Source organism: Bufo bufo, chromosome 5, assembly GCF_905171765.1.
Source record: "Bufo bufo chromosome 5, aBufBuf1.1, whole genome shotgun sequence".
NCBI lineage: Eukaryota > Metazoa > Chordata > Amphibia > Anura > Bufonidae > Bufo > Bufo bufo.
Window position 1 is genome coordinate 256,917,597 of NC_053393.1, and position 144,179 is coordinate 257,061,775.

General features: G+C 45.3%; 1 protein-coding gene across 1 annotated transcript; it reads left to right on the forward strand.

Annotated features, from left to right (window-relative positions):
* Positions 1-15,526: 15,526 nt before the first annotated feature.
* C5H7orf57 (chromosome 5 C7orf57 homolog) lies at positions 15,527-81,783 on the forward strand. Its single transcript, XM_040433040.1, has 8 exons — positions 15,527-15,904; positions 43,374-43,440; positions 51,484-51,675; positions 55,074-55,182; positions 59,043-59,208; positions 74,317-74,441; positions 75,505-75,625; positions 81,539-81,783. Exons 1-7 carry the CDS (start codon positions 15,887-15,889, stop codon positions 75,620-75,622), a joined length of 795 nt encoding a protein of 264 aa, XP_040288974.1. The 5' UTR covers positions 15,527-15,886; the 3' UTR covers positions 75,623-75,625; positions 81,539-81,783.
* Positions 81,784-144,179: the final 62,396 nt, after the last annotated feature.

The following is a 144,179-nucleotide window of genomic DNA, read 5'->3' on the forward strand; positions in this document are numbered from 1 at the left end:
ATATTATTTGCAGCGACAGGGAACTGCGATGGGATCAAATGCAAATGCGTTTATGTCCGCTTTTGAGGAATCGCATGTTTATAGTAAAACGCATTATCAAGAAATTGTACTTATTTGGAAAAGATTTATAGACAACATTTTTTGCATATGGGCGGCACCACATGAGATCCTATCCGTTTTCTTTGAACATCTGAATAGGGTTTGTGAAGGTCTGAGATTTACCATTACCTGTGACAAGCGAAAAGTGAGTTTCCTGGATACCATTGTCATGAAAGATGATCCCGACCGTCTCTACACTGATTTATTCAGGAAAGAGACGGATAGGAATAGTATTTTACATTTCACAAGTGCCCATCCACCCTCACTGAAAAAAGAGATACCAAAATCGCAGTTTCAAAGAGTTAGGCCCCTTTCACACGGGCGAGTTTTCTGCGCGGGTGCAATGCGTGAGTTTAACGCATTGCACCCGCACTGAATCCGGGCCCATTCATTTCTATGGGGCTGTTCACATGAGCAGTGATTTTCACGCATCACTTGTGCGTTGCGTGAAAATCGCAGCATGCTCTATTTTGTGCATTTTTCACGCAACGCATGCCCCATAGAAGTGAATCGGGTTGCGTGAAAATCGCAAGCATCCGCAAGCAAGTGCGGATGCGGTGCGATTTTCACGCACGGTTGCTAGGTGACGATCGAGATGGAGACCCGATCATTATTATTTTCCCTTATAACATGGTTATAAGGGGAAATAACAGCATTCTGAATGCATAGTAAAATAGCGCTGGGGGCGTTAAAAAAAAAAATAAAAAATTTAAAAATTAAACTCACCTTAATCCACTTGCTCGCGCAGCCCGGTGTTCTGCCACTTTTACCCGGACAAAAGTCTATACCCGGAAGTGATGTAGTTGCACCGGAAGTCACGTGGACGCGTTGGAATCAGCTGGATTCGGCTAAAGTATGTTAATCAGGCAGAACACCCCTGCATTTTCTCAGCCCTCCATTTCTTTACTATCCATCTCTTTCTTTACCATCCATCTCTTTCTTTACCATCAATGGCGGCATAGAGTTAGTTTTAGCAAATGCCGAGCGCAGCGAGGCCAAAAAGATGCGTGGCGAGCGAAGCGAGCCCGCGAGGGTACAAATTAATGTAGATTACGGGCTCGCGGTGTTCTGCCAGATTACTATACTTTAGCCGAATGCGCTTGCGCAGCACGCACACCCCCTCCTCCAGCTGATTCCAACGCGTCCACGTGACTTCCGGTGCAGCTACATCACTTCCGGGTATAGACTTTTGTCCGGGTATAGAAAAGTGGCAGAACACCGGCATCTCTTCTGTCTTCATCTTAGCTGTGTGCAGGAAAAGGACCTTTGATGTCACCACAGGTCCTTTTCCTGCAATCAGCAAAGAACGAGACAGAAGAGAAGCCGGGCTGCGCGATCAAGTGGACTAAGGCGAGTTTAATTATTTTTTTAACCCCTCCAGCCCTATTTTACTATGCATTCTGTATTCAGAATACAATCTACAGAACACCGATCCCAAGCCCGAACTTCTGTGAAGAAGTTCGGGTTTGGGTACCAAACATGCGCGATTTTTCTCACGCAAGTGCAAAACGCATTACAATATTTTGCACTCGCGCGGAAAAATTGCGCATGTTCCCGCAACGCACCCGGACCTTTTCCCGCAACGTCTGTGTGAAAGAGGCCTTAAACAAATTGTTTCTGACCCACTTACGCACCCCACAGTTTGCATGAGAGATTCAGTGAAGGAGGGTACCCTAGGGCTATTTTAGAGAAAATTTGATCTGACCCCCCATCTCAAGGTACTCTGAGGACTAAACAGCAACGCGTAGCGTACATAAATTTCATCCCTATAATGTGAGTATAGATAGGCTTGTTAGGAAACATTGGAGTATTTTAACCAAAACGTACCCTAATGTGGAGGAATTTAAAAATCCACCACTGATCTGTAATAAAAAGAACCCCAGCCTCATGATAAACTGGTGCATGCAGACCTAGGGAGTAAAAAGGAAAACACTAAGACAGAGTACATTAAGGACAATTAAAAAAGGTGCATTTCCGTGCCTACATTGTCTTCAATGTTCTCATCTAAATCAAAGGCTCTGAGGTTTATCATCCCCAAACAGGAAAGGCCTTTAAAATAGAAGTTATTTTTTACCTGCGAAAAAAACGTGATTTACTTGATTAAATGCCCATGTGGGCTTGCATATGTGGGCGAAACAATGCAAATGGTGAGGGATAGGATATGCAAGCATAAGTCCACAATAAGGACAAAGAATTTATTGTTGCTGTTACCATATCACTTTGACAGATGTAAACATTTCGTGTCTCAGCTGAGGTTCCAGGTTAGGCTACTTTCACACTAGCGTTCAGGGCTCCGCTTGTGAGCTCCGTTTAAAGGGGCCCCAAACGCATCCGTACTGCCCCAATGCATTCTGAGTGGATGCGGATCCGCTCAGAATGCATCAGTCTGGCAGCGTTCAAACGGATCCGTCCAGACTTACAATGCAAGTCAATGGGGGCGGATCCGTTTGAAGTTGACACAATATGGCTCAATTTTCAAACGTCTGAACTACTTTCACACTTTGAATTTTTTCTAAACTATAATGCAGACGGATCCGTTCTGAACCGATCCAAACGTCTGCATTATAGGAGCGGATCCGTCTGTGCAGACACCAGACGGATCCGCTCTGAACGCTAGTGTGAAAGTAGCCTTATGAGACCAAGGAGAGGAGGGGGGGGCGTGGCTTGTGAGTGCATGGAGTAAGACGCACTGTTCACTGCTCCTGCTAGAATCCTGCTCATTTACACTGGAAGCGCACTCAAACTGCCTGAAAATACTTTATCTGGGGAGAGGAAGGTGTCCGGTGGCTGTGGTGTCAAAATCGGGAGCCTGAAAATGCCGAGGAAATCGTCCAAACTGGCGAAACATGACCGCCTGGAGAAGGGCCAAGATGGCGCGGGAGGTGGAGAGGGGTCGGCGCTGCAGGAGACGGTCAGCCAGAGCGCGGCTGCTAAACTCAGCAAATAGGCCAGAATGGACGGTGGAGGGGGCGATTCGGCTAGTGATAAAGGGACTGATATACCTACCTCCTCTGATCAGGAGGACGGATCCATGGACGGCGACGATCCGGTTTCGGCCGGTCAGCCGGTACTCAAATCTGCAGCCCCTGCAATAGTTCCAGAAGACCTGCGGGTTGATTCTACAAGGGAGCCCACATTGAAAGATATAATGGTGGCTGTGGCAAGCTGCAACAGTACCCTTAAAGTGCTCACAGTACAAGTTGGCAGCCCGCGATCAGATGTGTCCATAATCAGGCACGACCTGCACAAGATTTCTGAGCGCACTTCAGATTTGAGGGTGTCCTCACTGGAAGATGTTATTCAACCTCTGCAAATGGCGTCAAAAATGAATGGGAAAGATATAGCTGCCTTATACGCCAAAGCGGATGATTTAGAGAACAGATCGCGGAGAAATAATCAGCGAATTGTTGGAATGCCAGAAAAAACAGAAGGGGCCAATGCTACAGAGTTTGTGGAGAAATGGTTGCACCAGTTATTCCATGAGAAGGGCCTATCTTCCCTGTACGCGGTTGAGCGGGCGCACAGAGTCCCTTCGCGGCCGCTCCCGCCAGGCAGGCCTCCTCGCCCCATACTGGCGAAGATTTTACATTTTAAAGATCGGGACACTATCCTACGCCAGTCAAGGGACAATGATGAGATGGTCCTGAATGGGGTCAGAGTGTCCATTTTTCCGGATTATTCCAATGAGGTGCAGCGGAGGAGGAGCAGATTTATAGATATAAAGAAAAGGCTCAGAGTGCTACAAGTTCCGTACGCCATGTTGTTCCCGGCTAGATTGCGAGTGGTGGCGTTGGGATCCACCAGATTTTTTGAGGACCCTGATGAAGCAACACAGTGGCTGGACGTCCATGAGCGGCAACTGAGAAGTGGAGCCCTGGACACTTGAAGGAAATAGTTTGCAGTTTGTGTTCACTTTATATGCATAGGATTGCACCCTAATGTCACTTTAATGTTATACCAGTTATAAAGTGTATTGAGTGTTGCTACCACATGGTAGATCCTGATGCAGGAGTAGGAAGTTGGGATAAGAAATGTATTTCCCAGTTGTGGAGAGGATTCTCTACCTGAGGGAGAGTGTTGGAATCAGAAATGATTTTTGTTCAGCATTGGGCATGGTGCTTACAGATTGCCCCGAGTTAGAGTTGGATGTTTGGGACTGGGGGGTTGGGGTTACTGTTCAAAGTAGCCTGATCACTGGGGAGGGGCGTGAATTATGAGAGAGTGACATTAGTATGGGGTGTGAGATTCAAACATGCTGTAATCTTTCATCATGACACAGGTGATTAAAGTGTTGAGCTGGAATGTGAGGGGAATGGCTGATGCACGAAAACGACAATGTATATTTCAATATTTGGGTCGGTTTCAGCCAGCTATCTGCTGCCTGCAGGAAACGCATTTGTCCAATGATAATGTGCAGTGGCTGAACAAAAATTGGGTAGGTCATGTGGTACATGCAATCCATTCCTCTCACTCCAGGGGCGTAAGTGTGATTGTGCATAAAAGTATAAGGTATGAACATCTGAAGCAATGTGTGGATGCTGAGGGCAGGTATGTGTGTGTAGTGTGCAAGATTGATGGGATTCAGGTGGTGTTGGTGTCAGTGTATGTGCCTCCACCGTTTGCTTCCCCTTTGATACGGGATATTATGACCTTTGTGGCGGACTTCCCTGGACTGCCGTGGCTGCTAGTGGGGGACTTCAATTGTACATTGAATGACTCCATAGATAGATGTCGGGTAGAAGGTGCCAGTGGATCACCGGGGAGTGTGGCTCTTAAGAATATTATGAGGGAAACTGGTTTACTTGATGCTTGGAGGCTGCGCAACCCAGATAAGCGGGTGTTTTCATGTAGATCTGCTACGCATCATTCATTATCACGCATAGATCTGGCTTTGGTTAATGATGTTATGCTACCACTGATAAGAGATGTTGTTTATCACCCTCGGTCGTTGTCTGACCATTCCTTGGTGCAGGTTGATTTGTGCCTGGGCGTGCTTAGGCAGGGACCGAGGTTGTGGAAATGTAACCCGCATTGGCTGAACGTACTTGGTGATTTGTCTGAGATTACTCTGGAGGTCAGGGAGTACTTTTCTATTAATGGAGGGACGGCTTCAATACACGGAGTCTGGGATGCCATGAAAGCGTTTTTGAGAGGTGTACTGATCAAAGAAATTAGTAAGCATAAATCTAAATCCAGAGAGGCAGATGTTAAAGCTCATGTACAAGTAACAGAGGCTGAAAGGGAGTTTGGTAGAATCCCCACCATGGCTAATAGTGAGGCGCTGGAGGTAGCTCAGGAACAACTGAGGTGTCATCTACTACAGGCTGCAGAGAGGAAACGTAGTTTTTACCGCCAAAGATCTTTTGAGGATGGAGAGAAAGTTGGGCATCTGCTCTCAGTGGTTTCTCAGGCACAGAGGGGTTCTTCTTGTATACAAGAGCTAATGGGTGGAAATGGGAATAGTAGCCAGGATACAAAAGGGATATTAGATATTCTAAAAGGTTTTTATGTCTCTCTCTATGCTTCCAAGGCGTCTAGCTCGGAGGAGGCCTTGTCCGCCTTTCTGGCTGAGGCTCAGCTATCAGTGTTATCAGAGGAGGATAGAGAGACTGGAAGAGCCGATCACGCTGGAGGAGTTAGAGGCAGCTCTTGGGGGGATGGCGAACGGTAAGGCGCCGGGGGCAGACGGCATACCAGTGGAGGTGTATAAAAAGTTGCAGGGGGTACTTCTTCCTGAATTACTTAAGGTTCTTGAACATTCTCTGGAGACGGGTTCGCTACCACATTCTATGCAGGAGGCTATCATAGTAGTTATTCCTAAGCCTGGGAAAGATCCCAAAGTTCCTGATTCCTATAGACCAATTTCGCTATTAACAGCAGATGTGAAGCTCCTGGCGAAGGTGTTGGCGAACAGGCTGTCCAGGGTAATCCTAACTATAGTGCACCCGGATCAAACGGGCTTTATGCCTGGGAAATCGACTGCTATAAATATCCGTAGAGTATATGCTAGTCTGAATATTCCAGCTGATAATGGAGGAGATAGGGCCTTACTTGCGTTAGACGCCGCCAAGGCGTTCGACAGTGTTGAATGGAACTACCTATGGGAAACCTTGAGAGTCATGGGCTTTGGTGCTCGATTTATTCAGTGGGTGAAAGTGTTGTATTCAAGTCCAAAAGGCACGGATCAGAGCTAATGGGGGGCTGTCAGATAGCTTTTCTTTGTCCAGAGGCACCAGACAGGGGTGCCCATTGTCACCCTTGTTGTTTGCTTTAGCAATTGAACCACTTGCAGCCCTTATCCGCCTGTCACCTCATATTGTGGGGTTTAGATATGGTGAGACGCAAAATAAAGTGGCAATGTATGCTGATGACACTATGTTATTTTTGGGTGACACTGGGGGCTCTTTGGATGCGGCCATGGCTTTAATAGATAGATTTGGTGGCTTCTCTGGGCTTCGGATAAATTGGCAGAAGTCTGCCTTGATGCCGGTAGACGGACAGGCACTCTCTGGTGTGCAGGCAGATAGTTTGATACCCTGGGTGGGCAAGTTTAAATATTTGGGGCTATATATAACACCTAGACTGCTGGATTTTGAAGAACTTAATATAACTCCTTTGCTAAATACTTTTAGGCTGAAGGCAAGGACATGGGGTAGACTCTTTTTGTCGGTGGTGGGCAGAGTGAATCTCTTAAAAATGGTAATGATGCCTCAGTTGCTATACATATTGAATAATGCCCCTGTATGGATCCCAGTTGAGAGATTTAGGAAAATACATTCGATATTCAGAGATCTTATCTGGAAATATGGTCAAGCTAGGATTAAGCTGGAGATGCTGCAATATCCCAAGTCTGAAGGTGGCTTGGCTGTTCCTAACGCCTGGATTTATTTCTTAGCCTCTCAGTGTCAGCATTTTAAGGGTTGGATGGAATTTCAGCTACCAGATGTGACGGGGAAGATACTGCAACACTGGTTGGGTAGTAGGGACCTTATGGGTATTCTGGAGGGTGCAGGGATGCATGGGGGGAGAGAGAAAGTAACGCTTATAGAGCTTATGAAAAAAGTGTGGACAAAGGTGAAATTGATTAGGGGTGTTGGTGGGGTAGGTGAGCTTTCCCCAATATGGAACAATAACTTGATGCCAGAGTTCATTTCTCTATCAGGAGTCCGAAATTGGGAATCCCATGGAGTAATGAGGATAGGTCAATTGATCGAGACTAATGTATTTAAATCATTTCAAGGCTTACAGCAGGAATTCAACATTCCTAAAGTGTGGTTCTATCAATATTTGCAACTGAGACACGCCTATGATGATACGATGAGGAAGGGTTGCATTATTGCAAAAATGGATGTGGTCCATAAACTGGTTCTTCCAGCTGGAGGAAAGAGAGGTCTGATATCACAGGTGTATACTCTGCTTTTAGACAAATTTTTGATAGGATTCCCTCTTACAAGGATGAGGAAATGGGAAAAGGATTTGGGGGACATCCCTAAGGAACAGTGGGAAGATATATTGGAGGCAGTCTCGAGAGTGTCTGTAAGTGAACAGGGCAAGTTGTCACAACTGTTTATCATCCACAGAGTCTACAAAACTCCAGTATTTTTACGGAAAATTGGGGTTAGAACTGATGACAATTGTCCAAAATGTATGGTGGAAGGTGCAGATCTGTTTCATATGCTTTGGTCTTGTCCAGTGCTAAGTAGTTTTTGGGATGAGGTGTTGACTTTGATTAATCGTAACCTGGAGTTGAGGGTGCAGAAGGACCCAAAGATCTGTGTGTTGGGATATGTGAAGGAGATTGGTGGGGGAGAGGCGGTCAAGGTGGCAGTTGGGAGACTATTGTATGTGGCCAGGAAGTTGATTGCTTTTAGGTGGATCCAGGGGAGTCCGCCAACAGTGGAGGAATTTGTGAGAAAGGTGCATGATATGTTGACTTTAGAGAGGGGAGTGTTTGTTAGGAGAGGATGTCCTCAGAAGTTTGAAAAGTTGTGGAATGAATGGTTGTCTCACACTCATGTCGTAATATAAAAAGGTCTTGAAAATTCATGCTCTGATCGGGGGGGGGGGGGGGTTGGGAGTTGGGGGGGGGGGGGGATTGTTGGGTTTTAACAGGCAAATAATCTTGTAACTGTTTTTTTCTTTTTATTGGTATATACATTATGTACAATAACTGTGGGAGATGTATCAATTATCTGGATATGTGATAATGTTTTATACAATTCTTTGTATATGAGACGTGGAGGGGGGAAAATAACAGAAAAATTGTAGACACAAACTGTCTTGTAATATGCCAATTTTATTTGAATAATAAAAACGATTTGATTGAAAAAAAGGAGAGGAGGGGGATATAAAAAATAAACTCCGTAGAGAAGCATTCTGGATACATACTCTTGATACATTGCATCCCAAAGGTCTGAATCGCGACTATGAGGTTGCAAGGTTATGAGATTGCTTTACTTAAGTAATTTTTCTTTATTATTTTGTGATATCCTTTTTGTGTATATGTTCCGGGCTAAAATGAAACGGGTTGGTGCATGTTTTGTTCCCGCCCATAGGGGGGTGGATGATGTCACTTTTGTTTGATTGATACATACATATAAGAGTCATTGTGAATCATATCATGTATCCATTGATAAAGGCTATATGCCGAAACGCGTTATATGAAATAATCGCGTTATGAGAAATAAAGAATAATATTTCGCAACATGTTGGCGGTTTGCTTGATTTTTTTACTGATCCTGGTGATACAGGCTTGTGTACTACTACACAACTTCACCAGGATACATGATGCCTCCGCTGATGCAGATATTGGTCAAAATATGACTTGTCATTTTTGATCAGAGCCGGACTGGACGACCTGGAACGGCTGGACTAGCTGTTCGGGAAGTCTATGCCAACTACTTCTGCAGTCCAGAGGGGGCATTACCGTGGCAGATGTTGATTTCAGCTTGATTCTGGTATTTTAATTAATATAAATTAGAATTTTCTTAGTTTTGTTAGTTCCCTTGTTAGTTTAGATTAGGGACTCGCAAGAGAATGGGCTTGCGGGCTGAGGTATTTTGTAATTTCCAAATTCTACTATCAATATACTATTATAATATTGATAGTGATTAAGAATTAGATTTTTTTTATTACTTTTTTAGAATTTGGTTTTAAATACCTTCTAATACTTCATTACAAATGACATCTTAAAAAAAATAGCAATTAAAAATGTTTAAGAGGCAATTGTACCCACACTATGTTGATACCTTTTTTTACATCTATAGAGAAAAGATGAGTGCTGTGTTTAAAAAAAATATATATTTTTTCTGTAACTGCTTTAAAAAAAATATTAAGTATATAAATTTTTAATGGCCTAATAAAAGATAATCAATAAAGATTTTTTGTGAAGACTCATTATGGACTCTATAAATATAATCCATATTCCATATTGCTTCCCTTGCTGGCTCTCATCTTTTCTCATACTTTATACACTGCTTGTTTCCATGGTAACAGACCACCCTGCAATCCATCAGCGGTCGTAGTGCTTGCACACAATCGGAAAAACAGTTAGCCTCTATGGTGGCCAAGAAAATGGGTGTGTACATAGGCTACTGCCCTTTCCTATATTGTGCAAATACGGCCATATATGAAAACTAGCTGTGTATAATGTTCTAGAAATGTTTAATTAATTAACAAACTCAGATACATTATATAATTAAACATTATATAATAAACAAAATCAGAATATTAATAAACTTAAAGATCGAAAAGTTCCCTTGTAAAAGGGCCTGCACTAGTAGAGGGTTCACAACTGTCCTCAGAAGTAGATTGGTAATTGCCCATGAACTGCCTTCTCCTCTGAGAATAGGTTTCAGAAGACTGGTAATAATGAGGAGGAGGATTAGGGCAAACACTAGTGTGCCTAAAGGGTCTCCAATTCAACATGGCATCCATCGTGCGCTTGTTCAATATAGTGAATTACATCACTAGGTTCTCTGGGACCTGCAAATAGGTCCATCATCATGACCATAGCTCCTAAAGTTTCCTCATTACTCTCAACATGGTTCTGGTTTAGATAGTTAAGAAAATGTGATTCAACGATGGTTCTAGTACCTAAACCAGAATCGTGGGGAGGAGGACCCCTTCATCTGCCTGATGAATGGCGAGATGTATTTACTGGCAGCTCTTCTCTCTCACAAGGCCACAACAAAAAGCTGTTCTTGTGATGACTCAGGAGTAGGTGCTACTGGATTTTCTCCGGCAGGTTGAATAGAAATTCCAGCAGCTTGAGTGTTGGATTCTTCTGCCTCTTCGCTCAGGTTGTCAGCCCTATTAATATAATTTTTTTTTTTTTTTTATAAAATATAAATAATTTTTATATCATTATACAATATACATCAATTGTAAATTCCTATAGGTTGATCATGCATAGTATAGGAATAGGAAATAATGTAGGCCTCTTTCACATAAATATGGATTGTGTCAGTCAGAATTCTTTCTGGGTGCGTTCACTTAAAATCCCACAATATAAATTTATAATTTTATTATTAAGATATTAATGATTACATGACTACAGTTTAGATAAGAAAATTTCTGTGAGTGGGGCCCGGTGTAATAGAGAACAATGACAGCACCGGGCCCCGCTGCAAGGTAACAGCAGTTGCCAACCTCCAGCCCCTCCTAATACATTGCAGGCCGCGCTGTAAAGCATAGCGGTCGGCGATGTATCAGTGAGTGCATCCTTTGCTTTATAAGATGCACTGCATTCCTACCCCCCCACTTTTGGGTGAATTAAAGTGTGTCTAATAAGGCAAAAAATACAGTAGCTTAAATTCTAACACTTCAACAATTAATATAACAATTTATCTATTTTTAACATTACTCACGGTTTCCATAACAGGTTTTACAATTTCCAATTGTGCTGTGTATAGATGAGGCTTTTTTGTTAATCGGCCGAAATTTGTCACGGCAAGAATACCAGCGACTTTTCAGACGGGATACAAATTTTTTTTAATGTAGTTTAATATTTTAACAATGAGATTAGTAAACTATGCAAACAGTAGTTAAGTTCATATACTGTATTTCCTATATTGTTTACTACATTTGCACACATATGCAGCTGTATATAGATGGAATATGGCAGGCATGGGCAATCTGCTACTCTCCAACTGCTGCTAAACTACCACTCCATAGAGTACGTCATGGTGGGAGTAGTAGTTTTAAACTATTGGAGAGCAACAGGTTGGCCAGTCCAGAATACATGGTGTTCACATGAAAGGTGGCCATACATAAACTGAAAATATAATGTCTTTACTTACTGATGCTTTGCTTCTTTTGTGCATCTCCCTTCTTCCATTCATCAGAACCAGAAATTTCTTTCCCGATCTCCTCCCACAACCTGTCCATTATCCGGTCATGGTAGGAGTCCTTACAACTATCCCATAAACTTGGACGATCGTGGATGAGGACTATTAATTTCTTCACGTCCAAAATGTTTTACATCTTGAAATCTGGCCAACTTCTCTGTTGATGTCTCTATATCCAGCTCTGCCAGGACCTAGCACTGAACCCGGACATGCAGTGGATATAAAAAGTCTACACACCCCTGTTAAAATTTCAGGTTTCTTTTAGGTAAAAATGAGACAGAAATCATTTCAGAACTTTTTCCACCTTTAATGTGACCTATAAATTGTACAACTCAATTGAAAAACAAACTGAAATATTTTAGGTAGAGGGAAGAAAAAATATAAAAATAAAATAATATGGTTGCATAAGTGTGCACACCCTTAAACTAATACCTTGTTGAAGCACCTTTTGATTTTATTACAGCACTCAGTCTTTTTGGGTATGAGTCTATCAGCATGGCACATTTTGACTTGGCAAGATTTGCCCACTCTTCTTTGCAAAGACACTCCAAATCTGTCAGATTGCGAGGGCATCTCCTGTGCACAGCCCTCTTCAGATCACCCCACAGATTTTCAATCGGATTCAGGTCTGGGCTCTGGCTGGGCCATTCCAAAACTTTTAATCTTCTTCTGGTGAAGCCATTCCTTTGTTGATTTGGATGTATGCTTTGGGTCGTTGTCATGCTGAAAGATGAAGTTCCTCTTCATGTTCAGCTTTCTAGCAGAAGCCTGAAGGTTTTGTGCCAATATTGACTGGTATTCGGAACTGTTCATAATTCCCTCTAGCTTAACTAAGGTCCCAGTTCCAGCTGAAGAAAAACAGCCCCAAAGCATGATGCCACCACCATGCTTCACTGTGGGTATGGTGTTCTTTTGGTGATGTGCAGTGTTGTTTTTGCACAAAACATATCTTTTGGAATTATGGCCAAAAAGTTCAACCTTGGTTTTATCACACCATAACACCCTTTCCCACATGCTTTTGGGAGACTTCAGATGTGTTTTTGTAAAATGTAGCCTGGCTTGGATGTTTTTCTTCGTAAGAAAAGGATTTCGTCTTGCCACTCTACCCCATAGCCCAGACATATGAAGAATACGGGGGATTGTTGTCACATGTACCACACAGCCAGTACTTGACAGATCCTTTAATGTTGCTGTAGGCCTCTTGGTAGCTTCCCAGACCACTTTTCTTCTTGTCTTTTCATCAATTTTGGAGGGACGTCCAGTTCTTGGTAATGTCACTGTTGTGCCATATTTTCTCCACTTGATGATGACTATCTTCACTGTGTTCCATGGTATATCTAATGCCTTGGAAATTTTTTTGTACCCTTCTCCTGACTGATACCTTTTAACAATGAGATCCTTCTGATGCTTTGGAAGCTCTCTGTGGACCATGGCTTTTGCTGTGGGATGCGACTAAGAAAATTTCAGGAAAGACCAACTAGAGCAGCTGAACTTTATTTAGGGTTAATCAGAGGCACTTTAAATGATGGCAGGTGTATGCTGACTCCTATTTAACATGATTTCGAATGTGATTGCTTAATTCTGAACACAGCTACTTCCCCAGTTATAAGAAGGTGTGCACACTTATGCAACCACATTATTTATTTTTTGTTTTCTTCCCTCCACCTAAAAGATTTCAGTTTTTTTTCAATTGAGTGGTACAGTTTATAGGTCACATTTAGGCCTCATGCACACGACCGTTTTTTTTTTAAGGTCCGCAAAAATGGGGTCCGTAGGTCCGTGATCCGTTTTTTTCTTCCGTGGGTCTTCCTTGATTTTTGGAGGATCCACGGACATGAAGAAAAAGTCGTTTTGGTGTCGGCCTGGCTGTGCGGAGCCAAACGGATCCGTCCTGACTTACAATGCAAGTCAATGGGGACGGATCCGTTTGACGTTGACACAATATGGTGCAATTGCAAACGGATCCGTCCCCCATTGACTTTCAATGAAAAGTCAGGAGTCCCCATTATACCATCGGATCTGAGTTCTCTCCAATTCGATGGTATATTTTAACTTGAAGCGTCCCCATCACCATGGGAACGCTTCTATGTTAGAATATACCATCGGATTTGATTGTGAAAATCGTGAAAACTGATATCCGACAGTATATTCTAACACAGAGGCGTTCCCATAGTGATGGGGACGCTTCAAGTTAGAATATACTACGAACTGAGTACATGACTGCCCCCTGCTGCCTGGCCTCACCCGATCTCTTACAGGGGGCTGTGATCCGCACAAATAACCCCTCAGGTGCCGCAACTGAGGGGTTAATTGTGCGTATCATAGCCCCCTGTAAAAGATCAGGTGTTGCCAGGCAGGAGGGGGCCCACCCCCCTCCCTCCTTAGTTTTAAATTCATTGGTGGCCAGTGTGCCCCCCCCCTCCCTCCCCTGTATTACTGTACATTCATTGGTGGCCAGTGGGCCCCCCCTCCCTCCCTTGTATTACTGTACATTTATTGGTGGCCAGTGGGCCCCCCTCCCTCCCCCTCCTAATTAAAATCACCCCCCCCCCCCCCCCAAATCATTGGTGGCTGCGGAGAGTTTCCGATCGGAGTCCCAGTTTAATTGCTGGGACTCCGATCGGTAACCATGGCAACCAGGACGCTGATGCAGTCCTGGTTGCCATGGTTACTTAGCAATTTTAGAAGCATTATACTTACCTTTGCTGTCTGTGACCGGCCGGGCGCTCCTCCTACTGGTAAGTGAAAGGTCTGTGCGGCGCATTGCTTATAGCACAGACCTGTCACTTACCAGTAGGAGGAGCGCCCGGCCGGTCACAGACATCGCAAGTAAGTATAATGCTTCTATAAATTGCTAAGTAACCATGGCAACCAAGACTGCAGTAGCGTCCTGGTTGCGGCACCTGAGGGGTTAATTGTGCGTATCATAGCCCCCTGTAAGAGATCGGGTGCTGCCAGGCAGCAGTCATGTACACAGTTCGTAGTATATTCTAACTTGAAGCGTCCCCATCACTATGGGAACGCCTCTGTGTTAGAATATACTGTCGGATCTGAGTTTTCACAAAGTGAAAACTCAGATCTGAAAAAGCTTTTATGCAGACGGATCTGCGGATCCGTCTGTGTGAAAGTAGCCTATGGACACGGATCACGGACGCGGATGACAATCTTGTGTGCATCCATGTTTTTTCACTAACCCATTGACTTGAATGGGTCCGTGAACATTTGTCCGTCAAAAAAATAGGACAGGTCATATTTTTTTTGATGGACAGGAAACACGGAAACGGATGAACAACGGTGTATTTTCCGAGTTTTCAACGGACCCATTGAAAGTCAATGGGTCCGCAGAAAATTTGCAAAAAACGGAACAACGGACACGGATGCACACAATGGTCGTGTGCATGAGGCCTAAGAGCGCATCAGAGTATGAGATGCTCCGATGCTAGCCTCAGGGGGGCTGCCGGGGTGAAAATAAGGGTATGTCCGGGTTCAGCTCTGAACCCGGACAACCCCTTTAATTTCCAGGAACGGAATCCGCAATTGTGGATGACATACGTATTGTCATCCGCATGTCTTCTGCATTTTGCGGATCCATTGACTTTGCACTGTACCACGGACCGCAATTTGCGGGTAATAGGACAAGATTTATATTTTTGCGGACTTGCGGAACGGAATCATGGATGTGGACAGCACACATTGCGCTGTCCGCATCTTTTCAGGACCTATTGAAAATGAATGGGTCCACACCCATTCTGCAAAATCCAGAACTGATCCAGAAATAATTTGCGTACGTGTGAATGGACCCTAAAGGGGTTTTCCGGGATTTTTATATTGATGACCTGTCCTCAGGATTGGTCATCAATATAAGATCGGTGGGGGTCAGACAACCGGCACCCTCACCGATCAGCTGGTTGAGGAGAATCCGCGTACTGTCTTCAACTGTTTAACTGCTTGCCCTCCACATTGCAGCAGTGAGTAGGTGTAATTAGAAGCCGTCCCATTCACTTCAATGGGATGGCTCCTTCCTATTCCCGGAAGTGACGAGGTTAGGGAAATCTCACGAGGTAGGGAAATATAACGTTACAGGGAGATTATCTGCGCTAGGCACCCCTGTGGGGGAGATTATCGGTGCTGGAGGCCACTGTGGGAGGAGTCCGGTGCACCGTGTCTAGTATCTACTATTATAAATAGGGCATTGCTACCTCCGCCAGTCACAGCTGCGGTCTCATCTCTCGCTGCTTGAACCAGTCTGTGCTTGTGCGCTTCCGTCTGTTCTTCAAGAAAATGGCCGCCGTCTACTTTGTATGCCAGAACGTGGTACGCCGCTCACCCTCTAGCGACCGCAATGGCTTGTGGTTGCTATGGGGACTGGAGCGTCGCTCTAGAGATCTCGTTTGTGTATTTCAGTTTAACGGAGCTTCTTCGTGATCATTTTGAGGTCGATGCAGGAGCGTGACCAGGTACTGTACTGATTTCCCCATACGTATATGCATGTGCAGGTGTGGGTGGCCCGGCAATGTAGATCGTCTGATAGTGAGAAAGAATATACAGCCCTGCTGTTATATCTATTATCTGTAGTAATATTCTGATTTTACTGCACCATACCGTAGGGGAACCGTTCGGTTCATGTCCACATTGGTTTTCTGGAAGGGATTGTCTAATAACAGGTGGCATTAGGTGGCTGCAGTTCAACTTTGTACCAGATGGCGTTCGGTGATGTTCTGTTATTAATAGTCAGAGCTCAGACTCTGTTCATACTGGTTTCCACTGCTTTTGGACGCCAGGAATTGTCAATTCTGTGCTGTTCTTTCGTCATGTTGTATTAGGTATTTTGTAGGAAAGTTATAATACATCAGGATACAACATGACGCTAGTAAGAACCTAACACATAATACATCAGGATACAACATGACGCTAGTAAGAACCTAACACATAATACATCAGGATACAACATGACGCTAGTAAGAACCTAACACCTAATACATCAGGATACAACATGACGCTAGTAAGAACCTAACACATAATACATCAGGATACAACATGACGCTAGTAAGAACCTAACACATAATACATCAGGATACAACATGACGCTAGTAAGAACCTAACACATAATACATCAGGATACAACATGACGCTGGTAAGAACCTAACACATAATACATCAGGATACAACATGACGCTAGTAAGAACCTAACACATAATACATCAGGATACAACATGACGCTAGTAAGAACCTAATACATCAGGATACAACATGACGCTAGTAAGAACCTAACACATAATACATCAGGATAAGACATGACGCTGGTAAGAACCTAACACATAATACATCAGGATACAACATGACGCTAGTAAGAACCTAACACATAATACATCAGGATACAACATGACGCTAGTAAGAACCTAATACATCAGGATACAACATGACGCTAGTAAGAACCTAACACATAATACATCAGGATACAACATGACGCTGGTAAGAACCTAACACATAATACATCAGGATACAACATGACGCTAGTAAGAACCTAACACATAATACATCAGGATACAACAGGACACTAGTAAGAACCTAACACATAATACATCAGGATACAACATGACGCTGGTAAGAACCTAACACATAATACATCAGGATACAACATGACGCTAGTAAGAACCTAACACATAATACATCAGGATACAACATGACGCTGGTAAGAACCTAACACATAATACATCAGGATAAGACATGACGCTGGTAAGAACCTAACACATAATACAACATGACGCTGGTAAGAACCTAACACATAATACATCAGGATAAGACATGACGCTGGTAAGAACCTAACACCTAATACATCAGGATAAGACATGACGCTAGTAAGAACCTAATACATCAGGATACAACATGACGCTGGTAACAACCTAACACATAATACATCAGGATACAACATGACGCTGGTAAGAACCTAACACAATACATCAGGATACAACATGACGCTAGTAAGAACCTAACACATAATACATCAGGATACAACATGACGCTAGTAAGAACCTAACACCTAATACATCAGGATACAACATGACGCTAGTAAAAACCTAACACATAATACATCAGGATACAATATGACCCTGGTAAGAACCTAACACATAATACATCAGGATACAACATGACGCTAGTAAGAACCTAACACAATACAGGGAGTGCAGAATTATTAGGCAAGTTGTATTTTTGAGGATTAATTTTATTATTGAACAACAACCATGTTCTCAATGAACCCAAAAAACTCATTAATATCAAAGCTGAATATTTTTGGAAGTAGTTTTTAGTTTGTTTTTAGTTTTAGCTATTTTAGGGGGATATCTGTGTGTGCAGGTGACTATTACTGTGCATAATTATTAGGCAACTTAACAAAAAACAAATATATACCCATTTCAATTATTTATTTTTACCAGTGAAACCAATATAACATCTCAACATTCACAAATATACATTTCTGACATTCAAAAACAAAACAAAAACAAATCAGTGACCAATATAGCCACCTTTCTTTGCAAGGACACTCAAAAGCCTGCCATCCATGGATTCTGTCAGTGATTTGATCTGTTCACCATCAACATTGCGTGCAGCAGCAACCACAGCCTCCCAGACACTGTTCAGAGAGGTGTACTGTTTTCCCTCCTTGTAAATCTCATATTTGATGATGGACCACAGGTTCTCAATGGGGTTCAGATCAGGTGAACAAGGAGGCCATGTCATTAGATTTTCTTCTTTTATACCCTTTCTTGCCAGCCACGCTGTGGAGTACTTGGACGCGTGTGATGGAGCATTGTCCTGCATGAAAATCATGTTTTTCTTGAAGGATGCAGACTTCTTCCTGTACCACTGCTTGAAGAAGGTGTCTTCCAGAAACTGGCATTTGGACTGGGAGTTGAGCTTGACTCCATCCTCAACCCGAAAAGGCCCCACAACCTCATCTTTGATGATACCAGCCCAAACCAGTACTCCACCTCCACCTTGCTGGCGTCTGAGTCGGACTGGAGCTCTCTGCCCTTTACCAATCCAGCCACGGGCCCATCCATCTGGCCCATCAAGACTCACTCTCATTTCATCAGTCCATAAAACCTTAGAAAAATCAGTCTTGAGATATTTCTTGGCCCAGTCTTGACGTTTCAGCTTGTGTGTCTTGTTCAGTGGTGGTCGTCTTTCAGCCTTTCTTACCTTGGCCATGTCTCTGAGTATTGCACACCTTGTGCTTTTGGGCACTCCAGTGATGTTGCAGCTCTGAAATATGGCCAAACTGGTGGCAAGTGGCATCTTGGCAGCTGCACGCTTGACTTTTCTCAGTTCATGGGCAGTTATTTTGCGCCTTGGTTTTTCCACACGCTTCTTGCGACCCTGTTGACTATTTTGAATGAAACGCTTGATTGTTTGATGATCACGCTTCAGAAGCTTTGCAATTCTAAGAGTGCTGCATCCCTCTGCAAGATATCTCACTATTTTAGACTTTTCTGAGCCTGTCAAGTCCTTCTTTTGACCCATTTTGCCAAAGTAAAAGGAAGTTGCCTAATAATTATGCACACCTAATATAGGGTGTTGATGTCATTAGACCACACCCCTTCTCATTACAGAGATGCACATCACCTAATATGCTTAATTGGTAGTAGGCTTTCGAGCCTATACAGCTTGGAGTAAGACAACATGCATAAAGAGGATGATGTGGTCAAAATACTCATTTGCCTAATAATTCTGCACGCAGTGTACATCAGGATACAACATGACGCTAGTAAGAACCTAACACATAATACATCAGGATAAAACATGACGCTGGTAAGAACCTAACACATAATACATCAGGATACAACATGACGCTAGTAAGAACCTAATACATCAGGATACAACAGGACACTAGTAAGAACCTAACACATAATACATCAGGATAAGACATGACGCTGGTAAGAACCTAACACCTAATACATCAGGATAAGACATGACGCTAGTAAGAACCTAATACATCAGGATACAACATGACGCTGGTAACAACCTACAGTAACACCTAATACATCAGGATACAACAGGACACTAGTAAGAACCTAACACATAATGCATCAGGATACAACATGACGCTGGTAAGAACCTAACACATAACACATCAGGATACAACATGACGCTAGTAAGAACCCAAGGCCTCTTTCACACCAGTGTCCCGGATTTGCTCCGGATGCGTTGCGTGTGCATTGTGGGAAAACCGCGCGAGTAGGCACGCGATTGCAATCAGTTTTGACTGCAATTGCGTTCCGATGTTCAGTGTTTTTTTTTTCGCGCGAGTGCAATGCGTTTTGCACGCGTGTGAGAAAATCGGTAGTTAGTCTTACCGGTAACGTTCTTTCAGGAGTCCAACATGACAGCACATGGGAGGATGTCCAATCCAATCTCTGTAGGGACAGGAAGTGAAACAGGTTAAAAGCCCCCCCCCCCCCCCCCCCCCCTCCCTCCAATCTCCAGTGTCTTCTAAATTACTACACCGGATGGATACAACACAATTTTATTACTAATATGATAAGCAATGTTAACATCACACTGAATCACATATTAGGGAGGGAAATAGGAGTGCTGTCATGTTGGACTCCTGGAAAGAACGTTACCGGTAAGACTAACTACCGATTTCCAGGACGTCCCCCATGACAGCACATGGGAGAGTTACCAACTTAGCCATCAGGGAGGGACCACAGCCTGTAGAACCTTACGCCCAAAGGAAAGCTGACGATTGGACGGCAGGTTCAACCTGTAATGTTTACAAAAGGTGTTATAACTTGTCCAGGTGACTGCCTGACAAATCTGATCTATAGAGGCGTTCGCCTTCTCCGCCCAGGAAGCTGCGACCGCCCTAGTAGAATGTGCCCTGATAGAGATAGGACAGGGACTATCTTGAAGACGATATGCTTCCACAATTGTTGACTTGATCCACTGTGTCAGAGTCCTCTTAGTCACTTTCTTCCCTCTTCCTGCATTACCAAATTGTACAAAGAGGTTTGAGTCCTTCCTATCAGGTTCTGTTCGGCGAAGGTATTCAAGGACTGCCCGACGGACGTCCAGGCAATGGAATTTCTCCTCTTCCGGATCACTAGGAGAGGCGTAAAAAGAAGGTAAGAGTATTTCTTGTTCCCTATGGAAAGTAGAGACGACCTTAGGGAGGAACCCTGGGTCTAGCTGAAGAATTATTCGATCCGGGCAGACTCTTAAGAAAGGTTCCTTCATGGCTAAGGCCTGAAGTTCACCAATTCTGCGTGCTGAAGTGATGGCTACCAAGAAGGCCGTCTTCCAGGCGAGTAATTTTAACGGAATGGTGTCCAAGGGTTCAAAAGGCACCTTACAGAGGGTATCAAGAACTATAGATAAGTCCCAAGGAGGAACAGTCTGTCTCAGAGTGGGTTTTAGTCTGGATATAGCCTTTACGAACCTTTTTATCCAACGATGCTCAGCCAGCGGGTAGTCCAGGAAGGATGACAAGGCTGATATCTGCACCTTGATCGTGCTAGGGCGTAGCCCTAGGTCAAAGCCCCTCTGTAGAAAGTCAAGAATCTGCGCGATGGAAGGAGTTGACCTGGACGGATGTGAATCAGCCAGCCAGGAATTAAATCTGCTCCAGATTTTCCTATAAATAGCATTTGTCACTGGTTTCCTACTTTTTTGTAATGTGGAGATTACAGCATGTGACAAGCCCTGCCTGCTCAGCATTCTCCTTTCAGGATCCAGGCTTTCAGATTCAACTTCTCCAGATTCGGGTGGAGAAGAGACCCCTGAGTGAGAAGGTCTGGACTCAGAGGGAGTGATATTGGTTCTTCTACCCTTAGCCTGTCTAACAGGGGATACCAGCTCCTCTTCGGCCAGGCTGGACCTATGAAAATGAACTTCCCCGAGCTCTCGCTGATCTTCCTCAAGGTGGCCGGGATAAGCGGGATTGGCAGGAAGGCATATGCTAGATCCATGTCCCATGGTTTTGACATGGCATCTATCCCCCGAGGATCTCTGCTGGGATCTAGGGAAAAGAACTGAGACGCCTGGGCGTTTTCTTTGGAGGCCAGAAGGTCCACCTGGGGGTACCCCCATTTCCTGCAGATCTGATGAAAAACTTGCCTGTTCAGCATCCATTCTCCCGGATGGAATCTTCTTCTGCTCAGGTAGTCTGCTGTAACGCTGTCCTTCCCTCTGATGTGGAGGGCTGAGATAGATAGGATATTTTCCTGAGCCCAAAGAAAGATCTTTTCTGCGACCTCCTGAAGACCTGGGTTCTGAGTTCCCCCTTGATGCCTTATATAGCAGACTGTAGTTATATTGTCTCATAGAACTTGAACGTGATTCCCTCTTAAGCAAAGTTCTGCTGCTTGAAGAGACTTTAGTACCGCCATTAATTCCCTTACGTTTGAGGAACGCTGACTCTCTGCCTGGGACCATGAACCCTGAAAGAAATAATCTTCTATGTGTGAACCCCAACCGGACATGCTGCCATCGGTTACCACAGTCAAACAAGGTCTTCTCAACCAGTGAACCCCTCTCTGCAGGTCGGCGGGAGTTATCCACCAGTTCAAGGACTCTTTTATGGACATTGGAATCCTGATTTTCTTGTCTAGAGACCTCTGGTCCTTGTCCCACTTGGTGAGAACTAGACTCTGTAGTGGCCTCGAGTGGATCTGGGACCACTGGACCATCTATATACAGGATGTCATCAAGCCTAGTATCCGCATAGCCTCTCTGATGGAGCAGAGGTTTCTTCTTTGGAAGGAGGATACTTCTACTATAAATGCGTCGCGTTTTGCTTCTGGAAGAAAGGACATCTGTCTCCGGGAGTCCAAAAGGGTGCCTAGAAAGATCTTCCTTTCGCTCATGCAGAGATCTGATTTCTCTAGGTTGATTATCCAACCTAAATCTTGTAGAACCCGTAACGTCGTCTGCAGATGGTTCCGCAGAAGGACCTCTGAGGATGCTGTCAGGAGGAAGTCGTCTAAGTACGGGAATATTGTTATTCCCTGTTGTCTCAGGAAAGCCATTATCTCTACTATTAGTTTCGTAAAGATGCGTGGAGCACTTGAAATCCCGAATGGAAGACATTGGAACTGGAAGTGATGAACTATGCCGTCTAACGTCACCGCGAACCTGAGGAACTGGCTTGGATGTATGGGGACATGATAGTAGGCATCTTTGAGATCGATGGTGCACATCAATGCCCCTGCTGGAATCAGTGGAACCGTTGAACGTATCGATTCCATCTTGAACCTGAAATATTGAATCCATCTGTTCAGGAACTTCAGGTTTATGATAGTTCTTAGAGAACCGTCAGTTTTTTTTACCCAGAACAGTTTGGAGTAGTGGCCTCTGCCCCGTTGGGGTCTTGGAACAGGAACTATTGCTTCCATTGCGCAAAGTTTCTCCAAGTCCTGAACCATCTGGTTCTTTAGTGACGGAGACTGGGGAGTGGTAACACAGAATCTCTGAGGGGGAGGACGACAGAACTCTATTTTGTACCCCTCTCGTACAGTCTGAAGTACCCAGGGGTTCTGAGTTACTAGAGACCATTGATGACTGAAGAACCGAAGTCTCCCCCCCACTGGTCTGGCGTCATTTATTCTGATAAGAGGAGGTGTTGGGTTTGAGAAGGAACCCCCTCCCCTTTCCACCTTTGGGGTAGCTCCACCTGCTCGACTTGCCTTTCGCTCTACCTGAAAAAATCTGTGTCTGTCCCTGGCCAGAATCCTTCCGAAAGGACTGAGTCTTCTTAGGTCTCTCCTCCGGAAAGCCTTTCTTCTTGTCCGCGGCACTCTCAAGGATTGTATCTAGGACTGGGCCAAACACATGTGAACCTGAGAAAGGGATCGAACAGAGCTTATTCTTTGAAGCTACGTCCCCTGACCAGCTTCTTAGCCAAAGGGCCCTTCTAGCAGTATTCGCCAGGGTGCTGTTTCTAGTTGAAATTCTAATGGATTCGGCCGAAGCGTCCGCCAGATAGGCCGTAGCCATCCTAAGAAGGGGAATGGATTCTAAGATTTCCTCCCTTGGGGTTTTTAGTCTAAGGTGGTTCTCCAGCTGATTCAGCCATAGCCCCATAGACCTGGCTACCGAGGTGGCAGTAATATTGACATTAATAAGAGTAGACGAACACTCCCAGGCCTTCTTAAGTAGACCCTCCGTCTTCCTATCCATAGGGTCCTTTAAATTTAAGGAATCCTCAAAGGGGATAGAGGTCTTTTTTGTGACCTTAGCCACCTGAATGTCTATCTTGGGAACTTCATCCCATAGTTTAGTATCCTCAGGATTAAAAATCAGCCGATTTTTGAATTCCCTAGGCATAACTAATTTCTTTTCGGCCTCCCTCCATTCCTCCAGAAGTGTCTCCTTCAGATGGGAATTTACTGGGAAAAGGCGAGTCTTTTTTGCCCCTAGCCCCCCGAACGTCTCGTCCTGAACGGATATGGGGGGGGGGCTAGCTTCCTCTACTTGCATGGTATCTCTAACCGCATGGAGGAGGGCGTCTAGGTCTTCAGTAGAAAATAAAAATCTTTTAGGTTGGTCTGAAGAACCAGAAGCAGAGATGGTGTCTTCCTCAATCTCTCCGTCCGAGACTACCTGATTATCAGAATCAGAGTCCTCCTGAGTCCTCCTTCTTTTTGGGGGAGGGGAGTCAGGTTGAGAGGGAGGTGGCGGAGGGTTTAGAGAAGAAACCATAGCCTGAACTTCTTCACGAACGATATTCCTAAGTTCTGTGAGAAAGGACGGCTGCTCCTCCTTTATTAACCTGGCAATACACTCGGCACATAACTGCTTCTTGTAAGATATATGCATCTTCTCCCCGCAAGTCGCACATTTCCTCGGTCTCCTTTTGGGATCTTGGAGAGCCGACTGCCCTGAACTTTTTTTATCCTAGGAAAAAAATCCGAGAAACCGTGCTCAATGACTGGGGAGATTACACCAAGGTATACCGGATTAAGGACACTTACATGGCCTGCAGCAGAGGGGTCAGACACAATCTCGGATTTGGCTGACGCTTGGGGCTCCATGGTGGCTAAGCAAACACACAGCTCAAAACTTCCCCACTGGGGCTTACCTCCACCTCTGCTGCCACGCTGCTCCGATCTTATAAGGGGGGCTCAACCCCCCCAGGGGGAGGGAGTCAACCCCTGAGCGCGAGACCAGGCTTCCGGGTCTCCAGCGCTTGTGTTGGGCGCCGCCATCTTGTTTTCCGGCTTGACCCGGAAGTGACGTCCTAGTCGCGTCACGAGATGTGCGACGCCGCCGTCAGGAGCGCGCCGCTGAGCCCAGAGCTCCCGGAGGAGAAGTGGCATCAGCGTCCTGCCTGCCGCCGTCCAAGGCAGGCCGGGACAAGCTAGAGAACCCCCGAAGGGGGAGCTAGCGGGGCCGAACGGGACGCCGCCCGACCTGGCCTGAGAGGGGAGTGCAGGACCCGACCTGGCCCCCGGTGCCTAGGTAAGCACCCCGACTCCTAAGAGAAATCCTGCTTCACTTGCCCATCCCTGTAGGGACAGGAAGACACAGGAGATCGGAGGGAGGGGGCTTTTAACCTGTTTCACTTCCTGTCCCTACAGAGATTGGATTGGACATCCTCCCATGTGCTGTCATGGGGGACGTCCTGGAAAAACTGATTTTGGCACCCAGACTTCTTCACTGAAGTTCAGGTTAGTGTTCTATTCATTTTATTATTTTACCTTATAACATGGTTATAAAGGAAACATATAGCATTCTTAATACAGAATGCTTACTAAAATGTGGCTTTTGGGGTTAAAAAATATTAACTCCCCTCATCCGCTTGTTCATGCAGCCGGCATCGTCTTCTTTCAGAACCTGCAAAAGGACCTTTGATGAGGAAATCTTCCATCTTCATTCAGAAGGACCTGCGCTGACGTGGTGACCACGATTATGTTAAAAGGTCCTTTTGCAGGTCCTGAAAGAAGACGATGCCGGGAGCACGAACAAGTGGATGAGGGGAGTTAATAATTTTTAACCCCTAAAGCCACATTTTAGTAAGCATTCTGTATTAAGAATGCCATTATGTTATTTGATAACCATGTTATAATGGAAAATAATACAGTAAATTGACTTTCATCAATTTACTATCATAATCTCCTAGCAACCATGCGTGAAAATTGCACCGCATCCGCACTTGCTTGCGGATGCTTGCAATTTTCACTCATCCCCATTCATTTCTATGGGGCCTGTGTTGCGTAAAAAAACCAGAATATAGAACATGCTGCGATTTTCACGCAACGCACAAGTGATGCGTGAAAATCACCACTTATCTGAACAGCCCCATTGAAGTAAATAAGTTCGGATTCAGTGCGGGTGCAATGCGTTCACCTCATGCATTGCACCCGCACAGAATTCTCGCCCGTGTGAAAGGGGCCTTACAGCAATGTGCATGAATACTTTTGCCCAATATTAGTTGCCTTAGGGCTCGTTCACACGACCGTTGGTGTCCTGTGCTGTGAACCGCAAATTGCGGTCCACAATGCACGAGCACCTTCCGTGGGGCAGGCGCATGGGGATCGCAGACCCATTCACTTGAACGGGTTCACGATGCCTCCGTTCCGCAATAAGATAGAGCATGTGCTATCCTTTTGCGGTGCGGAGGCACAAAACGGAACCCCAGAAAGCACTCCGCAGTGCTTCCGTAGTGTTCCGTTCCATGCTTCCGTTCTGCATCTCTGGATTTGCAGACCCATTGAAATGGGACATCAACGTGAACAAGCCCTTATTTTGAACCATTTTGAGCTAAAATTCAGACCCAGTTTGGGCACAAGGGGGTTATTTGCGAACACTTTTACACCTCCTTTTTGCAACCTTTTAAACACCTGTTCGACAATATTTTGTCACATGGGCGTTTCTGCACCACGTTCGACATATAGGAGTATTGAGGGCTTGGAGGAGGTGTGCCAGGGGCTGGGACCCCAAGTATTTTAGTATATATTATGACACTATTAAGAACCAAACACACAATGGGGAGATTTATCAAAACTGGTGCAAAGAAAAATGGTTCAGTTGTCCATAGCAACCAGATTCCACCTTTCAGAACTCCTTTGGAAAGGTGGAATCTGATTGGTTGCTATGAGTAACTAAGCCTTTTTTCCTTTACTGCAGTTTTGCCAAATCTCCCCCAATATGAGAAGGAAGAGACTTGCCAAACAGCAGAGTATTATTGTACTTCCAGCTATAAGAGTCTGTTCACACTGGTGTCACAGGTTACGTTTTTATAGCATCCATAATGGATTCGTTTTGTAACAAATCCCATTCACTTACAATGAATAAGTTAGGTGTAGGGGGCTTGCTCATGGTGCGGTTTTTCTGCGTGGAATTCGTGCCGTAAAACCACCGTGTAATACAGTACCAGTAACGTAAAGGACATTTGACAAAAGTCACGTACATTTTGTTTTTATCTTCCGCGCGGAAATTTACCTGCTGTGCAGATTTTAAAATCTGCAGCAAATCAATAGTTTGTGCGATTCCGTAGAGTGGTTCTCCCCATAGATTTCAATAGGGCTGGTTACATAAAGTCAACAACAAAAACTGCAGAAAAATGCACCAAAACTGAGCTAAATAGTGCAGATTTGTGTGTGTTGTTTTGGTGCAGATTCTGTCCGCATCAGTATGTCCGTTTTGCTTACCTGCAAAAAAGATAGAACATGTTATATTCTTGTCCGTTTTTGCAGACAAGGATAGGACAGTTCTACAGAGGGCAGAACGTTTTGCAGAACACACGCCCAGTACACGTGTTTTGTGGATCCGCAGTTTGCGGCAACGGCTGTGTATGAGCCCTAAAGCCTCATTGTGAGGCAAAACCAGGTGCGGCTCTAAACACAGAACAGGTGCAGATCTTTCCCTTATACCTCATCTCTGGGGAGGCTCCAGTCCTGGTTTTGGCTCACAATCACTGATGGAAATCACTGACGTGTGAATGAGGACATGTACAGCACATGCATGTTCCACGTACGTGTGCTGTACATATTCTCCACAGACATCCCACATAGCCATTAAATCTAATGTGTGTATTCACACATCAGTTTTTTACCACGGTCCGTGGGTGCATGTTTGTAGCACGGAAGCATGCTTTATTTTGTCCTTGTTCATGGATCCATCACACCCATTATACTTTCTGATTCCATGAAAACCACACAGATTTCATCCGTGTTTCATGGATCATTAGGAAAAGAGGCTTTGAAAATTATTTTTCAGCTGTGTAGTGTCAGTAAAACATGGATGACACTCAGATCCAACACTGACATCTTCACGGAGGCATCACTGACCACCTTTTCACAGATTTAAGCACGGCCATGGATGTGTGAATGAGGCTTAACTCTGAGGTAATATTACCTTGCTGGAGTTATATACATGCAATCAAAGAAACATAGAACTTATCTGGAACATAGAGCTCCTATATCTCAGCAGCAACCCTCATTTTTTGGAGGTAATAGGGGTAAATTTTTAAGGATCCCTTGACTATTTTGGTCATAAAAAAAATAGTCAAGTCCCTTTTTGAACCAGCAAAGTGGATGAGAATGTCTGTCTGAATTTTCCTCCACATGATGAGTACAAAAAATAAAAACGCACGGCAGAAAAGGTTGCGGCATTGTAATCCGCAGCATGTCCGTTTGTACAGCGGATTTCACCCTGGGCCAAATGTGCTGGCTATTCCACAGTAAAAACATGTAATGCATGCGATTTTGTTGCGGTTTTTGCTACAGAAACACAGCTAAAACCACAGTGGATTTTTCAGCCGAATGTTCAGTCACTTGTGAACCCATCCTAAGGGCTCATGCACACGACCGTTGTTTTGCCATCCATTTTTCTCGGGTCTGTTGTTCCCTATCAGAGTTTTTTTTTTTTTTTTTTTCTTAGATTTAAGTCCTCTTCCATTACGTTATTCCACAAAACATATCTGTATGGTTTCCGTATGCGATCCGTTTTTTGTGGATCAGAACCAGAAACAGTAACTTATTAATCACCAAACACATAAGCAATATGGGCTGGGCATAACATTTCTACAGTATGGATCCGCAAAATACAGATGTGTTCCGTTTTTTGTGTGGACCCATTGACTTGAATGGGGCCTTGGATCGTGATTTGCAGACAATACTAAGACATACACTACTTTTTGGCGGAACCGGAATGCACACTGAGTACCTTCCATTGTTTTTGCTGACCCATTGAAGTATATGGTTTCGCAAACGGAACAGAAGCGGAAAGAAAATACATTTGTGTGCATGAGCCCTAATGGTGCCTGCACACCATGCGGATTGTGTGCGGCTGTTCTGTCAGGAGTTTTGTGTGGAAAACTGCGGCTTAATACAGTACCAGCAAAGTGTATGAGATTAGACAGGTGTCCTTTACACTTTGCTTCGCTGCAGAAACTGACCTGTTGTGCAGATTATGAAATCCACAGCATGTCAGAAAAAGTGATAAATAGTGCAGATTTGTGTGTGGTTTTTTTAGTGTGGTTTCGGTGAGGGTTTAACGTGTATTTTCTGCACCATGTGCAGCCTTATGTCTAGTCTCATACACTTTGATGGTACTCTATTACACTGCGGTTTTTCCACAACAAATCTGCACTGTTTGCAGGCACCCTCATGTCACGGTAGGTGAGGGAAGGGAAGCAAACCAAACAGCTCAAATCTAAACAAAACAGGAGGCTAGGCCCCACAGCTAGTGAACAGGGAAAGGTCACCTCCTGACAATCCCTGAGCCTTTCCCTGTCTGCTACCAACATGAACAAAGCTCGATGGTAGAAGTGTTCTACCGAAGGCCTAGCCAGTACAAACAGAAGGGAAGGAAGGAGAACTTAACTGAAGAAAAATGGAAGCAGGAGATCCACAAATCACCAGGAGAAACTCTAAACTACAAGGGCTATAGTGAGAGGCAGGAATAAATAGCATCACTAACTAACTAATGAGCAGAACCCTGTGAGGGGGTGGGATCCTGCCCAAAAGCACAACAAAGCAATCTGTCAGAGGTTCACGTTCAGCAAGTCTGACAGATCTTCTCAGATCACTCACAGGGCAGGGCAGCTTTTTCAAATAAGGCTTGGTTGAGCAACTTTTCACGCAGCAGCAAGAAGACGTTTGCGTCACAGGAAACATTTCAGCATGAATGCTGCAAATTCCATTTCTGACATAGATTGGGATTCTTCCGACTAAGGCCTCATGCACACGAACGTGTGCTGCCCGGTCTCGTGCCGTGGATTGCAAAATGAGGTCCGCAATGCATGGGCAATGACCGTAGGGCCGCTGTATGCTGACGCAGGACCCATTCACTTGAATGGGGTCTGTGATCCGCATCCGATGGTCCGCACCACAAAAAAGTAGTACATGCACTACTCTTTTGCAGTGCAGAGGTAAGGACAGAAAATGTGCCTCTGATCCGCACCATATCTCCTGGATTGCGGACCCATTCAAGTGAATGCTGTTTGCGGGGGCGCAATACGGACACAGCCAGCACACGTTCGTGTGCATGAGACCTAAGGCTGGGTTCACATTGCGTTTTCACCCTGTGTTTAACATATATGTTGGAAAAAGGATGCAAAAGCGCAGCACACCACACTTTTTCATCCTGTAGAATCGTGCAATAAAAACGTATATGTTTTTGTTTTTCTTACAATGGAACTGTATGGTGATGGATGACACTGTGTGGCATCTGTTTAACCACCTCCGGACCGCCTAACGCAGGATCGCGTTCCGGAGGTGGCAGCGCTGCGCACAGTCACGCATATACGCGTCATCTCGCGATGGCCGAGATTTCCTGTGAACGCGCGCACACAGGCGCGCGCGCTCACAGGAACGGAAGGTAAGAGAGTTGATCTCCAGCCTGCCAGCGGCGATCGTTCGCTGGCAGGCTGGAGATGTGTTTTTTTTAACCCCTAACAGGTATATTAGACGCTGTTTTGATAACAGCGTCTAATATACCTGCTACCTGGTCCTCTGGTGGTCCCCTTTGTTTGGATCGACCACCAGAGGACACAGGTAGCTCAGTAAAGTAGCACCAAGCACCACTACACTACACTACACCCCCCCCCGTCACTTATTAACCCCTTATTAGCCCCTGATCACCCCTGATCACCCCATATAGACTCCCTGATTACCCCCCTGTCATTGATTACCCCCCTGTCATTGATCACCCCCCTGTAAAGCTCCATTCAGATGTCCGCATGATTTTTACGGATCCACTGATAGATGGATCGGATCCGCCAAACGCATCCGGACGTCTGAATGAAGCCTTACAGGGGCGTGATCAATGACTGTGGTGATCACCCCATATAGACTCCCTGATCACCACCCCCCTGTCATTGATTACCCCCCTGTCATTGATTACCCCCCTGTAAAGCTCCATTCAGACGTCCGCATGATTTTTACGGATCCACTGATAGATGGATCGGATCCGCAAAACGCATCCGGACGTCTGAATGAAGCCTTACAGGGGCATGATCAATGACTGTGGTGATCACCCCATATAGACTCCCTGATCACCCCCCTGTAAAGCGCCATTCAGATGTCCGCATGATTTTTACGGATGCACTGATAGATGGATCCGATCCGCAAAACGCATCCGGACGTCTGAATGAAGCCTTACAGGGGCATGATCAATGACTGTGGTGATCACCCCCCTGTCATTGATCAACCCCCTGTAAAGCTCCATTCAGATGTCCGCATGATTTTTACGGATGCACTGATAGATGGATCCGATCCGCAAAACGCATCCGGACGTCTGAATGAAGCCTTACAGGGGCGTGATCAATGACTGTGGTGATCACCCCATATAGACTCCCTGATCACCCCCCTGTCATTGATTACCCCCCTGTAAAGCTCCATTCAGATGTCCGCATGATTTTTACGGATGCACTGATAGATGGATCGGATCCGCAAAACGCATACGGACGTCTGAATGAAGCCTTACAGGGGCGTGATCAATGACTGTGGTGATCACCCCATATAGACTCCCTGATTACCCCCCTGTCATTGATTACCCCCCTGTCATTGATTACCCCCCTGTAAAGCTCCATTCAGACGTCCACATGATTTTTACGGATCCACTGATAGATGGATCGGATCCGCAAAACGCATACGGACGTCTGAATGAAGCCTTACACGGGCGTGATCAATGACTGTGGTTATCACCCCATATAGACTCCCTGATCACCCCCCTGTCATTGATCACCCCCCTGTAAGGCTCCATTCAAAAAAATTTTTGCCCAAGTTAGCGGAATTTTTTTATTTTTTTCTTACAAAGTCTCATATTCCACTAACTTGTGTCAAAAAATAAAATCTCACATGAACTCACCATACCCCTCACGGAAACCAAATGCGTAAAATTTTTTAGACATTTATATTCCAGACTTCTTCTCACGCTTTAGGGCCCCTAGAATGCCAGGGCAGTATAAATACCCCACATGTGACCCCATTTCGGAAAGAAGACACCCCCAGGTATTCCGTGAGGGGCATATTGAGTCCATGAAAGATTGAAATTTTTGTCCCAAGTTAGCGGAACGGGAGACTTTGTGAGAAAAAAATTAAAAATATCAATTTCCGCTAACTTGTGCCAAAAAAAAAAAATTTCTATGAACTCGCCATGCCCCTCATTGAATACCTTGGGGTGTCTTCTTTCCAAAATGGGGTCACATGTGGGGTATTTATACTGCCCTGGCATTCTAGGGGCCCCAAAGCGTGAGAAGAAGTCTGGTATCCAAATGTCTAAAAATGCCCTCCTAAAAGGAATTTGGGCACCTTTGCGCATCTAGGCTGCAAAAAAGTGTCACACATCTGGTATCGCCGTACTCAGGAGAAGGTGGGGAATGTGTTTTGGGGTGTCATTTTACATATACCCATGCTGGGTGAGAGAAATATCTTGGTCAAATGCCAACTTTGTATAAAAAAAATGGGAAAAGTTGTCTTTTGCCAAGATATTTCTCTCACCCAGCAAGGGTATATGTAAAATGACACCCCAAAACACATTCCCCAACTTCTCCTGAATACGGCGATACCACATGTGTGACACTTTTTTGCAGCCTAGGTGGGCAAAGGGGCCCACATTCCAAAGAGCACCTTTAGGATTTCACAGGTCATTTACCTACTTACCACACATTAGGGCCCCTGGAAAATGCCAGGGCAGTATAACTACCCCACAAGTGACCCCATTTTGGAAAGAGACCCCAAGGTATTCCGTGAGGGGCATGGCGAGTTCCTAGAATTTTTTATTTTTTGTCACAAGTTAGTGGAAAATGCTGATTTCATATTTTTTTTTTTTTTTTCATACAAAGTCTCATATTCCACTAACTTGTGACAAAAAATAAAAACTTCCATGAACTCACTATGCCCATCAGCGAATACCTTGGGGTCTCTTCTTTCCAAAATGGGGTCACTTGTGGGGTAGTTATACTGCCCTGGCATTCTAGGGGCCCAAATGTGTGGTAAGGAGTTTGAAATCAAATTCTGTAAAAAATGACCTGTGAAATCCGAAAAGTGCTCTTTGGAATATGGGCCCCTTTGCCCACCTAGGCTGCAAAAAAGTGTCACACATCTGGTATCTCCGTACTCAGGAGAAGGTGGGGAATGTGTTTTGGGGTGTCATTTTACATATACCCATGCTGGGTGAGAGAAATATCTTGGCAAAAGACAACTTTTCCCATTTTTTTTATACAAAGTTGGCATTTGACCAAGATATTTATCTCACCCAGCATGGGTATATGTAAAAAGACACCCCAAAACACATTCCCCACCTTCTCCTGAGTACGGAGATACCAGATGTGTGACACTTTTTTGCAGCCTAGGTGGGCAAAGGGGCCCATATTCCAAAGAGCACCTTTCGGATTTCACAGGTCATTTGTTACAGAATTTGATTTCAAACTCCTTACCACACATTTGGGCCCCTAAAATGCCAGGGCAGTATAACTACCCCACAAGTGACCCCATTTTGGAAAGAAGAGACCCCAAGGTATTTCGTGATGGGCATAGTGAGTTCATAGAAGTTTTTATTTTTTGTCACAAGTTAGTGGAATATGAGACTTTGTAAGAAAAAAATAAAAAATCATCATGGGTCCGTGAAAAAACACGGATACACACAAGATTGGCATCCGTGTCCGTGGTCGTAGGCTACTTTCATGCAGACGGATCCGAAGATCCGTCTGCATAAAAGCTTTTTCAGAGCTGAGTTTTTACTTTGTGAAAACTCAAATCCGACAGTATATTCTAACACAGAGGCGTTCCCATAGTGATGGGGACGCTTCTAGTTAGAATATACTACGAACTGGGTAAATGACTGCCCCCTCCTGCCTGGCAGCACCTGATCTCTTACAGGGGGCTAAGATACGCACAATTAACCCCTCAGGTGTGTAACCTGAGGGGTTAATTGTGCGGATCACAGACCCCTGTAAGAGATCGGGTGCTGCCAGGCAGCAGGGGGCAGTCATTTACCCAGTTCGTAGTATATTCTAACTAGAAGCGTCCCCATCACTATGGGAACGCCTCTGTGTTAGAATATACTGTCGGATTTGAGTTTTCACAAAGTGAAAACTCAGCTCTGAAAAAGCTTTTATGCAGACGGATCTTCGGATCCGTCTGCATGAAAGTAGCCTACGACCACGGACACGGATGCCAATCTTGTGTGTATCCGTGTTTTTTCACGGACCCATTGACTTGAATGCGTCCGTGAACCGTTGGCCGTGAAAAAAATAGGACTGGTCATATTTTTTTTCACGGCCAGGAAACACGGATCACGGATGTGGCTGCCAAACGGTGCATTTTCCGATTTTTCCACGGACCCATTGAAAGTCAATGGGTCCGCGAAAAAAAACGGAAAACGGCACAACGGCCTGGGTGCACACAACGATCGTGTGCAGGAGGCCTAAAGTATATGTTTTTGTATGCATTAAACATAAGACAAAAACCCAGCCTTATAACTGTTGAGACTTGGGATTTGGCAATTAAACCGCTCCATCTAGATTGCATATAGATGGACTATATCCGACTTTTCTAAAAAAATATGTGCTCATCTTGCCTTTCATTCTTCTTTGTTAAGCCACATTCACTGAATGGCCACACGGACCCAGGGGCACACAGAACAAAACTACGCCACTCCTGAAGTGGAGTAAAAATAAGGCTCGTTTTTAGCCAAATTCATATGTTAAATAGGTGCACCTACATAAGTAGGCCAAAAAAAAAACACAGCACAACTAGCCACGCCCACAGAATTCACTCATACTTTGAAACTCTCTAAGGGTCTTTCACACGAGCGGATGCCGTGTGTGGAATCCGCTGCGTGAAAGAATGCCAAGCTGCGCTCTGGACAGCAGAGACCCGGAGCATTAACATGACTGATATTGCTCCGTGCCTCTCTGTGATCTCTTTACTACGAAATCACAGTGACAACTTTATCTCACTGTGATTTCGTAGTAAAAAGATCATAGAGAGGCACGGAGCATTAAGCCTCATGCACACGTCCGTGAAACACGGACCGTGTGATACCGGCCTGGATTTCTTCTGAGTGCAGGAGCGCATGGCGTCATTGGTTGCTCGTCAGCGATTATGATCCTGAATACAGTTTAATATATTCTTCAGATGAATCTCTGTAGGACTGGAGTTCATTAGGAGACATGAAAGTACAGAGAGGATAGTGGGGGTGTAGATAATGTGCAGCAGCACTTGTATGCAGTCTCTATTGCCACAGCCTGTCCTGTCCATCCTCTCTGTACTTCATGTCTCCTCATGAACTTCATTCCTACATAGACTGAGCTGAACATCTTATCATCTGTATTCAGGATCATAATCCCTGACAAGTAGAGCAGTGAGGAAAATGAGGCACCTCTTTAACTCAGTGTTGTGAAGTAACTTGTCCTCCTGTGTGATTAGGACAGGTTTTGTGTGTACTAATAGGACGGCAGCCATTTTATTTCTCCTGATTGCTCCGTAGACAAAATGAGCCATTATAACTAAAGTAATTAAAGGGAATCTGTCACTAGCAATTTACCAATTTTTTTTTTTTCATGAATCCATGTTTAACAGAGTACCTTTTTTCCATCTGTCTTATTCTTTTGATTGTCAGTCTTGTCATTTCTTCCAAAAAATTCTTATGATCTGTAAATGACGCTGTAAGGAGCCCAGAGGGGCGTTCTTCTTTCTCCACGGTGCCCAGGAACGCCCCTCTGAAGTGCCGTGCCCGGCTAAATTTGAAAACGAATAACGCCTCCAAGTTCATCTAAATCGCCTCCCAGAGGCGCGGCTAAGTGCTCAACACCCCCCCTCCTCAGCGCCGCGCTCTGTGGAAAACACCTCGATCCTCCTCTCGCCGGCATCCCAAATCCCGCGCAGGCGCAGTGCCGTCAGTCATCTTATCATAGCGCAGGCAATTGCTAGTGACAGATTCCCTTTAAGTATTTTTTTTTTTTAATTCCCAGAGAACCCCTTTAAGCTGTGGGGGCGTGGCTTAAAGGATAACTGTCACACTTAGACCCTAATTTCAATTTTCATATATGTAGTTACTAATAACATGATATTCCAGAATCAGTTACTATTAGACTGACTTACCCCATATTTAATAAGATTCAGCCCTTAGCAACCAGTCTGCATAAAATTGCAATTTCACTATTCAGTTAAGATGGCCGCCACTGCCCTCACCCTGAGGCTAATCCCGCCTGCCCTCACTAGCCAGTAACAATAGCCCCCAAAAAGTGTCAGTAACCAGAGCCCTCCTCCCTAAAGGGTTAATCTCCTGCAGCACAAAGGGGTCCTCTTACCACATGTTGCTTTCATTTATACACTGAGCAGACGGCAGATCTCCCTCCCTGGTCTGCGCTGCTCCAACTCTGCATTCTCCAGCTCTGCTGAGTGAGGGAGCGTCTGCCAAGAGCAGGGACAGGGAGAAGTGCACACAGCCCAGGCACTGTTATCAGCTGCTGGGGAGAACCTGGCTTTAATCATTTACTTACAGTCCCTGGCTGACAGTAATGTGAGCCTGCACGCTGCGTGCTCCGTCTATCAACAGATAGACGGACCATGCCTAGTAACCCTATTTTAAGCACAGGTAAAAGTAGGCAGTACAGGGAACAAAAATGTGGAATTAAGGGGTAATTGAATACACAGTGAAAAGTTGAAATAGGGCCACCAAGGTGATATTAATCACCACAATCCAATACTCCAAAATAAATAAAATACGACAGTTATCCTTTAACACAGGCCACAGTAAAATGAATGCCCCGTTAGCAGCCCTAGTATTAAAAATGTCCCATTAGTACCCCCCAGTGTTAATAATGCCCCAGTAGTGGCCCCCTGGTATTAATAATGCCCCAGTAGTGACCCCCAGTATTAATAAGGACCCCATTAATGGCCGCCAGTATTAATGAGGCCACTATTAATGGCTCCCATTAAAATTAATGGCCCCATTAGTGCCCCCTAGTATTACTTTTCTTCCATTAGTGGCTCCCACTAATAATAATGCCCCCATTAGAGGCCCCCAGTATTATTAATGTCTCCTTCCCCACTCTTATTGTACAAAAAAAATAAAACTCGCCACATCCATTGGATTGCACCCCGGTGAAGACCTGCGATCCAGGGTGATTACATTTCGCAGGTCCTGCTGCTTCCAGCCAATGTTGCAAAACTTTATCATGCTGGAGAGCAGGTCCTCGCCCCAGCACCATCAAATGGATGAGGTGAGTTTTATTTATTTACTAGCAGAAGGACCCGGCTTTGCACGGATATATTTCATCTATTTCATTTAATGTTTGTGTGTGGTGTTAAAAGATATTGACAGTATCCACTATAACAGTGACATCTACTGCACCCCGACCCTTTAACAGTGACCTCCACAGCGGCCCTCCCCTTTAACAATGACCTCCACAGCGGCCGCCCCTTTTTTAGTGATCGCCACAGTACCCCGTCTCGTTAATAGTGATTTCCACAATAACCCGCCCCCTTAACAGTGACCTCCACAGAGCTCTGTTCCCTTAAAATGTGACCTCTACAACATCCCGTCCCTTAACACTGACCTTCATAATGGATTGTCCCCTTAAGGCCTCATGCACATGACCGTTGTTTTATTCCGTGTCCGTTGTGCCGTTTTTCGTGATTTTCTGCGGACCCATTGACTTTCAATTAGGGGTGCACCGAAATTCCGGCGGCCGAAAATATCGGCCGAAAATGGGCCTAATCCATTTCGGCCGATATTGGTACATATCGGCAGAAAATATGGGGTTTGGGATTTGTGGGATTTGTCACCCGCGCCGGGCGGGCGGTTTACTTTAAGTCGCTGCATCTTTATTTTACCTTACAATCGTGACGCTCCAGTAACAACTCTGCAGGCAGAGCGGAGGGCGGCGTAACGTCACTTACTCACGTGACGCGCCTGCTCCGCCACCTTCATTCATAAAGTGGGCGGAGCAGGTGCGTCACGTGAGTAAGTGACGTTACGCCGCCCTCCGCTCTGCCTGCAGAGTTGTTACTGGAGCGTCACGATTGTAAGGTAAAATAAAGATGCAGTGAGTGATTAGTCTGCTGTGAGCAGCAGGGCCGGGGCTGATATGGGTAGGGGGATCGGTCTATGGCACTGCTTTGGGGAGGGGGGATCTGTGCACTGTTATGGGGAAAGGGATCTGTGCACTGTTATGGGGAAAGGGATCTGTGCACTGTTATGCCCATAACAGTGCACATATCCCCCCCTCCATAACAGCGCCACCCACAGATGAATTTCATTCATGAAAAAGAATTATTAATAAAATCATTAAAAAAAAGTATTTTAAAAGTATTTGGGCAAAAAGGCAGTTTCGATTTCGGTTTTCGGTCAAGGGCATCCTGAATTTTCGGTTTCGGACCAGAATTTTCATTTCGGTGCACCCCTACTTTCAATGGGTCCGTTGAAAACTCGGCTAATGCACCGTTTGTCGTCCGTGGTTCCAGTCTGTCAAAAAAATATAACCTGTCTCATTATTTTCGCGGACCCATTCAAGTCAATGGGACCGCTAAAAAACACGGAGGCACACAAGATTGTCGTCCGCGTCCGTTTTTTTTCCTATCATTTGCATGGCAAACCTGTCTTAGATTTTATTTTTACTTTCCTTCATGTCTGGTGATCCTCCAAAAATAAAGGAAGACAAACTGAAACGGATCACGGAACAACGGAACCCCATTTTGCGGAACGGAACACAACAACGGTCGTGTGCATGAGGCCTAACTGTGACCTCCACTGTTCCCTGCCCCCTTAACAGAGACCTCCACTGTTCCCTGCCCCCTTAACAGAGACCTCCACACTGCCTGCTCCCTTAACAGTGACCTCCACACTGCCCGCCCCCTTAACAGTGACCTCCACACTGCCCGCCCCCTTAACAGTGACCTCCACAGCATTCCACCCCCTTAACATTGACCTCCACAGCAGCTCGCCCCTTTAACAGTGACCTCCACAGAAGCTTAACCATGTAGGGAACATGGCTTAGCGGGACCTAGGGGCGGGGTTTTTAAGTCTGTCTTTTAAAGGGTGGCCTGAATGGCCACCCTACCTGACCCCTTAACTGTGACCTCCACAGCACTCCGCTTTCTTAACAGTGTCATCCACAGCACCCTGATCCTTTAAAGCTGACCTACAGCAGTGAAGAAAAATGGCTGGGTTGTTATGGAAACCTTGTGTAAAACTGTGTGTATGTGGAGACTAAGGGTCTGCAAGCTTCTATTGGCTGATATGGGTCATGTGACCAGGCAGGCTTCTATTGTCTAATGCATTTTTTGGGAATATCTCAGGAACAGCACGTGCTAGAGAGCTAAGACTCTGTCTAAAACCTTCCCGGACACCTGATGTACCGGTACCTGTGTGCCAAATTTCATGATTGTAAGGGCTGTTTCACACGAGCGGATGCCGTGCGTGGCATCCGCTCCGTGAAAGAGTGCCAAGACCCGATGCAGACTGCAGAGGCACGGAGCATGAACATGACTGATAATGCTCCGTGCCTCTCTGTGATCTCTTTACTATGAAATCAGTGAGATAAAGTTGTCACTGTGATTTCGTAGTAAAGAGATCACAGAGAGGCACGGAGCATTATCAGTCATGTTCATGCTCCGTGCCTCTGCAGTCTGCATCGGGTCTTGGCACTCTTTCACGGAGCGGATGCCACGCACGGCATCCGCTCGTGTGAAACAGCCCTAAATGCGACGGTGCAGATTCCTTTAGCGGACATACATACACAACTCAACATAAGCAGAAGCAAAGGCTGTACTAATGAGCGTTCCGCAATAGTGCACAGGTGGCAACCCTACGCACGGCCCACACAAAGCCGTGTGCCCACAGAGAGGGCTCTGAGTGTCCCCTCTGGCACGCGTGTCATAGGCTCACCACCACTGGTATAGGAGGTCTGAATTCACAATGGCTATGCGGCACCTTCAATACTGCATGGCCATTAAAACTTCGGACCGCCTATTCAGTGTGGTCTTCATAAGTTAAATCTCAGGCAGCTGTGCTCTAATTTATCGTGCAGATCTTGGCCACAGTTGGCACGACCGGATTACAACCACGCCGCGTGGTCGTACCCTAGTAAGTTTAAAAAGACTCCAAAACAGGCGCACTATGATTAGTAAATATGGCTAAAACAATGGGGGAGATCTATCAAAACTAGTGCAAGGTAAATATGGCTTGGTTGCCCATAGCAACCAATCACATTCCTCCTTTCATTTTCCAAAGGAGCTCTAAAAATATAAGATGGAATCTAAAATAATATATAAGATGGAGTTGCTATAGGCAACTAAGCTAGTTTTCCCATGCACCAGTTTTGATAACTCCTCCCCAATAAGGCCTTAGGCCTCATGCACACAGCCGTTGTTTTGGTCCGCATCCGAGCCGCAGTTTTGGCGGCTCGGATGCGGACCCATTCACTTCAATGTGGCCGCAAAAGATGCGGACAGCACTCCATGTGCTGTCCGCATCCGTTGCTCTGTTCCGCCCCGCAAAAAAATATAACATGTCCTATTCTTGTCCGCGCTTTGCGGACAAGAATAGGAAGTTATATTAAAGGTCTCTGAATTATGGAAATTTCTTTAAATTATCCATTCCTTCCCTTCATCATATGGATTTATGGGATAAAATATTATAAATAAAACAAAATGGCCTTACATTACTGCTACAGCAAAGAATATTCTATCTTTCCGTACACGTCTATGGGGGTTACTAATCAACTATTTTTGATGTAAAAATAGTGGCAAGCCCCCTTTTTTGACAGGTTGGTGTGGTAACATTTTCGAAATTTGAACAGAGTGGGGGAGTGACAGAGGCTACTTTCACACTAGCGTTAATATTTTCCGGTATTGAGATCCGTCATAGTGTTTCAATACCAGAAAAAAACTCTTCAGTTTTGTCCCCATTCATTGTCAACGGGGACAAAACGTAACTGAACGTAACGCTCCAAAATTCATTCCGTTCTCATACCGGAGAGCAAACTGCAGCCATGCTGTGGTTTCTTTCCGTCCTAGGATGGATCCGTCAATGGGGACGGATCCGTTTTCTCTGACACAATAGAAAACGGATCCGTCCTCCATTGACTTTCAATGAAGTTCATGACGGATCCGATTTGGCAATGTTAAAGATAATACAACCGGATCCGTTCATAAAGGATGCAGACTGTTGTATTATCAGTACCGGAAGCGTTTTTGCTGAGCCCTGCCGGATCCAACAAAAACGCTAGTGTGAAAGTAGCCTAATCCTCCAGCAGTGCAAGGGGAAACAAAGACCGGCGTAAATGTGCCCGTGTGTCTACACAAAGCATTGGAAATGGTTCAGGTCCAACATCCAAGTAAACTTATCCAAAACCAGAGGCAAAGATGGAGAAGTCTGTTGTTTCATCGGCCGGCACTCCGCTATTTCTGTACCTCGCACAGCAGAGCTACAAGGTTTCCGGAACTCCCAAGGTGAAAGACATGGTTGCTTTGCAGAATTCTCAGCTGGTAAATGTTCAGCATTCTAGGTCATTCGTTACAGGCTGGCATCCCAAAATCACTTTCACCAGAGCTCTGGATCAGATCAGGATGAGACCCCCCCCTTATTAACGCACATTGGGGGAGATTTATCAAACTGGTAGAAAGGAAAACTGACTTGGTTGCCCAGAGCAACCTATCGGATTTCAACTTTCATTTTCCAGAGGAGCGCTGAAAAATGAAAGGTGACACCTGATTGGTTGCTCTGGGCAACTAAGCCGGTTTTCCTTTACACCAGTTTGATAAATCTTCCCCATTATTACTACCATAGGGTGTGGAAATGTAGTTTGGGAAGATGTGTTGTTGTGCTCAGCGAATAGCACAGAAAACAACAGCGGTGCCTGGGGAAGACTCGGGGGACTCCTCAGGATACGCTGTTTACCAGCTCAGGCTCCCCAATGCTTTATCACTGTTTATAGCTAACTGACCTCTGCTGACATGGAAATATTTCACTCTAAGCTCCTAAACTGACATGATCCACATGAATTTCCGCGACACATCCAGACCAAAGGCCACAATTTTTAATTGCAGATTTTGGTGTGTCAGATTTGATGTGGTTTTGCCGCAGATCTCACCCTTCGTTGAAAAGGGTGAAATCCGCAACTAAAACCATAAACATAACTGGCTTGCTGCTGATTTGGAAATCCGCACTTCAGGTCAATTTCCGCACAGAAAAAAAATCAGCAAAGTGTACATAAGATTTGTGTGATCTCCTACACCTTGCTGGTACTGTCCTATGCTGCGTTTTTCCCACACCGGAATCTGCGCCTTTAGGGTCCATTCACACGTCCGCAATTTCGTTCCGCATTTTGCGTAATGGAATTGCGGACCCATTCATTTCTATGGGGCAACACGATGTGCTGCCCGGATCCGGAGTTGCGGATCCGCACTTCCGGGTCCGCAATTCCGATCCCGAAAAATATAGAACATGTCCTATTCTTGTCCGCAATTGCGGACAAGATTAGGCATTTTCTATTAAGTGCCGGCAATGTGCGGTCTGCAAAATGCGGAACGTACATCGCCGATGTCCGTGTTTTGTGGATCCGCAAAACACACACGGATGTGTGAATGGACCCTTAAAGCCACACATATTCTGCAACGTGTGCAGGTGGCCTTAAGGCTCTGTTCATGTTTTGTTGGAGTCTTACAATTGCCATGTACACCAGAAGGCTCTCCATGTATACATCAAACAATAAGACTCCATTCATCTGACAGAGGCCTTCCATCGGGCAGGTGTACGTCTGCGTACCATTTTATTTACTACTATGTTATTCTGTGTGGAGGAGTATGCCACGCGGTACATCTTTTTTAACGTGGGAGCATATGGGTAGGCCACGGTATTCCTATACACTGGCATATACCTGAGCTTTTCATTGGAGGTGCAAATATCATGGAAGGCTCAGATGTGATGTGAACAGAACCTCAAGTGTACTTCACGTGTTGTAGACCATCCATTGCGTGACCGGACAAACTATAGAATCCAGGGCTGTTCTGAGCATTGTGGATGCTCCTCTCAGAGATCTCCAAAGTAAGGTCTCATGCACACAACCATATGTATTTTGCGGTCCACAAACTGTGGATCTGCAAAATACAGATACTGTATGTTATATCCAAATTTTTTGCAGACCCATTGACTTCCATAGGTCAGTGGTCCTCATTTTGCAGACAAGTATAGGATCATCTGTGCACATTCCGCATCCTTATGTGCTTTCCACAAAAATATAGAATATGTCTGCAAAATGCAGACTATAGACCAATAGGTCCGCAAAAAAAAGGCTTTGAAGACCGCAAAAATGGACATGGTCGTGTGAATGAGGCCTAAAGCACACACTCATCTCTATATGACATAAGAAACGTAATGATTCACTGCAGTGGGAAGTGACTGTGTGGTCATAGCGGGTCAGTGCTAGTGCTATCCTAATCTGTATATTATATATCATTATTATTTCCACAGGAAAAGAACACAATGAGACAGTTAAATAAAGACTCCTCTGGCCCGCCCAGCAAATATACTACCTGCGGTAGGTTACAGAAATGCAAAATATATTCATTAAATTGCTGTAACACAATGTAGTACTGACCTGCCTGCGCCCACAGCATGTGTCCGTCCGATTCTGCAAGCTGCGCCCGCCCTTAGCTACAGACAATGATTGACAGGTTTCTTTCCCGTACAAAATATGAAGGCTTCCTTGTCTTCCTCCGCTGCTTGCCGTGCTGTGACCTGTGCACAGTGTGAGGACATTTGGCGCGCTGTGACCTCACACTGTGCACTTCGGGTCACAGCGCAGCGCATGGCAGGGAGAAGAAGAAGAGTGCTAGATGTGAGAAGTGGCGGCGGCATCCAGAGCAGGAGAGGCAAGTTGATATTTATTAGTTTTTTTTATCTGATCTGGGCATGGAGGTCATTCACATGGAGGTCTAATCTCAGGTCTGATTTATGGAGGTCTGATCTGAGGTCTGATTGGGGGACTTATAACATTGAGGGTAATTTCTGAGGTCTGATGAAAAAAAATGTTTTTCTTATTTTCCTCCTCTAAGGTGCGTCTTATGGGGAAGTACATCTTATAGAGGGAAAAATATGCTAATTAAAAAACAATACTCATCCCACCAATCCCTTACCCTCCCGTTCCAATGCTGCCCAGGTCCCTTCTGGTCTCTACTTCCTGGTCCTGCTCTGTCTCAGCGGTGACCAGCTCGGATACGGGCAGTGTTGGAATGGGAGCAGAGGGGACTGGTGAGATGAGTATCAGTTCTTTATTTTTTTGAGACAGTGTGAAAACCCTTTAAAACTATTATCTCCAACATGCAGCAGAGAATTTGCCTGATCAGTTTCCCGGATTTTTTTTGTAAACAGATGAGGAGGTTCTCAAGAGACACTCTGCTCAGGGAATACATGTAATGGAGACAGGTAGCTATTGCTGAGCATTAAGGGTACTTTCACACTAGCATTTTTCTTTTCCGGTATTGAGTTCCGTCCTAGGGGTTCAATACCGGAAAAGAACTGATCAGTTTTATCCTAATGCATTCTGAATGGAGAGCAATCCGTTCAGGATGCATCAGTTCAGTCACTGTACGGTTTTTGGACGGAGAAAATACCGCAGCATGCTGCAGTATTTTCTCCGTCCAAAATTCCGAAACACTTGCCAGAATACTGGATTCTGGCAAATGCATTAATGCCGGATCTGGCCCGAAATGTTCCGGAAAAACTGATCCGGTTTTGCGGTCTGCGCATGCGCAGACCTTTAAAAATGTGAAAAAGATAAATACCGGATCCGTTTTTCCGGATCACAACCGGAGAGACGGATCCGGTATTGCAATGCATTTGTGAGACGAATCCGGATCCGTCTACAAATGGTATCTGTTTGCATACAGATTCCTACAACGGAACTGCCTGCTGGAATCCATCGACGCTAGTGTGAAAGTACCCTAACCAGTAATGAGGGACTTAACTTACAGATAAATATAGCATTATATATTCCATAGCATTTTTGTCTTTTCAGGATGGAGAGAATACCGCAGCATGCTGCGGTTTCATCTCCATCCAAAATCCCAGAACACTTGCCGGATCCGTCATTTTTTCCCATTGACATGCAAAACGGATCATTTTTTGCGGTCTGCTTATGCTCAGACCGCAAAAAATGTGAAAAAAAATAAATGCCGAATCCGTTTTTCCGGATGACACCGGAGAGACTGAGCCGGCATTTCAATGCATTTTTCAGACTGATCAGGATCCGGATCCGTCTGACAAATGCCATCAGTTTGCATACTGCCTGCTGGAATCCTCTGCCGCAAGTGTTAAAGTACCCTTAGATATAATTCTATACTGTAGCTTGTAGAGGATCTGTCCGGCAGACACACAGCAGCCAGCCATCAATCACCGCTGGGAGAGGCAAGGGAGCGTTCCCCTAATGAATATCCAGCTGGACTCATAATTATGCAGTCTGTCCAGTTTGATCTTTGATCACTTCAATTAGCTAAACCTCCTTAGGGTGGCATAGTGATGACAGATCTGCTTTAACCCCTTCAGGATCCAGTAAGTTTTCACCTTCAGCACCCAGGCTAAGTTTGCAAGTTTGACATACGTCATTTTATGTAGTAATATCTTTAGAATGCTTTTACATTGAGATTGTTCTTCCGTGACACATGATGTTAAATAAAAAAGGCAAAACATAATTGACACAAATTTACCACTAACATGAAGTATATTAGTGGTAAATTTGTGTCAATTATATTTTGCCTTTTTTATTAATCTTTTTTTTGTCTGCTTTATGTTGGCATTATTTTGTAAATGTCATTTTATTTTTTAGGCTTAGAATTTTTGAATAAATTTTTAAAATTTTCAAAAAAAATTAAGGACCAGTTCTGAAGTGACTTTGAGGGGCTTACATAATGGAAACCACCGATAAATTACCCCTTTTTTAGGAACTTCAAATTATACAAAGCTGACTTTACAAACTTTGGTAACCATTCAGGTGTTCCAGAAGAATTAAAGAAAAATGAAGGTGAAATATAAAAATTTCATTTTTTTAAAGAATTTCCATTTTAATCCATTTTCCTGTAGCAGCAAGAATTAACTGCAAAAAACCTCATGGCTTTTTGAGGGCAGATTTTGCTGAAAAGGTTTTCAGGCGCATTGTAACATTTGAAAAGACCCTGAGCTACCGCTACAGTGGAAACCCCCGAGAAGTGACCCCATTTTGGAAACTACACCCCAAGGAAATTTTCAAGGGGTATAGGGAGCACTTTGACCCAACAGGTGTTAGAATTTAGAAACACTTTTCTATGCAAATGAAAAATTAGTTAATTTTCTCCAGAATACAGCAACCTCCATTATGTGTTTGTAAACTGCTGTATGGGCACACCTCAGGGCTCAGAATGGAAAGAGTGCTATTTGGCTTTTGGAGGACAGATTTCGTTGTAATGGTTTTCAGGCGCCTTGTGGCATTTGAAGAGACCCTGAGGTGTCCCTAGAGTGGAAACCTCCAATAGGTGACCCCATTTTGGAAACGATACCCCATGCTTCCCAAGTAATTTTTCAAGGGGTGTAGTAAGTAATTTGAACAGGTGTTTCATAGAATTTAGAAACACCTGGCTGTGAAAGTGAAAAATAACTATATATTTTTTTTTCAATAAAATGTTGCTTTAGTCCCAGTTTTTTACTTTAACTAGGGGCTGAATACAGCAATACAACCATAATGTGGTTGTTGTAAACTGCCATATGGCTTTTGGGGGCAGATTTTGCTGAAAATGTTTTCATTTGAAGAAAACCTGAGGTACACCTACAGTGGTAACCCCCAAGAAGTGAACCCATTTTGCAAACTACAAACCTCAAGGTATTTTTTAAGCAGTGAGTATTTTGACCGCACATGTGTTTTCCAGAAATAAATGTGCTGTGGATGGTGAAAAATGAAAATTGCAATTTTTCCACAGAAATGCCATTTCAGTGCCCAATATGTTGTGCACTATTTGTGTTATTATAATGTGTTTCCGGACAACCCTAAACTGTTGTCTGGACGTATGACAGACCTCCGAATTTAAAGTACACCATGCACGTTTGAGGCCTAATTTGGTGATTTGCACAGTATGACAATTGAAGGGGCTATGATGTGAAAGAGCCACCAAGAAGTGACCGCCTGCTTACCCCCGCAGTCCCGGGCTCCATGTTCAGCAGTGAATCTGCTCCACGGTTTCCTTCCAGCCCTGGGCACTTCATATATTCAGTTGGTTCCCTGTAGCACTTCCTTTAGGGCCAACGCGCGTCACTTCCTGTGAATTATAGGTTTAGCACATGTGACCATGCTGACCAATCCTAGCCATCCTGCAAAAGTTGCTGTTATCTCTGCTTGTGTTTCTGGACTACGCTACCTGTTTGATGTCTGCCTCGACTCTTCTGTGCACTGGTAACCCCTGTTCCGCCTTGACCAGCTGCCTCATGTGCCAATCTTTCTCAAGAGTAGCGACCTGGTGTTTTTCTCAGGAAAGTCTATTCCCACCCTCAGGGGTACTGTGAAGAATGAGGGGTTCACTTAGACAACTCCCTTAGAGGAGGTTAGTCATGTGGCACAGTCAGTTCAGAATTTAGAAACACTTGGCCATTAAAATTCAATTTCTGTAATAATCCTCAGTAAGTGGGGTCCATACGGGATCACTTCGGGGGAGTGGGACACCTTGTTGAGGGTCTTTCATCGCTGGATCATGAGGAGGAGGAGGAGGAAGAGGACAAAAGGAATATGGGATCCTCTTCTCCCTTTCTGGCCGTATCTGTATCAGAGGCAATGATGGTGTATACCATGCTTGAGATGAGTGAGACATTTTTATTTTTTAAACACGGGTGTGTACCATGTGTGATTCAACATGTGCAAAGTGTGTATTAATTTTTATTTATTCATAGGGGTGTGTATGTCGTGATTTTACATGTGAAGAGGCTGTAATAAGTTTGATGTAAAATTTAGAAGAAAGAGAGAAAAAAATTAAGATAAAAATTTAGTAACAAAAAAGAAGTAGTCTTTCCTACAGTAATAAAATGCCTGGACAGAATCTGTCAGCGCTCGGTGGTTGCAGGATGCACACAAGCAGATGTTTTGTGTGCGCGTAATGCATTGAAAGACCTGTAGTATAACATTTTGCTACAGTAAAAAATCTGAACCAGCACTACCTGAAAAATGTACGTGTAGAGATTTAGACGGCTATAGATAGTGTCACGCTGTGTGCTCGCCGCGGTCTTGCTGTCCCGGGAAGGTGCGGATGTTGCTCTGCTCTCCCTGTGTAAACTGGGATTAGAGTTCTGTGAACTTTCAGTACTTCAAGAGTTTTAATGCTCTGCTCCTGTCCAGGTGCTGGTTAAGTTGCTGATCACTCTCCCTATTTAGCTGGGCTGTGATTCCACCTCTTTGCCTGAGCTTTGAGGTTGTTCCTTGCTAGTAACCAATCTTGTCTGGATATCTGTGTACTGAACCTTTTTGGCTTCCGATTCCGCTCCTTGCTTCTTGCTCTGGCCTTCGAACTGTGACTTGTATTACACAAGTACTCAGCCTGTTCTGACTATTGGACTGTATTCAGACTGCGCTTTTGCCTGTGTTCTTGGTGCTTCGCACTGGTGACTCTGACCCCAGTGGGTCAGCAGCCAACTAGGATTACTCCAGTAGTGGCCTAGTTGGTTCCTTGCGGCGAAGTCCAGATCCCTGTACTGGGGTTAAAGGGTGAATACCTGGGAACTGCCAGGACAACGCCCTTAGATTTAGCCCAAAGCCAAACTGGTTAGTTGGCACAGTGGGTCCACACCCACTGTCCAGAACACATAGATACGATAGATAGAAAAAACTGAGCACAGATGCTGATCAGTGACGTACGCACTGATCAGCATTTGACAGTCACAGAAAAATTGGTGCAGGGCTGGGAAAAAGAAAAAAGACAAAAAACTGTCCCAAAAATACGTTCATGGAGATATTAGCATCTGCCAAAAGTGCTCAGGAGAGAGAGGAGTAGGGACAGAGATTGGGATTTAGAGGATACTGGAACTGCTGCAAATGTACAGTTAGATTATTAAACACTACAACTGTTTCAGGGATAGTCTAGCACAGTAAGGTTCCATTCACATGTCCGTATGAATGGGTCCAGAATTTTGTGGAACAGTTCCGGACCCATTCATTTCAATTGGGCCACAAAAGATGCAGACAGCACACCGTGTACTGTCTGCATCCGTATAGTTATGTTCCGCGGCCCTGCAATAAAGATAATGCATCTCCTATTCTTGTACGCAGCCACGGACAAGAATAGGCATTTCTATCATAGAATGCAAAATGCACATGGCGGGTGTCCGTGTTTTGCGGCTTCGCAATTTATGCACCGCAAAACACTTGCAGACATGTGAATGAACGCTAACACAGTAGATCACAGTGGAGTACAGGTGCACCACATGTCCCAGCAGGCCATGGCACAGAGGGGCACAGAACCTCTCTGCACTCTGTCAACTGAAATGAGGAGTGCAGAGAGGCTGTCACCATGTTATATGTCCCTCTTGCGCTGCATACCAGCCAATGGCAGCACTTACAGGGGAACAACGTCCCTCCTCTGTCAATATGGAAATCATTGGTGCTGTCCTGTACCAGTTGTCTCCATCTGAGCCCACTTGCAGCCCCCTCACTGGCTTTTAGGTCCCTTTCACACTAGTTTTTTACCCATCAGTTCTGCATAGCATGTTCTATATTCTGTGTTTGTCACGCAGCCCTGGCCCCATAGAAGTGAACGGGGCTTCAGTGAAAAACGTATGGCATCCGGGTGCAATGTGTTTTTCACTGAAGGTTGCTTGGAGATGTTGTTTGTAAGTCTTCAGTTTTTTTTCACGCGTGTAAAAAACACATCAAACCTGATTGCACCCACTCGGAAAAAACTGAAACGCTGAATGCAATTGCAGACAAAACTGACTGAACTTGCTTGTGAAATGGGGCGAGTTTCACTGAACGCATCCTGACACAATCTATCGTTCGTGTGAAAGAGGCCTTATAATGAGGAAGCGTTCAGAGCTGCAGGGGGATGGTACAACTCCCCCATGGGCCTGTTCTTAAGATGCCGCTGTCACATGGTGACTGCGCAGTACATGTACGGCAAAGGTCATCAAGGGGTTAAAGAGTTTCTCCAAATTGTAAAATAGAATTTAGGAGGCTTATTTAGGGTACACATACACTGTCATGATGAAGTGCCGGATCCATTACATAACAGACCACATCGACTTTTTGTGGCGTCCCGAGAGACGCCATTATGTTTCCTATTTTACGTGAAGAAAGAGTGCCGCACACAATATGGAGCCACGGACGCAGATGTGAACTCAGCCTTGGGGTACGTTCACACTTGGCAGAGGATTCCGGCAGGCGCGGGAACTGCCTGCCGGATCCGGCAATCCGGACGCAAACTGATGGCATTTGTCAGACTGATCCGGATGCAGATCTGTCTGACAAATGCATTGAAATTCCGGATCCGTCTCTCCTGTCATCTGGAAAAACGGATCCGGTATTAATTTTGTTTTGCATTTTTAAAGGTCTGCGCGTGCGTTTTGCCAGAACACTTAATGCCGGATCCGGCATTCCAGCAAGTGTTCAGGACTTTTGGCCGGAGAGAAAACTGTAGCATGCTGCAGTATTTTCTCCGTCCAAAAAACGTAAGAGGGACTGAACTGATGCATCCTGAACGGATTGCTCTCCATTCAGAAAGCATTAGGATAAAACAGTTTTTTTTCCAATATTGAGCCCCTGTGACGGAACTCAATACCGGAAAACAAAAACGCTAGTGTGAAAGTACCCCTAGGCTCCATTCACATGTCCGCATCCGTTCCGCAATTGTGTGGACCCATTCATTTTCTATGGGGACAGAATGGATGCGGACAGCTCACAGTGTGCTGTCCGCATCCGCATTTATGGAGCGCGGCCCCGATCTTCGGTCCGCAGCTCCGCAAAACATAGAACATGCCCTATTCTTGTCCGCAGCTTGCGGACAAGAATAGGCATTTCTATAGGGGTGCCGGGCGGGTGTGTTGCGGATCCGCAACACACCACAGACGTGTGAATGGAGCCTTAGTATGTCAAATCAAAAAACGGAATATACCTCTGGTGCAGATGTCCACATGACCAGGGGCGTAGCTAAAGGCTCATGGGCCCTGGTGCAAGAGTTAGGCTTGGGCCCCCCTTCCCTCAGTGCATTGTGTGTCTTCTTATGCAGCACAAGGGTCTTTGGGCCCCCTCAGGCTCCTGGGCCCGGTAGCGACTGCTACCTCTGCACCCCCTATAGCTACGCCCCTGCACATGACCACAGCCCCAATTGTTCCTCCATGGGGCTTGATGTGGCTGACCATCATGTGACCTGAATCATCACATACAGTTTGTAATCAGGAAGGGATTCTACAGTGTAAATACATTACAATTTTTGGGGGGAGAGTTTTATTTATACACTGGGGAAACCCTCACTTATCCTGTTCTATATCCAGGGTTATTACATGTATCTCTTCTGACATGTGGTTGTTTGTTTCTTTACACAATTATGTAAGTAACGTGTCATAACATCCTGGATTACAGATTGGTTTTACCATGCACCTTCGAAACAAACCGAGAACACAAGCAAAGTTGATGCTCCCCCCACCTCACAAATTCCAGGACTAAGTGACCTTGCAGAACCTCATAATGAGCTAAAAAGTGAAGGCCGAAAAAAATGGATTCAAGAATCGGACTCCGAGTATGTGAAACTGGCCAAACAAGGAGGTCGACCAGGTAAATAATAATGTTACAAGCAGTGTATGACACGAATAGCAGGAAGGGGCTGTTACCTATCCGAATTATACACCGCAATAAGACGTTTCGCACACAATGGGGGAACTTAGAAAACCTTATCTGCCTGTTTTCTAATGCAAAAAAAGGACATTTTTTTTGTAAGTCGTTTCTTGGATACATTATAGCTGAAATCTACAACAATGATTCACCAAATATATAAACACACACATATATTGTAAATTCAATCTTTATTATTTAAAAATATATCTAAATACACAATTGTGGACAGATTACATTCATGGCAGGGATTACAAGACAATACTGCGACAAGACGAAAGGCTTCCCCCTTACATCACTCCTGCTGGCGACAGTACAAGATTTGCCCGATCTATGCACAATATCAATAATACTGTTGTACCGTCACTAATAACCGGTGAATTCCGGATTAACGTTAGTTACCATGCACCCCCAAGAGGAAGCAAAGGCGAAACGCGCGTCGGGGTTAGAGCCCTCCCCTCACTCCTGGTATATACTATTCTGTGCTATGTTAGTGTCACACTTCTTTTAAACCATGGCTTATGTGCCCCTTTCTGCCATTTAGGCCTCTTGCACACAAACGTTTTTTTTTTCCCGTTTACGTTCCGCATACGGAACCATTCATTTCAATGGGTCTGCAAAAAAAAAACGGAATGTACTCCGTATGCATTCCGTTTCCATATTTCCATTTTTCTGTTCCATTCAAAGATAGAACATGTCCTATTATTGTCCACATAACAGACAAGGATAGTACTGTTCTATCAGGACCAGATGTTCCGTTGCGCAAAAAACGGAATGCACACAATTGTCATCCGTATTTTTTGTGGATCTGTTTTTAGCGGACCGCAAAATACTGAAAAAGCCATACGATCGTGTGCAATAGGCCTAAGTATGTATGGATGTTATACTAAGATTCTGGATATCTAAGCATCCTCTTTTGGGAGACTTTAATAGAGGTTTACCTTCATAGCAATATATACGACAAGAAGGGGTTTTTTACGTTCTGTTTTGTGCTCTATACAGCACATATATATATATATATTGTATATTTATTACATCTTTCTGATACTTGTGATTGGATCATGAGAATTCACTGTTGATATTAGAATACAGAGGCCATGTAGTGTCATTATGTATTGAGCTGTCGTATGATAAAATGCATGGATGTTTGCCTAGGTAACTCCAGGTAATGGATTATAAATTCAGCTCTGACAATATAAAAGGGTGATAATCAATTGACTTTGACCAGCACAGTTAACTAACGTTAATCCGGAATTCACCGGTTATTAGTGACGGTACAACAGTATTATTGATATTGTGCATAGATCCGGCAAATCTTGTACTGTCGCCAGCAGGAGTGATGTAAGGGGGAAGCCTTTCGTCTTGTCGCAGTATTGTCTTGTAATCCCTGCCATGAATGTAATCTGTCCACAATTGTGTATTTAGATATATTTTTAAATAATAAAGATTGAATTTACAATATATGTGTGTGTTTATATATTTGGTGAATCATTATTTGCGGACACACATATTAAGTTACTGGTGTTTTTGTAAATATCAGTGTTTCTGAAATCTACAACTCATACCTGGCACTGTAGCTATGCCATAGCCATTTGTAAATATACCTTTAATTCAAAATCCCCCAGAAAATGTGTTTTAGAAATGTGCTAATTAGGTTGAAAAGAAGCCAAGGAGCTGTACTTATCAGTGCAGGAGCTCAGTCACACCCATCAGCCTCCTCTTCTCTCCACCTCCTAGCATGGCAAAGTCATCATGCTTCCTCTCCAAATCTCGCTGTCCTCAACCTGATATGGCTGGCACATGCACAGTTCAGTTAGATTACAGAGCGTGTGAGTGCAACACAGAAAGGGAATGTACTCCTGCCCGAGATTTAGAGCAGCATGATGATGTTGCCTGAGCTAGGAGGTGGAGAGAAGAAGAGGAGCACCTTGCAACGGTATTTGTCTGGACGCCATTATAGTCAATGGGACCAGCGGGCATTCTGGCAATGCCGGATCCAGATAGCTCTGGCAGGCTCTTCTCTGTCGGAACATAGAAGAGCCGGAACTATGTCGGCAGTGTGAAACTGGGTGAGTGGTTGGACACATCCTGATCTGCAAGTGCATTGAGGGAGAGGGAACAGAGTAGCCTGTGGGGAGGAAGTATTCAATGTGCTGCTGATGAGTTAGACTTTTAAAAAGGATGAGGGGGTGTATGGACAAAGTATCCCACTGAATGAATTCTGTAGTAGGTATATACCAGGAATCCCAGCATATAACTGATGGAAGGTTCAAAATGTGATGAACCTACCTTACTTGATACTTATCAAATACCTAAATATTGGTGTAGACCAAGAATGCCCCTTCATGGCAACCGGGTTCTCTAATAGCAGTGAATTATTTCAGGAATATTGGAACATTTTCTAGGAATGGACTGAGGAACAGGACAAAGCTTTCAAGGTATTGACCTGGCCTCCAACATTCCCCAGGTCTCAATCCAATCGAGCACCTGTGTGGATGTCCAATCCATGGCGGCCCCATCTCTCAACTTACAGGACTGAAAAGATCTGCTGTTGACGTCTTGGAGCCAAATTCCACAGGACATCTTTGGAGGTCATGTGGAATCATTGCCTCCGTGGGTCAGAGTTGTTTGGCTGCACAAGGGGGACCTATTCAATATTAGGTAGTTTTTATTCTTTTATGTATGTCATTACATAATCAGTATTGCATCCATATTTCATCTATTTTTCAAAGTGTGTGGATGAGATTTCTTAAAATCTCATCCGCTTTGCTGGTACTTTGCAACGTTGTGGATTTGCGTGCAGCAAACTGTTTACCCTGTGTGTGAACAGATCAGTGGTAGAGTTGTTTTTGTAGAAGACATGGGACACTGAATGTAATACGCTGCTCATGAATGAAGTCTATTCGCCCATAGGGCTGTACATTAGCCACAGGACAGTTTTACTTTTAGCTAGCTGTCCATTGCTTGAGTAAAAGAAATAGACCATCCGCCAGAAGCATAAGCAATATAACTTATACTCCAATACTCAATTTTGCGGAACGGGTGCGGACCCATTCATTTTCAATAGGGCAGGGACAGATGCGCACAGCACAAAATGTGCTGTCCGCATCCGCATTTTTTCCGGATTCGCACTTCCGGATCCGCAATTCCTTGTCCGCAACTATGGACAAGAAAAGGGATTTTTTTATTATAGTGCCAGCGATGTGCGTTCTGCGAAATGCGGAATGCAGATTGCCGGTGTCCATGTTTTGTGGATCCACATTTTGTGGACCGCAAAACACCTACGGACGTGTGAATGGACCCTTATACTGTTGTAATAATCGTCCTGTCTATTATTTCAGATCTACTAAAGCATATTGATCCTCCTGCGAAGAAAACACAGTCTGTCTCATATGCACCTCCCAACTGGTACAGCCACGAACCTTTGACACCACCACCTGAATCAGATGTGTAAGTTCTTACTCCATTATCATGTTCACACTCATTGCTGATGCAACCCAGATCTTTCAGTGACACAACAGAGCTCTGATAGCATGGCAGCATAAGCTGTTTGTTTCGAGTTTTCAAGTTAATGGGGCCATGTGCTGGGCAGGAGCGCTGCAGTGCAATGACAATATTCGATCGGCCACAGCACTAATTTATTCTCGGTCATTGGGGATCCCAGAAGATCCCAGAAGACAGACCACCACAGATCAAAAATTAATGACCTATTTTTATTGATACTATCACATGGTGAGCCATAACATTTTTCCAGTGATGGAGCCATGTTAGGTTTTATTTTTCTATATGATCAGCTGTATTTTTAATGCACCATTAAGGGTACTGTGGGGTTTTGCTCTGGTAGACAGGATTAGCGGACGCAGTATAGAGGCAACAACAAGTTCTTTGGATCAAACAGTTCAGTGTTTTATTCACACTTTAGGCAAGTGACAAAACAAGCAGTCAATAACAAGCAAAAAGTCACCTTGCGGTGTTGGTGGTAATTCACACCATGCGGCAATTCTGCCTCAAAGAGTCCTTGACCATAGCAGCACAAACCTGTTTTCACTCCAAACAGGTAGCAAGCCTTCATCCAAACACAATGCTCCCATATCCCAACACAGAGAAATGGCTTCTGAACCCAGCTGCCTATTTAAGGACAGCCAAGTGCTGCCAAAACCCGGACCGGCACTTAAAATCCGGTCCGGTATTTGACCTCACCTGGCTGTAAATCAGCCCAGCAGCACATGCTGCAAGGAAAATACCTGTTTTCCCAGACCAAACCTCTCAATGTGTCACAGTACATACTGTATAATGTATTAAAAATATCTTTTTTTTTTTTTACTGACCTCCTTTTAAAAAAATTATAATTTTCATTGTTTTTGGCCTTTGTTTTAGGGTATTCACTATGCAGTATAAGGCCTCATGCACACGACAGTGTTTTTTCACTGTCCGTGATTTGGCTTCAGTGGTCCGTGTCCGATTTTGCTTCAGTTGTGTTTCCTTGTGTCTTCCTTTTTTTTTTGTCTGACAGGGGAAAAAAAAGAAAGGTTAATGAAAAGTGTAATTTTATTGCACCAAGGTCTTGTAGAAAAAAACGGACGCGGACACGGATGACATACCAGTTGTGCATCCGTTTTTTTTGACTGACCCATTGACTTGAATGGGTCCGTCCTCCGTTTTCCACTGACAAGAATAGGACAGGTTATATTTTTTTTGACGGACTGGAATCACGGACGTGGAGAAAAAACTGAGGACTATCAGTTTTTCTTCACAGCTCCATAGAAATGAATGGGACCTGTGAAAAATGACGGAACGGACGCGGATGCACACAACGGTCATGTACATGAGGCCTAAATGACATGTTAAAGGGGCTTGCCAGTTTCTAGTTATTAATGGCATGTCCTCTGGAATAGATCATTAATATCAGATCGATAGGGGTTTGACGATTGAATGGGAGCTGAGCTGCAGTAAGCAGTCATGACCACTACTCAGTGGGGGCGCTTTCTGGCTCCAGCTCAGTTTGTATCATTTTTAAGTTTTACTACTGTACTTTTGCACAATAAACACTTTTTATTAAATGACTAAAGTACATTATGACAGCTATAACTTTTTTTTACCTATTGACGGGGCTTCATGGGGGGCTTATTTTTTTTTTGTATAAGCTTTAGTTTTCAACAATAACCTTATGTAGTACACAGTTAAAGGGAACCTGTCATCTACTTTATGCTGACCTCACTGAGGGCAGCATAAAATAGTGACAGAAATGCTGATTTCGGTATTGTGTCACTCATGAGCTAAAAGTAAGTGGTTGCTGAGAACCAGCATCCATAATAATTGCAGCTCAGGCCTTGAAAAGAGTCAAATCTACTTGAGAAGAGTCCTGGTTATTCATAATCTCCTGCTATCTCTGCTGATGATTGGCAGTTCTCTCCTAGAGAGAAAAGGAGAAAACTGGGTAGAAGACTGTCAATCATCGGCAGGGAGAGCAGGAGATTATGAATAACCAGGACTCTTCTCAGGTGGCCGTGACTCTTTTCCAGGCCCAGTCTGCAATGATTGTGATGTTGGTTCTCGGCAACCACTTACTTTTAACTTATAAATGACAGACCGCTGAGATCAACTCACCTGTCTCCACTTTATTCTGCCGTTAGTATGAGCAGCATAAAGTTGATGACAGGTTCCTTTAACACAATTCCACCATTTTTCTATACTTGATAAATAACCTGTTAGTTTTAATATACAGTACCAGGTCACTGACACTACAGGAAGGGTACACATTGACCATTTAATGTTACCTTTATGTAGAGCAAGCAACCCAGCTTTTCCAGGACACTGAAAGGCAAATCTGTCTGACTGTGGCACTATTTAGTAGTGGGGATTTGGGATTTATCTTGGTAGATTAAGTATTCTGCAGTCTATTACAGCTCCACATGGTTGTAACCCAGCTTTCCCATAACCCTGAAGAGCAAATGTGTCTCGATATAACACTATTTAGGAATGGTGTGGGGGATTTATCTTGGTACATTTTGTATTCTACAACGTATTAAGTTCCACATTATGTTAACCCAGCTTTCCTATAACCCTAAAAGGCTAGCTATGGCACTGCTTACGAATGAGGAAGGGGATTTATTTTGGCTGATTTAGTATTCTGCAGTTTATTATATTCCACATGGTGACAACCCAGCTTCCCCATAACTCTGAAAGGAAAATCTGCATAGCTATATCACTATTTAGGAGTAGGGGGGATTTGTCTTGGTAGATTGTGTATTACAGTTCCAAATGGTTGTAACCCAGTTTTCCCAGGATCTTCGAAGGCATAGCTAAGGCTATTTGGGAATGAGGAGAATTATTTCTTTAGTCAGACTTAGTATTTAACATTCCCTATTACAGGTAAACATAATGTGTTACTCAGCTTTCCCAGGACCATGGATGACAAATCTGTCTGGCTATGCTACAGCATTGAGGACTTGATATTGGGATTGTTACTTAGCCTTTCCACACTCCTGGTTAGCAAATCCAGCTAGATATTGTACAATACTAGGGATTTACAAATTCATAAATTGATCTGTCATTTTGCAGTCTGGAAAGCTGGGCAGTAATCTCTGAGGTGGTGATGAGGGTATATTGGTTATACCGTATAAAATACACACAATCCTGCCCTGATATTTTGTGTAAATCATTTGGTATCAGGGCAACATAATCTGTCACCAATGCAAGTATACAGTCTTGTCACCCAGCTTTTCCAGGACCCTAAATGGCAAGTCGGTCTAGCTATGTGAAGGGAATTATGTACATCACTAGGCAAATTTGGAATTCAGAAGTCTGAGAAATATGGGTAACAACCTCTGTAGAGATGTAATGGAGGCCACACTGGGTATGTACATTCTGTATACGCTATATCCATAAATATAATATATACACTGTAATACTATATATGTAATTCGATCTCCAGCATGCCTCCACATACGTCCAGCTTTCCAAAGCTGCTGAAAGGCAAATCTGCACAATTGTGCAGTTAATGAAGAAATTGTGACTGCACAATTAGATTAGCTATTCAGCTGTATATACTATACTAAAGCTGGTACAATTGGCATTAAGAAAGCATAGATGCAAGGTGGTTCCTCTCAATCATTTTCCAAGGGACCCAAGTCTGATGCTAAGTACAATACAGCATTTTTGTTTGCTACTAGTACTACTCAAACTGCAAAGATTTGAACTAATCTTCCTCCATAAGGACTTTTGTTCATGTTTGTATATTTTTTATGTTTTGTCATGTCATGTTGAATACTTATTCATTAGACTATATTTATTATGCTTTACCATGTCAGTGCACCATTAAGAAACATTCCAGACTACATGATCCATGAAGAGTTTAGTGAAGATACAAATGACGAGAAATATGAGATGAGAAGAGGTCCATATGATTTTGACAAGAAAACAGTTTGGCAGCGTGACCTGGAGGAAAATGAGAAGGAGAATCACTGTGACAAAAAGGTAATTGATCAATTTTTTTTATTTTTTTTTGTTTACAAATATCTCGACAAATATATTTTAAACTACTATGCAGTAGGCCACATGTTTTCTTCTAAAGATCATGGAAAGGCCCATTATTTTTTTTTCACACTAGACTGTGGACTCTGTCGTGAGTGTTTAGCCTAGAATGTGGGCTAATGGAGGCAGTGTTTACACTAGACTGTACTGACTGCGGCAGTGTTTACACTAGAATGTGGGCTAATAAAGGCAGTGTTTACACTACAATGTGGACTGACTGTGACAGTGTTTACACTAGACTGTGGACTGACTGCGACAGTGTTTACACTAGACTGTGGACTGACTGCGACAGTGTTTACACTAGACTGTGGACTGACTGTGACAGTGTTTACATTAGAATGTGGGCTAATAAAGGCAGTGTTTACACTAGAATGTGGACTGACTGTGACAGTGTTTACCCTAGACTTTGGACTGACTGACAGTGTTTACACTAGACTGTGGACTGACTGACACAGTGTTTACACTAGACTGTGGACTGACTGCGACAGTGTTTATACTAGAATGTGAGCTGACTGATAGTGTTTACACTAGACTGTGGACTGACTGTGTTTACACTAGACTGTGGGCTAATGAAGGCAGTGTTTACACTAGACTGTGGACTGACTGCGACAGTGTTTACACTAGACTGTGGACTGACTGCGACAGTGTTTACACTAGACTGTGCACTGACTGCGACAGTGTTTACACTAGAATGTGGGCTAATGAAGGCAGTGTTTACACTAGGCTGTGGACTGACTGTGACAGTGTTTACACTAGACTGTGGACTGACTGTGACAGTGTTTACACTAGACTGTGGGCTAATGGAGGCAGTGTTTACACTAGACTGTGGGCTAATGGAGGCAGTGTTTACACTATACTGTGGGCTAATGGAGGCAGTGTTTACACTAGACTGTGGACTGACTGCGACAGTGTTTACACTAGACTGTGGACTGACTGCGACAGTGTTTACACTAGACTGTGGGCTAATGGAGGCAGTGTTTACACTAGACTGTGGGCTAATGGAGGCAGTGTTTACACTAGACTGTGGGCTAATGGAGGCAGTGTTTACACTAGACTGTGGACTGACTGCGACAGTGTTTACACTAGACTGTGGACTGACTGCGACAGTGTTTACACTAGACTGTGGACTGACTGCGACAGTGTTTACACTAGACTGTGGACTGACTGCGACAGTGTTTACACTAGACTGTGGACTGACTGCGACAGTGTTTACACTAGACTGTGGACTGACTGCGACAGTGTTTACGCTAGACTGGACTGACTGTGACAGTGTTTTCACTAGACTGTGGGCTAATGGAGGCAGTGTTTACACTAGACTGTGGGCTAATGGAGGCAGTGTTTACACTAGAATGTGGGCTAACTGTGACAGTGTTTACACTAGACTGTGGGCTAATGGAGGCAGTGTTTACACTAGACTGTGGACTGACTGCGGCAGTGTTTACACTAGAATGTGGGCTAACTGTGACAGTGTTTACACTAGACTGTGGACTGACTGTGACAGTGTTTACACTAGACTGTGGACTGACTGTGACAGTGTTTACACTAGACTGTGGACTGACTGTGACAGTGTTTACACTAGACTGTGGACTGACTGCGACAGTGTTTACACTAGACTGTGGACTGACTGCGACAGTGTTTACACTAGACTGTGGACTGACTGCGACAGTGTTTACACTAGACTGTGGGCTAATGGAGGCAGTGTTTACACTAGACTGTGGGCTAATGGAGGCAGTGTTTACACTAGACTGTGGGCTAATGGAGGCAGTGTTTACACTAGACTGTGGGCTGACTGCGACAGTGTTTACACTAGACTGTGGGCTAATGGAGGCAGTGTTTACACTAGACTGTGGACTGACTGCGACTTTGTTTACACTAGACTGTGGGCTAATGGAGGCAGTGTTTACACTAGACTTAGGCTAATGGAGGCAGTGTTTACACTAGACTGTGGACTGACTGCGACAGTGTTTACACTAGACTGTGGACTGACTGCGACAGTGTTTACACTAGACTGTGGGCTTATGGAGGCAGTGTTTACACTAGACTGTGGGCTAATGGAGGCAGTGTTTACACTAGACTGGGCTGACTGCGACAGTGTTTACACTGACTAGACCAGTGATGGCGAAGCTTTTAAAGGCCGAGTGCCCAAACTGCAACCCAAAACCCACTTATTTATTGCAAAGTGCCAACAAAGCAATTTAACCTGAACACTACAGTCCAATATAGTATATCTTCTATGTACTTTATAATTTAGCTATAATGTCCAGCCTACATTCAGTGCGCTGCTTGTGCTGTTCATAGTGTGCCCTGCGCTGATGAATGGCAGGAAAAGTCTAAAGCATATTGTACACCATAGACTTTTTCCAGAGTGCTGGTGCCCACAGAGAGGGCTCTGAGTGCCGCCTCTGGCACCTGTGCCATAGGTTCGCCATCACTGGACTAGACTGGACTGACTGCGACAGTGTTTACACTAGACTGTGGACTGACTGCGACAGTGTTTACACTAGACTGTGGACTGACTGCGACAGTGTTTACACTAGACTGTGGACTGACTGCGACAGTGTTTACACTAGACTGTGGACTGACTGCGACAGTGTTTACACTAGACATTGATGAATTTGGCGCAAAGAATGTCTCTCCTTATCCAGTCATGTAACAATTGTAGTGTGTGAAGGGAATAGGGAAAGTTAGAGGGGAACATAATAATTTTGGGTTTAATGTTCATTGGGTGGGGAGCCTTGTCCATAGTTTGCTCTGTGACCCATAGGACTGTAGTTATGATACTGTAGGGAACCTAGGAAACTGGCAGTACTGGAACAGTAGAGAATCAGTAAAAGGAGTGTGTTCTCATATGAGATTTCACTCCTTTAGTTTATCTATTAATATGAATATTTTATTTGCCTCTATTAAATTAATTGAACGCCCCAGGAATAGTAGAGACTGGGCTTTTATGGCAAAATCTGCTGTTCTCCTGACGGACCTGTCTGGCTTAGACTCCACCTGCTTTATAGATATTGTTTTTATGATCATGGATGGACATTTATTCTTTGCTATCCTGGCTTAAAGGTTTATGCCAGGATTTTATTATTGATGGCCCATCAATATCTGATCGGCAGGGGTCCCACATACTGCACCTCCACCAGTCAGCTCTTCTGGTGTAGCTTTGGCATTGGAACTACACAGCTGGTTAGTCTAGCTCTGCTCAAGAGCAATGCTGCAGTAACCATCTCCAACCACTAAACAGTGGAAGAAACTGTGTACTGAGGCAGCGGAGGTACCCCGAAAAAGGTGATCAGCGGGGATGGTTGCAGTATCGGACTCATGGCGATCAGAAATTGATGACCTATCTTGAGGATAAGCCATCAGTAATACAATCCTGGAATACCTCTTTAAAGGAACAATCTAAGCACAACTGAGGCAATGTGCGGAGCCTGATGGGGAAGACCATAACACAACCATGCACAAGCCGCTCCAGCGCTGCACTACACAGAAGGCTTTTTTCTCGGCGGTGTTCTTTTAAGCGAGTACTCTGTTTTTTTTAGCGTTTACAGTAGTTCTTCCAGTATTCTGCTCTCTATACTTCCTAATGTAATCACTATTAATCACTGCTTTCAGGTCTATAGTTTTGTCATTTCTGTTGTGAAAGTTTCAAGAATTACAGGATGTATAATGTTAAAATAGGATGTGTGCTGTTTCAAACAATACTATAACCTTCATGATACAGAACTTGTATCAGCAACTGCAGACAATCGGATTGTACGGTAGGAAGGAGGTTTTAAAACAGGAAAACTACAAATCATACTGCCTACTCCAGTCCGAAGTATGGTAAAGTAAGCCATACAGTATATTGGCTATAGCAATTCTACTATATCTAGGATTCACTCTTCTACAAGGACTATGGACACAGCGCTCCGCAACCTTTCATGTCCATTTCATTACAGAAATATTCTTGATGCTTCATTACAGCCACAAATAGAGTGAAGTTTTACCGCTACGTTTTTTCCCAAGCATAATTTTTTCTTTTTAGCCAAAACTAGCAGTGGATCTAGAAAAGATGAAAAGTCAATGATAATCAAAATCTGCTGTATAAGGGTTTATTCAGACTTGTTCAGATTTTTGTCTGCTTGTCCATCTCTATGGCATCAGTATGTCATGCTTGAGAAAAGCTCTCGCTGAGCTGAAATGTCATATTGGGTGTAATAAAAGGGAACCTGAACATGGTGTCTGAGCTGCAGGCAGCATGTAATAGAGCAGGAGGAGCTGAGCAGATTAGTATATAGATTTATGGGAAAAGATTCTGTAATACCTGTTCATTTAAATTCCTGCTCATTCAGGGCTTTGAGGTCAAGGAGGCGGTCCTACCCTCAGGGAGTCATAGGGGGAAGGCTGTTAATCACTGATAGGACCGCCTCCTTGACTCCAAAGCCCAAAATGAGCATGAATTTAAATGAATGCCTTTTTTTTTTCTTCCTAGCAGACCCATTAACCTAAATGGGTAAGTGAATTGACCTATCGATTATAATATGTCAGGGTCTGTGTGCTGTCCGATATATGCTCAGACAGCACAAAGATATTGAATATTGAGAATTATATTTTAGACAACTAAGAGTGGGTTCACATCTCAACATACAGAAAAAAAACATACTTTTAATGGATGCCTCACATAGATGCCATACTGTGGCATCCGTCACCATAGAGTTCCATTGGGAAAAAAAATTTATACTTTTTTTTGCTGGACCTTGCAGGATGGAAAAGCTTTTCCATCCTGTGACTCCTGCAAAAAATGTATACGTTAAGGCTACTTTCACCCTAGCATTTTTGTTGGATCAAGCAGGGTTCAGCAAAAAACACTTCTGTTACTGATAAGACAACCATCTGCATCCGTTATGAATAGCCAAGACTGATCCATCATGAACTCCATTGAAAGTCAATAGGGGACGGATCCGTTTTCTATTGTGTCAGATTGTGTAGGAGAAAACGGATCTGTTACCATTGACTTGCATTGTGGGTCATGCCGGATCCGTCTTGCTCCACATCCCAGGACGTAAAGCAAACTGCAGCATGCTGCGGTTTACTCTCCTGTATGAAAAAGGAACGGAATGCATTTTGGAGCATTCCATTCTGTTCAGTTACATTTTGTCCCCATTGACAATGAATGGGGACAAAACGGAAGCGTTTCTTTTTCCGGTATTGAGACCCTATGACGGATCTCAATACCAGAAAATATTAACGCTAGTGTGAAAGTAGCCTAACATACATTTTTTGGGTTGTTGTTTTTACAATGGAACTCTATGGTGAATGGATACCACTATATGTCATCCCACCCTTATTCTGCCAAAAGCGACACAACCCTAAATAGTAGTAATAACCCACCTTGTGACCTGCATGTGGCATGTAAAATGCAATGACAGGGTTAGAATTCAGTTCCACCTTTGGGCTACTTTGCAGTAAATACTGAATAATATCACAGTAAAATAAAAATTCAACAGGAATAAAAATACTCCCCTGACCCCTCCACATACGCCGCTGTAACAGCTCTATGTCTAAAAGAGGACCTTTCATCAGTTTTAACATAGGCTAATTATGGTATGACCTTGTAGGGCGGCCCCCACTGATGGCATGGGTGTTTTTTGTTATTTATTTTTTGTTTGGTTTTTTCAAAGGAACTCCCCGCCACCCGTTCGTCCGCTGTTTCCCCTGTTGATTTGGCGCCTTGAGCTCGTTCTCCCTGGCTGTGAGCGGTCCGCTCTGATTGGATCGCGCTCACAGCCAGGGAGAAGGAGACGCCCACAGAAGAAGACTGCGTTCCACCCCATTGCGACGATACTGCTCATTAGAATACAAGGTGCTAAATTAACGGGGGGGCTTTTTAAAAAAAAAAAAACATCCATAGCATCAGTATGTTAAAACTGATGAAAGGTCTCTTTAAGCAACTGTAATTAGAAGAGCTGCTATTGCACATTAACAAGAATAAGCAGGCCTTCTACTGAAAGTGGTGACAATGCTGAATGTCTACATGAATGAGAAGATTCAGCAGTGCCACCTAGAGGCCACTTTCATCTGTTGCTGAGTTACGGTAATTGGGCCACTTTGTATAAGGAAGGATATGGAAGAAAATGTAAAAATGTCATTTAGTACACATTAAGGATCCATTCACACATCCGTAGGTGTTTTGTGGTCCACAAATTGCGGATCCGCAAAACATGGACACCGGCAATGTGCGTTACATCGCCGGCAATATAATAGAAAATGCCTTTTCTTGTCCGCAGTTGCGGATAAGAATAGGTCATGTTCTATTTTTTTCGGGAACGGAATTGCGGATCCGGAAATGCGGATGCGGACAGCACATAGCTTCCGTTCCGGCCCCATTGAAAATGAATGGGTCAGCAAAATACGGAACGGATCCGGAAAAAAATTGGATGTGTGAATAACATTCTATTTTCTATGCTGAGATATGATCACTTGAAATTAGAGGCCCCACGTCTTAGACGGCACTACTGGGAGATTCTGAATTTTGTCGGGTGTATTTCCATTGTAAATATTTTGTAGTAAATGCAGCAATATCTACCAAGCTTGCATGCCTTTCAACCATCCTGGGTCCACTAGGACAGTCCAGAGCATTTTGGCTCTGCAATGTTTGTCATGAGAACGTTGGTGAGTATGGGGGCACCCATAGGGACATGATAATGTGTTTGGGGCCACTTAAAGGGTCATCACGCTGTATGGGGGCATTATACTGTGGGGCGCACTTAAGAGGGCTTCACTGTGTGTGCGGACACTTGAAGGGAATCAGCCACCCTGATTTTGGACTATTATCTGCAGTAGTATATCAGTAGTACTGCAGATAATGAGTCTAGATCACTTTTGCTACTGCCACCCATTTCCCGCTGTCAGCTCTCAAAAGCTGCACCTAAATACATTGTCAGGACTACTGTGCATGCGCACATGAGTTCTCTTTTATGTTAGCACAGCACAACAGCCCTGGCTGTGTAATCCAGCACAAATTTGAGAATTGCCAGCGGAAAAAAAAAAAGGTGATCTAGACTCCTTATCTAAAGTACTACACATGTATTACTGTAGATAATGCTCCGAAATCAGGGTTACTGTTTTCCTTTAAAGGTGCCTCATATTGTATACGTACAGTGTTTGAGCACTAAGGGGTATCCCCACTGTGGGTGGGGGGTTTAGTGTATATAGATAGAGGCATGGCTTAGGGTAAACAAAAAAGCCATGGTGCACTATACACGCCACTGGTGCTGTCCCCTGCGGGTTTTTCAAACGTTGGAAGGTATAAGATTGAAATAGTTCCAATATTACGTGTACATGTGGTTTCTATGACAAAACCGTGCGTGAACTATCAGGAAATGTAATCAGGAGCTGGGAGCTTTACAGCACATGTTTTAGTCCTATATTTCGATTTGATCATATCTTGGCAATGGCGATGCATATTTAAATATGCTTATTACTTGAGCTGTCCTTGGAGAGCTGCCGGGAGCCTGCATTGCTTATTAGGATGGATTTTTCTGCGACTGTCGCAGTCGCAGCATGTCACTGTCGCAGTGCAACACCATAGACTATCACTATAAAAATTGTGCAACACATGTACCAGTGTAGTTGTGCCCTATGTCTCGTGCGACTTATTGTCGTTGTGTAGCCCTAGCCTAAAGCTGACCTACAGCAGTGAAGAAAAATGGCTGGTTTGTTATGGAAACCCAGAGTAAAACTGTGTATGTGGAGACTAAGGGCCTGCGAGCTTCTATTGGCTGATAAGGGACATGTGTGTATGGCAGTTGGGATATGAAGAGAAAGGCTTGTATTGGCTAATACAGGTCATTTTTATTTTATTTTATTTTTTTATATCTCAGGAACGGTACGTCCTAGAGAGCTGTAACACCCACAAGATTTCTTTCCAGGTAGCAAGGGATGTGTATACCAAGTTTCGTTGAAATCGATAGTTGCGTTTTTGAGTGATCGCGGAACATACATACACACACATATACTTTTTTTTTTATTACTATAAGGGGAACTCCTGAGTTATATTTCCCCATTTAGGGAACCTTTACTCCTACCTCAAAGAAACTTTACTTAGATTTGTTGACTGCTATATCTGCCTCCACATCAATCCTCTTAGAGTAATTAAAATCAGTTTATAATGCTAAACAACTCTTGACAAGTGGCCAAAACACATCACATTTCTGGTTGTAAAGTATTGTAAAATATATGTCTATATTGTGTGACACAGTGAGGGGTTGTGTCTGGCAAGGCAGGTATTTTCCTCCCAGCATGTGCGGCTGGCCTTTGTCCAGCCAGGTGAGGTCAAATACCGGACCGGAGTTTAAGTGCCGGTCTGGGTTTTGGCAGAACCTGGCTGTCTTTAAATAGGCAGCTGGGCTCAGCAGAGATGTTTCTGTTTTTGGGATCTGAGGCTTTGAGCCGTGCTCGAGGGCTGAGAGCCGCACGCTGGGGAAACAGGCCCCCTAAAGCCTGCTGTGGACTACTGGAGGCAGAACTGCCAGCAAGGTGACTTGTGTTATATGAACTTTCCATTGTGTGTGAATTAACACCAAGACTGCAAAGTTACGTGCTGTTTTGTACAATTGCGTACAAAGTGTAAATAAATAAATGACTGACGTTTTGAGTTAAGAACTTGTATTTTGCCTCTGTACTGCACCTGCTTTACCCTATCTACCAGAGCGAAACCCCACAATTGGTGGAGGATGCGGGCTAAAGCAGTGAGGCTGGCGTGAACACCAATATTTTTGGTTTCTGCATTTTTCAGGCACAATTGTAAGTCGTACATTAAACCAGCTGTATTACAACCAGTGCTCCACGACAAAATGGAGGCTGTTTTGAAGGCCCTCATGGAGGCTAATCTGCAGCAGCGAGAGACGAACCTGCAGCAACGCAAGGCTAATAAGCAGCAGCAGGAGACTAACCAGTTGCTGCTACAACACGTGATAGCTTTGCAGATAGCAGGAGCAACCCCTAGTGTCCACGATGCCTGGAAAGCAGTCCAAGCCGCGATTCCTAAGTTGACCCTCGCAGATGACATCGAAACCTACCTGGCGACGTACAAAAAAGTGGCCATCAAGGAAAAGCTACTCCGTTACCAGTGGGCTGAGGTCGTCGCTCCATTCCTGGTATCCGATTCCCAGCGATCGATCAAGCGGCCAACTACCAAAAAGTAAAGGGTGAGATTTTGGCAAGACTGGGGGTGAATGTGTTGGTCCGGGCCCAGCGGGTACATGAGTGGGGGGTTTAAGCCGGCTGAGCCTGCGAGGACCCAGTATTATGACTTACTCCACCTCTTGCAAAAAATGGCTACAGCCTGATGTGCAGAGTCCCCCGGCTATGCTGGATAGACTATTGGATGATATGTTTGGAGGGCGCTGCCACCCCCTCTCTAGCACTGGATCGGCCAGGTGTCTCCTGGCAACACCGTAGAAATGGTGGACCTGGTGGAGCGCTACGAGGCTACTAAGACTGTTACAGTGGGTTCTTTTGGGAGGCAGTCAAACCCCGTAAATCTCCATCCCAGACCCGGCGACTTGTACCAACCAAACCCACCCGGGGTATACCCTCTACGGACCTGGCTCCGATAGTCTGCTGGCGGTGTCAGGAGCCGTGCCATGTAAGAGCTGACTGTCCCCATCAGGTGGAACCCATGGATGCTAACTATGGCTACCGTCAGTCGCTATATGCCAGGAAGCTGTGTGCAGCAGGTACCCAAAAAACTCTAAACCACCTGTGCCAGGTGGAGGTAGGAGACACTCCAGCGGAGGCTTTGCTGGACTCGGGGAGTTTGGTGTCCCTAGTAAGGGCTCCCTTGGCACGGTCAGCTGAGTATACTGGCCGTAAAGTCAGGGTCATGTGTATCCATGGAGACTTGAAAGACTATCCCACCGCCCTGGTGTCTCTAACCACAAGTTTTGGCAGATGGACTCACGAAGTGGCAGTTGCCCCAAATTTAGACTATGAACTTATAATAGGTAGAGACTTCCCGGCACTGTGGCCTGCTATGAGAGTGACTGATACCCATGAGACAGGGGTAACACTAGCAGAGTGGCCCGGCTCAGGGGGGAGACCAGAACCCTGGGAACCTAAGACCGAAGGGCCAGCGGTAAGGGTGACCGCCACTTCGGTGGAAGAGAGGGAGACAACCCCTCTAAGTGTAATGGTGGGAGACGTGGAGGACTCTCCACGGGGTCCTGAATTGGCAGACCTCAATGTCTCCAGGGATAATTTTGGTACTGCCCAATGTCTGGACCCAACCCTATCCCGTGCCTGGGAAAATGTGTTAATAGTAGATGTGAACCACAACAACCTGGGGCAGAGTCAGTGTTTCCCCGTTTTGTGGTTCATCAGTAAATGTTGTATCGGTAAACCAACTACGGGGTGAGCCTATTGAACAGTTATCCCCAAGGCTTATCACAAGCTTGTGTTAATCTAGTTCACCAACACGTTCTCGGGGGTCACCTGGGGCTGCAGAAAACTCAGGATTGTATTCTACAGCGGATTTACTGGCCCAGCATATTCAAAGAAGTGGAAGAGTTTTGTAAGTCTTGCACAACCTGCCAGATAACTAGCCCCCAGCAACATTTCCGTAGTCCCCTAGTACCTCTCCCGATTATCGAAGTACCGTTTGACCGAATAGCTATGGACCTCATAGGCCCAGTACCAAAGTCCGCCAGAGGGCATCAACACATCTTAGTCATTCTACAGTCGTGGCCAAAAGTTTTGAGAATTACATAAATATTGAAAATTGGAAAAGTTGCTGCTTAAGTTTTTATAATAGCAATTTGCATATACTCCAGAATGTTATGAAGAGTGATCAGATGAATTGCATAGTCCTTCTTTGCCATGAAAATTAACTTAATCCCAAAAAAAACTTTCCACTGCATTTCATTGCTGTCATTAAAGGACCTGCTGAGATCATTTCAGTAATCGTCTTGTTAACTCAGGTGAGAATGTTGACGAGCACAAGGCTGGAAATCATTATGTCAGGCTGATTGGGTTAAAATGGCAGACTTGACATGTTAAAAGGAGGGTGATGCTTGAAATCATTGTTCTTCCATTGTTAACCATGGTGACCTGCAAAGAAACGCGTGCAGCCATCATTGCGTTGCATAAAAATGGCTTCACAGGCAAGGATATTGTGGCTACTAAGATTGCACCTCAATCAACAATTTATAGGATCATCAAGAACTTCAAGGAAAGAGGTTCAATTCTTGTTAAGAAGGCTTCAGGGCATCCAAGAAAGTCCAGCAAGCGCTAGGATCATCTCCTAAAGAGGATACAGCTGCGGGATCTGAGTGCCACCAGTGCAGAGCTTGCTCAGGAATGGCAGCAGGCCGGTGTGAGCGCATCTGCACACACAGTGAGGCGAAGACTTTTGGAAGCTGGCCTGGTGTCAAGAAGGGCAGCAAAGAAGCCACTTCTCTCCAAAAAAAACATCAGGGACAGATTGATCTTCTCCAGAAGGTTTGGTGAATGGACTGCTGAGGACTCTTTCCGATTGTTTGGGGCATCTGGAAAAAAGCTTGCCCGGAGAAGAAAAGGTGAGCGCTACCATCAGTCCTGTGTCATGCCAACAGTAAAGCATCCTGAGACCATTCATGTGTGGGGTTGCTTCTCATCCAAGGGAGTGGGCTCACTCACAGTTTTGCCCAAAAACACAGCCATGAATAAAGAATGGTACCAAAACACCCTCCAACAGCAACTTCTTCCAACAATCCAACAACAGTTTGGTGAAGAACAATGCTTTTTCCAGCATGATGGACCACCGTGCCATAAGGCAAAAGTGATAACTAAGTGGCTCGGGGACCAAAACGTTGACATTTTGGGTCCATGGCCTGGAAACTCCCCATATCTTAATCCCATTGAGAACTTGTGGTCAATCCTCAAGAGGCGGGTGGAAAAACAAAAACCCACTAATTCTGACAAACTCCAAGAAGTGATTATGAAAGAATAGGTTGCTATCAGTCAGGAATTAGCCCAGAAGTTGATTGAGAGCATGCCCAGTCGAATTGCAGAGGTCCTGAAAAAGAAGGGCCAACACTGCAAATACTGACTCTTTGCATAAATGTCATGTAATTGTCGATAAAAGCCTTTGAAACGTATGAAGTGAGTGTAATTATATTTCACTACATCACAGAAACAACTGAAACAAAGATCTAAAAGCAGTTCAGCAGCAAACTTTGTGAAAACTAATATTTGTGTCATTCTCAAAACTTTTGGCCATGACTGTAGACTACGGCACTCTGCACTTGGAGGCGGTGCCACTGCGACATACCTCGGCCAAACTCATAGCTAAGGAGTTAATGCAGATGTTTTCCAGAGTGGGACTACCTAAAGAGGTTCTGACTGACCAGGGGACCCCTTTTATGTCCAAAGTGATGAGGGAACTCTGTAATTTGCTGCACATAAAACAACTACGGATGTCCGTTTACCATCCACAAACAGACGATCTGGTAGAAAGGTTTAACCAAACATTAAAAAATATTTTGCAAAAGGTAGTGTCTAAAGATGCGAAGGACTGGGACCTCCTTCTGTCCTATCTCATGTTCGCAGTGCGAGAGGTACCCCAGGCCTCTACTGGGTTCTCGCCCTTTGAACTGCTATATGGCAGACACCCTCGCGGTCTCTTGGACGTGGCCAAAGAGGGGTGGGAACAACAACCCACTCCACAAAAGTGTCATTGGGTACGTTACCCAGATGCAAGATTGGCTAGAGACCGTGTTGCCTCTTGTTAGGGAGCATATGGAGGCAGCTCATAATCGGTAGGCTCGGGTCTATAATCGGTAGGCTCGGGTCCGGATCTTTAACGCAGGTGATCGGGTTTTGGTTCTGGTGCCGACCGTGGACAGTAAGTTCCTGGCTAGGTGGCAAGGGCCCAACGAGGTACTCGAGAAAATTGGAGATGTAAACTACAAGGTACACCAGCCAGGGAGGCAAAAGCCGGAGCAGGTTTACCACGTGAATTTACTCAAACCGTGGAAAGATAGGGAAACCTGTACAGAAGGCAGCCCGCGGCTGGGTTTTCTAGGGGAAGAGGTACCGGTCCCTCTGTCTGATGCAAGAGAGGCGGCTGCCACAGTAAAAAATTGCTGACAGCCTCTCCTCTAAACAGACTCAGGAGGCCAGGGATTTCATTAGTTGGAACACAGATGTGTTCTCGGACCTCCCTGGAGGCACTTCCATAATCCAGCATGACATTGTCACTGAGCCTCAGGCAAATCGTCCGATTAAAACCATACCGGGTACCCGAGGCTCGGCGACAAGCTATATTGGAGGAGGTGCAGCTAATGTTGCAGTTAGACATCATTGAGGAGTCAAAAAGTGAGTGGGCCAGTCCTATAGTATTGATACCCAAGCCGGACAGGACATTGCAGTTTTGTAACCACTTTCGAAAACTTAACGAGGTTTCCAAATTCGATGCATATCCCATGCCCATGAGCTCATCGAGAGGTTAGGACAAGCCCGGTATTTTTCTGTTTTGGACCTTACGAAAGAGTACTGGCAGGTGCCCTTAACAGAGGCTGCCAAAGAAAAAACTGCCTTCATCACGCTATATCAATAGAAGTTCTTACCCTTTGGTCTGCATGGAGCCCCCGCCACTTTTCAGCGACTAATGGACATCGTGTTTCGTCCACATCGTCGGTACGCTTTGGCTTACCTGTACGATATTGTCATCCAGAGTACCGACTGGGAAAGTCACCTACCCAAAGTGCAGGCTGTATTGGACTCCCTTCGGAAAGCTTGCCTAACCGCTAATCCAAAAAATGTGCGATAGGGTTAGAAGAGACTAAGTACCTGGGGTATGTCATTGGGCGCGGAGTCATCAAACCCCAAGTGAACAAAATAGAGGCGATACGGCATTGGACCCAACCTGTCACCACTAGGCAAATAGTCATTCCTGGGAATGGTGGGCTATTACATGAGGTTTGTTCCCCACTTTACTACTCTAGCCGCGCCCTTGACAGAGCTCTTTAAGGGACGAATATCAGTGATGGTTTGCTGGGATGATCAGGCGGAAGAGGCTTTTGCCGCTTTAAAGTCAGCCCTGTGTGGGTCACCGGTTTCAGTGACGCCCGACTTCAAGAGGGAGCTCATGGTACAAATGGATGCCTCCGAAGTAGGCCTCGGTGCTGTACTGTCTCAGAAAGTCAACGGGGAGGAGCATCCCGTTGTCTTCCTAAGCCACAAGCTCACCCCAGCCAAAACCAGGTACAGTATTGTGGAGAGAGAGAGTGCCTGGCTATCAAGTGGGCACTCTAGTCTCTCCGCTACTATTTGTTGGGGAGAACGTTCCGCCTGGTGACCGCCCACTCCCCTCTTAAGTGGATGAGCCATGCCAAAGACAGGAATGCCCAGGTCACAAGATGGTTTTTGTCTCTGCAGAACTATAAGTTCTCGTTAGAACACATAGCAGGCCGGTTGCAGGGAAATGCGGATGCCCTGTCCCGGGTGCATTGTCTGGCGTGTGGCAACCCTCCTCAGGGTTGAACAAAGGAGAGGGGGGGGGGGGTGTATGTGACACAGTGAGGGGTTGTGTCTGGCAAGGCAGGTGTTTTCCTCCCAGCATGTGCGGCTGGGATGATTTCCAGCCAGGTGAGGTCAAATACCGGACCGGAGTTTAATCCTAGCGATATGCCCCCATTGTCTAAGATGGGATAACACCTTTAAATAGGCAGCTGGGCTCAACAGAGATGTCTGTTTTTGGGATCTGAGGCTTTGTGCCGTGCTGGAGGGCTGAGAGCCGCACGCTGGGGAAACAGGCCCCCTAAAGCCTGCTGTGGACTACTGGAGGCAGAACTGCCAGCAAGGTGACTTGTTATATGGACTTTCCATTGTGTCTGAATTAACACCAAAACTGCAAAGTTACGTGCTGTTTTGTGCAATTACCTCAAGTGTGAATAAACACTGACATTTTGAGTTAAGAACTTGTATTTTACCTCTGTACTGCGCCTGCTTATCCTATCTTCCAGGGAAAAAACCCACAATTGCTATAGTTTGTCAGGTGTAATACAGATTTATCTATTTCTTTCCAAACAGGTTAAACTGCCAGCAATAGATCCAAAATTTATGAAGGATAACACTGGAATTGCATCCGGGAAAGGACTTCCTTCGACAAAAGCCAGGGATGAAAAGCTTGGAAAGAAATGTTTCTTTCCACCAATGTAAGTAGAGCATTTATGAGAGAACCTCACTGAGACGGGTGAATCGGTCTTGTTACAATCACAATAAATTCCATGTAAATGCTGAGGAACAAACAGCATTAGATGGCATCTGCAAAATTACAAAAAAAAATGGCTTTTTTTTTTTCCCTTTATGACTTTTACAGGTGAAAGAAGTTGAAAGCACTTGTTATACCTGTAAAAGTTATACAGTCAAAACCACACCCAAACATACAGTTTTAACACATGGCACAGAGACCCTGCCTTTGGCTACTTCTGAAAAGACCCTAAAGTAAAATGCAATCATGAGTTTCGCTGACTACATTGGAATTTTTGGGGGGAAACTAAGACAAATTTAACCCAAGTTAAACTATTAATAACATAAGGGTTTGTCCAGGATTTTTATATGCATGGTCTATCCTTAGGATCTGTCATCAATATCTGATCAGCAGAGAAGTCTGACACCTTGCACCCCCGTCGATAAGCTGTTCCGAGGTAACTACATAGCTCTTTCCATTGTGTAGTGGATGGAGCTGGGTACTGCAGTGCTGCTTCCATTCACTACAATGGGAGCAGCTGAGTGTCAGACCCCTGCCGATTTAGATATTGATGGTCAGCTTTTTGAAGAGGTTGCGGTAGTCTAGTGAGGTCTGTGGCCTTTTCATTGTTTACCAGGTACAGTGCCATATTGCTATGGGCTCTGTGTGGTACTGCAACTTATTGCAGCTCCGTCCCGGACAAGTAAATGGGATAGAGCTCCATACAGTACCATGAACAGAAACTACAGAATGTATGGCACTATACTTGATAATGAAGAGGCCGCAAGGCTAGCAAAATCTCCAACTGGTCAGACCAACCCCACCAATCTGACACAGATCACCTTCCTTAAGGATAGGTCATCAGCATTAAAATCCTGGACAACCTCTTAAATGGTAGGGTCTATGGTGCAGGCTGATGTAAATGTCAGGGCTTAGGTAGACATCATCTGCGTATTTAGTTACCACATACTAGAAAACATGATATACAGAATGATGAAGGTAAGCATTTTCATTTATTGATATTGCAGGCCAGGAAATAAAAGTGACTCTGTGAACATTGGCAAATTGCTAAGCAATGGATATGGAGATGAATGGCATCGTCAGCATGATGAACAAGATAAAAACCTGTACAGAAGGCCACAATGAAAGGTAACTCACAAATTGGGTTTCTTTCTATTTCATTTCAAAGCTATTTTGTTTTAAATTCGTTCATTTTATGGACAAATCACTGTTTTATAAATTATTAGCAGCTCTATTATTAGTGATAATACATTCACTTATGTTTATTTATTGAGACCAAAATTCAATGAACTGAAACCAAACTCCATAGAGGTGCACTGAGGTACTTCAGAAGGCCAGTCTTAGGAGGGTATTAGTTCAGCAAAGAGATAAGGCTCTGTTGATCCATCCAAAACCCTGCTAAGAATCCATTACCAGCTCATTGCATCTTGATATCCAAGGAGCACGTGAAGAGTTTAAAACTGCAGTGTAATCAAAATGAGTCCTGAATCCTTTTATTTCTTTTAATGGATGAAAGCCAGAAACAGACATGCCATGAAAAAATGCAAAGTAGAGGAACATTAACAGAAGAAGACTTTGGACTTTGTCTCTGTAGGCCCCACTCCTGGTTTTAGCTTACAAATGCAAATTAGTGACCAAATACTGATACTAGCAGTGTGAAAGTGACCTTACTTACTTTTCTTATAATAGTGCAGTAGCCCCTATCTCTGCACAGTAGAATGGTAATAACCAACAGTTATTGCATTCATGGGCTAACTGAATAAGACTAAACATGTTACCTAATCCCTGCTCCCACACATTGTGACCCTGGCATTCATTTAACAAAAGGCCAACAACATTCATATGCTTGGCCAACGGACTGGACACATTCATGGTCTAACTGCATAGGGCTACTGGTGGAATACTTATTAATATTGTGTTTGTTGCAACTTCACTGTGCATTTACATGGTTAATATGGCTTCCTGTCTCTGGGTGGTGTATTACAGCTGTCTGTCTGTAGGTCATGTAACATGACAATATTGTCACTGTTGTGTTGGTGGCCTGTGCCTGCCGCTGTCCTGCTGGTCACCTCATTTAAGGCACCTTTCCCTGTGGGAAAGTGCCTGAGCAATAGGTTAGATTGCTAGTTCCCTATATAGATGCACTATAACTGTTGTCTGCTCATGTATCAACTTCTGCCTGATGCCTGGATTCTGACCCTCCTCTGCCTGACGTGAAACATGGCTGCCCTGACCTGGGATTCTTTAGCTATTCACATACTCTGCCTGTTCTGATCTCAGCCGGTCCCTGACTACAATTTTGCCAGACTCCTTGGTGCCCTCCACTGGTGTCTCAGACACCAATGGGTCTGCTGTCAACAACACAGACTAGTCCAGGAGGTAGTAGTCTTTTGGCTCCCCTGCAGCGAACTACAGATCCCTGTAAAGCAGTTAAAGAGTGAATACCAGGGGACTGACCAGATAAGGCCCTTAGTTTTAGTTTAAATCCAAATCTGTTGGTTGACTCAGTGGTCACGTTGTTGCAAATGCACACAGTAGACTGGCAGAGATGTTGCTGTAGGAATGTTCTGTTCCTTTATAAATTACTGCTCAGCCACAGGATAATTGCTAGTGTTAACCACATGCCAGAGCAAAAAATGACACTGCCATGTTTAGTTCAGTTTAGTTATCCCATGGATGCATTACATTTGACTAATCTGTGGGCTAAACTTTTCTCACACCGTTCCCACAGTATGAATTTAAAATGTAGATCAGAAGACTGCTTGATTTCTTATTATATAAACAAATAAATATAAAGCTGCCCCTTTAAGACAACCATTATGCAAGCTCCTTCTTTGATTCCTCATCGTAGAGCCAAACAACTATAAATCATAATTTCTAATATTTTTTGAGTTTTTTTTTCTTTTCAGGCTTGTTTGCACTCTATGCAATGTACAGAAAAACATCCTGTTGCTATGTGGGTGTATTTGACAGATCTGTTTTTATGTCTATTTTGGAGTGTGCTTTAGGCCTCCAAAATAACTTTGAATGAGCTTTAGGCCTCATGCACACGACCGTGGCCGTTCCGTTTTCAGTGATTTTCTGCGGACCCATTGACTTTCAATGGGTCCGTTAAAAAATCAGAAAGTGCACCGTTGTTTATCCGCGGCCGTGATCCGTGTTTCCTGTCCGTCAAAAAAATAAGACCTGTCCTATTTTTATGACGGACAATGGTTCACGGACCCATTCAAGTCAATGGGTCCGTGAAAAAACACGGATGCACACAAGATTGGCATCCGCGTCCGTGATCCGTGGCCGTTGGCAACTTTCACACAGACGGATCGCAGACGCTACTGCAGTCCTGGTTGCCATGGTTACTTAGCAATTTTTAGAAGCATTATACTTACCTGCGATGTCTGTGACCGGCCGGGCGCTCCTCCTACTGGTAAGTGACAGGTCTGTGCTATAGGCAATGCGCCGCACAGACCTTTCACTTACCAGTAGGAGGAGCGCCCGGCCGGTCACAGACATCGCAGGTAAGTATAATGCTTCTAAAAATTGCTAAGTAACCATGGCAACCAGGACTGCAGTAGCGTCCTGGTTGCCATGGTTACTAATTGGAGCCCCAGCGATTAAACTGGGACTCTGATCGGAACTCTCCACTGCCACCAATGATGGGGGAACGTGATTTTAACTAGGGGGGGGGGGGAGATGTGTGGCCGGCCGCTCTGGCCACCAATGATGGGGGATTCGGAACGTGATTTTAACTAGGCGGGGGGGGAAGAGATGTGAGGCCGCTCTGGCCACCAATGACGGGGGATTCGGAATGTGATTTTTAACTGGGGGGGGGGGGGAGAGAGGTGAGGCCGTCCTGGTTACCATGGTTACCAATCGGAGCCCCAGCGATTAAATTGGGACTCCGATCGGAACTCTCCACTGCCACCAATGATGGGGGAACGTGATTTTAACTGGGGGGGAGATGTGAGGCCGCACTAGCCACCAATAATGGGGGATTCGGAACGGGATTTTAACTAGGAAGGGGGGGGAGAGGTGACGCCGCACTGGCCACCAATGAATGTAATACAGGGGAGGTAGGGGGGGTCTGCCCCCTCCTGCCTGGCAGCACCTGATCTCTTACAGGGGGCTATGATACGCACAATTAACCCCTCAGGTGCGGCACCTGAGGGGTTAATTGTGCGGATCACAGCCCCCTGTAAGAGCTCGGGTGCTGCCAGGCACCAGGGGGCAGTCATGTACACAGTTCGTAGGATATTCTAACTTGAAGCGTCCCCATCACTATGGGAACGCCTCTGTGTTAGAATATACTGTCGGATATGAGTTTCACGATTTAACTCAAATCCGATGGTATATTCTAACATAGAGGCGTTCCCATGGTGATAGGGACGCTTCAAGTTAAAATATACCATGGTATATTAACTCCTGACTTTACATTAAAAGTCAATGGGGGACGGATCCGTTTGCAATTGCACCATATTGTGTCAACGTCAAACGGATCCGTCCACATTGACTTGCATTTGGCTCCGCACGGCCAGGCGGACACCAAAACAACTTTTTTTTTCATGTCCGTGGATCCTCCAAAAATCAAGGAAGACCCACGGACGAAAAAACGGTCACGGATCACGGACCAACGGAACCCCGTTTTGCGGACCGTGTGCATGAGGCCTTAAGGGTATGTTCACACAGATTTTTCCACCAGAAAAATTCACCACAGCAGAAATCCAAAGTTGACCATAAGGTTTTTGCTGTGATTTTGCACACTGTGGATCCACCCGTGCTTTATCCCTGTTTAGTGGGGATGCTCCACAAGAGGACACGGTTAACAAAGGTTTCTGGTTGTCTGCAAATTCCATGCAGAAATCTGCTGCTGTATGGACGTCAGCATGGACTCTCACTGAAAGCTGTGGGAGGTGGTATTCAGCAGGAAATCCAAGCACAGATACCACCTGATATATTTATCACAGTATATGTATGATTATGTAACAGGGCGCTCTTCTCGCAGCAGCTTGCGGTGTATGGCACAACTCAGTTGTTTTGCAGTGCAAATCTCTTTATTTCAATGTGTTTATCTGTAGAAACCACATTACAAAACCATCACAATTTGTGGTGAAACCACACAGTTTTGCTGTGTGGTTCTTGGTTGCACTGCACAAACCACTACACATACAGTGAGGAACAGAAGTATTTGAGCACCCTGCAATTTTGCAAATTCTCCCACTTAGAAATCATGGAGGGGTCTGAAATTCACATTGTAGGTGCATTCCCACTCAGAGACAGAATAAAAAAAAAATTAAAATCAGGAAATCACATTGTATGATTTTTAAAGAATTTATTTGTCTTGCACGGCTAAACATAAGTATTTGAACACCTGAGAAAATCAGTGTTAATATTTGGTACAGAAGCCTTTGTTTGCAATTGGAGGTCAAACGTTTCCTGTAATTCTTGACCAGGTTTGCACACACTGCAACAGGGATTTTGGCCCACTCCTCCAGATAGATCTCCTCTAGATCTGTCAGGTTTCGGGGCTGTTGCTGAGCAACCCAAAGTTTCAGCTCCCTCCAAAGATGTTCTATTGGATTTAGGTCTGGAGACTGGCTAGGCCACTCCAGAACCTTGATATGCTTCTTACGGAGCCACTCCTTGGTTATCCTGGCTGTGTGTTTCAGGTCTTTGTCATGTTGGAAGACCCAGCCACGACCCATCTTCAATGCTCTGACTGAGGGAAGGAGGTCGTTGCTCAAAATCTCACAATAAATGGCCCCATTCATCCTCTCCTTAATACAGTGCAGTCGTCCTGTCCCCTTAGCAGAAAAGAACCCCCAAAGCATGTTACCACCCCCCATGCTTCACAGTAGGGATGGTGTTCTTGGGATGCAACTCATCCTTTTTCCCCCAAACACGACGAGTGAAGTTTAGACCAAAAAGTTCTACTTTGGTCTCATTTGACCACATGACTTTCTCCCATGCCTCCTCTGGATCATCCAGATGGTCATTGGCAAACTTCAGACAGGCCTGGACATGTGATGACTTGAGCAGGGGAACCTTCCGTGCAATGCATGATTTAAAACCATGACGGCGTAATGTTCTACCAACAGTGACCTTTGAAACTGTGGTCCCAGCTCTCTTCAGATCATCGACCAGCTCCTCCCTTGTAGTTCTGGGCTGATTCCTCACCTTTCTTATCATCCGTGATACCCCATGAGGTGAGATCTTGCATGGAGCCCCAGTCCGAGGGAGACAGACAGTTTTTAGCCTCTTCCATTTTCTAACAATTGCTCCAACAGTTGATCTATTTTCACCAAGCTGCTTGGCAATTGCCCCATAGCCCTTTCCAGCCTTGTGGAGGTCCCCAATTTTGTCTCTGGTGTCTTTTGACAGCTCTTTGGTCTTGCCCATGGTAGTAGTTGGCGTCTGACTGACTGACTGAGGTGGATAGGTGTCTTTAAAGAGCTCAGACAGGTTCTACTAAGTTAGATTAATGAGTGGAGTAGAGGTGGACTTTTTAAAGGCACAGTAACAAGTCTTTGAGAGCCAGAATTCTTGCTGTTTCTCAGGTGTTCAAATACTTATGTTCAGCAGTGCAAGATAAATAAATTCTTTAAAAATCAATTCTGTCTCTCAGAGTGGGAATGCACCTACAATGTGAATTTCAGACCCCTCCATGATTTCTAAGTGGGAGAACTTGCAAAGTCGCAGGGTGTTCAAATACTTCTGTTCCTCACTGTATAGACTGCCTACATGATCAGAGCTTTCCACACTTGAACATTATTAAAAAAATATACAAGTTTAGTCGAGTTATGATTAGCCTAAAAATGAAGCCATTATCTCTTAGCAGCAGATATCCCTTTTGCTGACAGTTTTCAAATGGCAGCAGATTTTTACTTCTACTCTGAGCTGACAAAATAGTGAATAAAAGTGAAACAAAATCATACAAATGTATTGCACTAGATTTTACATACTTTTATATGGCCAATGTTTTTTAAACTTTCCTGACCTGTGAAGGATCAACTCTGAGAATTAATATATTTTTTCTGTGTTTTGCAGGTTTTGAGTAAAAGGAGGGCAAGTCCACGGTATCTGCTATATCAACACAGTAGAATTAAAACTGGATGCTTAGAAAACTTAGAGAAAAGCATGCAGAATCTTAATAAATACGGAGCCAACTTTGATTCAGCTCTTGTCAAACGATACTGTCCAGTTTTATTGTTCTTAGTGTAATTTATTTCTTATTGCTTTTCAGTGAGGTGAAATAACTGTTTCAAGTACGAATAAAATATTAATAAAAATAACGATGCATCACTCACTACTGAATTCCAAACTGCATTTAGAGATCCACCTATACAGTATAAGGGTACTTTCACACTTGTGGCAAAGGATTCCGGCAGGCAGTTCTGTCGTCGGCAATCTGGACGCAAACTGATGTATTTGTGAGATGGATCCGGATGCGGACCTGTCTGAGAAAATTCATTGCAATACCGGATCCATCTTTCTGATTGTCATCTGGAAAAATGGATCCAGTATTTATTTATTTTTCTCATTTTTAAAGGTCTGCGCATGTGCAGATCGGGATACCGAATCCGGTTTTCCAGAACACTTAGTAATTAATACATTTCAATGGAAAATAATGCCGGATCCGGCATTCCGGCAAGTGTTCAGAAAACTGCAGCATTCTGCAGTATTTTCTACGACCAAAAAACGTAAAAGTGACTGAACTGATTGCTCTCCATTCCGAATGCATTAGGATAAAACAGATAATTTTTTTTTCCCGTATTGAGCCCCTGTGACGGAACTCAATACCGGAAAAGAAAAAACGCTAGTGTGAAAGTACCCTAATGGCAAGCATAGGCAGTATAGACAAACCCCTCCTATATGCATACCCCCTACTCAAATAAATTCAACATGGGACCCTCAAGCCTATGATCTTGCAATGTTCTTCAAGACATGTTATCTACTGCAGCCTCCAGGGAACATGTACCAAAGGTTGAGAACTTAGGATGTAAAGCATCCTGCTAGTAAAAATCTGGAGCAGTGAAAATGTATTTGCTTGAAAAAAAAAAGTTATAGTTCACTATTTGACAGACCATTTTCAGTTTAACAGATGACAGAAATTTTTTTTTGGTCTAACATAACGTATATTTATCAACCGAGACTATATCCCCTGCTGGAGGATGCGCTTAATTTGTGATGAGGCACAGGCCTTGTCATAAAGTAAGAGCAATCTCCAGCCGTTTGTGCGTCTAGACTGAAATGCACGGCAGCTCCGAGCCTAGCTGATGTATGTGGCAATTAAAAAGTTGCAAGCATGAGGGGTTTTTTTGTAATTTTTTACGCAAGAAAACTGGTGTAGGGGGAAGATAATTTCCCCTCATAGTGCTAACAGGTACAGTAAAAATAATGGTCTGGGCTGTTCTCGTTTATTTTTTTTCATAGTTTGGGCTGACTTCCTTTTGTTTCAGTGATTTAGATATTGTATTATTTATGCATATACTTGGTGCCAATTTATTCTGAGCACTTTCTTAAAGTAGGAAGTAAGAAACCGTTCCAGCTCACCAGTCTCCTTGTGGCTATACAAATTCCTGTGCGGATTCTGCTAGACTTGCGGTAGAAAGCGATCCAGCACGGATAAAATCAATCTTTGTATCTTTATTGATTATGATTAAAATCATCCCAACATATCATGTCATAAGCTGCCCCCTCAGCGATAGCACCTAAGAAGCTGAGAGGGCCACTTATAAGATGCTATGTGATTATTTTAATCAGAATGAATACAGGAACGAAGATGGATTTTATCCAAGTGCTGGATCGTTTTCTTCTTTAACGTTTACCTACTTCAAGGGGTTGTCCGGGTTCAGAGCTGATCCCGGACATACCCATAATTTCACCCAGGCAGCCCCCCTGATTTCATGCTCCCTTACCCTGCCCTGGATCGCGCAGGGCAAGGGCTCTTTTATTTACAATAACACACTGCCGGGCGGAGGCTTCTGCCCAGCAGTGTGTTCGGTGATGTCACTGGCTCTGATGGGCAGGCTTTAGTGCTGCCCTAGCCGTTTTAAAAGCTAGGGCAGCACTAATCTCGCCCATCAGTGCCGGTGAAGTCACCGTGCTCACTGCTGGGAGGAAGCCTCCGCCTGGAAGCCTTATGCAGAGCCCGGTTCGTCACCGGAACTCCAGAAAATGCCTTTGCCCTGCACAATTTTAGCGTAGGGCAAAGGAGAGCATTGGAGCATGAACTGCTCCGATGCGCAAGTCAGGGGGGTTGCTGGGTGAAAATGGGGATATGTCCAGGTTCAGCTCTGAACCCGGACAACCCCTTTAATGGGGGACATTTATCAATAATGACAATTTGCGCCAAAAGAATACTAACATTACATTACAAGTCTTGATTTGTTTCATCTCGTATATCAAAAACCTCACGCCACTTTTAAAATGTGACTTTTTTTAAAAATATAAACTTGATTTACTGACAAAGTTCAGGATGTCTATAGCTATTTGGAATTTGCACACTTGTACAGATTCTACTGTGGGGCAGCAGTCAGCAATGCAGAGGCAGGAACACACATCACTGCTCCTGCCTGTGCACAGGCAGGAGCAGCAATGTGCTATGCAGAGCTCCTGCCCTCGCCTCTCCGCTCACTTAAAGGCTCTGCATAGCACATTGCTGCTCCTGCCTGTGCACAGGCAGGACAAGTGATGTGTGTTCCTGCCTGTGCATTGCTGACTGCAACCCCACAGTAGAATCCGTACAGGTGTACAATTTCACCCACAAGCCAAATATCCCAAACTTTTTGTGAGTAGTGTATATATAATGACCATTCTTATTATTTATGTACAGGCAGGAGCTCTGCATAGCACAGGCTTTAGCAGAGTGGGTACAGACAAGAACATCAATGCATGCTGCTGCCTGTACATAAATAAGAAGAATGTTCATTATATATACACTACTCACAAAAAGTTAGGGATTTTTGGCTTGTGGGTGAATTTTCAGGATGAACCTAAAATGCACTCTAACCTTTACAGGCAAACTTTAATGTGACCTTCTCTAAACTTTTCAATGCACATGTCCAACTGTTCAATGTTTCAGTACTTTTTGTACAACTTACTGTTCTCTAACAAGGAGCTTAACGGCAAAATTCAAAATGGGTGTTTGATCCATGAATCGCCCAATAAATTTTCTGGTTCAATTAGAATTGGTATTTAAACAGTTTTCCTCATCGTGCTGTTCCCCTTTTTGAGATAATGAGACCAAGACGACACCTGGCCATTGCGAGGTTTCAAGCAGGATGTTCTCAGACAGAAGTGCCACTGAGCTTAGAGTGTCACAGAGTGTCATCAGCAAGTTGCAACAGAAAGACTGGAAGAGACACAGAAAGGCATAGAAGTGGACGTTTTTGGCCACATCCCACACTGATGATGGCTTCATTGGGAACAATGCCCTGTGGAACCGGATGATGAATGCCACACAACTCCAGGCACATTTAAGGGAGGTGAGAGGCACCCAAGTGTCACGTCAGACCATACAAAAACATTTACATCAGAGTGGTCTGTGTGCTAAATGACCTGCAAAGGTACCTGACCACAACACCAGGCACAGGCATCATCATCTTGCATGGGCCAGGGAGCATCTATGCTGGACAAGGGACCAGTGGTCCTGAGTGTTGTTCACTGATGATAGTCGATTCATGCATAGCAGAAATGGCCGCCAACGATGTTGGAGACTTCAAGGAGAGCGCTATGCATCAGCCACTGTTGTTACCAGACAAGCCTTTGGTGGTGTTAAAGTGTGGACAGGTGTGTCTAGTCAATACAGAACTGCCCTACACTTTGTGAATGGAACAGTGACACACCCATACTACTTAATTCAGTCATTGTGCCTCTGGATGAACAACAGGACTAATATCATCTTCATGGACTACAATGCGCCAACTCATCAAGGTCACATTATTAGGGAATGGCTGCTGGAGACTGGAGTACCTTAAATGGAGTGACCTGCACTTTCTCCAGACCTGAATCCTAATGAAAACCTATGGGATCAGCTGAGTCGCTGTGTAGAGGCTTTTAACTCTGTACCCCAGAACCTCAATGACCCGAGGACTGCCCTTCCTCAGCAGGTAAGTGGACTCGTGAATAGCATGAGACGTAGCTGTCAAGCTGCAATTGATGCTTAAGACCACATGACGAGCTATTGAGACACTGACATTTTTTGAGTGGGTATGTATACCCACCACTGTTATTGGCATTTGTTTTAATAAATAGTTTGAGATGAGGAAACCACCATTGCATGCTGCTACTTAAATGCCCTACTTTCATGATATAATATCACTATAGCATGAACTTTTTATGTTTTCCATACATTTCACCCGAAAACCAAATATCCCTAACTTTTTGTGAGTAGTGTATAGTGCCAACATATTCTCCAGCGCTTTATAATTCAGAGGGAACATGTACAAATAAAGTGAACATTACACATTGAAAAGTCATCAATTCAGACAATAGGGGTGAGGGCCCTGCTCACTAGAGTTTACAATGTATGAGGAGATAGGGGTAAAACATGACGCCTAAGTGCTTGTATTATAAAATGGTCCAGTAACCTTTTTATATAGTATAGGGAAGTACAAGTAATTCTGCATGAGCCAACATCATTTAGTACAAATATTAAGTTGTAGTATCAGGGCTATGGTTGGATGAGGGGTACACGTTTTAGGAGAAATTATAGAAAGGTCACAAAATAGTTACATTAGGGAATATCGTAGGCCTGTCTAAGAAGATTTGCTTTTAGGGCACACTTCGAACTGTGGATGTTAAGAATCAATCTGAATGTCTAGGTTAGTGCATTCCAGAGACCTTGTGAAGTACGAGTAAAGTCTTGTAGATAAGAGTAGGAATTTCGGATTATTGAGGATGTCAGTCTGACATCATTGGCAGAGCGCAGTTAGGATGCTAGACAGAGATGAGCAAGGAGATAGAGGGATGTACAGCAGAACTTTGTGGGTGAGAGTGAGGAGTTTAAATTTTATTCTATATTGAATGGGCAACCAGTGCAGGGAATGGCACGGGGAGGAAGCATCAGTGAAGCAGTTTGATAGAAAGATGAGCCTGGCTGCTGCATTCAGGATGAATTGGACAGGGGAGAACTTGGTGAGGCGGAGACCAATCCGTAATGTGTTGCAGTAGTCTAGACTATAATGAATCAGAGCAACAATTAGAGTTTCGGCCATCTCCATAGAGAAAAAATGGCAGATTCTAGAGATGTTTTTGAAGTGTAGATGGCAGGAGCGTGCAAAGGACTGGAAATAAGGGGGTAAAGGAAAGATATGAATTGAACATGACACCTATTAGAAATATATTGTTTCAGAAATAGAGAGGACATGATGTTAGATGCAGAGGAATTTATATTGGACGTTTTAGCACACCTAGAAGACAGCCGAAGAAATTGTGTTTGAGACCTGTCCCAAGGCTGCTGTCCTTTGTCGGGAGATTTGAATTGTAGAGGGCGCTACTTCATCCAGGGTGCATTTTGGAGTTTTGTTTAAGTGAGTGTTCGCTGCCAGGACAGGAGAGGGCAGAGATTGGGACCGTTATAACTGTAGAGAATCCAATAGAAGCTGAGTGTTAATAGCGTGTATTGTAGGTTTCTGTGCAATATTTAGAAGGATGCTGAGAGGTGTAGGAGTGCTTGATGCTAAATGACAGAAAGTTGTAGTCAGAGATTGGGAGGAGAGAGTTAGTAAAGTCAGTAACTGAACAGAGTCGAAAGAAGTGAGCTTTTATAGGACTAGAGAGGACGTAAATAATAGAAAGTGGAGGGCAGATGGAAAGGTAGTTATCAATGGGGATGTTAAAGTCACAGAGAACAAGGGCTGATGTTTTACAGGATAGGAAAGGGGAAGCCAGGCAGAAAAGTAATCCAGGAACTGGTTTGGTGAACCTGGAGGGCAGTAGATAACTGCCACTCTCAGGGAGAGTGGATGAAAGAGTCTGACAGTATGGACCTCAAATGAGGGGAAGATGAGAGATGGTACTGGTCGAATGACCTGGAAAGTGCATTGAGGAGAGAGAAGGATTCCAGATCCTACACCATGCCTGTTCTTAGGCAGGCCTGGAGGTATGTGAAATGTGTAGACCTCCATGAGATAAGTCAGCCAAGGAGGTGTTATCATGTTGATGAATCCATGTTTCTGTGAGGGCCAGCAAGTTGAGAGAACTGGAGATAAAGGGTGATTAGAGCAGTGAGACTATGGCACTCTCTGCCTGAGATGGTGGTGATGGTGAATTCACTAAAAGAGTTCAAGAGGGGCCTGGATGTATTTCTGGAGTGTAATAAAATTACAGGCTATAGCTACTAGAGATGGGTCGTTGATCCAGGGAGTTATTCTGACTGCCTGATTGGAGTTGGGAAGAAGTAGATGATGGGGTAGGAGATATGTCTCCAATAGCAAGTAACAGGAGAACATAGAGAGAGATCAAATGGCTCAGTAATTTGTTGGAGTTTTCTCTGTTGCATAGTGGCGTTATGTGGATTCAGGTGATTTAAGAAACTAAACAGTGTAGGTGAGCTGTACATGGACGAGGGGAGTAAAGAGGAGCTGATATTGATAGAGGGTAGACTGAAAGCTTGCAAGAAAACAGCAGAAATAATGAAGATGGAAGCAGTGAACATGAAGAGACAATTGAGCATTTGTGAGTGGTGACCAAGTTTCTTTGAGTGTGCCACTGAGCTTACTTGTCGCCTGCTTGCCATCTTGGAGAGCAAAGCCCCACAGTGGAATCCGTACACCCATACACCGCTGACATGTCAGTGAGTGTACAGTTTCCAAAGCGGTATAGGCAGCTTGAACTTCAGTTGCCTATTAGGTCACTAGAACAGTAAAATAAGTAAATGGAGTACAGTGGATATAAAAAGTCTACACATCCCTGTTAAAATGTCAGGTTTCTGTGATGTAAAAAAAAATTAGACAAAGATAAATAATTTCAGAACTTTTTCCACCTTTAATGTCACCTATATACTGTACCACTCAATTGAAAAACAAACTGAAATCTTTTAGGTGGAGGGGAAAAAATCCCTAAAATTATGTGGTTGCATAAGTGTCCACACCCTCTTATTACTGGGGATGTAGCTGTGTTCAGAATTAAGCAATTACATTCAAAATCATGTTAAATAGGAGTCAGCATACATCTGCCATCATTTAAAGTGTCTCTGATTAACCCCAAATAAAGTTCAGCTGCTCTAGTTGGTCTTTCCTGAACTTTTCTTAGTCGCATCCCACAGCAAAAGCCATGGTCCACAGAGAGCTTCCAAAACATCAGAGGGATCTCATTGTTAAAAAGTATCAGTCAGGAGAAGGGTACAAAAGAATTTCCAAGGCATTAGATATACCATGGAACACAGTGAAGATAGTCAGCATCAAGTGGAAAATATGGCACAACAGTGACATTACCAAGAACTGGATGTCCCTCCAAAATTGATGAAAAGACGAGAAAAAAACTGTTCTCGGAGGCTACCAAGAGGCCTACAGCAACATTAAAGGAGCTGCAGGAATATCTGTTACTGGCTGTGTGGTACATGTGACAACATTCTCCCGTATTCTTCATATGTCTGGGCTATGGGGTAGAGTGGCAAGACGAAAGCCTTTTCTTACGAAGAAAAACATCCAAGCCAGGCTATATTTTGAAAAAACACATCTGAAGTCTCCCAAAAGCATGTGGGAAAAGGTGTTATGGTCTGATGAAACCTAGGTTGAACTTTGGCCATAATTCCAAAAGATATGTTTGGCGCAAAAACAACACATCATCAAAAGCACACCATACCCACAGTGAAGCATGGTGGTGGCAGCATCATGCTTTGGGGCTGTTTTTCTTCAGCTGGAACTGGGGCCTTAGTTAAGCTAGAGGGAATTATGAACAGTTCCAAATACCAGTCAATATTGGCACAAAACCTTCAGGCTTCTGCTAGAAAGCTGAACATGAAGAGGAACGTCATCTTTCAGCATGACAACGACCCAAGCATACATCCAAATTGACAAAGGAATGGCTTCACCAGAAGAAGATTAAAGTTTTGGAATGGCCCAGCCAGAGCCCAGACCTGAATCCAATTGAAAATCTGTGGGGTTATCTGAAGAGGGCTGTGCACAGAAGATGCCCTTGCAATCTGACAGATTTGGAATGTTTTTGCAAAGAAGAGTGGGCAAATCTTGCCAAGCCAAAATGTGCCATGCTGATAGACTCATACCCAAAAAGACTGAGTGCTGTAATAAAATCAAAAGGTGCTTCAACAAAGTATTAGTTTAAGGGTATGTACACTTATGCAACCATATTATTTTTATATTTTTTGCTCCCTCTACCTAAAAGATTTCAGTTTGTTTTTCAATTGAGTGGTACAGTTTATAGGTTCAGTTGTACAGTTTATATGGCTCCATTCACACATCCGCAATTCCATTCCGCATTTTGCGGAACGGAATAGCGGACCCATACATTTCTATGGGGCCGCACGATGTGCGGCCCCGATCCGGAATTGTGGACCCGCACTTCCGGGTCCGCAATTCCGATCCTGAAAAAAAATAGAACATGTCCACGGATCTGCAAAACACACACAGATGTGTGAATGGACCCTAAAGGTGGAAAAAGTTCTGAAATTATTTATCTTTGTCTCATTTTTACCTCACATAATCCTGACATTTTAACAGAGGTGTGTAGATTTTTTATATCGACTGTATATTACAAAAATAAATGATGTCCAATTTAGAATAGTTTTGAATGAAAAATGTACACAAGGTTAGGTACTCTAATATTCAGTTGGACCTCCTTTTTCTACCATATGGTAATGTACAGCAATATGCAAAAATACAAAAAGGAATGCGCACTAATTTCCCCAAATGCCAGTGCACATCCTGATACTACTGTATAGCAATTTCCAAATAGTTTAACAAAATAAAATAAAATATGGCTGGCACACAATGCACTTAGTCGAACATTTATTCCAAACTCATATCTTATCACTTTTTAAAACAATTGATGCAATCTATACACAATAAAAACAAAATAAAACAAATATATTAATATACAGTCCGGTCCACATTTTATTTAAATCTTTATATATATAAAAGGAAGCTATGGTCTCATTTAATAACCATTGAAACCACTGAGGAAGGAACTTGTGTTCCGAAACGCATCTGGTTGGTGAAGAGACGACTATATTCTATATGAACGTCAAGTGACATTTGAAGAATATTATCCAAATTAACTTTACCACGTTATAAGTCCAAGAGGTGTTGGTGTTTGGCAAGTAGAGGTGCGCATGTGCGAAGTACGTCGGCAGCTAAAGACAACTAAAGGCAGCAACCTGTAGGACAATAAAGCTCAGCAGACCCTGATCCCGCTAAGGAGGGTAAGCGATACTGTTATCAGCTAGATGTAACATTCAAACGGGTAAGAGACACTGTCACTGTTTATCTACTACTTACTTGATATCGCAGGCCCAAGAAAAGCTGGCAATACTGCTATGATTTGCACGGATCATTCAGACCCGCTATACATGCTGCCAGCATTTCAACTAATTCACATTCACTGTTCAATTGAATACCTTAATGAATGGTGAGGTATGGACTGTTGAGTTTGACTAAAATTACAGAAAGAGGAGGACTCTATATATGTGATCATATGATGAATCATTTTTAATATCGCATGGAAAACGCCGAACTACCGCAATCATAAAAGTGTGGTTAGAATAAGGCACTGGATTACAACTAGAAGTGGATAAAGAGAAAGAAATAGTCGTCTTGTTACATATAAGATACAAACAGTCAAATCAGTGTGAGCACCGCTGAATGACATTTAAAGAGACAGAGACTGTAAATTAATATATTGATTTTATTTTGTTTTTATTGTGTATAGATTGCATAAATTGTTTTAAAAAGTGATGAGATATGAGTTTGAAATAAATGATTGACTAAGTGCATTGTAAGCCAGTCATATTTTATTTTATGTACAGCCAGGGGCGTAGCTTTTCTGGCGCCTGAGACAAAAATTGAAACATCCCCCTCCCCCCATGCCAAATTCTCAACCAAACCCATTCCCTCCAGTCCTACTATTAAAGGGGTTGTCCTCTTTTTACTACTGACGACTAGGGATGAGCGAACCCGAACTGTATAGTTAGGGTTCGTACCGAATTTGTGTTCGTGACACGGACCCGAACCCGAACATTTTCGTAAAAGTCCGGGTTCGGTGTTCGGCTCTTTCTTGGCGCTTTTTGAAAGGCAAAGCAGCCAATCAAGAAGCGTCATACTACTTGCCCCAAGAGGACATCTCAGCCATGCCTACTATTGGCATGGCAGTGATTGGCCAGTGCAGCATGTGACCCAGCCTCTATATAAGCTTGGGTCACGTAGCGCCGCACGTCACTCTGCTCTGATCAGTGTAGGGATAGGATGCAGCTGCTGCTGTTAGGGCCAGATTAGGCAGTGATTTACTTACTCAAGTGATCGATGTACAGCTGTGTATCATACAACCTCTGCTATTCAATTGCTCACTGTTTTAAGGCTGCCCAGAGCGTTTTTCTGTCACTTGTTTCTGGGGTGATCGGCGGCCATTTTGTGTCTTGTGGTGCGCCAGCACAAGCTGCCACCAAGTACATTTAACCATCAATAGTGTGTTGTTGTTTTTTTTGCTATATCCTACATCAGGGGCTTGGCTGTGCTTGCTATTTTATTGAGGGGTAAAATACAATTGCCAAAATAGCAGTACCCTAAATCTGGTGTTTCAGCTGTGGCTAGCCAATTGTAATACTGTCTGCTGTCTGGCAAAGGATACATTTTGTTCTGGGTTAAAATACAATTCCCAACTTAGCAATTCCCTAAATCAGTGGTTTCTGCTGTATCAGGCCAAGTTTAAATCTATCCATAAAAGGGTATATTGAAGGTGCGGATAGGGTCATTCTCAATAACTTCAAACGCTACCGTGCATCACCAAGTCTAATTCTGTCCGTAAACGTATACCTGTCACCCACCACCTAAATACTAGACCTACAATTTATATTCAGCTAAATCTGTGGTTACTGCTGTGCCTGTATTAGTGTAATACGGTACCTAAGTAGATAGGCAGATAGTGTTAGGTGCCTGTAAAAAAAGGCCTGAATTTGAATTCAATACATTGGGCCAAATAATTTTTTTCTTATTGAGGTGAACGGTAACAATGAGGAAAACATCTAGTAAGGGACGCGGACATGGTCGTGGTGGTGTTAGTGGACCCTCTGGTGCTGGGAGAGGACGTGGCCGTTCTGCCACAGCCACACGTCCTAGTGTACCAACTACCTCAGGTCCCAGTAGACGCCAGAATTTACAGCGATATTTGGTGGGGCCCAATGCCGTTCTAAGGATGGTAAGGCCTGAGCAGGTACAGACATTAGTCAATTGGGTGGCTGACAGTGGATCCAGCACGTTCACATTATCTCCCACCCAGTCTTCTGCAGAAAGCGCACAGATGGCGCCTGAAAACCAAGCCCATCAGTCTGTCACATCACCCCCATGCATATCAGGGAAACTGTCTGAGCCTCAACTTATGCAGCAGTCTCTTATGCTGTTTGAAGACTCTGCTGGCAGGGTTTCCCAAGGTCATCCACCTAGCCCTTCCCCAGCGGTGGAAGACATAGAATGCACTGACGCACAACCACTTATGTTTCCTGATGATGAGTACATGGGAATACCACCTCAGCACGTCTCTGATGATGAAACACAGGTGCCAACTGCTGCATCTTTCTGCAGTGTGCAGACTGAACAAGAGGTCAGGGAGGAAGACTGGGTGGAAGACGATGCAGGGGACGATGAGGTCCTAGACCCCACATGGAATGAAGGTCGTGCCACTGACTTTCACAGTTCGGTGAGACCGAGCCAACAGCGTAGCAAAAGAGGTGTGACGGGGTTCCGAAGGTGCACTCGGTCCCCCATTGCCCGCGGACCTGTTGCTTAGCTTTGGGAATGAGGATCTGTGTTTGACCTCATTCCCAGGGCGGCGTTACTAGCTGAGTGGCTCCCTGCTCCTAAGTCTGCCTTGAGCGCCGAGCTGATCACTCGGTGCTCGACTGGTTGGTCTGTCGGTCATGTGACGCTGGCCACGTCACATGACCCTCACTCCCCACTATAAATAAAGGCAGCCTGCTGGCCACAGGTTGCCTGTTAATTTAGGTTCCACCTGTGATTTGGTCTTTCCTGGCGTACTTACCTCCTGCTGAATTCCTGACGATCCTCTGCCTGCTCCTTGTGTACTTTGCTGCTCTCCTGGTATTTATGACCCCGGCTTCTCCTGACTATTCTCTGCTTGCTCCCTTTGTACTTTGTAGCTTTCCTGGTATTGACTCGGTCCGTTCACGTCCTGTTATTTGTCTGTCTGTCATCCCTGCACTTATTCCAAGTTAGGGATTGCCGTCCAGTTGTCCCCTGTCATTAGGACTCGCGAGGCAAGTAGGCAGGGCTAGGGGTAAGGGTGGAGCGCAGTGGTCACTTCCCTTCCCCCTGTGTGTGTGTGTACGCGACCGTTACAAGAGGGAGTAGTGGGCAAAAGCAGAACACCCGCCGCCAAGAGAGTCCGCCTGCTACTGGCCACCGCCATCTGGGACCGAGCACCCCAAAGGCAGCTTCAAGGAGTTCCCTGGCGTGGCAGTTCTTTAAACAATGTGCTGACGACAAGACCCGAGTGGTTTGCACGCTGTGCCATCAGAGCCTGAAGCGAGGCATTAACGTTCTGAACCTTAGCACAACCTGCATGACCAGGCACCTGCATGCAAAGCATGAACTGCAGTTGAGTAAACACCTTAAAAACAAGGAACTCACTCAGGCTCCCCCTGCTACCTCTTCTGCTGCTGCCTCGGCCTCTTCCTCCGCCTCTGGAGGAACGTTGGCACCTGCCGCCCAGCAAACAGAGGATGTAGCACCAACACCACCACCTCCGTCACCAAGCATCTGAACCATGTCACACGGCAGCGTTCAGCTCTCCATCTCACAAACATTTGAGATATAGCGTAAATTCCCACCTAGCCACCCTCGATCCCTGGCCCTGAATGCCAGCATTTCTAAACTACTGGCCTATGAAATGCTGTCATTCAGGCTGGTGGACACAGACAGCTTCAAACAGCTTATGTCTCTTGCTGTCCCACAGTATGTTGTTCCCAGCCGCCACTACTTCTCCAAGAGAGCCGTGCCTTCCCTGCACAACCAAGTATCCGATAAAATCAAGTGTGCACTGTGGAACGCCATCTGTGGCAAGGTCCACCTAACCACAGATACGTGGACCAGTAAGCACGCTATATCTCCCTAACTTACAGACAAACACAGCCGCCTGTCTACAGCCAATGTGGACAAGCTGACGTTCATAAAAATGAACCAGGCATGGATCCCACAGGACCTGTCCATCCCTTGTGCAGATTAGACATTTATAACTACCTCTCCTTAACCATATATTCTTGTACTCCAGGGCACTTCCTCATTCAATCCTCTTTTTTTAATTTTACCATTTATATTGCGGGGCAACCCAAAGTTGAATGAACCTCTCCTCTGACTGGGTGCCGGGGCCTAAAAATATCTGACAATGGCCTGTTCCAGTGTTGGGTGACATGAAGCCTGATTCTCTGCTATGACACGAAGCCTGAATCTCTGCTATGGGACCTCTCTCCTCTGTCTGGGTGCCGGGGCCTGAAAATATCTGACAATGGCCTGTTCCAGTGGTGGGTGACATGAAGCCTGATTCTCTGCTATGACATGAAGCCTGATTCTCTGCTATGGGACCTCTCTCCTCTGTCTGGGTGCCGGGCCCTAAAAATATCTGACAATGGCCTGTTCCAGTGGTGGGTGACATGAAGCCTGATTCTCTGCTATGGGACCTCTCTCCTCTGTCTGGTTGCCGGGGCCTAAAAATATCTGACAATGGCCTGTTCCAGTGGTGGGTGACATGAAGCATGATTCTCTGCTATGACATGAAGCCTGATTCTCTGCTATGGGACCTCTCTCCTCTGTCTGGGTGGCGGGGCCTAAAAATATCTGACAGTGGCCTGTTCCAGTGTTGGGAGACATGAAGCCTGATTCTCTGCTATGACATGAAGCCTGAATCTCTGCTATGGGACCTCTCTCCTCTGTGTGGGTGCCGGGGCCTAAAAATATCTGACAGTGGCCTGTTCCAGTGTTGGGTGACATGAAGCCTGATTCTCTGCTATGACATGAAGCCTGAATCTCTGCTATGGGACCTCTCTCCAATTTATATTGGTTAATTTTTATTTATTTTATTTTTATTTTTATTCATTTCCCTATCCACATTTGTTTGCAGGGGATTTACCTACATTTTGCTGCCTTTTGCAGCCCTCTAGCCCTTTCCTGGGCTGTTTTACAGCCTTTTTAGTGCCGAAAAGTTTGGGTCCCCATTGACTTCAATGGGGTTCGGGACGAAGTTCGGGTCGAGTTCGGATCCCGAACCCGAACATTTCCGGGAAGTTCGGCCGAACTTCTCGAACCCGAACATCCAGGTGTTCGCTCAACTCTACTGACGACCTATCCTAAAGATAGGTCATTACTATCAGACCGGCAGGGGTGCCGGGAGATCAGCTGTTTAAATAGAGGGCAGTGCTGATATGAGAATTGCTTTCTCTGCTCTGTTCACCTGCTCACTGAAGCAATTGCAATGGTAAGCGGGTAAAAAGAGCAGAGAAGGCAGCGCTCATACGACAAGTACGTGAACAACCCCATTAAAGACATACTTGGAAAACATTACATACAGCGCTACAGAACACACAGGGTAATACAGCCCCACATATGTACCTCTTCCATTCAGTGATATCTCCTCTGATGTAGATATTCTCTTTCCTCATCTTCTCCTTCATACCATACTGCCATGGTGACTTCTTTCAGCTGCGTCTCGTCTCTGCAGAGTTTAACAAACAGACATCTTACTTTCCTACTTTTCCATCCTCCTCCTCACCTTTTAAACACCCCATTCTGCCCCCCCCCCAATCCCCAATACTATACTGTGGAAACAGTCCCCCTGAAAATACTGGTACCACACAGATACTGTAGTGTGCCAGTACAAAAAAAAATATCCCCTTACCTTTTAGATCAGACCCCCATATCAAACCCTAGATGAGACCCCCCTGTCTCAGACCAGACCCCCTTTAGACCTCTGTCAGACCCCATATCAGACCCCCATTGGACCTCAATGTCAGACCCCACCCCAATATCAGACCTCAGATAAGACCCCCATTAGACCTCCAGTCCTCCATTAGACCCCAGATCAGACCCACATTTGTCCTCCAAACTCCCATATCTGACCCCTATTAGACCTCTAGACTCCCAATTAGACCTCCAGACCCCCAATCAGACCCCCATTAGACCTCAAGACCCCAATCGGACCCCCATTAGACCTCCAGACCCGCAATCAGAACCCCATTAGATCTCCAGACCCCCATTAGACTTCTCTAGACCCCCAGTCAGACCCTTTAGGCTCCTAATCAGACCCATCAGGCCCCAAATCAGACCCTTCAGACACCCAATCAGACCCTTTAGACCCTCAATCAGATCCTTCAGGCCCCTAATCAGACCCCCAATCAGACTATTCAGACCCCCAATCAGACCCTTCAGACCCCCATATCAGACCTCAGATCAGACTATAAAATAAATAAACAAACTTATCTCTCCTGCTGTGCCGCTCCTCTTCCAGTCAGGCTGTCTCCTGGGCTATCATGTTTTCTCAGGTTCCGCGCTGCAGTCACCTGACCTCCTGCAGTGTCAGGTCAGAGTGCGCTATGTACGTCCTGGCGCTGCAGGCAGCCAAGACACAGCAGTGAATCTTATAAAGGGAAATATACAGCACCACTGGCAAGGGGGGGCCCCCTGGCTTAGGGGCATGGTCGCAACTGTGACCCCTATAGTTACGCCAGAGTGTACAGCATTATACTGTACATTGCTGAAGGGGTGCACCACCAATGAGGCCAGTTGAGGCAATCGCCTCAGACAGCACCAGGTAGGGGCATGAGGGGGGCAGCCGAAGGGCCATGGGCTGAAGGGAAGGGATTAGGTTAAGAAATTGGCATTGGGGAGTGGGGGCACCCTTTCAGTTCTCGCCTCAGGCGCTGAGATCTGGCTTGGTCCCTCGCTCAGATTTTCTGTTATTTGATGCCCAATGCACATCCGTTTGGCTATAAAATTATAACAAACCCTCTCTTAGCTCCAGCATACAATAACCATTTACCTCTGTTGGTATTGTGTTCGGTCACTGATTTCCATTTTATGATCCACCCTCTGAAAACTTTAAGGCTAGTTTCAAACTAGCACTGAAATCTTATGGCAGTCTGTTCCAGCAGAACAGAGTTTATCATATCAAAGAACCAGAGCACCGCCAGGCCTTATTGCAGCGGTATTTGTCCAGCTGAATCCGGGCACTAATGTCAGAAACAGGTCATATTCTTGCTGGGTCCCATTATAATGAAAGGGGCCTGGTGGTGCTCTGGCCCTTTCCAGCTATGTCAGATATGATGAACTCTGGCAGGCTGTGAAAGTAGCCTAACAAGTGTTCCTCCTCTACAGTTCAAGGCCAATGCTTTGCATATACATTAATAAATAAATTAGCACCATGAAATTATTATATCTGGCTATGGTACAGTGGTGTGATCCAAGCGATGTATCTCACCCATAAAAATATTTTGTGAGGCTGTTATTAGATTGTTTGACTTTTTTCTGGTTGTCAGTTACCATTCCATGTCTGAGCAATGGGTAATCCGTATTATTAAAGAAAAATACAATACCAGCTTTAAAATGAAGTCAGTAGCTGGAACATTACATGTAATGGATTGCTACTAGAGAAGAATCTACTCCTTTAATCTCAAGGATTCGTTGGAGAAGTACGGTACTTAACCCAAAATTATCCATATTTTCCATATTATGATGTTTACCCTCTATGACTACATTATCATTTTTAAACTCCCCCAGAGATGTCCGTCATATTTGAGTTCTCTAATGACAACTTTCTATAAAAATAGGTAATACTACTAGTCATAACCTAATTACCTGACATACTTTGCAAATAAATAATGTTGCATGCATGCAGTAAATAAAAAATCTAAATAGTACAGTAAATCTGCAAACTATGACCTGGGTACCATTATCATAGGACAAAAAAATGCATGTAAATATATAGCTTTTACAGCAGTTTTGAAATGCCAAAAGTTGCAGGAAAATAGTCTGTAGCAATGCAAAAGTAATAAACCATAACTACATAAATTTGGTATCACCATAATCATATTGACCTGCAGAAAAAAGTTATATATATCGCATGGGAAACCCATAAAAAAACACTGACACAATTGGAATTTTTGCCCACCTTTCCGAATAATTAAAAAGCGATCTAAAAACCAAAATACCCCAAAATGGTAACAATTAGAGTTGAGCGGACACCTGGATGTTCGGGTTCGACCTAACTTCAGAAAAAAGTCAATGGGGACCCGAACCTTTGAGCACTAAAATGGCTGTAAAAATGTCATGGAAAGGGCTAGAGGGCTGCAAATGGCATCAAAATGTGGTTAAGAGCATGGCAAAAGGGGATAGGGAAATGACTATAAATAACATAAAATATGTAAAAATTAAAAATAATAATCTTGATCTAGGAGGACGAGGTCCATATGGAGTAGGAGGTTGAGGAGGCGGTGGATGTGGCGGTGTAGGTGGAAGCGGCAGTGGTGGAGGAGGAGCAGGTAGCCTACACAGTTTTTTGGTTTTAAATTTATTTTTATTTTTTTAAATTAGGGTACACCCCAAAACATTGGGAAATATAACCTGTGATAACCCCCTCCAGTCGTGCTAAACACACCAAGGGGTAAAGGGCAAGCTCAGGCCATGTGCCCAATTTGGAGACCCAGAAGTTGAAGGGGGCAGACCCATAATTCAGTACATGTAGGCGTGTGCATACATACTGCTCCACCATGTCGCACGTCCCCGTGATGTCCACAATCCAATTGGATATCTTCTCTATCAACTTTCGATGTTCTTGTATGCGCCTACCATGGTGATCACGGGTGGCGTGGATTCAGGGTTCTAGGCCGGAGACGGAGCCTGTGAAAGAGATACCACATCCAAGGGAGGTCAATGGATAAAATTAAATGTAATCGAGCAGAAATATGGGACAAAGTATTGAAGCATAAGCTTCCAAGTAAAGGAGGGGGCGCGCGGCAATTACCCACTCCCGACTCGGGGAGGTAGTGACGATAAATAACAATACAGGACTCTTAAGATGCCCTGTTATTGGAATGATTAATAAAAAATTACACGGAATGTCACTGCGGTATTTTGGATTAGGAAACGTTAGCCAGGAGAGGCCCTGCTGCCGCTTTGTTGACTCTAGATAACTTCTGCCTGATCGCACGTCCCTGTGACGTCCACCATCCATTTGGATATCTTCTCTATCAACTTTCAATGTGTTTTTCTGAGCCTACCATGTTGATCACGGTTATCAGCGAATCAGGGTTCCACCCCGGAGAGGGAGCGTGAGAAAGAGAGACCACATCCAAGGGAGATAAATGGATGAAATTTTTTTTTGATCAAGCAGAAATATGGGAAAAGTTATTGAGGCGCAAATGTGGGACAAATTATTGAAGCGCAAATGTGGTACAACTTGTTAAAGTTTAAGCATTGAATGAAAGGAGGTGGCGTGCATCAATTAAAGAAGAATTTCTAAAATTTTATTCCCTGTCACCTATGCAGAGCAGGGGTTTATTCAAGTCCAAAATTGTAAAATATCAACCCAAGAATGTAACAGAGAAATTACTGAAATTTATTGACATGTCTACTTCGTAGAGCAGGGGTCTATGACAGAAAAAAATTGTTTATCATCACCCGAAAAATTATTTAAATTTATTAAGCTGTCAACTAGGTAGAGGAGGGGTATATTACACCCAAAAATTGATTAATTTCACCCGAAAATGTAACAGACAAATTAGTGAATATTTTTTAACCTTTCTACTAGGTATAGCCGTGGTATATCACACCCAAAAATTGGTGAATCTCACCCAAAAATGTAACAGACAAAGTAGTGAAATGACATAAAATAAAATACGTACAAATAAAAATTAAAAAACTTGATTTATGAGGTGGAGTTCCATATGGAGCAGGAGTTTGAGGAGGCAGTGGACATAGCGGTGTAGGTGGAAGCTGCGGTGGAGGAGGACGAGGTAGCCAACACTGGTTTTTGGTTTTAATTTAAAAATTTTATTTTTATTAAGGTACACTCCAAAATAGTGTGAAATATCCAAAATACAAGAATGAGCATTTGCGCTGTAGTATAACAATGGCTGGTTAAGGCCGGTATACATGTCTATTCTGCACAAGGTACGGACAAGTCCTGTGGGATCCATGCCTAATTCATTTTAATGAACGTGAGCTTGTCCACATTGGCTGTGGACAGGCGGCTGCGCTTGTCTGTGATAACGCCTTCTGCCGTGCTAAACACGTTCAGATAATACACTGGCTGCAGGGCAGGCCAGCACCTCCAAGGTGTAAAGGGCAAGTTCAGGCCATGTGCCCAATTTAGAGACCCAGAAGTTGAAGGGGGCAGACCCGTCATTCAGTACGTGTAGGCGTGTGCACACATACTGCTCCACCATGTTGGTGAAATTCTGCGTCCTGCTAAGACGTTCCATATCAGCTGGTGGTGCTGGTTGTTGTGGCGTGCTAACAAAGATTTTCCACATTTCGGCCATGCTAACCCTGCTTTCTGAGAAGCTGGCGGTGCCCCAGCTGCGTTGGCAACCTCTTCCTCTGCCTTAGCCTTGTGCTTCCACTGTGCCCCTGCTGTCAGGTGGGAATGCCACCAGCAGCGCGTCTACCAGCATGCGCTTCTACTCGCGCATCTTACGATCACGCTCAAGTGAGGGAATTAAGGACGGTTCCGTTGTCCTTGTAATGGGGATCCAGCAGCGTGGCCACCCAGTAATCAGCACAAGTTAGAATGTGGGCAACTTTGCTTTCCTTGCTGAGACACTGCAGCATGTAATCGCTCATGTGTGCCAGGCTGCCCAGAGGCAACGAAAAGCTGTCCTCTGTGGGAGGTGTATCGTCTGTGTCCTCTGTATCCCCCCAGCCACGCACCAGTGATGGCCATGAGCTGGTCTGGGTGCCACACTATTGCGAACAAGGTTCCTCATCCTCCACCTCGTCATCCTCCAGATCTGTGCCCTGGCTGGTTAATTGTGTACCTGGCATTTGTGGGTGCAGGAACCCACCCTGGGAGCCACTTGTGAATGACGGGCCGGAAACCCTACAAAATGATCCCTCTTCCTCCTCCTCCTCCTGTGCCACATCCTCTTCCATCATCGCCAGCAGCATTTTTTCAAGGAGGCATAGAAGTGGGATAGTTACACTGATAACGGCATTATCGGCACTGGCCATGTTGGTGGAGTACTCAAAACAGTGCAACAAGGAACACAGGTCTCGCATGGTGGCCCTGTCATTGGTGGTGAAGTGGTGCTGTTCCGCAGAGCGACTCACCCATGCGTACTGCAGCTGAAACTCCATCGCCTGCTGCTGCTCGCACAGTCTGGCCAGCATGTGCAAGGTGGAGTTCCAACTTGTGGGCACGTTGTATATGAGGCGGTGAGTGGGAAGGCCAAAGTTACGCTGCAGCGCTGACAGGCAAACAGCAGCAGGGTAAGTTCAAAGTGAATAAATTCTATGAAATACCTTTAGGTTGAAAAACATCACTACACCCCTAGCTGAATTTCTTAAGAGGTGTAGTTGAATTTTTTTTTTTCACTTTACTGGTACCTACGACATGGCACTCAAATCCATTTCAGTAAAATCTGGGTTTCAAAAGACAAATGGCTGTCCTTCCCTTCTGAGCCATGCTGTATGCCCAAACAGCAGGTTAGCACATATGAAGCACATATGAAGTATTGTCATACTTAGGAGAAAGGGTGTAACAATCGTTAGGGATCTTTTTCTCCTGTTGAAAAAATATTCAGCTACATATTATTTTTAACATGCAATTTTCATGCCCTAGTTGTAATAAATTCTATGAAACATAGTGAGGTGAAAATGCCCATTATACAATAGTGCCCAAAACGTTTCCTAAAAATGGAGACCCAAAATCCACAAGCTGCTCCTTCAATGCTGAAGCCAATATTTGAGTCGAGTAGCACTGTAAGGCCAAATATGGGATATTTGTAAAAAAAAATGCTGAATCAGAGTAATAAATTTGGAGTATTGGTTACATTTTATCACCTTCTATGTGCAAAAAATGGATTAAAATTCAAATTTTGCAAAAATATTTTTTTTATTTCACCTCTATCTTTATCTATCTAGCTTTAATTCCTGTGAAACACCGAAAGGATTAACATTTGTAATTTTAAATACTTTGAAGGGTGCAGATTTTAAAATTGGGGGATTTATGGGGGTTCTAATATATGCTTCTTAAAGTCTCTTCAGAACGAAACTGGTCCCTAACGTATAGGATTAGGAAATTTTCTTGAAGCCCAATAATGCCACCCCCTTCCCAAAATTATTGTAGTGATGTGTACGGGATGAGTGCTGGAAGGTGTGTGTAAATCCCACCCAGATACCTCAGCTGGGCTGCATTTCATTTGGAATGGTGGATAGGTTTGGTAGTGGGATCTGCCAGTTCACATCCTTCCAGTCCGGGTATTGTCTTTTACCTGAGGTGATCGCAGGTAAGGCCTGCTGTAATCAAGGAGGGATAAAACAACCCTCTCTGTGTCAGTCTAGAGAGAGGGAAACAGAGGCCTACTCAGGCTCTGTGTGGTCTCAACCAGGAGGGCTGAGGGGCCACAAGGCTTTGTAAAGCCTGAACTTTGGGGGGCCCAGCAACGCTTACAGAAAGAGGGTCGCACGGTCAGAGTCGGGAGGACTTCTGGACCATCTCCGCCCAAGGGTGCTTTTGTGGTCACAGCCTGGAGGCTGCTGGACCGTATGTGGCTGAGGGGCCACAAGGCTATGTGAAGCCTGATCTCTTCCCGTATGGACTTGTGTCTGATGAACAGACCTGCTAAGGCTTGAAGCCTGAGACCCTGTGCTTAGAGGTGAGTCAGGGAAACTACTATGTATTAGTTAGAGCCCAGATAGGCAGGTGTTTGTTTTGCTGATTTGTGTGTGCTGGTGTCAAAATAAATGACCATTTTGGACTTTAAATCCGTTGTCTGCAAAGAAGTCTGTGACCCCCTGAGAGAGAGCGATCCCTTACAGTATGTTTTGTTTAGATTTGTTTAGACAGAAGCGCAAAACATAGCAACCCTTATTTGCGTCTAACATGCAGTACAATATGTCACGAAAAAACAAGGCCAGAATTGCTCGCATATGCACGGTAGAAGCATTCCAAAGTTATTACCACATAGAGACTCCAATTTGAAAAATCAGTCATCTATGTACAAAATGACAGTTATGCCTTATAACCTGAGTGCACCTGAGAGCGCTACCACCACTTTTCAAGGGCTACTCAGATGCCAAAGAGAGGACAACAAAACTCAAGCTGAAGAATGTAAGAGTCCATCTATCTGACTAATCTGAGAAGCCTCCTGTGAGCTAGTAGTATTAGAATATAGAGTAGGCATCTGTTAATGCATAAGGTAAACTACATAGGTCACCAGCACCATCTGTAACCATAGCCAGCAAATAGAGATGAGCGAATTGAAGTTGACTAAGTGGATTTCGATCCGAATTTCAGGAAAAATTCGATTTGCACCGAATCCTAATTTCCTCATGCTTCGTGGTAACGAATCGCATTTTTTCCTAAAATGGCTGCTGCACGTGTTAGGACATGGAGCAAGGAACTCTGGGAACGAGGCATCACCCACAATGCCATGCATGCAGCCAATCAGCAGCCAGCTCGGTGATGTCACAGCCCTATAAATAGTCTAAGCCATCTTGGATTCAGCCATTTTCCAGTGTACTTAGTGCAGGGAGAGACGTCAGCAGGCGCTATGGACAGTGGTAGAAAAGACTTTAAAACTTTTATTTTGCTGTATAGAAGATCAGAGAAAGGATAGGGAGGAATTATTACACTGTATTGAAGCAGAACAGGGTTCAGTATGGGAGGTTACAGCCTGGGTAATAGGAACAATCCTATTACACTTTGCTGCACTGACTGCGAACCTAAATTGCCATTATACAGCTCTTTAATTCCAGCAAACCGTTCTTGTTATTGGGGTGCAAGTGCTGTTTGATACAGCCATTAACAGGGTTTATTACAAGGAAATATTTCTATGTCTTATTTTCCCTTGTGTGGTGCAGTTATATGTTCTAAAGCATTTTTTGGCTTGTTTTAGTGGGGGAAAAAGGGCTTCTTTGCCGTTGTGTGGTAAAGTCAGAAAATGACAACACTTTTTGGTGTTTATTAGTGGCAAAAAATATATATTTTTGCCGTTCAGCGCTGCAGTCATATACACGCCACAAAAGGCTTTAGAACATAAGTGGAAAAAAATAAGGGCCTATTTGTCGTTCAGTGGTGCAGTTATATGTTCTAAAGTCCTTTTTGCCGGGTATTAGTGGAAAAAAGGGCTTATGTGGTGAAGTGAGACAATTACAGACTTTTTTGGGGTGTTGCACCGTATTTTTCACTTTATAAGACGCACCTAGATTTTTGAGGAGGAAAATAACTAAAAAAATATTTTTAACCAAAAGGTGTGCTTTTGGTGGGTTTTGAACTAATGGTGGTCTGTGGATGACACTATTATGGGGGATCTGTGAATTACACTGTTATATGTCTGTGAAGGTTCTCATTTATCCAGGTCATGGTATATCTGTAAAGAATAAATCAAAGCATCTGGACTTACTGTAGATTTCGTTGGAAGAACGAGTGAAACGTTTTCAAGAAATCTACAGTAAGTCCAGCTACAGAGACACTGTTATAGAAATGAACTGTAGATGACGCACTGTTTTATGGGGGCTCTGTGGATGACACTGTTATGGAGGGGATCTGTGGATGACACACTGATATGGGGGCGCTGTGGAAGACACTGTTATGGGGGACCTGTGGATGATGCACAGTTATGTGATTATAACCCCCATCATTCTAAAGAATTGGTGTACATTGGTGTATTATTAAGGATGATGGGAGTTATAGTCACATTAAATATAACCACTGTCCAGGTACTATTCAGTAATTGGCATGTAATAAGACTATAGTCTTAGGGCTCGTTCACACAATCGTGCTGTTTTTTTAGGTCCGCAAATTGCGGATCCGCAAAACACAGATGGCACCCCCATATGCCTTCTGCAAATTGCGGTACGGAACAGGAGGCCTATTATAGAAATGCCTATTCTTGTCCGCAAAATGGACAAGAATAGGACAGGACTTTTTGCGGGGCCACGTAACGGAGCAACGGATGCGGACAGCACACAGAGTGCTATCCACATCTTTTGAAAACCCATCAAAATGAATGGTTCTGTATATGGACCGTATGCGGAACGCAGAAAACAGCCCGTATACGGAACGCAAAATACGGTCGTGTGAACAAGCCCTTATAAAGTAAAAAATACGGTAATTTCCTTTTTATTTATTTGATCTAACAGTATGTCAGACTTAAAAGTGCCAAGCCCTGCACAGTGGAGTGGTAGAGTCCTAAATGTTTCTGGCACAGGTCGCAAAAGAGTAAGAGGGCGTGGCAGCAGGAGTCGCAGCGAGAGGCCTGAGCTCCTGGTGTCATCTAGTGGTCGTGTCTTGACCAGCAACCCAGCGGTTCTTGAATGGTTGACTCGATCTTCGACTTTGTCGCAAGTGACATCAGACACCCCCAGCCAAGAGTCGGTGGGTTTGTCAGACACAACCCTTAGTTGGCATGGCCCTGGAGCAGGCCCTGTGCCCTCACCTGTCCTCAACCTGCCTCTGTCCTTTTCTGTTCCCTCAGCCAGAGAAGTATTATATGCTGTGGGCTCAACTCCCCTATACAGCGAGGACAAGCTACTAAAGGACAGTCAGCAGCTACTGGCCAGCCAAAAAGTAGAGGAGATATCTGCCGCTTCCTCCGGTAGGCCGGCAAGTAGTGATGAGGAGAGTGGCGTGGGAGCCTATCTGCCTGGAAAGTAGTAGTGCAGGGGTTCATGGAAGCAGCGACGGTAGCAGTCAGTCAGTGCCGAGTGTTTGGGGTAAAATCACCTACTCGGAGGTGTGGCAATTTTTTGTTAAGCCATCGGAAGAGGTGAACATGGCCATTTGTAGAATCTGTGGGCAGAAGGTGAAGCGTGGCCAGGGTGCCAATGTTTGCACCACGGCCCTGCATCAACATATGCAGCATCACCATAAAGTGGTCTGGTAGAACCATGGCTCCGATATGGTGGTCCAGCCTGCGTCACCAACCGCTGCATCACCCAGTGAAACTCACCTGATTTCAGGCAGTCAAGGCTCCACCACCTCAGCCAAAGGGAGCTGTCTGTCCTTACCATCATCTGCTGGTCCTGATGCTCCTGCTCCTCCTCGTCAGTCATTCCGTCAGCAATCGATCACCGAAGTGATTGCCAAGAGACAACAGTATGCGTGCACTCATCCAATGGCGCAGAAGCTTAACATGCTCCTGGTCAAGTTGCTGGTGCTGCAGTCCCTCCTTTTCCAAGTGGTGGACTCTGCACCTTTCAGAGAACTGATGGCTTTTGTCGAGCTGAGGTGGAGAGTCCCAAGCCGTCATTTCTTTGCCAAAAAGGCAGTACCAGCCCTGTACACACATGCAGAACAGAAGGTGGGCCAGTCCTTGAGCCTGTCGGTGTCTGCTAAAGTGCACGGCAGCGCCGACGTGTGGAGCTGTAACAACGGTCAGGGACAATATACCGTATGTCCTTTACGGCCCACTGGGTGAATGTGGTTCCTGCACAGCCACACCAGCAACTTAACCAGGTGACGCCGCTTCCACCTCCATGTTCTCACGCTGTTGTTCCTGCGACAATGTCCGCATCTGCCTCCTTATATTCCACAGTGTCCTCAGCCTCCACTGCAGGGACAATTCACAGTGCCCCTCCAGCAAACCACATGTGCAGGGCACGGTGGTGTCACTCTGTTCTGCACCTCGTTTGCCTGGGCGAACGGAGTCACACAGGGTAGGAACTGCTCCGTGTCCTTCTTCAAGAAATAGAATCCTGGCAACTGAAAATCGGAACCATGGTGACCGACATCGGGAAGAACATGGTGTCGGCTCTGCGTCAAGGAGGGCTGAGCCATGCTCCCTGCATGGCACACGTGTTCAATCTGGTTGTCAAGCAGTTCCTGAAGTCTTCCACCCATCTGCAAGACATCCTAAAAATGGTCAGGAAACTTTGCATGCACTTCAGCCACTCGTACACCTCAAAGCACACCCTCCTTGAGCTGCAGCGGCAGAACGGCATCCCCCAACATAGGCTGATATCTGACGTTTTCCAACTGTTAGAATTTCATCCTCCATATGTTGGACCGACTATAGATACAGAGAAAGGCCATAAATTATTTATTGATGATCCAAGCGAACAGGAGTACTCCAATGTGTAACTTCGATGTCAGCCAGTGGCAACTCATGCATGACACCTGCAATTTGCTCAGGCCCTTTGAGGAGGCCACGTTATTTGTCAGTCGCCAGGACTACGGGATGAACAACGTCATTCCATTGCTTCATGTTCTGGAACAGATGCTGGTAAATCTGGCTGGTCAGGGGACTGCAGATGTGGCGCCTAGATCTCACGGCCACATGAGCCCTGTGGGGGGCTGAACTGGAAGAGGAGTACATTGGAGCACAAGCAATGTGTAGCGAAATGGGTGGTTTTTTTACACAGGTGACAGGAGAGGAGGAGCTACAGGGTGATGAGGAAGATGAGGCAGAGGACCCAGACACACTGTGGCAGTATGCAGTGGAGATGGAGGCAGGGAGTCCCTCTGAGTCACTTGCACAAATGGCCCAATGCATGCTCAATTGCTTGTGTAGTGATAGCTGAATTGTCACCATTCGGCAGAGGGATGACTTCTGGCTCTCCACCTTGTTGGACCCTTGCTACCGGTCCAAAATGGGGGTCTTTTTTACACCCGAGGGAGGACAAACTGAACTACTATAAAGACATCCTATGTAATCAGTTGGCTGCTGCCTATCTGCACCATCGTCCATCCTCTCGCAGGTCTGACCGGGGGGGGGGGGGGGGGGGGCCCTCTGTGCTCATGTTCCTCTGCCAAAGCTGTGGCAGGGTGGGGGATAGGAACATTTCCAGCTCCATTAACAGCCACTTGAGTCTACAGTCTTGTGAAAAAATTAGGACACCCTTTGAAAGCATGTGGTTTTTTGTAACATTTTTAATAAATGGTTATTTCATCTCCGTTTCAACAATACAGAGAGATTAAAGTAATCCGACTAAACAAAGAAAACTGAAGAAAAGTCTTTTCAAGATCTTCTGTAAATGTCATTCTACAAAAATGCCTATTCTAACTGAGGAAAAAGATAGGACACCCTTGCCCCTAATAGCGAGTGTTACCTCCTTTGGCTGAAATAACTGCAGTGAGACGGTTCTTGTAGCCATCTACCAGTCTTCGACATCGGTCTGAGGAAATTTTACCCCACTCCTCAATGCAGAACTTTTTCAGCTGTGAGATGTTTGAGGGGTTTCTTGCACGTACAGCCCTTTTCAAGTCACCCCACAGCATCTCAATGGGATTCAAATCTGGACTTTGACTTGGCCATTCCAGGACTCTCCATTTCTTCTTTTTCAGCCAATCTTTGGTTGATTTACTAGTATGTTTTGGGTCATTGTCATGTTGCATGGTCCAGTTCCGCTTCAGCTTTAATTTTCTAACTGATGGTCTCACATGTTCTTCAAGCACCTTCTGATACACAGTAGAATTCATCGTGGATTCTATGATGGTGAGCTGACCAGGTCCTGCTGCAGCAAAGCAGCCCCAAACCATGACACTTCCACCTCCATGCTTCACAGTTGGCATGAGGTTCTTTTCTTGGAATGCTGTGTTTGGCTTACGCCAAACATGTCCTCTGCTGTTGTGTCCAAATAATTCAATTTTGGACTCATCTGTCCAAAGAACATTATTCCAGAAGTCCTGGTCTTTGTCAACTTTATCGCTGGCAAATGTCAGTCTGGCCTCGATGTTTCTCTTGGAAAGCAAAGGTTTCCTCCTTGCACACCTCCCATGCAAGTTAAACTTGTACAGTCTCTTTCTGATTGTAGAGGCATGTACTTCTACATCAACAGTAGCCAGAGCCTGCTGTAGTTCTCGAGATGACACTTTAGGGTTTTTGGATACCTCTTTTAGCATCTTGCGGTCTGCTCTTGGGGTGAACTTGCTGGGGCGACCAGTCCTGGGCATGTTGGCAGTTGTTTTGAAAGCCCTCCACTTGTAGACTATCTTCCGGACAGTGGAATGGCTGATTTCAAAATCTTTTGAGATCTTTTTAAATCCCTTCCCAGACTCATAGGCTGCTACAATCTTTTTTCTGAAGTCCTCTGACAGCTCTTTTGCTCTCACCATGGTGCTCACTCTCACTTCAACAGTCAGGAGCACACCAAACTAAATGTCTGAGGTTTAAATAGGGCAAGCCTCATTCAACATGCAGAGTAACGATCTACTAATTATGTGCACCTGGTGTGATATACCTGTGTGAGATCTGAGCCAATTTAAGAGGCAATACATGTGAGGGTGTCCTATCTTTTTCTTAAGTTAGAATAGGCATTTTTGTAGAATGACATTTACAGAAGATCTTGAAAAGACTTTTCTTCAGTTTTCTTTGTTTAGTTGGATTACTTTAATCTCTCTGTATTGTTGAAACGGAGATGAAATAACCATTTATTAAAAATGTTACAAAAAACCACATGCTTTCAAAGGGTGTCCTAATTTTTTCACATGACTGTATAGTCGCTGATAAGCAGCTTTCTTCACCCCCCTAGTGAATAAACTACTCACCAGCAGCAGCAGCTAGACCTGGAGCAGGACCTAAACCAGCAGGTGGTGGCATACTTGGGCAACACCCCACATTGAAGATCTGCTGGACTAATAGGTAGCCAAACTGGATTTGTGGCCACAACTGGCAGAGTTTGCCCTGGCCGGCCAGTAGTGTGGCATCAGAGCGGGTGTTTAGTGCGGCAGGGGCCATAGTTACCCCAAGAAGAACTCACCTGTCCACCCAAAACGTGTAGAGACTTACCTTTGTCAAGATGAATCAGGCGTGGATCAGCCAGGATTTCCACCCACTCTACCACTCTGTGGTCTCCTGATGCTGCTGCCACCTCAACACTGTCACCTTGCCACTCTGAGGCCTCCTGATGCTGCTGCTGCCACCTCCACACTGTCATTGTGCCACCCTGTGTCCTCCTCCTGATTCTGCTGCCACCTCAACACCCTGTTATTGTGCCATTCTGTGGTCTCCTCATGCTGCTTCTGCCACCTTTACACTGTCATTGTGCCACCCTGTGGCCTCCTGATACTGCTGCCGCCACCTCTACGCTGTCATTGTGCCACTCTGTGGCCTCCTCCTGATGCTGCTGCCACCACCTCCACACTGTCATTGTGCCACTCTGTGGCCTCCTGATGCTGCTGCCACCTCCATACTGTCATTGGGCCACTCTGTGGTCTTCTCATGCTGCTTCCACCTCACCACTATGTCATAGGGCCACTCCGTTGACTTCTCATTCTGATCCCACCCTCCCCATTTAATGACTGGGCCACTCTTTTGCCTTTCGGCCTGGCTGACATCATCATTTATTTTACCCTTCTTCTGATCTGTCAGAAGGAAGGAAAAATGAGACGCACAACGGATCCTGTTTATGTAACAGCTGTAAGGCCTGCATAAAGGTAAAAATAATCAGTGAAGTCAACACAATCTTACTGCTGACACCTTCTCCTCTCTGCCAGGGGGGCTCTACTTGTATAAGCGTTTAATAGAACAGGTTCTGTAGACATGTATGTATCAGCTGCCGACGGTGTAAAAGAAGTGCCCTCCTTCTTGACGCCAACATTGACCTGTAAGGCTGAGTTTATACTTGCGTTATTTGATCAGTTTTGGCCCCGTAACTGCACAAATAAGTGAAGTGTGCAGTGATTCTAAGTGCGACGCCTGTCATCTGCATGTCATGCTGACTCACAGTATTGTTTCACTACCACAGCAGACTCACTATGCGTGTTACTGCAAGGCACAGTGTTCTACACCACTATAAAGGCTCTCTGCAGCCAGGAAATAGCCGTTTTTTAACACGATTTGCCAAAAATAAGTTCTGATTGAACAAAATTTGGAAAAATTCGGCTAACCGGAAGAATCTAATTTTTGAGAAATTCGCTTATCTCTACCAGCAAACTCAAAAGTGCTACCAATCTTACTACACCACTCCAGTTAGAATCTAAAGCAACCCTTATTTGTTCACCAGAGCCTAGGTCTGCTAGGCCAGATGGACTTAGCTTCTAGGCACTTATGTCACATCAGCAGAGTAAGGCAGCAGAAAATAGGTGCAAGCTGACAGGTAGCAGTCCATACTGGATGACCCAAAGAAAAACAGAAGAGTAGCCACCTAGCCAAAGTCAAAACCAGGAAACCTAATACAAGCCATATTAGTAGACAAGAGGTTAATCTGGAGCCAAGCCAAAGTTGGTAGACAGAGGGTATGAGCAGTAAGTAGTAGGACAACAAGGAGCCAGAACACATGTAAAATTGCAAGGAGTCAGTGCCTGTTTCTAAATTCCCCCCCCCCCCCAGCTCTCTGATTGGTTGTCGAGTCCCATCTCTATGATAGACGAACAAACCAGGACTTGACTGGTCAGCAAGGCAACCATGCCCCACTCCTGATTTCCTCCAGGACCACTGCACGGCTGCTGAGTGGAGAGACAGACACTGTCATAGTGGCCAAGTAAGTACATGCACAGGAGATGTTTATAAACTACATGGAACTAGTCCAGGTCATTCCTGCTTATACTGTATAATGAGGATCAAAACTGCAAAGTGAAAATATTGAGGATTTGTATCAAGCATGAACGAAAGATAAATGTACCTAAAAGGTTTTTGTAGTCTGGCAGCACACACACAGCATTTATCATTGAACATCACTATAATCTGCTCTTACAGCTGAGGGATTTTGTACATTGCCGCTTGTCAAATAACTGAAGTTAAACAAAGAAAATAGTTTGTCTATGCAAAATGCACTTTTCTGCTATTGTGTATGTGAACAACCAGAAAATTCTAGCTGAGGTTTAAAAGATTCCAAGGATAGCTGTAATGTGCAAAAAATATAATTTCTCCAATGTGAGTTCTGTGTTAACCTAATGCATATGTAAAGAGAATGAACCCCAGCCAATTGTTTTATCTCAAAGGGTTTGTCTAAATTGGACGTACATAATACAACCTTATATATGGTGCCACATATATTGATAAGTCTTGCCAAAAACATGGATCCACCTCAACAGTAGGTCACAGCCTGCTTCCCAGAAGTAGCCTTTGACCTTTAGTCAGAAGATCATATTGCATGTGAGAACCACATATTTAGAGCTAAAAATGGCATCACATCATGTAATAGAGCAGCATGAAAAGATTCTCCAAAAGAAACTTTGTTTTCTTTTCATAAATTAAAACAGATTTGATGAAATGCACTACTAAAAATGGTGAAGCTCATATGTATGGGTGACTATCAAAACATTGCTACAGTTGACATCTGGAAAATGCATATAGTGCCTTGAGAAAATATTACCCCTTAGAGATTTTTCCAGTTTTGTTTCATTGCAAACATGAATTTTTATATAAATTTTAAGTAAAAGACCTGACAAAATAGACCGCACTGTTACAGTGGAATGGAAAAAAATCTTACTTATAAAAAAAATTAAGTGCATATGTATCCACTCCTTTAGCCATCAAACCCCTTAAATAAGGTCTAGTTCAACCAAATAACTTCAGAAGTCACATTTAGACCCCCTGTGTGCAGTCAAAGTGTCACATCATCTGTCACATAATGTGAGTGTGTGTATATATATATATACACACACAAGTGCCTTGCAAAAGTATTCACCCCCTTGACTTTTTTCGTATTTTGTTACATTACAGCCTTTAGTTTAATGTTTTGTTAATCTGAATTGTATGTGATGGATCAGAACACAATAGTCTAAGATGGTGAAATGAGAAAAATATATAAATAAAACTATTGTTCAGAAATAGAAAACAAAAAATTGGCATGTGCGTATGTATTCACCCCCTTTGTTAGGAAGCCCATAAAAAGCTCTGGTGCAACCAATTACCTTCAGAAGTCACATAATTAGTGAAATGATGTCCACCTTTGTGCAATCTAAGTGTCACATGATCTGTTATTACATATACACACCTTTTTTAAAAGGCCCCAGAGGCTGCAATACCTAAGCAAGAGGCATCACTAACCAAACACTGCCATGAAGACCAAGGAACTCTCCAAACAAGTAAGGGACAATGTTGTTGAGAAGTATAGGTCAGGGTTAGGTTATAAAAAAAATATCCAAATCTTTGATGATCCCCAGGAGCACCATCAAATCTATCATAATCAAATGGAAAGAACATGGCACAACAGCAAACCTGTGAAGAGACGGCCGCCCACCAAAACTCACAGACTGGGCAAGGAGGGCATTAATCAGAGAGGCAGCACAGAGACCTATGGTAACCCTGGAGGAGCTGCAGAGTTCCACAGCAGAGACTGGAGTATCTGTACATAGGATGACAATAAGCCGTACGCTCCATAGAGTTGGGCTTTATGGCAGAGTGGTCAGAAAAAAACCCTTACTTTCAGGGAAAAAAAAAAAGGCACATTGTGAGTTTGCGAAAAAGGCATGTGGGAGACTCCCAAAATGTATGGAGGAAGGTGCTCTGGTCTGAGGAGACTAAAATTGAACTTTTCAGCCATCAAAGAAAACGCTATGTCTAAAGCAAACCCAACACATTACATCACCCAAAGAACACCATCCCCACAGTGAAACATGGTGGTGGCAGAATCATGCTGTGGGGATGTTTTTCAACAGCCGAGACTGGGAAACTGGTCCGAGTTGAGGGAAAGTTGGATGGGGCTAAATACAGGGATATTCTTGAGCCAAACCTGTACCACTCTGTGCGTGATTTGAGGCTAGGACGGAGGTTCACCTTTCAGCAGGACAATGACCCCCAAACACACTGCTAAAGCAACACTTAACTGGTTTAAGGGGAAACATGTAAATGTGTTGGAATGGCCTAGTCAAAGCCCAGATCTCAATCCAATAGAAAATCTGTGGTCAGACTTAAAGAAAGATTGCTGTTCACAAGCACAAATCATCCAACTTGAAGGAGATGGAGCAGTTTTGCAAGGAGGAAGGGGCAAAAATCTCAGTGGTAAGATGTGGCAAGCTCATAGAGACTTATCCATAGCGACTTGGAGCTGTGATTGCTGCAAAAGGTAGCTCTACAAAGTATTGACTTTAGGGGGGTGAATAGTTATGCACATTGACCTGTTATTTTGTCCTATTTGTTGTTTGCTTTACAATAAAAAATAATAATAAATCTTAAAAATTTTGGGCATGTTCTGTAAATTAAATTATGCAAATCCTCAAACAATCCATGTTAATTCCAGGTTGTGAGGCACCAAAATACGAAAAAAGTCAAGGGGGGTGAAAACTTTTGCAAGGCACTGTATATATGTATGTGTGTATATATATATATATATATATATACAGGGAGTGCAGAATTATTAGGCAAATGAGTATTTTGACCACATCATCCTCTTTATGCATGTTGTCTTACTCCAAGCTGTATAGGCTCGAAAGCCTACTACCAATTAAGCATATTAGGTGATGTGCATCTCTGTAATGAGAAGGGGTGTGGTCTAATGACATCAACACCCTATATTAGGTGTGCATAATTATTAGGCAACTTCCTTTCCTTTGGCAAAATGGGTCAAAAGAAGGACTTGACAGGCTCAGAAAAGTCAAAAATAGTGAGATATCTTGCAGAGGGATGCAGCACTCTTAAAATTGCAAAGCTTCTGAAGCGTGATCATCGAACAATCAAGCGTTTCATTCAAAATAGTCAACAGGGTCGCAAGAAGCGTGTGAAAAACCAAGGCGCAAAATAACTGCCCATGAACTGAGAAAAGTCAAGCGTGCAGCTGCCAAGATGCCACTTGCCACCAGTTTGGCCATATTTCAGAACTGCAACATCACTGGAGTGCCCAAAAGCACAAGGTGTGCAATACTCAGAGACATGGCCAAGGTAAGAAAAGCTGAAAGACGACCACCACTGAACAAGACACACAAGCTGAAACGTCAAGACTGGGCCAAGAAATATCTCAAGACTGATTTTTCTAAGGTTTTATGGACTGATGAAATGAGAGTGAGTCTTGATGGGCCAGATGGATGGGCCCGTGGCTGGATTGGTAAAGGGCAGAGAGCTCCAGTCCGACTCAGACGCCAGCAAGGTGGAGGTGGAGTACTGGTTTGGGCTGGTATCATCAAAGATGAGCTTGTGGGGCCTTTTCGGGTTGAGGATGGAGTCAAGCTCAACTCCCAGTCCTACTGCCAGTTTCTGTAAGTGTAACAGTACAGCCTGGATCGCAGCAGCTCCCTGTGACTCCGCCCACTTACCTCCGGGCCTTAAATAGAAGACAGGTGCTAAGCAGGGTGTTCCACTAATGGAGTGCGCACCCTGCTAGCTCCATTGCATCTGAGGACTCTGTCCACATATCCAGACCTGGATCCCTAACAACATTGTGAAGGACTGCCTACCTTCTTGCCACTGGCTTCCCCACTGCTGGCTTCCTAGCCAGGATCAACTAACCGCAAGTATATGCCTGTTACCTGCTCTGATTAAGGTCCTGGAACTCAGAGTGGGGTGGTTCCTGCTGGTGTGAGGCGATATTCCCAAACCAACACTGCACTCAGGACATGCTATACAAACTCTGAACCTACTGCATATTATATACTAAACTGAGGACATGCTATACTAACTCTGAACCTGCTGCATATTATATACTAAACTGAGGACATGCTATACTAACTCTGTGTCATGGTCTTACCTTCTTGCTGTTCTCCTTCGTTTGACATGTGCTGGCGGCCATCTTGGTTTCTGGGTTTCTTGTAGCCTCCCACCCTGCGGCTCCTCCTTCCCACTGGGAGGAGCTGGATGCCCAGCTCATATATATAGGAGGTCTGTGGCTTCAGTTCCTTGCTTGGTCCTCCTGTGTTCACATGCTTCTAGACTGCTGCTGCTTCTGGTTCCTGATCCTGGTTTCGTCCGACTACCCTGCTGGTTCCTGATCCTGGTTTCGTCTGACTACCCTTCTGGTTCCTGACCTCTGGCTTCGCAAAGACTCTGCTTCGGTTTCGCCATCCGTTTGGACTTTTGCTTTACAGCTTTATTTTCAATAAAGCCTTCTTATTTTCACTTATCCCTTGTTGTACGTCTGGTTCATGGTTCCGTGACATTAGGACCAAGCCATGAATTCTGACGGTACAGGGCCATCCTCGCTACCCACGCTGGTTGCCAGACTTGATCAGCAGGATCACCTGTTGGGTCGGTTCGCTGTGGCGTTGCAAACCCTGTTTGAACGCACGGCTCATTTCGCTCCCGTTGCCGATGGGTCGGTTGTCGCTCCTGGGCCCGCTCCTACTGCCGCTCCGGTTGTTGCGCCAGAGTCTACCCCGACACCTGTTGTTGCACCTGCGGTGTTTCGGGGTATGACCGGTTCTGCCCCTCTTCCACAGCGCTTTGGGGGAGAGCCAACTCAGTGCCGAGGTTTCCTTAACCAGGTGGGCATTTATTTCGAGTTGCTGCCACATGCCTTTCCCACTGAGAGATCAAAGGTGGGCTTCTTGATCTCGCTGCTCTCGGACAAGGCCTTGGCCTGGGCCAGCCCTTTATGGGAGAACAACAATCCGGTGGTTGCCGAGTTTTCCGGTTTTGTTGCTTCTCTTCGGAAGGTATTCGATGTGCCGGCTCGTGCTGCCTCTGCTGCGAAGCTCCTTATGTCCATCAGACAGGGTTCACGATCCGTAGCTGAATACGCCATTGAGTTTCGTACCCTGGCAGCAGAGGTGGGCTGGAATAATGAGGCTCTGGTCGCTGCTTTCTCTCATGGTCTCTCGGATGCCTTGAAGGATGAGGTTGCAGCTAAGGACCTACCAGTGGAGCTCGAGTCTCTTATTTCTTTCCTGATTTTGATTGACACCAGACTCAGGGAGAGACCTTCCTTTAAGGAGAGCCTGCGGAAGTTTTCTAACAGATTGGCGCCTACGTTTGCTGTCCCACCCGTGCCTCCCTCTCCTCCCACGCCTCCTGGGGATGACTTGTCTGGGGGTAAACCCATGCAGCTGGGGTTTGCTCGCCTGTCCGAGGGGGAGAGGGTACTCCGGAGACGCGAGGGCCGATGCATGTACTGTGGTCTCGGTGGGCATTTTCGGTTGGCATGTCCGAACCGTCCGGGAAACGCTCGCACCTGAGATCCTGTCGGGGGCAGATCTTGGGTGGAGTCTCCTCGTCCCCGGTTTCCCGTGTTGACAAACCACTGATCACTGTTGTCCTCTCCTGGGTCGGGGGCTCGGTGACGACCCAGGCGTTGGTGGACTCTGGTGCTGGTGGTTTGTTCATTGATAATGTGTTCGCTGCCGCCAATTCCATTCCTCTGCAGGCTCGAGGTTCCCCACTGGCGCTTGAGGCGATAGACGGCAGACCCCTTCTGCCGCCACACGTGACTCATGAGACCCTTCCAGTGGGGATAGCCATTGGTGCCGTTCACAGAGAGTCGGTCTGCCTCCAGGTTATTTCGTCTCCACACTACTCGGTGGTCTTGGGGTACCCCTGGCTCCGGAAGCATAATCCGACTTTCGATTGGAGATCGGCCGAGATCCTCTCGTGGTCACCGCAGTGTGGGGCTAGTTGCATCCATGGGTCTGTCAAGTTGCTGTGTACTTCCTCGGACTCTCTGTTGCCTCCTGAATACGAGGAGTACCGGGATGTATTCGATAAGGTGCGCGCGGTTGCCCTACCTCCGCACCGCCCATACGATTGTGCCATAGAGTTACAATCTGGTGCCGTTCCTCCTCGTGGCAAAGTCTATCCACTGTCGGTAGCGGAGAATGAGGCCATGGAGGAGTACGTGAGGGAGGCGCTTTCACGCGGACACATTCGCAAATCCTCGTCCCCGGCAGGGGCTGGATTTTTCTTTGTGAAAAAGAAGGGCGGTGAGTTGAGGCCTTGCATCGATTACAGGGGTCTCAATCGCATCACGATCAAGAACGCTTACCCGATACCCTTGATTTCCGAGCTGTTCGATCGCCTTAAAGGGGCCACGGTCTTTACCAAACTCGACCTGAGGGCGGCATATAACCTGGTAAGGATCAAGGCGGGCGATGAGTGGAAGACCGCGTTTAACACCAGGACCGGTCATTATGAATCCTTGGTTATGCCCTTTGGGTTGTGCAATGCGCCCGCAGTCTTTCAGGAATTCATCAACGATGTTTTCTGTGACCTGTTGCAGCAGTGTGTGGTGGTCTATTTGGATGACATCTTGGTATATTCTGAATCCATGGAGGCCCACATTCTGGATGTCAGACGAGTGTTGCAACGGTTACGAGAGAACAAGCTGTTCGGTAAGCTTGAGAAATGCGAATTTCACCATTCCCAGGTAACCTTCTTAGGTTACATCATTTCCGCTGAGGGGTTCTCCATGGATCCTGAGAAGGTTTCGGCTGTCTTACAGTGGCCCCAGCCCAGTGGTCTTCGTTCCCTGCAGCGCTTTTTGGGCTTCGCCAATTATTATCGGAAGTTCATCAGGGACTTTTCCATGCTAGCCAAGCCTCTCACGGATCTGACCAGGAAGGGCAGTAATTCCCAGGTCTGGCCGCTCGAGGCCATCCGAGCTTTTGAGGCTCTAAAGTCCGCCTTTGTGTCGGCTCCGATTCTGTCGCATCCCAACCCTGGGTTGCCCTTTGTCCTCGAGGTGGACGCGTCTGAGACGGGATTAGGCGCCCTTCTGTCTCAGCGTAGAACACCAGAGGGTCCTCTGCTTCCTTGTGGGTTTTACTCCCGGAAACTGTCTTCCGCGGAGTGCAACTATCAGATTGGTGACAGGGAGTTATTGGCCATCGTGCAGGCCCTTAAAGAATGGAGGCACTTGCTCGAGGGTTCGGTGGTTCCGGTCCTCATCCTGACGGACCACAAGAATCTGACCTACCTTTCTGAGGCCAAGAGATTGACACCACGTCAGGCCAGATGGGCTCTGTTCTTGTCACGTTTTAATTACGTGGTCTCCTACCTACCCGGTTCCAAGAACATCAGGGTGGATGCCTTATCACGGCAGTACTCCGAGCTGTCCAGGGAGGAGTCGATTCCGACTTCGGTCATACCTCCGAATCAGATCTTGGCCGCCATTCGCACCAGCCTGACCTCTCCCCTGGGTGAGCAGATTTTGGCGGCTCAATCTGGTGCTCCCTCTGGGAGACCCAACGGCAGATGTTTTGTGCCTGAGGAGTTGCGCACTCGGTTGTTGCGAACCTACCATAACTCCAAGACCGCGGGGCATCCTGGAAAGAATCAGCTGTCCTGGGCTGTTTCACGTCTGTTCTGGTGGCCTTCCCTACGTTCCGACATCGCCGCATATGTAGCGGCATGCTCCGTTTGTGCCCAGAGTAAGTCCCCTCGGCACCTTCCGTTGGGCCTTCTGCAACCCATAGCCACCGGGGAGCGCCCATGGTCACACCTGGGGATGGATTTCATTGTGGACCTCCCTGCATCCCGAGGCCATACGGTCATTCTCATGATTGTGGATCGGTTTTCCAAAATGTGCCACTGTGTTCCTCTCAAGAAGTTACCCTCTGCACAAGAGTTGGCCACGATTTTTGCCAGGGAGGTCTTCCGGTTGCACGGTTTGCCCAAGGAGATTGTGTCGGATCGGGGGAGTCAGTTTGTGTCCAGGTTCTGGCGCGCCTTTTGCTCCCAGTTGGGGATTCATCTCTCCTTCTCCTCGGCCTACCACCCTCAGTCCAATGGGGCCGCAGAACGATCCAATCAGGCCTTGGAGCAATTCCTTCGTTGCTATGTCTCCGATCACCAAGACAATTGGGTTGACCTCCTGCCTTGGGCTGAGTTTGCCAGGAACACGGCGGTGAACTCTTCCTCTGGGACGTCTCCCTTCATGGCCAATTATGGGTTCCAACCTGCCGTGTTACCGGAGGTATTCTCTCCCCAGGATATTCCGGCTGTGGAGGATCACCTTTCCGTCCTACGTGCTTCTTGGGTACTGATCCAGAAGTCCCTTGAGGTCTCTGCGCAGCGCCAGAGACTCCAGGCTGATCGCAGACGAGCGCCTGCTCCTTCCTACCAGGTCGGAGACCGTGTATGGTTGTCCACCCGCAACCTCAACCTTCGAGTGCCCACTCCCAAGCTGGCGCCTCGCTTTGTTGGTCCCTTCCGAGTGCTTCGCAGGGTAAACCCGGTAGCCTATGCCCTTGCGCTTCCTCCTGGCATGCGGATCTCCAACGTGTTTCATGTCTCCCTGTTGAAGCCACTGGTGTGTAATCGTTTCACTTCCTCGGTTCCTCGGCCTCGTCCGGTCCAAGTGGGTAATCGTGAGGAGTATGAGGTGAGCAATATCCTGGACTCACGCCTGGTCCGCGGTCGGGTGCAGTTTTTGGTCCATTGGCGTGGTTATGGTCCAGAGGAGCGTTCCTGGGTTCCCTCCGCAGATGTCCATGCTCCTGCCTTGCTCCGAGCCTTCCACGCACGCTTCCCTCAGAAACCGTTCTTTACTCCGCGGAGGAGGGGCCCTTGAGGGGAAGGTACTGTCATGGTCTTACCTTCTTGCTGTTCTCCTTCGTTTGACATGTGCTGGCGGCCATCTTGGTTTCTGGGTTTCTTGTAGCCTCCCACCCTGCGGCTCCTCCTTCCCACTGGGAGGAGCTGGATGCCCAGCTCATATATATAGGAGGTCTGTGGCTTCAGTTCCTTGCTTGGTCCTCCTGTGTTCACATGCTTCTAGACTGCTGCTGCTTCTGGTTCCTGATCCTGGTTTCGTCCGACTACCCTGCTGGTTCCTGATCCTGGTTTCGTCCGACTACCCTGCTGGTTCCTGATCCTGGCTTCGTCTGACTACCCTGCTGGTTCCTGATCCTGGCTTCGTCTGACTACCCTTCTGGTTCCTGACCTCTGGCTTCGCAAAGACTCTGCTTCGGTTTCGCCATCCGTTTGGACTTTTGCTTTACAGCTTTATTTTCAATAAAGCCTTCTTATTTTCACTTATCCCTTGTTGTACGTCTGGTTCATGGTTCCGTGACACTCTGAACCTGCTGCATATTATATACTAAACTGAGGACATGCTATACTAACTCTGAACCTACTGCATATTATATACTAAACTGAGGACATGCTATACTAACTCTGAACCTGCTGCATATTATATACTAAACTGAGGACATGCTATACTAACTCTGAACCTGCTGCATATTATATACTAAACTGAGGACATGCTATACTAACTCTGAACCTACTGCATATTATATACTAAAACTGAGGACAAGCTATACTAACTCTGAACCTACTGCATATTATATACTAAAACTGAGGACATGCTATATACTAACCCTGAACCTATGGCATACTATAGACTAAACTGAGGGCATACTATATACTAACTCTGAACTGTGCACAAGCTTATACTAACTTGTGACTCCTGTAATACTGGGGGACCTTCCTTTCCAGCAGTAACTAATTAGATGGATAGCGGTAAATGATTTTGTTACCCCAAACTCTCCGCCCAAAACTGAGAGAGACGCCTGGGGTACATACTGAGTAACCGCGAATCCCACAGCCAAAAACAAGGGCGGTGGGATAATAGTGGATGTCCATTGCTTCCGCAGTTGAGATCCTAACTGATCAACTAGGTGCGTTACATATTAGTGGAACCTACATGGATCCAGCGGAGGTTGCAGGTCACCTCGTCACCCTCACTAAGAGGGTGGAGACCCTCAATGTGACTGTACAACATCTCCAGCTAGAAAACCAGGCACTACGGCAACTTGTCACTCAGGGGCCAGGACACCCCCGTGATGGACCAGAACCCAAGGTCAGCCCACCTGAGATATTCTCGGGTGACCGAAGGCAGTTCAGGGATTTCCTGAACGCGTGCAAACTAATGTTTGAGCTGCAGCCCCGGACTTACCCAACTGACAGAACAAAAGTACTTACCATGATCTCTTACCTCAGGGGGGAGCCCAGAGCATGGGCCAATACTTATTTAGAAAAGGAAGACCCAGTCTTGGATTCCTTCCCTCTGTTCCTTGAAAAAATGGCCCTTCTCTACGAGGACCATAGTAAACAGCTGACCGCTGAGACCGCTATACGCAGCCTTAAACAAGGGAGACGACCTGTAGAGGACTTTATTGCGGAATACACTCGCTGGGCCCAGGAGACTGAATGGAATGACCTCACTCTTAGGAATCAGTTCCGCCTAGGTCTTTCCGAGGCCCTGAAGGACGAATTAGCCCGAGGAGAATTACCACTTACACTTAATGCCTTGATGCAGAAGGCCACCACCATTGACAGACGGCTGAGGGAACGCAGAGCCGAGAGAGTCTCAGGCTTCACACCCAACCCAAGACCGTCCAGCCAGGGTCCTGCTGTAGAGATGATGGAGATTGGGGCGATCCGAGGACCTCTGACCGAGAGAGAGAAAGCCAGGAGACGTAACCTCAACCTCTGTTTATACTGTGCGTCTGCTGACCATACCGTTGAGGGATGCCCCGCGATACGTAAGAAGTGCGAAGGTAAGAGCGGCACGTTTTGTACCTTAGGCAGTACAAAAAATAGTACTGGTGGTTACATATACACGTCTCTCACCTTACAGTGGGACCAAAACCGGATTATCGTTGAAGCCATGGTGGACACGGGAGCTTCGGGGAATTTTATCGACATGCATCTGGTTGAGCGAAATAAAATTCCCCACATGAGAAAAAACTTTCCGATATCCGTGAGTTTCATTGACGGTACTACTTCTAGTCCTATCCACAGTCAGACTCAACCCCTCATGGTGACATGTGAAAATAACCACACAGAATTCTTATCCCTTGATATCATACACTCTCCATTGTTTCCCGTGATTCTTGGGTTGCCATGGTTGCAAATACACCAGCCAACCCTCCTATGGAAACAGGGGAGAGTTCAGTTTACGTCACCTTATTGTATGGAGACCTGCTTTCCTCTCAAATCTCTCATGCACGTGGGAGTGAACCAGGTTCCCAGCCAATACGCAGACTTTGCTGAGGTATTCAGCGCAAAGAAGGCGGAATCTCTTCCGCCCCATAGATCTTACGATTGCCCCATAGACTTGCTGCCGGGTAGTGAGATACCCACGAGTTGAATTTATCCATTGGCACAACCAGAACTTGTTCACCTCAAACAGTACCTAGAAGAGAATTTACGAAAAGGTTTTATTCAGCCTTCAACCTCCCCGGCAGCAGCAGGGATGTTCTTCGTGAGAAACAAAGACTCAAGCCTAAGGCCCATCATAGATTACAGAGCCTTGAACAAAGTAACAATCAAAAATCGGTACCCCTTGCCGCTAATATCCGAACTCATAGAAAGATTACAAACAGCAACAATCTACACCAAGCTGGATTTGAGAGGCGCATACAACTTAATTAGGATCAGAAAAGGTGATGAATGGAAGACAGCCTTCCGCACTCGGTATGGACTCTTCGAGTATACAGTGATGCCCTTTGGGTTGTGCAACGCCCCTGCCACATTCCAAAATTTTCTTAACGACATCTTTAGGGATCTACTGGACGTATGTGTAATCATCTATCTTGATGATATACTAGTGTATTCCGATAACTTACACGATCACAGGAAACATGTCCGTTGGGTTCTTGCACGGTTAAGTGTTCATCGCTTATACGTCAAACAGGAAAAATGTGTGTTCGAGACTACTTCTCTTCCCTTCCTCGGATACATAATTTCACCCAAGGGTATCCAGATGGATCACTCAAAAATCACTTGCATCCAAAATTGGCCGATCCCGGATTCCAGGAAAGCTCTTCAACGGTTCCTGGGGTTCTCAAACTTCTATAGGAAATTTATTAAAGATTTCTCCGCTACCACTAAACCACTAACCCGCTTAACTAGTGTCAACACGAAGTTCGTTTGGTCCAAGGACGCCCAATCAGCGTTTGAGTTATTAAAGAACAGGTTCACTACGGCACCGATACTGACTCTCCCAAATCCGAACCATCACTACGTGCTGGAAGTAGACGCATCCCAGGCAGCCATAGGAGCCGTTCTGTCCCAGCGAAGCTCTTTTTCAACTCCGTTACATCCTATCGGGTTCTACTCCCGGACGCTAAATACCGCCGAATTCAATTACCCCATAGGCGAAAAGGAACTCCTCGCCATAAAATGCTCCCTGGAAAATTGGAGGCATTTACTTGAAGGATCAATACACCCCATCACAATTTATACGGATCACCGTAATCTACAATACCTGAAAACCAATAAAACACTATCAGGCCGCCAAGTACGGTGGAGTTTTTTTTTTGACAGGTTTAACTTCCAAATTACATACCGACCAGGCTCAAAAAATGGGAAGGCCGACGCCTTGTCACGACTGGCTGAAATTCGCACTTCAGACACGGCCCCCACATGGATCATTCCACCGAAGAAACTCGTCCTTGCCACCATAACGTTGGAAACCCAGCTCAAGGATGCTCTAATTAATGACCATGCTAATACCCCCCCCTGGTTTTTCGCAGAACCAACAGGGTCTCCTTTACAAGGACAGCCAACTGTATATACCACCCTCCCTCACCAATCAGGTGATCAAACTTTGCCATGATTTACCCCTCGCGGGACATCCCGGCATTGCTAAAACCACAACCCTGATACGCAGGAACTTCTGGTGGCCAAAGATGACCAAACAAATTGAGGAATACGTTTCCACGTGCGTGACCTGTGCCTCATGTAAAACTGACAGGAACCGACCTTATGGTCTCCTAATGAGTCTTCCCATCGCCAACAGACCCTGGGAATGGGTCTCGATGGATTTCATAGTTGAACTTCCCCTTTCCAGAGGAAACAACACCATCATGGTGGTAGTGGATTTGCTGACTAAGATGGCACACTTCGTACCCCTCAAGAAGTTACCCTCCTCCAAGGAAACGGCCGTGGTATTCCTGTCTAATATTATTAAGTTACATGGAATTCCTAGCCAGGTCATATCAGACAGGGGTTCGCAATTCGTATCCAAATTCTGGAGAGCACTTTGTTCCAGACTTCAAATCGACCACAGAATGTCTACAGCCTATCACCCCCAAACTAAAGGGCAGACTGAAAGGGTGAATCAGTGTCTGGAACAGTTTCTCAGATGTCACTGCTCATTTCTCCAGGATGACTGGGAGGGCCTACTTCCTCTCGCTGAATTCGCCTATAATAATTCTACGAATTCCTCCACATTACATACTCCATTCTTTGCTAATTACGGATTTCACCCTAGGTCTCTTCCTCAAACCAGCCTTCCCACAAACGTTCCAGCCACAGACGATTATCTGACCACTTTGCAAACTACCCTTAAGACGCTAAAAGACAACCTTCAACGGGCAAAGGAAAGACAGAAGTTTTACTACGACCGTCGTAGGAGAGAAAATCCTCCCTACCAGGTCGGAGACTCGGTTTGGTTATCAACAAGAAACCTTCGGTTGGGGGTACCTTCCAAGAAATTGGGAAGACAATTCCTGGGTCCTTTTCTGATAGATAGGATTATTAACCCCAACACGGTGAGACTCACCCTTCCTCCTCGATTACAGGTACATCCCACATTCCACGTGTCACTACTGAAGCCGTTTAGACCTAGGCCGTTCCCATCAAATGATCCTCGACCCTTGCCGCCGATAGAGGTCCAAGGAGAAGAAGAATTTGAAGTTGAGCAGCTCATTGATTCCAGAAGAAGACGGGGGAAGATCCAGTATCTCGTTAGATGGAAGGGGTATGGTCCCCAGGATGACTCTTGGGAAGATGTGCAAAACGTTCATGCTCCCAGACTCCAAAGATTGTTCCATAGAAGATTTCCCAACCGACCCTCTCCTAGTGGGGTACCCCGGAGGGGTGCCTTAAGGTGGGGTACTGTAACAGTACAGCCTGGATCGCAGCAGCTCCCTGTGACTCCGCCCACTTACCTCCGGGCCTTAAATAGAAGACAGGTGCTAAGCAGGGTGTTCCACTAATGGAGTGCGCACCCTGCTAGCTCCATTGCATCTGAGGACTCTGTCCACATATCCAGACCTGGATCCCTAACAACATTGTGAAGGACTGCCTACCTTCTTGCCACTGGCTTCCCCACTGCTGGCTTCCTAGCCAGGATCAACTAACCGCAAGTATATGCCTGTTACCTGCTCTGATTAAGGTCCTGGAACTCAGAGTGGGGTGGTTCCTGCTGGTGTGAGGCGATATTCCCAAACCAACACTGCACTCAGGACATGCTATACAAACTCTGAACCTACTGCATATTATATACTAAACTGAGGACATGCTATACTAACTCTGAACCTGCTGCATATTATATACTAAACTGAGGACATGCTATACTAACTCTGAACCTGCTGCATATTATATACTAAACTGAGGACATGCTATACTAACTCTGAACCTACTGCATATTATATACTAAACTGAGGACATGCTATACTAACTCTGAACCTGCTGCATATTATATACTAAACTGAGGACATGCTATACTAACTCTGAACCTGCTGCATATTATATACTAAACTGAGGACATGCTATACTAACTCTGAACCTGCTGCATATTATATACTAAACTGAGGACATGCTATACTAACTCTGAACCTACTGCATATTATATACTAAAACTGAGGACAAGCTATACTAACTCTGAACCTACTGCATATTATATACTAAAACTGAGGACATGCTATATACTAACCCTGAACCTATGGCATACTATAGACTAAACTGAGGGCATACTATATACTAACTCTGAACTGTGCACAAGCTTATACTAACTTGTGACTCCTGTAATACTGGGGGACCTTCCTTTCCAGCAGTAACTAATTAGATGGATAGCGGTAAATGATTTTGTTACCCCAAACTCTCCGCCCAAGATTGAGAGAGACATACTAAGTAACCGCGAATCCCACAGCCAAAAACAAGGGCGGTGGGATAATAGTGTATGTCCATTGCTTCCGCAGTTGAGATCCTAACTGATCAACTAGGTGCGTTACAGGAAGACACCTTCTTCAAGCAGTGGTACAGGAAGAAGTCTGCATCCTTCAAGAAAAACATGATTTTCATGCAGGACAATGCTCCATCACACGCGTCCAAGTACTCCACAGCGTGGCTGGCAAGAAAGGGTATAAAAGAAGAAAATCTAATGACATGGCCTCCTTGTTCACCTGATCTGAACCCCATTGAGAACCTGTGGTCCATCATCAAATGTGAGATTTACAAGGAGGGAAAACAGTACACCTCTCTGAACAGTGTCTGGGAGGCTGTGGTTGCTGCTGCACGCAATGTTGATGGTGAACAGATCAAAACACTGACAGAATCCATGGATGGCAGGCTTTTGAGTGTCCTTGCAAAGAAAGGTGGCTATATTGGTCACTGATTTGTTTTTGTTTTGTTTTTGAATGTCAGAAATGTATATTTGTGAATGTTGAGATGTTATATTGGTTTCACTGGTAAAAATAAATAATTGAAATGGGTATATATTTGTTTTTTGTTAAGTTGCCTAATAATTATGCACAGTAATAGTCACCTGCACACACAGATATCCCCCTAAAATAGCTAAAACTAAAAACAAACTAAAAACTACTTCCAAAAATATTCAGCTTTAATATTAATGAGTTTTTTGGGTTCATTGAGAACATGGTTGTTGTTCAATAATAAAATTAATCCTCAAAAATACAACTTGCCTAATAATTCTGCACTCCCTGTATATGTGTATAGAGGCAATAACAAGTTCTTTGGATCAAACAGTTCAGTGTTTTAACACACTTTAGGCAAGTGACAAAATAAGCAGTCATATTCAAACAAAAAGTCACCTTGCGGTGTTGGTGGTAATTCACACCATGCAGCAATTCTGCCTCAAAGAGTCCTTACTGATAGCAGAACCAACCTGTTTTCACGCCAAACAGGTAGCAAGCCTTCATCCAGACACAAGGCTCCCAGATCCCAATATCTTCTGAGCCCAGCTGCCTATTTAAGGACAGCCAGGTGCTGCCAAAACCCGGACCGGCATTTAAAATCTGGTCAGGTATTTAACCTCGAGGTATAAGATTTATTAATGGGCACTCATATATTGGGAATCACATTTGATATTTGGAGCTGAATATATCATTAAAAAAATATATATATATTTATAAACAATGAATATAAAAACAATATAAAAAAAATATGTAACATATATATACAGGTTAGTCGTATATTCTCTAGCTGTTGGATAAATGCCAATTAATATACAGTAGACTAATGCGCTGCTCTTGAGTTTACTGGTATACCCTAGGGTTGGGCGACCCCAGATGGTGAATTGCTCTGATCGTAATTAGAGATGTCGCGAACATAACATTTTCCGTTCGCGAATGGCGAACGAAAATTTCCGCAAATGTTCTCGAACGGGCGAACCGCCATAGACTTCAATAGGCAGGTGAATTTTAAAACCCACAGGGACTCTTTCTGGCCACAATAGTGATGGAAAAGTTGTTTCAAGGGGACTAACACCTGGACTGTGGCATGCCGGAGGGGGATCCATGGCAAAACTCCCATGGAAAATTACGTAGTTGACACAGAGTCGGGTTTTAATCCATAAAGGGCATAAATCACCTAACATTCCTAAATTGTTTGGAATAACGTGCTTTAAAACATCCAGTGTGTGTATACAATCAGGTATGATGTTGTATCGATCAGGTAGTGTAAGGGTTACGCCCGCTTCACAGTGACAGACCAAACTCCCCGTTTAACGCCCCGCAAACAACCGCAAACAGTCCATTTGCACAAGGTTGGATACCAAGCTAGCCATGTCCTAATCCTTGTCCTCACTGACGTCATTGAAGGTCTCTTCCTCCACCCAGCCACGTACACCAACAAGGGTCCCCGAAAGGTGACAACAAGCCCCCTGGGACGCCTGCTGTGGTTGGTCTTCCACCTCCTCAAAGCCACCTTCCTCCTCTGACTCCTCTTCTTCAGACTCCTCTCTCTGCGTTGCCGCAGGTCCAGCAATCGACGACGACAAGGCTGTTTCTGGTGGTGATGGTGACCACAACTCTTCCTCTTCATGCTCATATACGGCCTGATCCAGCACTCCTCTCAGGGCACGCTCCAGAAAAAACGCATATGGGATGAGGTCGATGATGTTGCCTTGGGTTTGACTGACCAGGTTTCTCACCTCCGCAAAAGGACGCATGAGCCTACAGCCATTGTGCATGAGCGTTCAGTAACGCGGCAAAAAAATACCCAGCTCCGCAGAGGCTGTCCTCTTTTTTTTTTTTTTTTTATAAAAAAAATCTGTTTTTACCAGTTTAATCTCTGTTTTGTCCCCTATCAGGGGCCGGTGTGGTGTATGGAATAGATTTTAGGAACCGGGAGATGGAAAAAGATGCTTGGTCGGTCCTCTTACTTCCAATTTGGGGCACTGCGCATGCGCCGTGCAATGTACTGTGCTACCCGATATGAGTGGTATGTTAAGTAGTACTATTCCTATCAGTTTAATCCCTGTTACGTCCCCTATCAGGGGACGTGTATGGAATAGAGTTTAGACAACCGCAAAGAGTTGTCAATAGTTGACACACTCATGACATAAAGTTTATTCCTCTATGCGTCAATCTTGGTGTAGTGATGACTGTGCTCGTGCGCACGTTTGGGAGATTGCAGGTGATGGCAGTTTTTCAAAGCCTATGGTCGTGCTGAGGTAGTTCAGTGACAGTTAAGTGACCCAGAAAACAATGATTCTGCAGTGTGGGCCCATTGTTGGCCTAGTAGGCTTTAATGATCACCTTAGATGATCACAAAGAAAATTAATGTTTTTTCTATGCAAAACTATCCAGCCGATCGCTTTTGGTCTGTTCACAATGAAGCAACGACCTTATCATCTGGGGTGTGCCAACATTGCCAACACACTCATAGAGGTGATCGCTTCATTGTGATACGCAAGCTCCTTCACCACAACAAGGTAACGATCACGAAGGGGAATTGACACATGTATGTGCCTTTTTTTTTGTTTTGTTTTTGCAGCCACAGTGCAGCACCAGAGGCCAGGAAAATTAGGCATGTACACATGCCTGAAAAATTAGGTATTGATGTTTTCCAGGCAGAAAGTGCACTAAAACATTGCGGCTTGAACCCTAGTTGGTGGCGGAGAAGTCACGCAAGTCATCCGGCATGCAGAGATTAAATATAGCAGCGTGTGGACCATTTTTAGCCCAAGGCATCTAATCAGACCTTTTTTAGTCAAATGCATCCCCCACTGTCAGTCCCTTCGGGATCCATGCCTCATTCATCTTAATAAAGGTGAGGTAATCTAGACTTTTTTGACCTAGGCGACTTCTCTTCTCCGTGACAATACCTCCTGCTGCGCTGAAGGTCCTTTCTGACAGGACACTTGAAGCGGGGCAGGCCAGAAGTTCTATCACAAATTGGGATTGCTCAGGCCACAGGTCAAGCCTGCACACCCAGTAGTCAAGGGGTTCATCGCTCCTCAGAGTGTCGATATCTGCAGTTAAGGGGAGGTAGTCTGCTACCTGTCGGTCGAGTCGTTCTCTGAGGGTGGACCCCGAAGGGCTGTGGCGATGCGTAGGACTTAAAAAGCTCTGCATGGCCTCCATCAACAACACATCTGTAAAGCGTCCTGTCCTTGCTGGCGTGGTTGTGGTAGGAGGAGGATTACTTTCACCTCTTCTCCTGTTAGATTCCCGTTGTGCTGTGACATCACCCTTATATGCTGTGTAAAGCATACTTTTTAACTTGTTTTGGAACTGCTGCATCCTTTCCGACTTCCGGTAATTCGGTAACATTTCAGCCACTTTCTGCTTATACCGGGGGTCTAGTAGCGTGGCCACCCAGTACAGGTCATTCTCCTTCAGCCTTTTTATACGAGGGTCCCTCAACAGGCATGACAGCATGAAAGACCCCATTTGCACAAGGTTGGATGCTGAGCTACTCATGTCCCGTTCCTCGTACTCACTGATCTCATTGAAGGTCTGTTCTTCCCCCCAGCCACATACAACACCACGGGTACCAGATAGGTGACAACGAGCACCCTTGGATGCCTGCTGTGGTTGGTCTTCCTCCTCCTCAAAGCCATATTCCTCCTCTGACTCCTCTTCCTCAGACTCCTCTTCCAGCGTTGCCACAGGTCCAGCAAGCGATGATGATAAGGCTGTTTCTGGTGGTGATGGTGACCACAACTCTTCCTCTTCCTCTTCACGCTCATCTACGGCCTGATCCAGCACTCTTCGCAGGGCACGCTCCAGGAAGAAAACAATTGGGATGATGTCGCTGATGGTGCCTTCGGTGCGACTGACTAGGTTTGTCACCTCCTCAAAAGGACACATGAGCCTACAAGCATTGCGCATGAGCGCCCAGTAAAGTGGCAAAAAAATACCCAGCTCTGCAGAGGCTGTCCTAGCACCCCGGTCATACAAATACTCGTTGACCGTTTTTTCTTGTTGGAGCAGGCGGTCGAACATTAGGAGTGTTGAATTCCAACGTGTCGGGCTGTCGCAAATTAAGCGCCTCACTGGCATGTTGTTTCGCCGCTGAATATCGGAAAATTGCGCCATGGCCGTGTAGGAACGCCTGAAATGGCCACACACCTTCCTGGCCTGCTTGAGGATGTCCTGTAAGCCTGGGTACTTATGCACAACGCATTGTACGATCAGATTCAACACATGTGCCATGCACGGCACATGTGTCAACTTGCCCAAATTCAATGCCGCCAACAAATTGCTTCTGTTGTCACACACCACTTTGCCGATCTCCAGTTGGTGCTGAGTCAGCCACTGATCCACCTGTGCGTTCAGGGTGGACAGGAGTGCTGGTCCGGTGTGACTCTCTGCTTTCAGGCAAGTCAACCCCAAGATGGCGTGACACAGTCGTATCCGAGATGTGGAATAGCCCCTGGGGAGCTGAGGGGGTGCAGTCGATGTGGAGCAAGACGCAGCAGCAGAAGAGGACTCAGCCGAGGAGGTTAGCGAAGAGGATGGAGTAGAGGAGGTGGCAGCAGGCCTGCCTGCAAGTCGTGGCGGTGTCACCAACTCCTCTGCAGAGCCACGCATTCCATGCTTGGCAGTCATCAGCAGGTTTACCCAATGCGCAGTGTACGTGATATACCTGCCCTGACCGTGCTTTGCAGACCAGGTATCAGTGGTCAGATGGACCCTTGCCCCAACACTGTGTGCCAGACATGCCATGACATGCCCCGGGCAAGGGGGTGACTCTGTGACATTGGCTTCTTACGCTCAAACATTTCCTTGACAGACACCTGACTGTGGGCAGATGAGCAGAAACTGCTGAAGGTGAGAGGCGGAGTGGCGGATGGTTGAGAGGGGGCAAGGAGGACAGCAGTGGTTGAAGTGGCTGAAGATGCTGGACCAGGAGGAGGATGGTGGCTTTGAGTTTGTGTGCTGCTTGTACTCATCATGTGTTGATCTCATAGGCGTTTGTGATGTGAGATCATGTGCCTTCGCAAAGCAGTTGTACCTAGGTGGCTGTTATCAGAGGCAGACACACAAAAAAAATCCCACACTGCTGAGCTTTGCAATGATGGCATTCTGGTGGTGGCAACAGCATGCGTTGATTGGCGTGCTGTCTGGCTGACCCCGGGTGCCGATACATGCTGTCTGACTGTGCCACTAGCTCCTTGCGACGACCTCCCCCTGCTTCCAACTCGTCTCCTCCTCCTCTCTGTCTCCCCATCTGAACTTTCCCCCTGTTCTTCTTCTCTTCGAGCGGGCACCCACGTGACATCCACAGACACATCGTCATCATCAACCGCTTCCCTTGTATCTGACAACTCAGCAAAGGAAGCAGCAGCGGGTACAACATCATCATCATCACACCGTACGTCCATGTGTGTAATGCTGCCTGACTGAGACATATCCCTGTTATCTACATCCTCTGGCAATAATGGTTGCGCATCACTCATTTCTTCTAACTGAAGTGTAAATAACTCCTCTGACAGATCAAGTGAAGCAGCTGTGGTGCTAGTGTTGGTGGTGGCGGCAGGCGGGCGAGTGGTAACTTGAGGGCTGCCCAAAGCTCAGCTGGAGGAGGATGGTGCGTCATGGTGCTAGTTCAGGGTACATGGCCTCTGAACACTGGGCATTATTCTAGGGCAAAAGGAAATCACAGCATTACGACCACAACTGCACCTGCGGGGTGGCCTGCCTCTGCCTGTAATTTTTTTTCTGATTAGTAGTACTATGCGTGCAAGCTACTGTGACACCAGATATGAGTGGTGGGCACTGACAGTAGTGGGCACAGTACACGCTGTGGGTCTGACACACACGCTTGCAGGCAACTGCAATTATATTACAGTGAAAAAATTGTTTTACTGTTTTAAATGCAAGCTACTGTGACACCAGATATGAGTAGTGGGCACAGTACACGCTGTGGGCCTGACACACACTCTGGCAGGCAACTGCAATTATATTACAGTGCAAAAATTGTTTTACTGTTTTAAATGCAAGCTACTGTGACACCAGATATGAGTGGTGGCACTGGGCACTGGCAGTAGTGGGCACAGTACACGCTGTGGGCCTGACACACACGCGGGCAGGCAACTGCAATTATATTACAGTGAAAAAATTGTTTTACTCTTTTAAATGCAAGCTACTGTGACACCAGATATGAGTAGTGGGCACAGTACATGCTGTGGGCATGGCACACACGCTGGCAGGCAACTGCAATTATATTACAGTGAAAAAATTGTTTTACTGTTTTAAATGCAAGCTACTGTGACACCAGATATGAGTAGTGGGCACAGTACACGCTGTGGGCCTGACACACACGCTGGCAGGCAACTGCAATTATATTACAGTGAAAAAATTGTTTTACTGTTTTAAATGCAAGCAACTGTGACACCAGATATGAGTGGTGGCACTGGGCACTGGCAGTAGTGGGCACAGTACACACTGTGGGCCTGACACACACACGCTGGCAGGCAACTGCAATTATATTACAGTGAAAAAATTGTTTTACTGTTTTAACCACCTCAGCCCCCAGTGCTTAAACACCCTGAAAGACCAGGCCACTTTTTACACTTCTGACCTACACTACTTTCACCGTTTATTGCTCGGTCATGCAACTTACCACCCAAATGAATTTTACCTCCTTTTCTTCTCACTAATAGAGCTTTCATTTGGTGGTATTTCATTGCTGCTGACATTTTTACTTTTTTTGTTATTAATCGAAATTTAACGATTTTTTTGCAAAAAAATGACATTTTTCACTTTCAGTTGTAAAATTTTGCAAAAAAAACGACATCCATATATAAATTTTGCTCTAAATTTATTGTTCTACAGGTCTTTGATAAAAAAAAAATGTTTGGGTAAAAAAAAAATGGTTTGGGTAAAAGTTATAGCGTTTACAAACTATGGTACAAAAATGTGAATTTCCGCTTTTTGAAGCAGCTCTGACTTTCTGAGCACCTGTCATGTTTCCTGAGGTTCTACAATGGCCAGACAGTACAAACACCCCACAAATGACCCCATTTCGGAAAGTACACACCCTAAGGTATTCGCTGATGGGCATAGTGAGTTCATAGAACTTTTTATTTTTTGTCACAAGTTAGCGGAAAATGATGATTTTTTTTTTTTTTTCTTACAAAGTCTCATATTCCACTAACTTGTGACAAAAAATAAAAAGTTCTATGAACTCACTATGCCCATCACGAAATACCTTGGGGTCTCTTCTTTCCAAAATGGGGTCACTTGTGGGGTAGTTATACTGCCCTGGCATTCTAGGGGCCCAAATGTGTGGTAAGGAGTTTGAAATCAAATTCTGTAAAAAATGACCTGTGAAATCCGAAAGGTGCTCTTTGGAATATGGGCCCCTTTGCCCATCTAGGCTGCAAAAAAGTGTCACACATCTGGTATCTCCGTACTCAGGAGAAGGTGGGGAATGTGTTTTGAGGTGTCATTTTACATATACCCATGCTGGGTGAGAGAAATATCTTGGCAAAAGACAACTTTTCCCATTTTTTTATACAAAGTTGGCATTTGACCAAGATATTTATCTCACCCAGCATGGGTATATGTAAAAAGACACCCCAAAACACATTCCTCAACTTCTCCTGAATACAGAGATACTGTACCAGATGTGTGACACTTTTTTGCAGCCTAGGTGGGCAAAGGGGCCCATATTCCAAAGAGCACCTTTGGATTTCACAGGTCATTTTTTACTGAATTTGATTTCAAACTCCTTACCACACATTTGGGCCCCTAGAATGCCAGGGCAGTATAACTACCCCACAAGTGACCCCATTTTGGAAAGAAGAGACCCCAAGGTATTCGCTGATGGGCATAGTGAGTTCATGGAAGTTTTTATTTTTTGTCACAAGTTAGTGGAATATGAGACTTTGTATGAAAAAAATAAAAAAATCATCATTTTCCACTAACTTGTGACAAAAAATAAAAAATTCTAGGAACTCGCCATGCCCCTCACGGAATACCTTGGGGTGTCTTCTTTCCAAAATGGGGTCACTTGTGGGGTAGTTATACTGCCCTGGCATTCTAGGGGCCCACAGTTGGCATTTGACCAAGATATTTATCTCACCCAGCATGGGTATATGTAAAAAGACACCCCAAAACACATTCCTCAACTTCTCCTGAATACAGAGATACCAGATGTGTGACACTTTTTTGCAGCCTAGGTGGGCAAAGGTGCCCAAATTCCTTTTAGGAGGGCATTTTTAGACATTTGGATACCAGACTTCTTCTCACACTTTGGGGCCCCTAAAATGCCAGGGCAGTATAAATACCCCACATGTGACCCCATTTTGGAAAGAAGACACCCCAAGGTATTCAATGAGGGGCATGGCGAGTTCATAATAAAAAAAATTTTGGGCACAGGTTAGCGGAAATTGATTTTTTTGATTTTGTTCTCACAAAGTCTCCCTTTCCGCTAACTTGGGACAAAAATTTCAATCTTTCATGGACTCAATATGCCCCTCAGCGAATACCTTGGGGTGTCTTCTTTCCAAAATGGGGTCATTTGTGGGGTGTTTGTACTGCCCTGGCATTTGAGGGTCTCCGCAATCATTACATGTATGCCCAGCATTAGGAGTTTCTGCTATTCTCCTTATATTGAGCATACAGGTAATGAGATTTTTTTTTTCCGTTCAGCCTCTGGGCTGAAAGAAAAAAATGAACGGCACAGATTTCTTCATTCGCATCGATCAATGTGGATGAAAAAATCTCTGCCAAAAAAAGAAAAAGGAGGGGAAAGGCGTCTGCCAGGACATAGGAGCTCCGCCCAACATCCATACCCACTTCAGCTCGTATGCCCTGGCAAACCCGATTTCTCCATTCACATCAATCGATGTGGATGAATAAATCATTGCCGGGATTTTTTTTTTTATATATATACAAAGTGTTTGCCAAAGTATATGAACACCGCCACCTCCTCAGCTCATATGCCTCGGCAAACATATCTTTTACTGCAGAGGAGAAATCTCGTCTTGCAGCGCCGCATACACCGACTTGCGTGTAATCTGACAGCAGCGCAATGCTTCTGTCCGAATGCACATCAGTCCTGCAGCTAGTCGATCGGTTGGTCCACCTGGAAGGTAAAAAAAACAAAACAAAAAAGAAAAAACCAGGCCGCAAAGCAATAACTTTATTAACTTTAGAACAGAACATATTAACTTTTTTTAAACTTTTTAAACTTTTTTACTTACCGGTAATTTTTTTTTTTGTTTCGTTTTTTTTACCTTTATAGAACAAACCTCTCCTTCCCCATGGGACAATGTGCAAAGCGCAAATCGCCCAAAGATGTGGCGAAGTACGTTATGCACTTTATCCCAGGTGAAAGGAGAGGTTTGCAGCAGCTGTGAGTAAAAGGGCCCTAATAGCCCTGTGTGCCTGTCCTGTGAGATGCAATCCCTATGCTAGGTGTACCTGTGTGTGGTACTTCCGGAAACACTCACCTAAGCATAGGGCAGGGTGGTCAGGGCAGTCAGGACAGAAATAGCGGGTGTCACGCCTTATTCCACTCCTGCTACAGACACGACATTTTTTTCGGGGTGGCGGTTGGGTTGAGGTACCAGCAACGACACTGGGGAAATGTCGCTCGTGTAGACGGCTAACTACACTGGTGGATGGGGCCACGGAACCTCCTGGGTAAAGGAGGTTCGCGATGATCTCTTCCTGGAATTTGAGAAAGGATCCTGTTCTCCCAGCCTTACTGTAGAGAACAAAACTATTGTACAGCGCCAATTGAATTAAATATACAGACACCTTCTTATACCAGCGTCTGGTTCTGCGGGAAACTAAATAGGGAGCCAACATCTGGTCATTGAAGTCCACCCCTCCCATGAGCGCATTATAGTCGTGGACTGAGAGGGGCTTTTCAATGACACGGGTTGCCCTTTCAATTTGGATTGTCGTGTCTGCGTGAATGGAGGAGAGCATGTAAACGTCACGCTTGTCTCTCCATTTCACCGCGAGCAGTTCTTCGTTACACAAGGCAGCCCTCTCCCCCCTTGCAAGACGGGTGGTTACAAGCCGTTGGGGGAAGCCCACGCGACTAGTTCGCGCGGTGCCACAGGCGCAAATCCGTTCTAGAAACAAATGCCTAAAGAGGGCCACACTTGTGTAAAAATTGTCCACATAAAGATGGTACCCCTTGCCGAATAAGGGTGACACCAAGTCCCAGACTGTCTTCCCACTGCTCCCCAGGTAGTCAGGGCAACCGACCGGCTCCAGGGTCTGATCTTTTCCCTCATAGATCCGAAATTTGTGGGTATAGCCTGTGGCCCTTTCACAGAGCTTATACAATTTGACCCCATACCGGGCACGCTTGCTTGGGATGTATTGTTTGAAGCCAAGGCGCCCGGTAAAATGTATTAGGGACTCGTCTACGCAGATGTTTTGCTCAGGGGTATACAAATCTGCAAATTTCTGGTTGAAATGGTCTATGAGGGGCCGAATTTTGTGGAGCCGGTCAAAAGCTGGGTGGCCTCTGGGACGGGAGGTGGTGTTGTCGCTAAAATGCAGAAAACGCAGGATGGTCTCAAATCGTGTCCTGGACATAGCAGCAGAGAACATGGGCATGTGATGAATTGGGTTCGTGGACCAATATGACCGCAATTCATGTTTTTTTGTCAGGCCCATGTTGAGGAGAAGGCCCAGAAAAATTTTAAGTTCGGAAACTTGGACTGGTTTCCACCGGAAAGGCTGGGCATAATAGCTTTCCGGGTTTGCGGTTATAAATTGTGTGGCATACTGGTTGGTCTCTGCCACGACTAAGTCCAAGAGCTCTGCAGTCAAGAACAGCTCAAAAAATCCCAGGGCCGAACCGATTTGAGCCGTCTCAACCCGAACTCCAGACTGGGCGGTGAAAGGGGGAACTACAGGTGCGGCTGAAGTTGGTGACTGCCAATCAGGGTTTGCCAGCACCTCAGGGACTCTAGGGGGTCTACGGGCCTGTCTGCGCGGTGGCTGCGACGGGGTAACTACTGCACGTGCCACCGTACCAGCTTCAACTGCCCTTCTGGTGCTCGCTACTTCACCATGTTGTACGGCAGTGCTGGTACTAGGTCCAGGAAGGGCTGCGCTGCTGGTGTATGCCTCACCACGTGATCCGGCAGCGACAGCCCCACTCTGCTGCTCTTGAAGCGGATCCTGCGTAACCTGTGGTCTAGCGACACGGGGCCGGGTACGCCTGGTGCTGCCAGGGACCTCCACCTCCTCGTCCGAACTTTGGGTCAGAGAGCCACTGCTTTCCACAGGTTCATATTCTGACCCGCTAGATTCGTCAGATGAGGGTTCCCACTCCTCATCCGACTGGGTCAGAATCCTGTAGGCCTCTTCAGAAGAATACCCCCTGTTTGACATTTTGGACTACTAAATTTAGGGGTATTCCCTGAGACTACCCAAGAAAAAAAGCAAACCTGTCTTACAAAGGGGAGGCTAGCGAAGTACCGGAGGCCGCTGCGGTTGATAAAAAATATCAAAACTGATTTTTTGATCGCCGCAGTGCGTGTAAAGTGAATGTGCAGTGATCAAAAAATAATAATTTTTTGTCACTGCGGTGGGGCGGGTGTGGGTGAACGCACGTGTGGGCGACCGATCAGGCCTGATCGGGCAAACACTGCGTTTTGGGTGGAGGGCGAACTAAAGTGACACTAATACTATTATAGATCTGACCGTGATCAGTTTTGATCACTTACAGATACTATAAAAGTACAAATGCTGATTAGCGATACGCTAATCAGCGAATAAAAGTGACTGCGGTGCGGTGGGGTGGGCGCTAACTGACGCTAACTACCTAACCAAGGGGCCTAAACTATCCCTAAAACCTATCAGTCAATACCAGTGAAAAAAAAAAATGACAGTTTACACTGATCACTTTTTTTCCTTTCACTAGTGATTGACAGGGGCGATCAAAGGGGTGATCAAAGGGTTAATTGGGGTGCAGGGGGGTGATCTGGGGCTAAGGTGTAGTGTTTGGTGTACTCACAGTTCAGTCTGCTCCTGTGCTGGATCCAACCGACGAAAAGGACCAGCACAGGAGCAGAGAAGCCATATAACAGATCATATTTACTAATATGATCTGTTATCTGGCTTGTGATTCGATTTTTAAAAAATCAGCAACCTGCCAGCGACGATCATTGGCTGGCAGGTTGCTGATGCAATTCTCCTCGAACTTTTGCCGGCCCGCGATGCGCATGCGCGGGCCGGCTGAAACCGAAATCTCGCGTCTCGCGAGAGGACGCGCCGGCGCGTCCACTCGGAATGAAACAACCACCTCCAGGACGCGTCTGTGCGTACAGCGGTCCGGAGGTGGTTAAATGCAAGCTACTGTGACACCAGATATGAGTAATGGGCACAATACACGCTGTGGGCCTGACACACACACTGGCAGGCAACTGCAATTATATTACAGTAAAAAAAAATGTTTTACAGTTTTAAATGCAAGCTACTGTGACACCAGATATGAGTAGTGGCACTGGGCACTGGCAGTAGTGGGCACAGTACACACTGTGGGCCTGACACACACGCTGGCATGTTGAAGTCCCCAGAAAGACATATGTTGTTTTTTTTAATAGCATATACTATAATAAATAATATGTCATTAACCCATAGGATACCAGCGCTGTACATGTATGTCGCTGGAAACATGGTCACAAATCCCAGCGCCATACAGGTACAGCGCTCTGATCGGGCGGCCACAGGAGCTACTCCCGCCCGATCAGCTGCAGGGGTCCGGCAGGCACTAATAGTTGGACCCCTGCTGTATGCACCGGCATCGGTGAAAACACTGATGCCGGCTCATTAACCCTTGCACTGCCACGGTCAGCGCTGACGGCTGCATGTGCGGTATCCCCGTGGTGCTGGGACGTCAGCCTGCTGTCTAGCCCTGTCAGTCAATGGGGGAGGGGTGTGGGTGCAGAGCACAGGGGGTGTTATAGAGCATTGCTCAGAATAGGGTTGCCACCCGTACGGGAATTACCCGGACAGTCCGGGTTTGCAATCCTGTGCCCGGGTACAAGCCTTTCTCAGACCCGGGCACAGGATCAGCTGTGAATGATGGCGGCGGTGGCTGGGCACAGGGAGATGAGCGCTTCCATTGTGGAAGCGCTCATCTCCATAGTCATCTGTATCTCCGTCCTCAGGACATCGATACAGACGGCTGTGCTGCGGCGGGGCAGGGGAGGGAGAGGCGTCTCCCTCCCCTGTTCCTCTGATAGGCTGCAGGCACAAGGCCCGCAGCCTATCAGAGGCCGGTGCAGGCGGCGCAATGACGCCATCACGCCGCCTGAGCCAGCACGGTACACAGGCCGGGAAGAGGCCTGCATCGCATCGTTGGATGTAAGTAAAAGTTTTTTTTTTTATACTGGCACATATTGGGGGGGGGGGGGGGGAGAAATGAGGCACTTGATACTGGCACATATAAGGGAAGGGGGGAAGAGGCACCTTATACTGGCACATATTGGGGGGGAGAAAAGAGGCACTTCTTACTGACACATGGGGGGGCATCTATGGGGGGCACTTCTTACTGGCACATTATTTGGGGGCTTCTACTGAGGCCACAAAGAAGGGGTATTTTATATGGGGGGCTCTGCATTGTACTAGTATTATCAGGGGGTTTATCTGTTTCTGCAGTATAGTATTGGGGAGCAGAGCGGCACAGTATTGGGGGTAGTAGGATGGTTTGTCCAGAAGATGGGAGGATGATGGAAAAGAAGTAAACTAAGATTTTATTTTTTTTGTTGTCAAACTGCAGAGACGAAAAATGGCGACAAAATGGTGGTCTGAAAGGAGAAGATGAGGAAAGAGAACATCTACATCAAAGGAGATGTCACTGGATGTAAGAGGTATGAGGAGCTGTATTTCTGTAGTGACGGGATCACGGGCGTAACGATCGTGGGTGTGGCTGGAGGCGGGACATGGGTGGGGCCTGGAAGGGGGCCCTCCCTCCCTTCTGTTCGGGTTTGGCTTGAAGAAAAGGTGGCAACCCTAAACGCCATGCGCAAAGCCCGAGCATGGTACAAAGAAGTTGCGGTCTACTTGGTGCAGGTTGCCTTGCACAACTCTTTTGTACTATCCCAGAGCGCTGGCAACACAGAGAAATTCCTGCAGTTCTAGGAGGCAGTCCTCAAGGCCCTGATCTTTTCTGACCGGGAAAGAGCAGGTCGGAGTACCTCGGGAACTGGAGGCGCCAGGATCGTCCCTGGCCAACACTTTCCAGGTGTGGTTCCCCCATACTGGAAAGAAGGGACGGTCCCAAAAAAAAGTGCAGCGTGTGTAACAGGAGGGGGTAACGGAAGGACACCACCACTCAGTGTGACAAGTGCCCCGATCATCCGGGCCTCTGTATTGACGGTTGCTTCAGGGAGTGCCACACTTCCACGGAGTACTAAATTTATAATCCCCTTCCCCCATTTTAATTTATTTCTCCACAGTCTTCACAGGAATAGCTGCAAAGTGGAGGAGAAGATTCAAAATCTCCTTTTATTACACTAACATGTTCTTGTAGCCCCTTTTATTTCATTTTTACAAGGGGTAATAGGAGAAAAAGCGCCCCAAAATTCATAGCCCAATTTCTCCCGTGTAAGGACATACCCCATATGTGGACGTAAAGTGCTCTGCGGGCGAACTACATGGCTCAGAAGAGAAGGAGCGCCATTCGGATTTTGGTTGTCCTAGATGATGAGGAGAACGATGATGACAACAGGAAAGTGGGGTCATCCTCATCCTCACTGGGGCTCTCGGAGTCGGAGAGCAGCTGGGTGTATGCATCCTCGGCCGAGAACATCCGGCGGGCCATCTTAGAACCCTAAAGGGGAGTGCGTGTGTGTGTAAAACTTTATTTAGTGTGTGTGTGTGGGGGAAGCTTCTTATAAAAATTATGAATGTTGTATAAACATAAATGCTGGGTAATCTACATTTCATGAGAATATGAGAAAATGGTCGGATTTTAGTTCCTGTATAATTCAGGATATATAATGACAAGTGGATCAATATTTGGGATATGGATCACTGCTGCAACTTTATTGCGGTTTTAATGCGTTTTTTTTTATGCTGATGCATTTTTTGTTCCTTAGTGTATATACCATCTGTAGTATACTTTTTATAGTTTATTTTCAGCTACATATGAAACAAAATAGCTTTTCAACAGAATCTGTGAGAGGCTGAAAACTGTTACTACAATAGAGAATAACTTTATATTTCATTGTTCTAAGTATGTCATTTTGGGGGGATGTTTCAGTGTGACTTTGTCTAGAATATATATACACTGCTCAAAAAAATAAAGGGAACACTTAAACAACACAATGTAACTTCAAGTCAATCACACTTCTGTGAAATCAAACTGTCCATTTAGGAAGCAACACTGAGTGACAATCAATTTCACATGCTGTTGTGCAAATGGGATAGACAACAGGTGGAAATTATAGGCAATTAGCAAGACACCCCCAATAAAGGAGTGGTTCTGCAGGTGGTGCCCACAGACCACTTCTCAGTTCCTATGCTTCCTGGCGGATGTTTTGGTCACCTTTGAATGCTGGCGGTGCTTTCACTCTAGTGGTAGCATGAGACGGAGTCTACAACCCACACAAGTGGCTCAGGTAGTGCATCTTATCCAGGATGGCACATCAATGCGAGCTGTGGCAAGAAGGTTTGCTGTGTCTGTCAGCGTAGTGTCCAGAGCATGGAGGCACTACCAGGAGACAGACCAGTACATCAGGAGACGTGGAGGAGGTCGTAGGAGGGCAACAACCCAGCAGCAGGACCGCTACCTCCACCTTTGTGCAAGGAGGAACAGGAGGGAGGAGCATTGCCAGAGCCCTGCAAAATGACCTCCAGCAGGCCACAAATGTGCATGTGTCTGCTCAAACGGTCAGAAACAAACTCCATGAGGGTAATATGAGGGCCCGACGTCCACAGGTGGGGGTTGAGCTTACAGCCCAACACCGTGCAGGACGTTGGGCATTTGCCAGAGAACACCAAGATTGGCAAATTCGCCACTGGCGCCCTGTGCTCTTCACAGATTAAAGCAGGTTCACACTGAGCACATGTGACAGAC

What these genes read in the sequence shown, in the direction of transcription:
- C5H7orf57 (XM_040433040.1), top strand. An exon ending in CAGCAAATATACTACCTGCG is followed by an intron (nt 43,441 to 51,483) that starts GTAGGTTACAGA and finishes CCTGGATTACAG; the next exon opens with ATTGGTTTTACCATGCACCT. An exon ending in AGAATCACTGTGACAAAAAG is followed by an intron (nt 59,209 to 74,316) that starts GTAATTGATCAA and finishes CTTTCCAAACAG; the next exon opens with GTTAAACTGCCAGCAATAGA.